The sequence below is a fragment of the Coturnix japonica genome, chromosome 1, assembly GCF_054131305.1.
Source record: "Coturnix japonica strain WE chromosome 1, WE-NBRP24, whole genome shotgun sequence".
NCBI lineage: Eukaryota > Metazoa > Chordata > Aves > Galliformes > Phasianidae > Coturnix > Coturnix japonica.
In genome coordinates this window covers 98,806,570-98,948,000 of record NC_140663.1, presented here as the reverse complement: position 1 = coordinate 98,948,000, position 141,431 = coordinate 98,806,570, and the positions used below count along the sequence as shown (strand labels likewise).

Below are 141,431 nucleotides of genomic sequence, written 5' to 3'. Positions count from 1 at the left end.
AAGAGATCAAGGCTATATGGCATATAGATCAGGAAAAGCAATCTGGCCCGCAGCAGAGAAGGTAAGTAGGTCTAGAGTCCCCATGAGAAAAAGATTCAAAATACAAATTTAAAGAAATAAAGTTTGCTTAATTTTTCTGGGGCAAAGTTACAGTCACACTGCTGAGTTCAGTGGGTGATCAGTCTTAGATTCTTGTTCATGTCGCACTTGTTGAACAGCGAAAGTCCCAAAACACAGCATGTTCAAAGCACATTTGGCCATCAGGAGGAGTTGCCACTTTGTATAAGAAAGGGGCAAGAGGTTCCTACTGCCTCTAGCGCACCCAAAAGCATGGCTGTGATTTAAACATGCAAACAGGAGTAGGAACCTCAGGCACCGCACAGCTAAAGACAGCAGAGGCATTTCAAATTGCCTTTCCTAATAGCCAAAAGTAGCACGTGCCCTGGTATAAGCACAACTAATACCTGTTAATGTTTTTGTTTTGGTTTTTTTTTTATTTTTCCTGGAACAAAACCTTTAAGCTGCATTCATAGAAGCTTGGCAGGACACAGAGAGGGACTGAGTATACTTAGATAATAAGTCAATACACCAGGAAACAGTTTTCCTAAATGCAAGCATTTTAAAAGAGCAGAGATCACCTTCATTCTCTCAAAGGCGAAGACTGACAAAGCAGAAGGCTCAGCAGTAGCTGGGACAACACTGCTAGGGAAGGAAGAATCATCCCCTTGCTGGGCAGCCTGGTTTCTCTGTTCAGTCAGGGTCATTCAACCCAGCTGACTTCTACTCAACATAAAGCGTCATCCTTGGACACCTGGCCCTGCCATGACCCCTTTGAAGTGCTGGCTGAGTCCTGCCCCTTTGCTTGGTGCCTGCATACACAGGGCCATCATGACAGGTGAGACAGGTCACAGTGCCACCTCAACCACAAGAACTCAGTGCGGAAAACAGCCAGGGTGGTAGGGCTAAATGTTATCTTCACAGTGCTTTAGAATGTCTCTTTTCAACTCAGAGGAAACCATGCACAGCAGCACATTTTAACAACATCCTCATCCAAAGTGAATGTCAAGACTGGAAGGCAAGGAGGATGGAATACTGAATAAAGAACAGGGGGAAAGTATCTTCTTCTGGCTGCTCTGTTAGTTTACAAGAAGGCTTTTCTGCTCTGATACCTCTCACCAATGTCAGGATTCTCTCCTTTTGACAGCTGATTAGCAAGTCTAAGCAAGCCATCGTTTTAGTGCTTTATAATTGCCAGTTTCTGTCAAGGAAGCACTGACTTGCTAGGCACTTTATTTCATACTGGGGAGTATTTTGTTTGGTTTGATGCTTGCTTGTATGGGTGTGTTGTTTGCTTTCACAATCTGCGATGTTTTACGCCCATTATTCTGAGACGTCATCAGGACAAGATACAAGTCACGTGAACAAGACTTGTGGACTCTGTTCCACCCCTCCAAAGAATGTTTTTCTCTGTTATTTTTAAATGGAAAAACATTTAAAGAAAATATTGGCTTTTCCACGTGGGGCAGATGGCAGTGCAGGTTAAACAGCCTGAGGGACATGGAAGCACAGAGCTGTGCACAAATCTTCTTTGTGTTTCAAGAGCACACATCAACCTCAGGGCTGCTCCTGATGGGGATTCTGCCCTCCTGGCTCCTCCCCAGCAGATCCTGGGCCACTATTTTGGGGCATACATGGGAAGAGGGGTCTGAGAATGGAAGATGTTAATGTTGAAGATAAACCTCAGGACCACCAGAAAGACAAAAACAATTTATGAATGGGGAAATGGCACCAGGCAGTAATCAATGGGTTCACCAGCAGTCACAGGAAAAGCCTGCTGTGCAGCCAGGAGGAAAACCCAGGCGTCCTGAGCTGCTGGGGTGAGGTTCCAGCTAGGAGTCCTTCCTGAAAGAGGATCCAGGGTAGGAAGCTGGTGCCAAGGCTCTCAGAGAGTCACCAATGTCCCCAACCTTGCCCATCCAAAACATCCTCCTGTCCTGTAAATAATCAGTTAGCTACTCTACGGATGACACTAAGCTGAGTGGTTAAGTTGATAGGACAGAAGGAAGGGACGCCAGCCAGAGGGATCCAGATAAGTTTGAAAGATGGGCCCATATGAACCTAATGAGGTTCAAGTGCAAGGTACCACATTTGGATTGAGGCAATCCCAGGTATGTGTACAGACTGAGAGAAGAACTTAAGAGCAGCCCTGCAGAGAAGGACTTGTGGGTTCTGATATGAAAAGCTGTATGTGTGTTCTTGCAGCTCAGAAGGCCAATATTATCCTCGGCTGCACCACAAGAGAGGTGGCCAGCAGGGAGAGGGAGGGGATCATCCCCCTCTGTTTTGCATGTGTGAGGCCCCATGTGGAGTATTGCATCCAGGCCTGGGGCCTTCAGTACAAGGAGTGGAGATGTTGGAGTGGGTCCACAGGAAGATAAAAGCATGCTCAGAGGGCTGGAGCATCTTTCTTGTGTAAAAAGGTCAAGCTGGAGCTGGACTTGTTTATCTTGCAAAAGGCTCCTGGGTGACCTCATTGTGTCCCTCCAGTACTTAAGAAGAGCTTATAGACAGGAAGACCAACTTTTTACACAGTCTGGTAGAAATGGGACAAGGGGAAATGCTTTTAAACTAAAAGAGAGGATATTTAGATTAAATGTTAGGAGGAAATTCTTTACTCAGAGAGTGGTGAGATGCTGGAACCAGCTGTCCAGAGAGGATAGCACTTGTTTCATTTACTTCTTTGGATTTTAATAATAAACACATATTATTTTTTTCTTTAAAACTGAGCAGAAGAAACTAGTCCAGCTTTGAAGAATTTAATAGTTCTTGACAAAAAAATAGAACTGAAAGTTACGTTAAATTCTAGAGTAATGTTCATACTGAGGAAATCCTCTGCATACAGAATCTGCATTCAGATATATGAGTACAACTGTACTGTTAAGCAGCACAATCAACACAGCCTCAACACTCTTATTACCGTTGTAGTATGCAGTAATAAGCAGAGAAAATTTTCTTGTAAAAATCAAAGAAAATCCATAACCAAAGTTCAATAATGGAGGAATATCTGAAAATTCCACCTGATTCCTCTAGATCTCCTGTGGCTGTGCTGCAGCACAGACAGTTTTAGAATAGGTGTCTGCAGTTCTTTATCTCTTATCTTTCAAAGAAAGACTCACACCATTTCCTTCTCTGAATGACAGTTTTAGTACCACCTAAGGTAACATAAAGGAGGTTAATTACCCCTTCCTCCCCTCTAGCCCCAGCTTTTATTGCTGAGCATGACACTACATGGCATAGGACATCCCTTTGGCCAGTCAGGGTCAGCTGTCCCAGTTCTGTCCCCTCCCAGCTCCCAGTGCACCCTCAGTTCCTCCCTCCTCTCTTTAATACCAGTGGACTCTTTTCCTACAATCCCCCAATCTTCAGTTTACCTCTGATGGTAATGAGCATTTTTACCTTTCTATTCTTCTTTTTTTCCCCAGCACCTCATGAATTGGTGAGCATAATGCAATTACTGTTTTACTTCCTATATTCCAAACTGCTGATCATACCAAAGGTAAGGAGCTGTCCACAATTGGATGCACCCATTGTGCAGATTCCCCCAGTACAATCCAATACCATTCAGTGTCCTGAACAGTAAAACCCAACTAAAAGCCACTCTCTTACCCACGCAGTGAAATAAAGCAATGAGGATGATTTTTCCTTCAGTGCTATGGCTCCAAAAGCCCAGTTAACTGATCTGCAGCACTGTGCTTCAAAAATTATGCAGATGAGTTTGTGTGTCATTGCTCCCCCCTCCCCAAAGAAATGACTTAGAGTCACAGAATCACAGAATATCCCGAGTTGGAAGGCAGCCATAAGAGCCACTGAGTTCTTCTGGCTCTACACAGCACCGTACTCTATGTCTCAGAGTGTTGTTTGGATGCTTCTTTCACCCTGCTTGCACCCTTATTTATAAGCAGTGCCACAGTTGGATGAAGGTGTTATCTGAGGCACAAAGTTTGCTCTTCTCCCTCAGAAGTAATCTCAAGATACAGGGAGGAGAAAGGAAAAGAGTAATGTGGAGAAGAGATAATTTATACAGACTGTACAAAAAGTGTCCAGACCAAGTAAAATTACCGATAAAGGCATTCCAATGTCATTGCAATCTTTCACAAACAGAGTGCTCCTCAGCCCAGCCACTGCCGCTGTGGGATAAGAACTTGTCAGGATGTTGCACTTTAGATATGGGTTTCATTTTCCTATTTAAAATAAAGGTCTCCTTATTTTTAAGAGTTTTCTCCCAGCTCTCAGCAAAAAACATGGGTCAGCCAAACCTTGCGCCCCATTCTCCCAAACACAACTCAAGCTCTACAGCTGGGGGCAGGTTCATGGGCAGCCAGAATGTGCTAAAATGTATTAAACCATTAGGTTTTAGTACATTGGGGTACTAAGTGGTCCTGTATGTGAGATTTCTTGCAACTGTCCCACCAGCCCAGGGTACCCCTTGCACCTCCTGCTCATTTTACTGCAGGATGGATGCTTCAATATCGAGCCTTCACATGAACTCACCACCGGCTGGGGATATGACAGGTAGCTCGTTCTACACCTACTCTTCAAAGCCAGAATTTTCCTTTTGTTCTCCCAACCGAAAGCCCACCAGATTCGGGTATCCCCATCCTCGGTGCACAAACGAGATCCCCGCACATGGCCATACCTGCACCGGGTGATCCGCGCTCCTTCCCTCACACGCTCGTAGCGCATCCTCGGGCTCGTAGGGCCGTGCTGCGGTGGTTGCAGGGGACTGCGCTGCCTGCTACGTCCCGGCCCTTCCCCGGGCAGCTCCACGAGCCCACGGTGCGTGGCCGCCTCCAGCCCCGCGTGGGCTGCAGGCGAGCCCGGGGACAGCACTGATGCGGCTGCTGTAACTCGAGCTCTCCGCCTGTCTCCTTCCCTCCCTCCCTCCTCTCCTCCCTCTCACTCCCTCCCTCCCTCCCTCCCTCCGTCCGTCCCTCCCTTCACCCGTAGGTATCAGCCTCACACAGACACTGCAGTGGGAGCCGGCAGGGAAAGTTAGGAACTGTCCTAGCAGACGGCTTTATGATGCTTTTGAGGAGGAGACGACACTCCTCCAGCCCTGCTAACGGAGCTGCTCGTCCTGCAGAGCGGAGCCGAGCCTTTGTAGGGCTGGGAAGTTAGGCTCCGTGCTCTCGGCTAACGGTGATGCTGCTTGGAGAACGCTCCGAGCCGTGGATTTCCCTCTATAAGGTGCAACGAGCTCTGCGCAAGGAGCAAAGGGCACCCTACATCTGTCCCAGCATCTCTTCCCCATCCCTGTCATCTGCACTCCACTTCACCCCCTCCTCACGCCCTTGATGAGCAGGAGAGATGGGGACTGCCAGCTGTGTATGGGCACAAGCCCCCCCCCAGGTGGTGGCAGTCCATAACTGAAAGTTTCACACGACAGCAGTTATTGAAGCAAATGTAAATAGTTTTTGCTCCTAAGGGCTGCAGGCTCTTAGGAATGTGTGCTTCCAGAAGGGTGTTGTAGATAAAACATCCCGTTTAATCACTACACCCCCGCTAACAGCTCGGGGAGTTTGGACTTCCAGCACTAAATACCTTCTTTGATTTGTAGTTGTCATTTCTGAAGCAGGTTGCTTCAGCGCAGCACAAAAACAAGGGAAAAATCAATTGCAGCACGCTGCTGGCAGCTCTCCTCCTCCTCCCCCTCCACTCCGACAGTACAGATACAGAAACATGGCAGAGGAAATGCACAAAACGCTCTCTGCTCCTTCTCCTTTGCAGGGAAATACAGGTGAGAGATGGGGAATCACTTCCAAATTAGCTTAAAAAAAAGCACAGGATGCTTTATTATTACTACTACTACTACTACTTATTATTATTACTATTATTATTACTACTACTACTACTACTACTTAAGAGGAAAAAAAAATAAAAGAAAGCAAATCCATGTATCCTCAATCTTCTCTACTTCTCATTTTGTGCTCAGAAAACTCTCCTTGCCTTTTGGCACTTTCCACAGCCTGATCCACCATCTTCCACTGGGGAGCCACAAAAGCTTCAGCATAGCTGGGTCCATGCTCCCTGTGGGCAGGGTGGGCACCTCAGGGCTGTGCTGCTAGGGAGCGCACTGTGGATCTCTATCAAACTTCTTCCCTGCTCAGTGCTGTAAGGGAGGGCAGGGAGACACAGTCTCACACAGGGCTGTACACTGAAGGGCTGGTGTCCATGAATCACAGAACCATTGAACAGCTTGGGTTAGAAGGGAGCTCAAAGCCCACCCACCCCAACCCCAGCCACGGGCAGAGCTGCTCCCCACCAGCTCAGGCTGCCCAGGGCCCCATCCAACCTGGCCTTGAGCTTCTCCAGGGATGGGGCACCACAGCTTCTATGGGCAACCGTGCCAGTGCCTCACCACCCTCTGATGGAAGAAATTATGAGTTATGGTGTCAATATTTATTGCTGAGTGGAGGAAATGACAATTCCATGAACCATAACCCCTATTCTAGAAAAAAAGAACAAGGGACAGAATCTACCTCTCTGTGCCTTTGGCTCAGTATTGCACTTGATGTGCAGGTCCACCCCTACACCAGTGAAGCATTTAAACAGAGCAGTATAAACATATGCTTATATTACTAGCAGGAAATTTAAGTCAACATATATTTCCATGAAGTCAGCCCTCAAAGAATGAATCAGGGACCAAACTGGTATTGTAATTGAGCTAAAATAATCCTAAGCTTCCTCTAAAAGCATGTAGCTTTAACCTGTCACATCGAATGAGAATTACACACTTAAACTATAATCTTCCTGTTCCCTTAGTCATCAGGGCCTAGCTTAAAGTGAAAAAAAAAAAGCACAGATGCTGATTGACTGCAAAGGAGGAGGTGGGGGGCACAGGGCAGGACACTTTGAAAATGGGGTATTTCTGCTGCCCAAGTAAGATTCACCTCAGTGCTGCTCATAGCTGGACACTATGTCTCAAAGAACTTGGCTTGATATCATCACATTCTCTAACAGGTTCTGAGGGTTGGAAGTGGTCCTCATAAGTAACAGAGTCTATTTCTATGTGAGAAATCACTGAGGTGTAAGGCAGGCAGAGAGGAGGTTGCGCTACAGTAACTCACCAAAAATGCTGTTGTTTGGGGTGGGGTTAGGTTCGCTGTGTTTCTGGGTTCTTCTAACGTTATGAACAATATGAATAGGAGCTACATCCCTGGGCAATGCTGATAATACAGTTGCAGGTGGAAGAGCTGTGTCCTTGAGCTGTGCTGATAAGGGCCGCAGGTGGGGGATCTACAGGCTGCACACCTGGGATAGGTGCTAGGCATCACAGTGGTGTTACCACCTGGTTGCACTAGGAGTGTCAGAGCTGTCCACAAAAAATTATATCCACCTGTCTTGTAGAAGCCTCCAGCACTTCATTACATTGAATCTACATGCAGATTTATTTCAGTCAGGCAAAGGAATTTTGTTGCAATTTTGGGGGCAACGTTTATGTTTATAAAGACATTAAAAGCTCTCACCTCATATGAGGAATGGTAGTACCAATAGAACCTACTTGTATAGTGTTAAAATGTTTTTTAGGTCCTGTTCCTCCTTCTGCATCTTACTGGTGGGTACAGCTACTCCTATGGAGGCACAGAATGAAGGTGGGGACAGTGATGGAGTCAGAGAGAGATGCAGCTGTGTGCTCCCTTGGCAGGGCTGCAGAATCTGCACTACTCATCCACTGGAGACCAATGAACACCAGCATTTTTTTTCATAGAATCTGCAGAATTCATAGAATGGTTTGAGTTAGAAGAGTCCTAACCAGCTCAGGCTGCCCAGGGCCCCATCCAACCTGGCCTTGAGCGCCTGCAGGGATGGGGCACCACAGCTTCTATGGGCAGCTGTGCCAGAATCTCACCGCCCTCTGATGAAAGAAATTATGAGTTATGGTGTCAATGTTTATTGCTGGGGGAGTGGAGGCAATGACAATTCCAAGAACCATAAGCCCTATTCTAGAAGAAAAGAACAAGGAAAATAATCTACCTCTCTGTGCCTCTGGCTCAGTATTTCACATCACCACTGTCTGGATGAAGAATTTCTACCTAACACCTGACCTAAATCTCCCTTCTTCTAGTTTAAAGCCATTCCTCCCTGTCCTATCACTATCAGACCATGTAAAAAGTTTGTTTCCCTCCTATTTATACACTCCCTTCAAGTAATGGGAAGGACACAGCGGAATCTTCCTGCATCTTTCTCTTCTCCAGACTAAACAAGCCCAGCTGCCTCAGCCTGTCTTCATAGGAGAGCGAGCTCCAGCCTTATGAGCATCTTTGTGCCATCCACTGGACCCTTTCCAACAGCTCCTCTCCTTCTTGTTCTGGGGGCCCCAGGCCTGGATGCAGTACTCTGAATGGAACCCCATAAGGGCAGAGCAGAGGAGAACAATCACCTCCCTCTCCCTGCTGTCACCCTTCTTGTTGATGCTGCCTGTTGGCCTTCTTTGTTGCAAGCACGCACTGCTGGCTGATGTCCAGCTTCATCAGGACCCCCACATCCTTTTCTGCAGAGCTGCTCTCAAGGAGTTCTCCCAGTCTGTGAAGTGCATATTAAAGGGGGTTTACGGAAAAACCCATTCAAAAAACAGATGCACACCATTAGCGTTACCCAAAAGTTTGTACTTATTCAGTCGCTTCCTTTGTTTTACACAGCAGACTGGGCCTGGGTCAGTGAACCTTGGCTGCAGCAAACCACAACAAGAAGCCACTTACGGAGACAAAACAACCAGACATGAAACTCTTTGACAAACGTGTTCTCATAACAACTTCCTTCGGAGCGAAAAATCTGAAGTCGCTGATAGCCATCCATACTCTACATTGTGGGGTAAACGTAAGCTGTCAGAGGACAAAAAACTTTACTGAGAAAAGGCAAAAATAGAACTATTTCAGCAAACTGACAGCCCTTCGAGAGCTTCTTTAATTTATCTTCACTACGGATACAGTGTTCTTAATATTTGTTTTGCTTATGCATGCCTCATACCAGCATCCACCCACTATGCGTAAGAAAGCAAGCTATCGGCGTGTGAATAGAGTTGTATTCAGAGGTACAAAGGTTGAAGGTCTTATTTCCCCTATCTAAACAAACCTCTTGATTTCTAATAATTTCAGTATGTCGTGATGTCTCACAGCTTCTTGCAAAGAACTTCTGAGAGCCAAAATCTAACTCCAGCATCTGCTGGACTTGGCCTTTTACACTTTCAGCAGTCTTTGTTCAGTGCGATTGCAGGTGTACGAACTCGTACCTTTACTTTCACTCCGTATGAGACCTCCCATCTAATCCACCATCATCCTTTGTTTGTTCCTGCTGCTCCAGGACCAGCTGCTGACAAACCTGCAGCAGCTCAACAGCTGAGAACAATCAAAGCTGTGCCTTTAGCTCACATGTCTCTGGGTGGGACCTGACCAAGGATACCACTCATGGCTGCTGCCTGCACTCAGCCTGTGTCTCACTCAGAGACACAGCCCATCTCTGACAGCAATTCCAGCTTGATTTAAAGCCTCACTAACACAAAAGCCTTTTTCTCTTGCTGATAAGCTGCTATCCATTTGAAGTATGGAGCTGTTTCTTGCTATGTTCTGTTGGCTGGGGACTTCATCCTGCTTTTTATCCCTCAATAAGCAGATAAAGGCTGGGATTAAGATACCTCTTTGTTTTCTTTTGAAGAAGCTGTCCAATTTATTTTTTCTACAGTCTTCTTATACAGTAGACAAGGGCTGTACTTGGTGAGCATCCAGCAGGGCAAGAGGCTGCAAGATCCTGGATGTGGTACAGAGAATTGGCTTCCTTGTGACTGAGCAAGAAGTAACAATTCCAAACTAAAAGGGGAAATTTAGGTTAGATATGAGGAAAAAGATATATCTCCTAGGAGGGCAGTAAGGTGCCGGCACAGCTGCCCAGTGAAGCTGTGGTGCCCCATCCCTGGATGTGCTCAAGGCCAGGTTGGATGGGGCCCGGGGCAGCCCTGTCCACAGCAGGTGTTGGGGTGGGTGGGCTTTGAGCTCCCTTCCAACCCAAATATGGTTCTGTGATTCTATGACTCATTAACCACAAGGTCCTTAGCTGTGTTTCTCTTCATGCCTTCTGGGCTTTTCCAGTGCACAGCTCCAGGAGCCTGCAACCTGTCCCTGATGAGCCCTTCTTCAGGGCTGGCTCACAGCAGGCTGAGCACCACTTTACAGCAGTGATGATAATCAAACCACATGCTCCAGGTCTTTGGCTCCAGGTCAGGAATAAGGGAATAGTTTTTATCACCACTCCTCACTGCATGATTGATGGGAAGTACATGGAGCACCATGTACTTTGCTCATAGACCTTGATTTTCCTTTGGGAAGGAATTTCTGTTCCTGGGCACATCACCTGACCTGAGGCAAATGGTAGGGTAGGTAGGCGCCAGAAGTTACAGCTAAGCTGCCCGATGAACATCTGTGCGCCCACCACCCACCTTTGGTCTCATCCTTGCCAGGGAGGTATTCCCTTCTGCCCCAGCCTTGCAGGCATCCAAAAGGTCAACAGCATGCAGATCCCTGCAGGATATGAGCCCTGGAGCAGCATTATCAGAAGGCAGGTTCAAGCATATCAACAGTGCGCAGGAATCACAGACTGAATGGCACAGTGGGGCTCCTGGCCTGAAGAGGTGCTGGCAGACACCTTCCATGCAGCAGCCCAGCAGTTACAGAGCAGCCTCAGGAACTGAAACCAAAATGCTGTGTCTCAGGGACCAGTTGCATCCCACACAGTCACTGTCAAAAGGTATCAGGAAGGACAAAGCAAAGAAGAGGAGTCCTATGAGGAGGAACACAACATGCTTGCACAAGAAAACAGTTTTTACAAGGCACAGCCACCCTAAGGTAAAATGAAGATCTTAAGGCAGGTGTGTACATGGGCTTGATGTCTAACTTCAGTCTTTCTCCTTCTCCCCTTGTGTCTCCCTGTTAATTGTGCACCTGCCTACAGGCCAGGCAAAGATGTGATCTCAGGGAAACAATGATTGAAAGCAGGTTTAGCACAGCCACTGAGCTGCCTCCATCAGCCCATCCACCTGCAGGCATTTGCTCAGCACTGATCAATCTGAGCACCGTTACACAGCTTGAGATGAAAGGTTTGGTAGAGCCTGACTGCAGTGCCAGAAAACTAGCCCTTCATCTGTGGTTCTGACTAATGGGTCCCTCTGTGCTACTGAGTTTAATGTGCCTTTTGGTTTATTTATTATCAGCATCTTCCTGTGCTGGGCTGGCAAGGGAGCAAGTGGCAATGGGAAGGACTCCAAATAGTGTATTTTTTGATCTGGCTCAGAATGAGGGCTGTCAACAGAAAGGTTCATTTGGATTAAAACCAAGAACAGGGAAGGGAAGGGAAGGGAAGGGAAGGGAAGGGAAGGGAAGGGAAGGGAAGGGAAGGGAAGGGAAGGGAAGGGAAGGGAAGGGGGAGAAAAACAACTGTATTCTTTGTCTCTCTTCTGCTTTTTAAAGAAACAGGAATAGCTTGGGGGCAGAGTGCTACTTAGAGCCAGCCATGGTTTGTGTTGTTGCTCTATGAGCTTGAAGCTCATTCGTAGATCAGGTGCTTTGTTAGAGGCTGTTTGGGTTCAAGACCAGGGCTGCTTTGGAAACAGAAATAGCTCCTAGAGCATATACCTGGAACAAAGAGCTCCAAATGCAGCTGAATGCAACAAACTAATTTGCTGTCAGACATGGTATAAAATGGAATGCAGTGGAAATCTGGCACAATATTACCTTCAAAGAGATTGAAATCCAGACAGAAGTTCTCCTAAATTCTCAACACGAATGAAGTTGTTTTTGACAGCATCCCACTTTGAAATGTTCCCACATAGTTTAAAGCAGAATTTTGAGAAGTGAAAGATGTTTATCTCCAAAGAACAAAAAGGCCTTTTGGTGAATGTTTATTTCTTTCAGATCCTGGACTGGGTGTACAAAGCACTGCCACGTTACCAACTGAAATCAAATGCTAACTTTCACCTACTTTTTTTCAGAGAAACCTTGTTAATCAGCACCACTCTTACCCAACCACCTGCAGGTCTGCTCTGCTGCACTCTGACCCTCTCTGTTACCCAAGAGAGGTATTATTCACAGAGATTTAGATATTTCTACCTAAATATATATATATATATACATTTTATTATGCTGTTTTTTATTTTCCAGGCGAATGAGGGCAACTATTGCTAGATTGATAGGTATCCATCTTCCCTATGATTTTTCCCAGTAATCTAACTAAAAGGAGGTTGTGGTGAGGTGGGGGTTGGACTGTTCTGCCAGGTAACAGCAAAAGGACAAGAGCGAATGGCCTCAAGTTGCACCAGGAGAGGTTCAGGTTGGATGTCTGAAAAAACTTCTCAGCAAGAGCAGTGATGCAGTGGCACAGGCTGCCCAGGGAGGTGGTGGAGTCACCATCCCTGAAGGTGTAACCGTATGGATGTGGCACTGAGGGACATGGTCTGTAGCAGTCACAGGCATGGGCTGACTTAATGATCTTATTGGTCTTGCCAACCCTTATGAATCTATGAACTCATGCCTTACACTTCCTACATCAACAGCTTCTAACTTTTCCACTTTTTTGCCTGATAGACTCTTACAGAATGTGAAGAAGGCAATGGGTGCACCGTATCTGTCCTTTACAAGGCAGTGAAGTGTTCCTTCCTCCTCTTGAAGTGTGGCAACAGGACAGTTTATTGGCACTGTGATTGAACAAAGGTTATGCAATGTAACAAAATTTGATGACATGAATTGTCATTTTCTGCATGGAGGATGGGGTAAGTCAGGTGATTTGTGGAGACCTCCTGTTGGGTTCTGTGGCTCAGAAGGAATCCCTTGCTTCCTAAACTCCTGCTTAGATGAGCCTGAGTGCAGCTGGACCCAGTCCTAGTCCCAGACTTCATAATCAGTCTGTATCTAAAACATTAGATGGATTAGGTATGGACTCAGCCCTGGTGAGGCCACACTTCGAGTACTGTATTCAGTTTGGGGCCCCTCATTAAGAGAAAGTCATGGAGGCCCTGGAGCATTTCTGGAGAAGGGCAGTGAAACTGTGAGGGAACTGGAGGTCAAGTCTGATGGGGAGGGAATTGGGCTGTGAGAACTGGAATTGTTCAGTCAGGAAAAGAAGAGCTGTCAGCCTGTAGCACAGTGCCATGAAACACAGAGCAGCAGTAAACGGACCTGGCTTTGTCTTCTCTTGCCCACTTAATGCACTCTCTGCTATTTTGCCTTGATTCAGGAAACGGAATTGTAATTAAGAAGGAAGAAAGCTCTTTATCTGGAAGCAGACCTCTTGTTAACAACTGCGAAACAGAGCCCCTTAACATCTCACTCCATCCATTAACACCCAGGTGCTGGCTCCCAGCTCTGCCTGCCAAGGGCATTCATCTACCCACAGCTCCCAAAGACAGAAGCTCCTTCTGATGAGGATATTTCAATCCAGCATGTCTAACTCACATTTTCCCACTCTCCATGTGCCAGTTCTGGTGTTACCCACCTCACCAGAGCCTTCTGCAGCACAGAACAGCTCTTGTTGTCCAGAGGAAAGTTGTCAGTGTGAGGCTGCTCAGATGGAGAAACTTCATAATTCTGGCCATGGGACCACTGAGAGAAATAAAAACTGTAAACAGCAACATGGGGCTTGCAGTATCAAACCACAAGATCAGAGACAGTGGCATCTTAAGGTTCCCACACAAAGCACTGCATAGGAATGCCTTTATTTCCATCCTACCCCAAAGCAATAAATGCGTGGTGCTGCACTTGCGCTTCTGGAGGCAATTGTGAAGCCATGCTACTGGATGCTGCAGGAAAAGACACTTGCAGTTAAAAAATTAAAAGTAAAAAAAAAACTAATACACATTCTTAGATGACTAAGAAGACTTTAAATGGATGAACATTTGGATGTAGATAGCTCAGCAACTTTAAATAGTGACACACTGCACTGCAAACATCCCTCTATTTCCTTATGTCCTTTGGCACCAACAAAATATCCCCACGAGTCAACAAGCTTTCATAGCACCACCATAAACCACAAAGCCAAGAAATGCAAAACAGGGGCTCCAGGCCACCCCAGGTAATCACAGATTCTGGACACAGCAACTGAGAGCAGACCATTGGCTCTGGAGGTAGTAAACTTGTCTCTGTGATGGTGCAAGAACAAATGCTCTGCTCGTCTTATATCAGGCACTGGAATAGCAATGCGCAGACTGAGGTATGTCATTTAAGAGCTGCTGACCTTCACCTTGGGCGTAGATGTTAGACACCTTACAGCCACAAGGCTGGCCTCTCTGTACCCTAACAGGGCTCCAGCACCTCGCCTAGTATTGTTACTGTGCATGTTTCTGAAGTCCATTGGATGACACTGACAGAGATCGCGTGTCTGCCTGGCCATCAAGCTGTTTGAATGCTAACAACAAGGCTCTGAAGCACGCCTTCAAGGCACTGTGCACCAAGGTACCTGTGTTTTTAGCATGAGTTACTTGGGAGAAGACATTGATGCTGACATTAAGAATAGCAGCAGTCAGACTGAGAGCGCTTAAGGGGAACAGACTTATCACCAGCAGCGGTGGGGCAGAGCACACTGCTAAGGGTGCTCAGTGCTGGTTAAACACACACTCTCAAGCTCCTGTAGTACTAAGGCAGTACTGCTGGCATCCCCAGGCAGCAGATTTCCACCCATGAAACCCATGTGCTCAAGGGGAGTTCCCCGATACCTTTCAAAGTTCTGTTAGTACTGGCTCTCCAACAACAGAGAGAAGCCATACAACAGTGTAAAGAAGACCTGTTGTTGCTCGTGCTTGTGTCTCACGAGCTGCTCCTTACTGCCATAGAAACATAGAATCATGGAATCTGTACGGTTGGAAAAGACCTCTAAGATCACCTACTGCAACTGTCAGCCCTCCCCTACCGTGCTCACTAACCATGTGCCACATCCACACAGTTGGCAACTTGAGGCCATTCCCTCTCATCCTGTCACTGCTATCTGGGAGAAGGGGACAACCCCCACCTCACCACACCCTCCTTTCAGGAGGTTGTAGACAGTGCTAAGGTCTCCCCTGAGCCTTCTCCAGACTGAACAACCCCAGCTCCCTCAGCTGCTCCCCATCAGACTTGTGCTCCAGACCCCTCACAGCTTTGCTGCTCTTCTCTGGACATGTTCCAGGGTCTCAATGTCTTTCATGTAATGAGGGGCTTTCAGGTGAGGGGCATTTCCAGGTTCTGGAAATATTCATGCTGTTTTTCAGCACCTCAGGCAGCCTGTCCTTGTGTGTTCAGTACACACAGCCATACAGCCAATCATACCACTCCTTGCTTTATTTCTCATGCAGTTCCTTGTACGTAATGCATTATGCTCTATGTACATATGCTGATCATTTGTATTTTCCCTTTTTCCTGCATTAAATTCCTTCTCCAGCTCCATCCTTTATTCCTGACCCAAAATGACTTCCAATATCCACCATGTTGCTGGACTCAACCACCACTCCATTGTCATGTAAACTGGGCCATACAAGCCCCAGGCACCTGGAGCAGCTTTCTCCTGATCACTCAGTGTGGTTTCATACTTTTGGGCCAAGGGCTCAGACACCACCCAGTACCCAAATGAAATCCTGTCGCAGCCTCTTCCAACATTACTTGGTATGCACTGCGCTTCTGAAAATAGCTCCTGAACACATCCACTCATCACATGTCTCCTTGCTACTGCTGCATCACGTTACAGCTCCTCAGGCTTCACAACTTACCCATGCACACAGGCTCATCGTACAAGTGTCCCAGGAGGACAGGCACTCAGATTCAAGTAGAAACTCCTGTTTCTTCCCTAAGCATATGATGCTGGTTCTTTACACTTATCTTACAGATTTCTGCTCACTTGCATCCTTCCAGGGCCATTTCCTGGCCCACGGTCCTGTTTTCTGCACAGGCAGCACTCCCAGCTCCTTGCCCATGCTGAGCCTCATCAACCTGTGCTAGGCACCAGTTAAGCACAGTTCCCAAAACTGATCCCTGCAGAGTGCTGCCACCTCAGCCTCATCCTGTCCAGCCCCTCTGCTCCTGGGCAGCAGATTTTGGCTGCCTGGGTCCCCAAGTCCTTTTGGAGCCATTTACTGCAATAGAACACACACTGGTCTTCGCTGAAATCAGCTTCAAGCTGGCCAGAGGCTGGGCATCATTTTTCATCACTGCCTCTAGCTTTCATCATAATCCAATTAGGAGCACATGGACGCCAGTACCAGACCCATTTAAGTTGGCTGTACTCAACATTAAGGCAGCATAATGCATCATTAAAACCCAGCAACCTTGCAACTCTTGTGGAAAAGTACCGGAGTACACAAAAAGCCAAGAATCCTCTAACACTCTGTACTCCATTTCTGACTGCTGACATCACTCATGTGGAATGGCCAGCAGCTGCTTCTCAGCTGGGTCTGGAGTGGGATGCTGGAAGGGAATGCTGGAAGGGGACAAGTCTGCTTTGTTTGTTTGGAGCTTATTGTGTAGGTAACTCACTTGTTAAAATAAAACAAAAAAATCCCTGTAGTGGTGGGGGAAGGAAATACAGACCCAGCAACAAGTAAGAAGGCCACTTGTGCCTGGTGTGTGCCTTGGGGCTGCTAACTTTAACAAGGTGGTGGCTCTGAAGGCTAAGGCCAGAAACAGCAGGCTTCTTCATGGCACCATGCTGATCTGCCCTGCCCTACCAAGGGCTTGCAGGTGCTGGGGGGTTGCTGCTGAAACACTGTAAATCTCCAAGGTAAAAAAAGAAATAAAATGCTTCCCTAGTGAGCTGAGAATTGGATTTAACAGGAAAAAGGCATTTGTCCTGATGAGATCCTCCTGGTCCAAGGAGAACAGGCCTTAAGTGCTCGGCGTGGGCCATTTCCATCTCCCTGCTGGCCATCCCTCTTGCAATGCAGCCCAGGATACTGTTGGCCTTCTGAGCTACAAGCGCACACTGCTGGCTTATGTCCATCTTTTCATCTACCACGACCCTCAAGTCCTTCTCTGCAGAGCTGCACTCAAGGAGTTCTTTTCCCAGTCTGTACATACATTTGGGGTTGCCCCGATTCAAATACAACACCTTGCACTTGGTGTTGTTGAACCTCATTAGGTTCACATGGGTCCACCTTTTGAGTTTATCAAGGTCCCTCTGGATGCCATCCCTTCCTTCTGCTCTAACACCTGCACCACTCAGCTTAGTGTCAACAGCAAAGTTGATCCAACTATATATGTCATTGATAAAGAGATTTGAGAGTACTGGTCCCAGGATGGACCCCTGGAGGGCAGTGCTTGTTACCAGCCTCCACCTGGTCCTATATAGAGCCACTGACCACAACTCTCTGGCTGTGACCATCCAATCAATTCCTTATCCACCAAAAAGTCCAGCCTTCAAATCCATATCTCTCCAATTGAGAAATAAGGATGTGGTGCAGCACCACGTCAAAGGCCATGCCACAAGTCCAGGCAGATGATATCAGTTGCTCTTCCTTTGTCCAACGATGTCACTGCTCCATTATATAAGATGCAGTTATACTTTCATTTTCTGATCAGTGTATTGATACTTTCATTTTATTCTCATAAACTTTCTATAATAAGATTTTTCTATTTTTCTCTTTCATAGAGAAAGCAAAGCACAAGGAAGTTAACTGAATAGGCTGTGGTCAAAAATGAGTCTGGACAAGCTGATATTAAAACTCAACTTCTCGTACACCTGTTCATACAACAACCATATTCTTTGCAAAACGTCCTTATTAGAGAATGATACCTTTCCCCAGTGAATCTGTGGTGACCATAGAGCAGGTGCATGGGACCTGCAGTTCCCTGAGTTAAGAACTCCACGGCTCTCTCCAGTTTCTATTGATGGATGCCCAATCTGCATGTAAAATCATGGATGCTGTATTCTGAAGCAGTGGGATACATCCCGAGTATCCATTCTCATGAAACCTCTCACAAACTGCGGTGACTCAGAAGTGCTCTCATGTAAGAGAACACCTTGCCCACGTTGCCTATTGGACTTGATATCCATCTCTCTCCATTTCTAGCAACAGACTGTATCCCCTAATACTTATTCTCCTTGAAAACTGCCATAGACTCACCCTATCTACTTAGGTATTTTACATCGGTACTCGTCCTTCATCTTTTACATTTCAGCAGCCTGTTAAATTTGACCATCAATTTAAGTGCAACCAGCCACCACCCCATGACATACATAGATCTGCAGGAAACGTAGCTTGAAGCCTTTCTAATTTTAGCTTGTTAGGAGTTTCTAACATCAGTCATCAAGGAAAATACTTTACATACTAAAGTACCACCAAAAGCTGATTTGGCTCAACTGTGGTGAACTAGAAATGATTTTTCATCCACAGTGAAATTAGCCAACTAATTAGCCAACTGTTAGCCAACTCTGGTTGTTTTCTCCCAGTAAAAAATCAATGATACAATAACACGGACAGTATGCTTTCACATGCATCTAATTAATTAGTTCACATATTTGTGCTACTGTGTTTCATCCTGCTGGTGTTAGAAAAGCTTATTTGTTTTCCAAGTAGCAATGAATTACTGCAGAAAGTGTTAAGCTTTTGCGAGCGGAATTAACGTTATGGCTGAAATCACAGGGCACTCCTACAGAGCAGCAGCTGGCTTTCAGCTAGTTTGTCCTTTGCATACTCACAGCCTCCTTTCGTCCAGAAGAAAAGGTGATCAGTAAATGCCAAGAAGTATTATCCCAAAGAAAGCACCAAACGTTTGTTCAGTGAGTGTAACCATACACTGTCCCATTGGCTTTGTCACCGGGCACTGAGAGTCCTGTGCCACCAGCTGAGGGCAGGTCAGTGCGTCACTCCTGTATCTGAGGCTTAGCATTCCTCACATTCCCTGCCCAGCTTGCCAGATTATACCCTCTCAAGGAGATGGTTGCCATATTTCTGCCCTAACAAGTAATTCCTGAGTATGTGAAGTTTGGTGGGTTTGTTTCAAGTCTGAAGCCTTGGGGCCCGCCTGGTGCACTGAGGATGTTCGGGTAGAGGAAAACTGGAGCACATGGGCCATCAACTGCATGAAGTTCAGGCAACGTGGGGACGCACTGAGGCTACCACAAATGGTCAACACACTCTCACTGCTCTGCTTTTATCACATGCCCCGAAGTATGGTGTCCTTTCACTCAAAACTACTGCAGCAATTCCTGGCACCTCAATTGGGCTGCCAGCCAGATGGGGAGCATTTTCCCTGGGAAGTTTTCACCTACAGGCACATAAGAACTGGATCAGTTCAGTAGCTCAACTAACCCAGTAATTGGCCTTTGAAAGTAGAAATAGGCAATGCTAATTAGGGGCAGCATGTGAATCTGTCCACTACATGCAACTTTTTCTGCTCATAATCCCCAGCAGCTGAAATTCACTGGATTAGGGATATCAGTGGGCACATCCCAGGCGGCCGTATCTTCTTATGATCTTCCTTTTTCCTGAAGTTGCCTATTGACCAATTGTTCAGCTATTGCTCATTCCCCCTCTTGCAATCTGTAAGGTTTCCATTCAAAAAGCCAGCTCCTTGATCAGAGTTAATCACAAGGTTACAGCTCCTTTAGTTGTGTAGCTATGGACTACTTTGGCAATAAGTATTTTTTATCTTCTCTTCTACAAGCAGTTACTATAACTCTCCTAGCAAGTAATTACACGAGGGAATGAAATTCAAGCTTCATCCTTCTCCAGAAACATCTCACAGAGCACAAATATGAACTAATTTTCTCTGCCTCCATGTGCGCGAAAATGTAGATGTATCCATGAAAATTGACATAGACTCTGTTGAAGCAGCTGGGACATCTCTCTTTCCTTCAAAGAAGCTCACTTAAGCTTGTGGTTGGAGTCTTCTGCAGGCAGACTGCCAATAGTAGAGGCAGGTAGGTATTCAATTAACACCATCATTTTTCATATCCTACATAACTGTGTTAACCACGGTTCTATTGAGTAAGAGGTGAAGAAGAATATCTCATTTTCTCTTTTTTTTTTGTTTTGGTATAAGCTTCTGATCACGTCTGATCTGCTTCTGCCTCTCTGATGAGAAAAGAATATACTCATGTATCTTGTACATCCCTTGGGACACAGGTGTATGCATAAACAGCACCAGAAACATTAGCAGGAGGCAAGGTGAAAACCTTTACATAATCTATAATGATCATGCTGAAGAAAACTTACTTTTAGAGATGCTAGTGCAGCTAGCTAGGGTTAAATTAATACTTTCCCAGACAAAGAATGGATGTGACAGAAAATGCATTTATTTAAACTGCTGTACAATGGAAATCTCAATTGCTTTCAAAAGCCAGCTGAGGGAGAAGTGACTCATATAAGTTGCATACAGGAAGCTCTTTTGTAGTTTTCAGCTCTGGATTTCTTTTTCTCAGAATACAACAGCACTTGTGTGAGTGCAGTTATCTGTTGAGTGGCTGCACTGTGTTTGGCAGCACATAAACATGGAGAAAGACGTGGTTCCTGCTCTGAGGAACTTACAACCTAAGATATGACATGGACAATACTATTCCAACACATAACGATCAACTGAAATATCAGCAATCAGATATAAGAAGATCCATTTTAACAAGCAATTGTAATACCAAATATATATATAAAGGCTACAAGTAGGATACAGTGGTATCTTTGTTGTTCTGTATTTATATGTTCACATGTACACAGGCATGAAAGGTAGTGACGGTTTGCTTAAGAGGGAGGCTTTTCCTTTGGCAGGGCTGCTCCAGCTTCTGATTCCTGAACAAAAATAAGGAAAAATAGGGCAGAATTTAGTACTCCTTCTGTGACTTTACATGTCTGAACACCGGACAGCACGAGCTGAATTAAATTCCATGAAGTAGAGGAACTCAGATTTGGGAGAGGTAGTGTTGAAGAGCTGGTAGCTTTTCTGTCCTATTAAGGCTCTGAGTTTCAGTACATATGCTGAAGCCTATGGGAATTATCTCAGAAGTAGAACTAGCCAAGAATCCCACCAGTGTTAGAGAGAACATACAGCATCTGCTCTTAGGAAGGGATCCCATCATCCAAGGGAAAATCTGCTGGAAATTCCACCTTCTTGTAAGTAAATAGTTTTTCCCTACTAAGTGATTGCTCCATCTTTAATTCTATGCACAGCAGATGAGACAGTAGGAGGAAGAAGGAAAACTAAAAATTAAATTTAAAAACATATTCTGACAAAGCCTGGTCAATGCTACATGCGCTTATTCTGTCTCTGAGATGATTACTGTTTCGAGTTTCAAAAGTCACTTCTGGCCAAGTTTCTAAGCAATCAGAGTAATAGATTATAGTGTGTCATACTTCTGGTCAGGCTCTCCATCTTCCCCCTTTATAATGAACATATTGGCCAATTTCAACTACATATGGGACATGACGCTCTTAAAATTTGCAGTGAAATCAGAAAGGTAGAAGAGAAGCTGCAATTAATCTAACAGTTAGATGTATATTTGACCCATCAGTTGGGCAACTAGAGCACACGCATGGGTTTGATTAGTTCTTTTCATTCATGTTTTGCAGGCATTGCATATAACAACACACATTAAAATTTCAAGTCAATGCTTCTTTAAGAACATTTAGAAACTGTGCTGGATATCTTAATGCTTACCTGAAAACCTGTTCAAGAGAGAATGTGTCATAAGGAAGTGTACTAAGACTCTTCTTGCTCCTCCACCTCTTCTCCCTCTCCTTGTTTTCCTTCTTCCATTTCTTCTCCCTCTCCTTGTTTTCCTTCTTCTTCCTTTCCTTCTCCCTCTTCATGCTTTTCTTCTTCCTTTTTATAGAAAATATTTGTAGTTTAGAATATAGTAGCTGAAGGAAAAATAAAGAGTCTTGAAATGCTTTTGTAACTGCAAAAGTAATCTTATCAAAGCTTTAAAATGATAGAATGGAGGAGTGATGTTCAGAGTTTTTATTCCTAATAGTCCATGGCTCTAAGCCTTGTGGCATTAATGGGCAAGCATAGGAGTAGGAGAATTCTCTTCTGAGATAGGTTAGAATATAGTCTACAGATAAGATGTAAATAGCCATTCAAAGTCAAAATGATAATATAAGGTACATTTAAACATGGCGAAATGTTAACAGTTTGAATTGGAAGTTTTCTTCAAGTGAAGATTCATGGCAGAGGAGCTAAACTCACAAATAATAATAATAAAAAATAATAATTTGAAGTCAGATAAAAAGTCTTTATTTCTGTTTCTAAAGCTCTTATTTCTCTTTTTTCATTTCTTTTTATTTTTCTTTTTTTTCTTTTTTTTCTTTTTTTATAAAGGAGAAAATGCACAATTTACAGGCAATAGTTCTTTCCTCCAGTCAACCAAATAAACTGCTATTTGAAAGGTAGCATTTACGTAACACAGATAACAATCTGTGTTTATTGTCTTTTAAGAGCTAGTAAATGAAGCGTAAAGTCATAATCCTGCTCTGACAAACAACCAGAAATAGCACTGCAGGCTTCTCTACTCCCAGTAAACTCATGCTCAGAGCGACCTCACCTCCAGTGTAAACAAGTTTTATCTCAAAAATATCATACTTTGACACAACATTTTAACTACAAAACTTAAAGGAATTTCACCCTGGAGCTATAAGCAAATTACAGCTTTCAGAATTAGTTTTACAGCAGAACTGCTGGTAGCATATAAGGATGGAACTTAGCTTTTTCTTTCAGACTCACAGTCTGTATGGGACTCATATCCCAGTAACTGAGTCAATCTATTTAAACACAGGCTTGAGAAACGGAGCTTCTGCAGTCAGATTTCTGTTACTGAAGAGTTGTTTTTAGAGGAAACTATTGCACTAAGAGATCATCCTTACAAAAAAAGGAAATATAAGATAAGTCAGATGAAGTTCTCCTTCCAAGAAAATATTTTATCTTTCAGATTCTTTCTGCAGAAGAATTGTCTTTGGTTATTACTCTTTGCAACTTGATAGAGTGAGGACCTCAAATAATGCAAGCAGCAGTATCTGGAGAAACAATATGTACCACATTAAAGATAAGGAAGGAAAATGAAGTCAAACTGAAGATGGACGAGCCCTATCAAGATAAACCAGAGAAATCTCATTTAGAGGAGGCAAACACCTAACTGAGCGTGCTCCTGAAGACTGGGGACAAAAGTTTAGGAGTAATGAAGACTATCAGCCTTCCTCCCTCGACCCCCAGATTACCACTGAAAAGACCCCCAGGGGTGACTGCACATGCTGTAAGGGGGAGGGTCTTATATTAAACAATTATAAGAAAACATTAATGAGTTTGAGAAAATATTTATCATTAAATTCTGGAGCAAAATATGAGTCTGTACAAGCACAACCGATAAATGTAATCTGCACATGAGCCAAGCTGAATATATATTGGACAGAGCCATCCCCTGTGTGCCCAGAGCTGCCTTAATGTGCCCAGCACTGCCTTAAAGGAATACCTGCTAGATCATTGGCATGTCAGGTTAATCTTCTTGGTGTCAAACTGAGCCAGGAATCAGACAACCAACATTTGTTAGGTAGAATCAAAGAATGGCTTGAATTGGAAAGGATCTCAAAGCCCACCCAGTTCCACTCACCAGCTCAGGCTGCCCAGAGCCCCATCCAACCTGGTCTTGGGTGCCTCCAGGAATAGGGCACCACAGCTTCTATGGGCAACCTGTGTCAGCACCTCACTACCATCTCAGTGAAAAATTTCCCTGATATCTAATCTAAATCTTCTCTCCTTTAGTTTAAAACTATTCCCTTCTGTCCTACCGGACTGCGTAAAAAATTGATTTCCCTCCTATTTACAAGCTCACTTTAAATACAAGGTCACAATGAGGTCTCCCCAGAGCCCTCTCTTCTCCAAGCTGAACAAGCCCAGCTCCCTCAGCCTGCCTTCACAGGAGTGGGCTCCAGCCCTCAGTCATCTTTGTGGCCCTTCTCCAGACCCATTACAATAACCTGAGTTTCAAATTTAAGTCAATTACAGCTTACAAAAGATGTATTTTTTTTTCTTGTTTGATGTAAAAGTTAATAGTGTCAGAGCACACTAGCAAGCCTTCATGGTCCTCACAAGCCAGAAGCACTGACACTCTGCCCATGGGCTTAAGAATTCCGTTTTAGTTTTCATACCCACAACCTTGGCAGCGGACATGTGTGTATGTACCCATGTATATGTCTGAACTGCAGTTCGGAAGTGGGGAGATTAAATGTGCCCTCTGATTAATTGCAGGTTTGCAGTGGAAAATAGCCTAGAGCGCTAATTAATTTTACTGAGAACAGCGAAGAAATATTGAAGGCATAAACTTGCAGTAAAGCAGAGAAGCGTGTAAGAATTAGCACCTGGGCCTTTCAGACTTCAGAAGGAAGCAAGGAAAACATACCCTTTGTAGGCAGAACTGCCTAAATCATCAGCATGACTCTGTAATCAGCATAGTGTCAGTCACAGATTTTCAAAGAGCTATTTCTTCTGTGAGTCCTTGGCAAATTTTGTTGTAGAATCCAGGAAAGCGTATCTTTCATTGACAGCTTTTAACAATTAACTGCCTATTTATGCTCCCCGAAAACATGACTATGATGTGATCAACAATTTCCTCTAGTAGAAGGAATGAATAAGAATTTGTTATCTTTTGAGTGCTAGAGAGGCCAAAAAGGAATTAAATGCATGCAAATGAAAGATGACAGCAAAATGTCTAAAGAATATACTATACCCCTGCTGCCGCATCTTCTTCTTTGTTTTCCTACATGAAAGACACAAAATAAAAGGTTAAAAAAAATGATCAAAAAAAAAAAAAAAAAAAGAATATCACAGGTCATAAAGGCAAAGCACAGCAGAAATTAAGTACTGAATGCAGGGAAATTATGTGGAATTCAGTGGATTTACTTTGGGATAATGTCCTCCAGATTAGCTCACAAAGCACATTTGAGCTAAGCATTTACTGTGAAAAGGAGACATAAAAGCATAAAACACAGCTCTCTTTTTCTTGGTTACTTCCAATCAAATCTGCTTCATTTGCAAGCAAATCATTATAGCTTGGGTTTTGTTTGCTTTTGCCTTAGTGGGGGAGGGGTAGTAGTTAGCTGGTCTTCAAAATCGAAGTTAAATCAGAATTACACAAAGTTCTATCTGTGTTATATATTATCACTCAGAATTTGAGGTTTGAAGTTCTACTAACTGTTGTAGGCTGGAACAGATGCCTTGGCTCAACATTACCAGGGAATACGAAATACTACAAACCAGCTTTAGGCTGTAGATTGAGCCAAAGTGATGAAGAGGGATAAAAGAGAGAAGATAAAAAGAGAAAAAAACAGTGAATAGAATTTAATGTCAGATACCAAGCCAGTTGTTGGAGAGAAAGCCAAATGCTACACACAAAAATCAAAGAGAAAAAGCAAATGCAGCAGTAGCACACAGAAGGCACGAGCAGCTATGACATTACGTAGAACGAGTTGAGATAAGGAAGTGATCTGGAGTGCCAGGGTTTATATGTGGCCTTGGGAACTGCAGAGACAGGATACAGACTTGCATTTTAATATGATTTTTGAACATGTTGCTAAAATAATTCTGCCCTGAAGTGAGCCTAATCTGTATTGCAAACTGATTTAACTGGGACACCACTTAAAAAGATTCTACTCCCCCAAGATAAAATCTAAAGCTAATATCAGACAGTAAAAATAAAGAGAAAGAAGTGCATAGGAGGTCGCAGCTTTCTCCTCCAAAGACTCAAAAAGAAAGGGACAGACCAAGCAAGGGTAAGGGATGCCATATCCAGGCAGTATGGTTCCTCAAACATCTCTATCTCTGTGGGGATTAGGAATGAAAAGAAGATTAGGAGTAGGTCCTAATTATTAGGAAAGATAAGCTTAACAACATGAACAGGGCAGGGAATGAAAGTATGTGCAAGAGAAGTGATTGGGGAAGGAAGGAAAGGTTTAAGGTGAAAAGGAAACCATAATCAAAAGGAATCCAATTGTACTTGTCCTTTGTTATCAAAGACTGAGAGCTGCTCCTGTTACTGTAGGATCTGTGTAAGGGAGTTTCTATTGCAAAATCTGCTCTGGGCTCTCCCAGATCTATGTGTGAATGAGGAGCTAGAGCTGCTGAACCCAGGCAGTTTGAAAACCTGCAAGCTGGTCTGGCACAAGGTAAACAAAGAACAATCTGTTGCACTGTGCACTTGGCCCTGCTGCTTCCAGGAGGGAGCTGCTAACCTAAGAAATTTGTTTTTCAGAGGGCTGGGGTCTCTCACTGGCTTTCTCAGGGTCCTACCCATCTGAAACAAAAAGATAGGGCTTCTGGGCTCCTGTATCTCCCAGAAAGGGCAGCAGAAGCAGCATGGGACATGTGCAGGCTCTATATGTATCCACGTTGGCTACTGGTTACCATTCCTGCTGCTGAGCTGGAAGAGCATGCTGAAAACACCCATTCATTGTGATTGAGCAGTCAAACAAGGTGTAATGGGCTGCAGAATGAGAGGGGGAGATGGAAATATTGAAAATAGCAATATAACAAAATATAAACCTTTAAGGCCTAACAGACTGAGGAGGTACTCCAATAGCAGTCTCATAAACATTAAACTTATTTAACTTTATAAAACCCTGATTGGGTAAAGAAATGCTGTTCTATCTCTGTAGGGTAAAAAAAAAAAGAGCTACAGACATGAAGGTCAGAATTCATTTCTGAGGCAATATGATTGACTCGGAGTTATCCTTCTCATCTAAGCTAGTCCTCTGCATGCTCACTGTAGTGAATGAAAATACCAGAATTTCTAAAGAATGATTCATGCCATCCATACAGCAGTGATAACTACAGTGATCGGTGGCAAGGCAGACAGGTGCCACATCACTGATGTGATCTGTCCTATGTGACATAGAGAGTGAGTGGGAGGCCAGGATGAAAAAATGGGTTTTGTTCATCCCTGGCAGGAACTACCTTGCTGCCTGCAGTCATGAATACCCTCTGTAACAATGAGTGGGACACGTAACAGTGTTGTTTTCTTCCACTAGGAGCTGGCATACATCTGACATGATGAAGGTGGGTATCAGAGCTGGATGATTTCCGGAAGACCACACAAGAACATTTCAACACAGCCAAGACTGTGCAGGTGACAGAACAAGATTTGGAAGACTAATAATGTTTTATGCCCTCATAACCAAGAGAGATCTAATCAAATGCACTGTCCTACCTGGTGTTCACTCCCTATCCCACTTCCCTCACTGTAAAATGAGAGGACAAACATACTTTCCACTTGCAGTTCAGTCTATTCTGTGAGAAATGGAGCAAGGTGCTTGTTGTATAGGAGCAGCATTGCACTATGTCATTACAAAACCTCTCATACACAGCTGCTTGACACATTCACAGACATGTTCCAGCATTCTGTTCTCATTTGAAAAACATTACAGTACACAGCCAGAATGGCAGGTAACCTAATCCAGCCAGGGGATGCACTGCAGCATTGTGCTGGGTTTCTCTTAAGAGCTGGCATTTTTCTAAAGAGAAAAGGGTACTGATGGCATTTATGTGCTGGCTGAGTTTATAGAGTCATGAAAAGCACTTGGTTACAGTTTAAAGAGAAATTTCAGTTCCCTCTGTAGGCTGTTCCCCTCCACACTGCCATGTAGGCAAAATATTAAATGGGGCTTCCAGTGCCTGAGACTTGGATGATATTGTGCAAAAGGGTACAACATTCCAGCCTGATGGTTTTGTCGTCATTAAAAATGGGAATAGAGAAAGTACAAACAGAGATGCTGCACAACACAAAGCAAAACAAAACCACACACAAAAAAACACAGAACAAAGGAATACTTCTTTTGTCTTCTAGTGATAGGGACAATGCATTTGTTACATCTGTCTGATGTCCATACCACAAAAAGAACACGTGTCAGTGCTCAGTTCAGCAGTATGCCTGACTTTCTGGGAAGAGACTCACCTGATCCTACAACACCAAAACAAACCTGTTCTTAAATGCCAAATTGGCAGACTAGCAGCAAAAGCATCTGGATCTCCATCTTCAGACACCAAATCCTTTTCTGCTTAGTCACTATTGGTTCTAGACATTGTCGAGCAATATAAACATTTCACTGAGGAGGAAATGAGTACACAGCAGAATCACTGCTTTTCACAGAATTCATCTGTCTTTTCAACCACAACTTTACTGACATCAGCTATCTGCAGGAGAACATGAGTGTCATGATTTGCAGCTATTTTACTAGAGAACTGAAGGAAACAGATGTTTTCTTTCATGAGCCTTTTGCAATGCAGTTTGAGAGTGCCCATGTGACTTTGATATCTCGCCATGAGGCAGGTAGAAAAGATAACAAAGATAACAACGCTCTGTGTTTCTACTGTGCCCAGGGGTTCCTGCATGGCCTGGAGAAGACGCTGTCAGATATGACTGGCTGTGGCAGCAGTCAGTGCTGGTACATAACTGTAGACATTAACAAACAGATTTATGAGCACTGCAGATGTTAGCCATCGATAGCAGCAAATTTTTCCACATGGATAGTACTCAGATGTCTAGCTCTAAATTATCCTCCATAATGAGAGTCGGGTTCCAAATGAGCATTAATAAAAAAAAAAAAAAAAGCACATGGTAACCAGTGGCAAGTGGAAAACATTAAATAAAGACAACTGATTTTATTCATGTAGAGATGTGTTCCCTGGAGTATTATCTCAGTTTCATATCACCATGATGAAGAAAGTACATCTAAAAGACAAGCAGAATCACAGAATCACAGAATGACCCAGGTTGGAAGGGACCTCAAGGATCATGTAGTTCCAATCCCCCTGCCTGGCAGGGCCACCAAACATACACATTTACTAGATCAGGTTGCCCAGGGCCCCGTCCAACCTGGTCTTGAACACCTCCAAGGACGGGGCATCAACAACCTCCCTGGGCAGCCTGTTCCAGGGCCTAACCACTCTCCTAGTAAAGAACGTCCCCCTAACATCCAACCTAAATCTTCCCTCTTTTAACTTAAAACCATTTCCCCGTGTCCTGCTATTGTCAGCCCTTTCGAAGAGTTTACTCCCCTCCTGGGAGTAAGTTCCCTTCAGGTACTGAAAGGCTGCAATGAGGTCACCCCGCAACCTTCTCTTCTCTAGGCTGAACAAGCCCAACTCCTTCAGCCTGTCCTCATAGGGGAGGTGCTCCAGCCCCCTGATCATTTTCGTGGCCCTCCTCTGGACCCTTTCCAAAATCTCCATGTCTTTTTTGTACTGAGGGTTCCACACCTGGACACAGTACTCCACATGGGGCCTCACAAGAGCAGAGTAGAGAGGGACAATCACCTCCCTATCCCCACCCCTCTCCTGATGGAGCCCAGGATCCCATAAGACGACACTCAGCTTGGTGTCGTCAGCAAACTTGCTGAGGGTGCACTCAGTTCCCTCATCGATGTCATTAATAAAGATGTTAAAGAGCACCGGTCCCAAGACAGACCCTTGAGGGACACCGCTCGTTACCGGCCTCCACCTGGACATAGAGCCATTGACCACCACCCTCTGTCTGCGGCCTTTCAACCAATTGCTTATCCATCTAGTTGTCCACCCATCAAATCCACTTCCCTCCAATTTGGAGATGAGGATGTGATGGGGGACCATGTCAAAGGCCTTGCTCAGGTCCAGGTAAATGACATCGGTCGCCTTCCCTTCGTCCACCAACACCATCACTCCATCATAGAAGGCCACAAGATTAGTTAAGCATGACCTTCCCCTGGTGAAGCCATGCTGGCTGTCTCGGATCACGTGCTCATTCTTTATGTGATCAAGCATGTTGTCCAGGAGGATCTGTTCCATAATCTTCCCAGGCACGGAGGTGAGTCTCACTGGCCTGTAGTTCCCCGGGTCCTCCCTGCTCCCCTTCTTGTATATGGGAGTGATGTGACCCTTCCTCCAATCATCCGGCACCTCGCCTGACAGCCACTATAGCAGATAGCTGATAGCAGAACTATTCTGCTATCAGTCTCCTCCACTCTCAGGTACAGCAGGAGGGCACTGGAGTGTTTTTTCAGGTGCTTAGCACAGATAAAACCCTCAAATCACAAAGGGAAAAAGGAAAAACTACCTGTTGATCTTCTGATGGTGACTGAGCCTCTTCATGGGCCCCTTCATCTGCACTGTGTTCCGTGTGTGCCTCAGTTTCAGCACTGGTATCAGACTTTTCAGTCTCCTGGAAGCAAAGAGGTTATTGTTATCCTCAGGACATGCAACCAATAACTCATTTCTATACTCCTGACTTTCTCATTTGGTGAGAGGTTTTTCTGACTTTTCCTCAGCACTCAAATCAGAATTTACCCGTTTGGACACTTTTCTGTGAAAGGAGCATGTTGCTTTGTTGGTAAATGCATTTTGTATAGGGAAAACACGAATTCAAGTACCTCTTTCCAGAATCCCTAACTCTTCTGTGGAGAGATAACAGAAGTGGATGCTCACCCTGATGGCACATTCTAGCTTCAGAGTAAGAAGCTTTTTTTCCCCCCAGAATGCATGCCAACTCTTTCACCAGAAATCTTTCACCAGAAAGATACAGAAGAACAGATACAATACAGGATTTTGTACATAGTCTTTTAACTGTCTCGTTTAAAATCAACAGGTAACTATTTACGAATTAATCTATCTAATCTATTTATTCCAGCACTCATAGAAAGCTCTTCATTTGAAGTCCTGTCCAAGCTAGGTAAATGTGAAAGGTCCCACTGGATCACAACCTGTGTCAGATAAAAGGAAACAGCTCTGGTTTTGAATGGAGTAATAGAAATAGTTTGAACAGCAATAGCATAAAGGGCAAAGTGTTTATTTGGGACAGATAGTTCTGGGACAGGTTCTCGAAACATATTTCCACTGTACTTTGGGAACTTGTTAGCTGATGATCATCAAATAAGATGGATGAATTTAAATAACCAGAGAATAACTGAGCAAAGAACAAGATGCAACAGTGAAAGGGCTAATAAGCACGATCCTCATATGTATGAGGTGAAGTACATTTGCTGGAGCTGAAGGCAAACATTAATATTATTGTGTGAAGCAAAGGAGAAACTTCCCCTGGATCACTCTGTGCCATTCCAATCATCCAGTCTCAAGAAAGAGAAATTCAGCCTGGAACAGGTGCAGCGGGGGTTAGAGGAATATTTGAGGGAATGGAGAGCCTGTCTTACGACAAAAAAAGCTTCACTGCTTTCATCTATTGAATGTAATGCAGTGAGGGGACATGATGGTGCTCTAAAAATAGATCAGAGTAAATATCAGGGAGGGATAGGATAAGGAAGAGCACTGAAGTGTATGCAAAATGAGTACGAACGAGCTGTAAATAAAACTAACCATCAGCAGAGTGAAATTTTGGAAGAGTTTTCTAGTAGATAAGTGGAGGCAATGGACCTCACTCACTGAAAGGGAATTCGACCAATTCTGAGAAGTCTTAACCTGTAGTTGTTGCCTCCAGCAACAGGGTATTGGGCTCAGAAGTCATGCCCTGTGCCATCAGAAGTCCTGCACGCTATGGGCAGAGCAGCAGAAGAGAAGAGGAGATCCTCTCCATTCCTGTGACTGAGCTCTTGGAACCCAGCCACCTGAATGATCCTCACACAGTTTGCTCATTCCTTTACAGCTACACAATGCTTTTGCCATCATGTGGAAGATGGCTGAGGACAGCAATGAACAGCTGGGAGCAAGTAGAAGGAGGATGGAGAGTAGAGGAAGGACCAAAGGCTCTTTTTTTCTGGCAACGCTGTCTCATTTGAAGACTACATAAAACTGTGGGCCCTTGTATGGTGATGCTGCTGGCATCTTTTATTAAAAACAGATCTACAGAGACGCTTTTTTGGCTTATCTTTCACTTTTTCTCACAAATAACAAAATATTTGAAGATTAAAACGTGTAGCAACACAGAACCATATTGGAATTCTCTTGTGCAACATTGTGTTCATACATTGTTTCTTTAAGCAAATGATTAATTTCTTTACAGATACTATCTTTGTAGCAAAAGAAGTCAGTAGCATTCATGAAATGCCAATTGATGAGAAATCTGTTTTCAGCATCTATCTTAACATTTCATTTTAAAATCCCCACAGTCAATATTTCTTGGCTGATACATGAAACACATAAAGAGTGAAGATGGCATTCTAATTAAAATGTATCTACTGTGTATAACTATCTCAGATGAATCACTTTCTCAGAATGCAAGGCAAGTAAAAGTGGTGTCTGAAAGATGTGAACTCCAGAATCAGTCAGCCAGCACATGCATGGACACACATGGAGTTCCCATGGACTGTATGGAGAACTGTGGTATTTGGTATACCATCATCACACTAGCTCTACAGAGCAGCATCAAATTCATTTCTTTATTATTTTCAAATGAAGTCCCTTTCATGAAGATTGACCGACCAGCTACGTACCTTTAAATAAAATACATACTTTATAAATCATAGAATCATAGAATTACCCAGGTTGGAAAAGACCTTGAAGATCATCAAGTACAACCGCAGCCTAACCATAGTACCCTAGATATGGGTAATGTGTAAATATGTAATTCAAAGCAGTCTTAGTGTAAGTCTTTTTCAACAAGAAGACTAAAGCTCAAGTACCTGTGGGTTTGGGGATATCAAGATAATGACATTAAGATCAGGAATACTAAGATTAAGGATTTAAGTATACACAACACTTGAAACAAGACCTTCAGCTAGAGTAAACCAGTTTCTCTGTGTTCACAGAGCAGCTGCAGACACAGATAATCTTGCTGCAAGCTACCTGCTCTCTGGGGTTAAGAGAAATGGAAGCAGTATTCCACTTTGGTTAATAAAGCTGTCAAAAAAAAAGTGCTTGTCCCTGAAAATATATAGCAACAAATTGCCTGCATTTGGACCTTGGTAAGATGCTCAAAGGTGTTGTAATACAGCACCCTATCCATTGTCTTAGTTTAAGTAATAGGCACCTCACTGACTGAACAATTCACTTGTGTCACTTCAGGGAAAAAAATAAAAAGAAAAAGAAAAGGTGTGTAGCCACAGCTTTTAATGGGCTTTTCACACAATATTTCAGAGCATTTTCAACCATACTGAGAACAGTCTCAGGCTAAGCATAAAAGTGGGTGTGCTTTGAAAAGAAATGTATTCAGGTTTCCAGGAAGCTGAGAATGACATGGCATGACTCTAGATAGACAAAGTACATTGATTACATGTTTACATTGGCACATCATTCTGTTCATGTCACTAATCCAAGCTTAAACGAGATCTTTCAGAATTCTATGAGTAAGCAGAGCGGTCTTTTGATCGGGCACAAATGCCAGCTTGATACGAAAGATGGTAGGAAGTTGGAATAGAAGTATTTAAGTCCAGGTATTCCTTCAAGTGAGAAGGTATTTCATAGTAATAGACTAAAATAATTACTAACACAAACATCTTACCTGCTTTTCTCATCAGCATAGGGTGGTCAGACACTGAAACAGATTCCTCGGGGCAGTGGTCACAGCACCAAATCTGCCAGAGTTCAAGGAGTGTTTGGGCAATGCTCTCAAACATAAGGCTTGATTTTGGGTGGTCCTGTGTGGAGCCAGGAACTGGACTTGATAATCCTTATGGGTCCCTCCCAACTCAGGATCTTCTATATTTCTGTGATTCTATGACATCAAATGTGTTACTCATCACTGCTAAATGATGCTTTAGAAAATATGGAGAACCAGTGTGATGATGAGGCAGAGAAAGAGGATTATTTGATCCAAGTCACTCTTTTGGAAGTACTAAAAATATGTATTGATCTTTGGTAGGACCACTGAGTTTTATGGCCCCATTACACCCCTTATAATAATGAAAATAATGTACTTAGTGGTCTTTTCCTGATTCCCACACTGGCCTAAACAAAAACTCAGCATTTAGATCAGCTTTGGCAAAGATGTGCAGAAGTTTTCATCTGCCATTCATGCATCAAAGTACTTTGTTGTATTGGAACTGGGAACACAGTGGTCAACACTAAATTGTTATTTGTACAGCGGTGCCTTACAAAGACACTTAAGCATTGGTCAGAACATTTCTGACTGCAGGCAGTAGTAGAAGTCTACTTAGGCAGCTGCCCCACAAACTGTTTTCCAGACTCCCTAATTAACTTTGATATTGATTTGCTATTTCCTACTGAAACAACTGAAGCTTTTTTTGGAGAGGATTCTTAATAAGTGCATGATGACCAACTTACTTGTGTGCTGTGGATCTAAGGGTCTTCTTTGCATATGTGTGCATTCAGAACTTATTTTGCATTTATCTTACAGTCAATCTGGCCTCGGTGACAACTTTGACATTATTTGGACACATCAGACACACTCTGTAAGCTTCCATATTAGGCTCTTCCATATTAGGCTCTGCCACCATCGGATCTCCAATACCTAGCAGTAACAGCTCAGTATAAACACTGGATAAGTGTCTGGTAATGAGTTGTAGCCACCTAATGCAGAGAGAGATCAAGGCTACAAGAAAGAGAATTTGCAGACTTGAAAAGGATGCCGCACTCAGCAGGATGATGTGACAATGAATTTAACTTCAACTTGTTAGGAGATTTGAATTTGTTGCAAGAGTCCCCCTGCTTGCCCTAGAAAACAGGCTCAAAACAGCCTTGGGTCAGGATACTAGTGGGCTGTTCTGTGGAACAACCACATAGTCGTTAAGGAGCTTTTCTACTGCTGGTGCAGTAAGAGTTAAAAAACAATAAAGGAAAGAGTACCTTCTGAGGCAAGAGTAGACAAGATAGATAGAAAATATATCAGTTTTATTTTAAGCTTCATAACGACTCAGTGAGGTAATAACACGCCTAAAGGAAATGCTCAGTGGCTGCTTTATCATGTTTCTACACCTTATTGTTTACTTAATTTGCAAATTATCACAGTATTCCAGGAAATGACGGTTGGGCAGGGGAGGGGAAGGGAAGGGAGAGGTTTATGAAGGGATTATTAGGACACTGTCTAGCTTTCTCATGTCGTCATCAACACCTCTTCCACACCTGTCTTTTATCCCAGATTCATGCTGCTGAAAACCAATGTCACAAATCACCCATTGTACTTTATGCTAAGGTTGAATTGACAGCCTAATGAAAGGAAAACAGAAGCAGTGCAGCAAGGTTATTTGTATAACTGAACATAGACAAACTGTCATGCAAAGATGCTAAGAAGATACTAAGAAATACTAAGAATACTAAGAAATACTTCTAAAGCAAATGCTAAAACACTCATATATGTATTTCTAAAATTCAGAAGCAGACTACAAAGGGATGTAAATAGATGTGTACCCTTTACAAAGATTTTTTAAATCAACTCTCACCTATTTCTGGAGTGAAACAATCCCTATCATAACCAATAGAACCATTATTCAGCATAAATCATACATGTCCTCTACTAACAGCACCGATAGTTATCTGCCCAGCAGAATGCATTGAACATGTTATATTCAACATTTCAAGTTGTCACAAATCAGAAAATGTAAGAGACTTAACTGACATCTGGGAACAAATAAATTCTAAAAAAACGCAATGTTGCTTTACAGATCCTGTATCTTAACAGAACCTTTCATGAAGGAGAAGATAATATAAGAAGTGGGAAGATGGAAAAATGCAATTTTCTTTATCTCACTGATTCTCCACATATCTTTTATAATGATTATTGTAAGTAATGCCTGCAGTCCTTTAAGCCTTGCATGGCTCTATTGATGTTAATTCAATGAAATCTCAAAAAAACCCTTGTGAGGCAGGTAAGTAACTTTTTTCACTTGGTGGATGATGGGACAGAAAACAGAAAGTTTAAATCACTTGTTACTTATCACACAGGGACTCAAAGACAACATTTGTAGCAGCTGTGGCTCTCCACTGGGTATCTCTTCATCTGTAGTTCTCAAAACACTTAGCAAAGCCTGCTTTTGTCTCTGCTTTTACAGCAGAGGACAAACAGAGGCATTTGCAATGCTGTTTTAGTCAGAATTGCTAGACAGTTGGCTGCTTAGTTAGATCAGAAAGCAGATCTCATACTCCAGGGCAGCTCTTCATCCAGGTCATGACAATACAGAAGAGTTCTATGCTGTCACTGACTCATCGCTCCTCTGATTCAATCTTCTCCTCTGATTCAATCCATATGTTGAATCACCCATGTTAAAGGCACTAACATTTGATTATGATCAAACATGGCTGTGTGATAAGAGAGCTGTAATATGCTGTATTATTGCCAGTTATAGAGCTTTTACCTATAAAAAGACTCTGTTAAAGAAAGAATACACTGCTTTCTGTAAAAGGAAGAAAGATGAAAAAAAAAAAAAAAAAAAAAAAAAGGATCTCCTTTTGACATAAATATAACATTTTCAAAACACTGTGGATGGAGAAAAATGAGTAGACTTGCCAAAGGGAGTTTGTGAAGTCTGAGTAAGACTTTATCTTAAGGCAGAGGGACTGAATCTCACAGCGCCAACCTGTGTGTACCCATTCAGAATAGAATGGGTCCAGCAGCCCAGCCTCCCTGCTGGAGGCCAGCACAGACATCATTTGCTCCAGGTTTGATGCAGTCAGGGACGAATGAATGCTCCTTGTGATTGACACCACCCATAAATTTACTCAGGAAGTTCTACATCATTTAAAAGCTGAACATGATAAAACCTGACTGGTTTGTGCCAAAAAAGAAAGGAAAAAAAAAAAAAAAAAAAAAAAAGAAAGAAAGAAGGAAACAATTATCAGATGGAGGCATGGTAACAAGCCTGCTCTGAAAGAAGGGAAGACAGGAGTATTTTTTGATACTCAACCAGTCATATTAGTTTTCCCTTAAGAACATTTTGCTGCACTGGCATCTAATGTCACTATCCTTCATCTGACATGCTGAGTCACTGCTTATCTTTCTGGTTTATTAAAATCAAATACATTACCCCCATGGAAGGACAGCAGTGCATACCTTTGTGCCTGGAGGAGGAGCAAGACCCAGGAATGAATAAATAATATTTTCTTCTTTAGCAGAGAAGAAGGATTCAAAGTCCTAAAAATGGGACAGACAAAAACAAAACAAAAATCAGAGAAAAAATACAGGAGGAAGAGACCATACCAAGCAAATCTTTCTTACTGATAAGAATGACTGAATTTGTACGAGTGCCTGCATTATCACAGGCTTAGGAGGAATATCTGGATAAATAGAACTTCATCCTGGCTGGCAAAATGACCAATGGGCAAATCTCTCCAGAAGCTTACCCTTTGACTATATCATATGTACATCAGAATCAGATGAAATTCAGCATCTCATTTTAACGTGCCTCGGCTATACATACAAAAGCGAAGTTATTCTCATTCAAATATTAAGATAAACCATGCTGTGAGTAAGAAAATAACAAAATACAAGAAAGTAACAAAATAGGCCCTCAAAATCCTGGACAGCTCTGTGGCAAAGAAAAGAGAACATTCAATATAATAGCTCAAGTTAAATGATAATAAGGAAACTGTTTTAAAGAAAGGCACTCTAACCAGAAAATGCAGTATCTTTTCAGACTAACTTAGCAAAAGGTTGTGTTGCTCCCTCTAATGTATAGGTACCATCCCAAACGTCTTGTCCAAGTGTGAACTGGAGATATAAATCCGTATCATAAATGCCCATTTTCTCTTAAGTGCCAAAAACTAAAAAGTAACTAACAAAATGGGATGTATGGCTCCTGTTCTACCATTTAGAACTCACACAATCTTTATGCTAATCTATAGAACCTTCCTACTGAATAAAGAAAATGTGCTATCGCTAAATTGTTTCTAAGGAATTCATGACTCACATCTTACACAGAAAAAATGTTAATATGTATCTGAGAAGTCAACCACTTTACTGATACATATTAGCCCATAGTCACATAGAAGCTCTGTAAAAGATAGGGGTCTAAACACAGGTCTGCCGAGTCCTAGATTGCTGCTGTGACCACTTTATTATCCTATCTCTCACCCCAAATAACTCCAAAAATAGAAGCCTGTAAATAAGAAGATGCTGACTCATCCCTGAGATTTGTTTGTAAAGCCACATTAGGACCTGAGTTGTTTTTTCGGACTGTTTTAGTATTTCCATAAATGTCTGTCAAATGGTATCCTAGGGGAAAGGCTGCAGCAAGTCATTAAGAAGTTATCCCAGTATCAACAACATTACAATCAATGGCATTTCAGTCCAGTTTGGAGAGGCAGTATAGCTTAACAGCCAGTCCATATGACAGCCCATTTTGCTGATTTATTGAAAGGACGGATTGGTTTTCACACAGACCCAGCAATAGGAACTGCCCAACCTGGGAGAAGCCCCAGAACACATTTCACCTTGAACAGGCAAAATACCTGCTGCTGTTCCAGGTTATTCATTCCTCAAGCCATCTCTTTGCTTTTGTTTCTGTGGGGTTTCCCTTCTTATCTAACCCACGTTTGCCTTAAGTGTTTAAGACAGGCACCGTTTCAAACCAGATATACACTGGTAGATTATTCTGTTGATTTCTGTTTAAAGAGAAACCTATAGATTTCAGATTACAGAGAAAAGCAGTTTACTTTTCATCTCCTTTCTAGTTTTTTAGGTATTTGGGTGGAGTTTTTTTTATTGAGAAAAAGTAAAGACTAGAGCTACGGAGTGCTCAGTATATTTAGAAAGTGACATAGACACAGACATCTGTCTAGACATGAGCAAAGAAAGAGATTAAGAAGAAGATCAAATAAGAACATAATTGCCAACACTGATGGATTAGAATGGAAATTTGAAACTGGTGCAATAGCCAAGCATAGAAAACAAATCATTTTCTAATCGGTTACCTCAAATGCCAACTAGATAGCACTACATATACATTATTTTTTTTGCTGGTATCTGATTAAAACTTCATTTGCTGTGGGTTTTTGTTTTGTTTTGTTTCGTACATTACATCTTATCTATCTCCAGTGGTTATGGAGTAGAACATACTTTACAAAGTCTTAGAACCACAGGACAGTTCAGGTAGGAAGAGATCTAAGGACACTGTTTAGTTCAACCTCCTATTGAAGCAGGATCAGTACTTAATTCAGACCAATAACAAATTCCTCTTTGTTGCTACTGCAGCCTTTAAAACAGTTGGAGATTGTCATGTCTTTATTTAAATCCCTCTTTCTTAGGGTGAGGAAGAAAGTCTTTATCCCGAATTTTCATTTTCCCAGTGCCCCCAGTGCAGGATACTGCTTATGTATATACACGTAGATGTGTGACTGGGAACAAAACATACAGGACCATCAGTGGTAAGGGAAGTGAAGGAAAGGGTTTATTTCAGAAAGATGAAGGAGTAAAAAAGAAAACTAACAATTTCTGACCTAAGCAAACAAACAAACAAACAAGACCATTTGTAAATGAGGAATAAGGAAATTCTGGCATAAAAAGAAATGGGTATTAATTACCCGCATATATCCAGACTAGAAATCATAGGCTTCCAGCTGTCATGAAACTGAGACCCTTGAAGACTCTTATAACAAGAACAACATATTTTAAAGGGAGTTTCCTGACTTCAGGACACTGGAACTTTCCTGTCCTTCACCCTATTTTTCCTCTGTGCAAAGACAAAGAAAGTGGGACACTGGGAAGAGTTAAAGTATATACATTATGTAATCTTCAAACAGGGCAAAACAGTCCTGGATTTCAGAATGATTAATTTGTTGGGCCTGCAAAGGTTATGCAGGGAAGTAGAATGCAAATCTCCAGCTCTATACTGTAAATATATTGTGGAAGACATCAGGTCCCTCTGAGGAACTTTGCAGCAGCCTGCCAGACGCTGGCCACGTTCTCAACCATCCCACGCCATTTCACTTCATCTCACTCTGCAGCTCCTCCAAGTCTCCCATGGAGAAGGGTAAGTACCGTGTATTGATATTTTTATCTTATTTATTTGGAAAGTGCGCTGACATGTCATGCAAAATATGAATTGCTGTTAGGCACCCACTGGGGTTCACTGGATATAAGCTTTGAAAGCTGGGCATGTAAGAACTCTGGAGACTTTTAAACTAATTCTAAGTTTGATTTAGCTTTTTAAAATCAGTAGCTACAATTAACATCTGGACTCTTTTCCAAACTGAGATGTTTTTGAAAGGACTTTTCTTTAACATAAATTTACTTTCAAATGCAGATTATTTGGCTTCCTGAAATGGCTTCACACATGGAGTAAAAACAGTGTATTTATCATTTACTGGCAAGGCTGACTGGCTTCAGTGCTTTGCAAGGCAATTACTTTTCAACTCACTAGATAACCTCTCTAGGGAATCTCAGAAATATTTATGGCAACATTGGCTGCCACGAAATCCAGGGTAAGATATATCAAGTGATACTTTATATTGGTACAGATTAGATGTTAAAATGTCCATGAAATCTAACCTACTAAGTTCTCTTTCAAGATTCCTGTGAGAAAATGAGGAAACAATTGTACTCATTACTCAAACTAGCCTTTTTTTTCTCCTCAGAGTACTTCAGTTAATTCTGAAAACATTATGACATGCAAATCCCTTCTTTCCCAAAGCAACCTTTATAGTAGTTCACACTGGATTTGTTGAGTAACATAAAACTGGACTCACTATGTGAGCTGCGTTTCAGAGTACTTTGCAAGTTCACTTCAGAGATCATATCTTAGTACTTTCCAGCTTGTATTTCCATACATACCGTAAGCTAAAAAAAAAACTGTCTCTGGTTTCTCCTTTGAATCTCAATCCTAATGTTTACATTGTAAAAGTATTATATCACGGATTTGAACTTTCTCGAGAGAAATAACCTATTACAAGCACATGCGAATACGTGTTACCATTTTTGTTATGAAGAGTTGAATTATTGAATAAGTAATTTAATTTCAGTAACTCAAACCACACATCAGGATGGTTCCATTTAAATATATTTCCTATAACACAGCGGAAAAGAAAGATGCTTGTTCACAGCCCTTGGTGTCTGAGACATCTGTTTGACTTCCTAGCAGCGAGGCAGTCAACATACACCACACAAAATTAACTGAAAGTTCGAGAACTGAAGTGCCGAACAGTTACCAAGTAGGTCAGTATTGTTAAATCACATAACTGAGTACTCACTACACCAAGAGCAGTTGAGCTGTTTTTATACTCTACATTTGGTTATCCTGCGATATTGTGTGAAGAAGCCATAGTATCACCTAGCCAGTACTGATTTGGGTCTTCAGGAGCTGAAGAATTTAGGCAGTGAGCCAACAGCAGGCTAACGTGTGAGTGAGCTACACAGCAGGAGGTAGGAGAATGTGAGAGGAAAAACATGGAGCTCCTCACAGGCGGCAAACTCCATGCATAGGCATATGTCTGCAGGGGTAATCAATTTAGCCTGATAAGTAGAGTTTCTCTAATCACTTTTCCAACTGTACTTTTCTCTTAAAAAAAAAAAAGGAATAATCTTATCTTTAATTTTCTTTCTGTGCCTAAAACTCTTTCTAAGAATTGGTCCCTGAAAGTGAATCTCTTAGTGTCTTAAGGAGTTTGTTTGGGGACACTTCTTACTAATGAAAAAGTGTCACTTTCGGTGAAAGAAGACTGTCCAAAGGCATTAGATTTTCAAACAGCTTCTTACCCCACAGTACCGCTCCTCATTGAAGATCTGTGGAGGAAGAGGAATTCCATTTTGAGGCTTTTTTTCCCCAGGAACATTCTCCCTCATCCAGTTCCTGTTGTCCTCATCACCTGCTATGTCCATTTGCTGAAAGTCAATCTTGTTGGCCTCTAAAAAGCCCACTACCTCTTGCTGTTTCTTTTTGATCTGGTTAGGAAAGAGGAAAAACAAATGTGCTTTTTAAAATTGAGATTTGTTTTCAAAAAACAATTACTATTACAAGCAGAGCTGATGCAACTATGTCAAGTTGGATCCACTGCTCCTGTGTTCCCCCCAAACCTTCTGAAGTGAAGATTTAACACTTCTCAGCACCCAGACCATTACTGTTATTTTTCCCCTCCATCTCATAACTAAGAAGCTCAGCAGAAAGCCTCCTACTCTGTTTCCAGATCTGTGAGTGCTGTGTACAAATAGCTAACCTAATCCTGCCTACATATGTAGATACGTACATATTCTCCTCAGTATATGATACCTTCCTTTTTCCTACTCTTTACATATGACATTTAGACTTCAGAGCTGTGTTTCTCAGTTCCTGTTCTTAAATGCTATGCATAATTAAAGTAAGAGAAAAACAAGTACAGTTTAATTCCTATGCCTGAATATTCCCCATATTACAGACAATAATTTTCCAGTATGTCCATAGAGAACATATGACATATAAATAAAGCATGTTATACAACTGTGGCCCTTATTCCTCTGATGTACTGCAGTACAATATAGACCTAGGATCAAGACATCAAGCCTACAGCTTATCCCTCTAGCTTAAAGATGCAATAATAATCATTATACTTCTCTGCTAAAGGGCTGCTGCTCCTAAGCAGCATTTAAACAACTTCCCTATTTTGCCTATTTCTAACATTTCCAGACTTGTGAGGCCAAATTTTTTGTCCTGGAAGAACTGCAGTATTTGAAGCAAGTGCTGTTTGGACTGATATGTACAAATTCCCTCATGCTGCTCCTTGGTCACACAAAACTATATTACTACCTAGCACAATCCTGCTCCAGAGATGACTCTCCTTCCAGTTCTGTTCCTCCATGCAGCAACTTAGTGTGATATAAAGATGATGATAGACTTATCCAAGTAAGTTTTACATATAAGCCATCATATGACTTGAAACCAGATCTTCCACAAATCAGAAATCTGAGCACTTGTATTTAAAGTGACACCAACCTGGAGTAAATCAATTTGTAATAGGAAATAAGATGAGAAATACGTATGAGTTATGTATTTCTATAACCTAATAAACCTGAAGGGATGAAGTAGTCTGCAAGCCTGTCCTATTGGTGGAGCCAGTTTTAATTATTTTTCATTATTATTAAGCATACACATTCTTGTTCTTAAGTAAGGATACATTCTACCTATACAGTTACATTTTCCTTATAAGAAATAAAAATATATAGCATTTTATGCACGTTAGTTTAGCAGCAGGCGTTTATGGTGAGCTAGCAAAACTAAATAACTTTGAATGCAAATGCTGCTCTAATGTGCTCACAAGCCACAAGGCTGACAGTTCTAAACAGTGCTCATCTATATTCTTATTTTCAATTGTTAATTAGAGCTCTTTTTTTTTTCTTTTTTTTTTAAATGGCCATTTAGCTCCATGGTTATTTGCTAAACACACCCAGACGGCAGAAAGGATTGCCTGAGGAACACATGCACACTTTGTCGGAGGAGGTGGATTGATTATGTTTGTATAAAGGGTTAATAAAATCTGCATGAGCCAGTACCAAGAGTTCTACCACTTGCTCTGAATGCCAGTGCATTCAAGTGCTGTCAGCTGCAATTTCAGCATCAGCTTGTCCCTTGGAGCACTGAAGGAGATATGGTTCCTGGAATAGCAAGTGCCAGACAGATAATGAAGCTGAGGAGATAAGGAAAACAGAACTACTGAGTCTGTGCTCCCCTGTGTATGGCTGCAGCTATAACTTTTTGAATAAACACTGGAGAAACAATTTTTTCTTCAGCTTGAAGTTCATAATACACAGGAGGCTCGGACAGAAAAAAATAAAAAGGATGCTGAGGATAATAAAGCTACATGTAATTGTGCCTGGATAAGACGTTTTTCATGATGACAACAAACTATGCAGGAGACGACACTTAAGACTTAGAATGACTAGGGCTTAGGCAAAACAGAAGATCTGGTGTCTGAGATATACATGAAGTATGAAACCATAAGGTGAGCCTCTGCCACGGCCGACACCAGTAGCCGGGCAACCATAAGAATGTCTCTAGCAAACAGCACTCGGGGAAATCTTCCAGTTCATAACAACACAGAGGACACACAAAGGTTTTCCCAGAATGGATGAGATTGCAGGAACTTGTTTGTGCCCTCACTTGTGTCCGATGGCATGGGGAGAATTCAGATTGCTCAGCCACAGATTCCCTGCAAGTGGTGGTGAGCAAGCTATCATTTCATCATTGCCATTTTCCCTTTCAACAAAGCTTAAGTTCTGCTATGCCTAGTTGACAGACCCTTAAATTAAGAAAAAACTCTTTTAAATAAATATCATCTAGCTAGAGTGTAAGAGCTACAGATCACAGTAGTTCCAACTGATGCACAACTGAATGCTATCTATATTATTGCAATCCAGAGCAGTCCCACTGACCACCTGCCTGTGGTAGAAGCAAATGGTATCTAGTCAACAACTTACTGCACTGGGAACATCAGTGTTAGCAGGCAAGGCTGCTACAGCATTCTGTTCTAACTGAGACACAATCTATTGATTAATATTCTTATTTATTACATTCTAACTTACGATCAAGTCATTCTACCAAGTATTAGTTTTATCAGTCTACATCTTGCTTGGTCTTGAGTTACATTACAACTGAGACCTGCAGATTTGAAAGTGAGTAAGCTAAAAGAAACAGAAACACTGGAAAAAAAAAGCAGTAAAAGCACTATAAGCACTAGGAAGCAAGACTTTAGAAGACATCTGTGTAAGACATGAATCCCCATTCTCATGATACATGTCAATTTACCCATTTCTAAACACTTCTGTAGCTAGTAACAACATTATTTTAGCACCGAATGCTTCTTTCAAGCCAATCATTTAGTACTTTTTTTTAATGCTGTGTCTCCACTCCGGCTTGCCTTCATGCATAGCTCAGTATCAGCTATATTTGGCACAGAAAGATCATTAAGCTAAAGTTATTCAAAACAGATTTCTGAATCACTGAGGGGAAAAATACAAACCAATCTGCCCTAGACCTACAGTGAATTACATCACTTGAGAGTCTGATCCAGAGCACCAGTATGCTGCTGGGTTCATTGCACTCACTTTTTAAAAGTACTTCTTTACACAACAACCAGTTGCAATTAGTAATGTAATTGTGTAGCACATAAAATAGAAATTGTTTTAATTCTTTACTAATGATACCCTGCTGACTTGCAACAGGAGTGGTCAGGACCATGATATTTTGAAATTCAGAATGAACAGCATGGGTTTGATGGAGATCAGACGCACTGAAAAGAGATCATCAGTGCTACTAGGACAATCTAGACTTCCACTTTAAAACCCATGGGGATAAAATTCATTCTTCTAAAGGATAGTCTGGTTTCTCTTCAGATCATATAAATTTTTTGCCTTTTACTAAAGATATCCATGGAGAGGAGTAGCAGAAGTTGTACAAGGTGGATACAAAGTTTATAATATAATAATATACAGGGGTTTCTGTTAGCCCCTTGCATGAGTGAGTTTTATTTTATATCGAATCTTACCAAAAGTTCACTGAAAAAAATACCTTCCATCTATTTTAATCAGTAAATGTGGAAAACTTCTTCAGCTGAACATTGTGTTTACTTGGAATTACAATTACATACCAGTAATCCAAACACATGCTGCCTTCTGAGATTGCTACAGATATTCATACAACCCACACACCAGCAAGAAGGAAATACAGAGGCATAGTGCCTGGCAGAGATGCCATACTCTTCCTTTCAGTATGACTGGGATCTCACTGACAGCTTTTGAAGGCTGCTACTACATAGCGGAGAATGGCATTAATAAGTTCAAAGCCAATTGCAGTTCACTGGAATCAGTTGTCTCTCTCAGAAGTAAAAAACTACAGCAGCAATGCTTAACAGTACAAAATGATGGGATAAAGTCTGCATGTTGCCCTGTGTTCAGTGTAGCATATATGGACACTCCTTCACTGCAGTCCAAGAGGAAAGGAGGTAGTTATTGCTGAAAACTGGGAGAGGGATGCAAGATGTGTATAGCATAGGAAAGGTTTGGGTTCAGACAGAACTAAGTATATGATATGTTTAGTTTTAATTGCTTAAGTGACCTCCTGAATGTCAATGTTTAATTAAAACACTCCATTGGCTTGCTGAAATACAAACCCAAACCTGTACCTAGAATGGAAACAATCCATGGCAGAGTCTCACATCTATCTCAAAGGAGGACCAAGGTAATGGCCACAAGACACAAAGAAGATGTCTGCAGTGGGATTTTGGTCATGGTCACACCTTTTCTGCAGAACAGATGATGACTGGTAAAGGGGGCAGGTAAAGTTCTTGTTCAGTCAACCAAAGCAAACCAAAATGGGATCGAACAGGAGAGAAAAGACTGTCAATGTACACTTCATGGCTATTTACAACACTGTCTAAGCAGTCACTTCTAGATTACAAATTAACAGACCTGCAGTTTCCAACCTCATCCTCTTCTTTCTCTGTCTTGCATATGAGGTTTCTTATTAAAAAAGGAATAGTGAAGTGTCAATGGTAAATTCAGTGCCAAGCTTACAGATAGGTGGGGAAAAAAAGAAAAAAGCTGATGAGGGAGCTGCAAAATTTCCTTTTGAAAGTCTGAATTCTAGCAAATATCTCTCCCAGTTCATTTTCTAGAGATGATGGCTCTACGATCAGGACACTGGGTTGTTGTTTTTGGAGCTTTTCAACTCTGGAAGCTTCTTAAAGACATGAGGCTAGTGTCAGAGAGACAGAGATGTAGTTACAGCTATGTTCAAGCAGCAGCCAAATTGTTTAGCCATGTCACTGAGAATGAGTGACTGCCAAAGGAAAGCTGCAATCTGAGATGATATGGGAACTGGATATAAAAGGAAACAGTCCCTTCCCGGTTCCCACCTCCCACAGACTTCCAACCTCTCTACTATTCACATGCCCTTTCCTTCAACTAATACATTATGCTGACAGCTACAGCAGTAGATCTCAATTCTAAGAATCAACAGTACCCCATTTTAAGAGATACTCAAATAAATAAATAAATAAACAAGAGGATGGGGATGAAATTCTTTCTGCATAACTTTATTCAGCTTGCTTTGACTCTGGGCTCTTTATCAGACAAAGCTCCCATTCAGCAGGTCAGCATCCTGAAGTTTCCCTTAAAATTACATACATTAATTTCTACTATAAACAACCAACCTTAGTACTTGTGCAAATACAATATCCTCTTTTTCCTCCTTTAATTAATATATTTTGCATACACTTCTTCAAACAGAAATAAATCTATTAACTGACAGATAATTCATATGGAAATGTTATATCTATAGTACAGTCTAACATGCAAGCAAGTTTGCATTAACATCCATTTTCTACACCTCGAGTTGCTTTCAAAAATAAAGTGGTCAGTACAGACGAGAATAAAATCAGTGTTTTCCTCTTGCATGCAACCTCAGGCTGTTCTGGGATCTTCTTGGCTAATTTACCAGCTTGATCCCAGACGAAAGAGGCGTATGTTAAATGAGACACCTACCGCTGTAGACCCCGAAGATGTGGCTACAAAGACTTTGATCACCATTTTGACAGTGATGAAAATGAATCAGCAGAGCACGCCTGCTATCCACAAGTCAACAAAGTCCCGAGAGGAATCCAAGCCTTCAGCAGGACCTAGATCCTAAATGGGTGACCCCCACAGCAATCCACCAGCTTTAGCTCCCTCTCTCCTCAGGGTCCTGGGTTTTCCCACTCCATTGGCTCTTAGGTATTTCGGGATGAGGGGCCGGTGCAAGGATTGGGTAGTAAGAGGAGCCACAGCAAAGGGTTTGCACCTGCCCCTAGCCTTATCGAATTAGATTGACAGGATGGCAGTCCATAAAAGGCAAAGGAGAGTCCTGCACCAATGAGTCAGGGCTGGAGAAATGTTCAGGAGAGGGGGAAGGGACCAGGGACGGGGATCAGGCAGCTCAGTGCAGGGGAAGATCACAGAGCTGTAGGGTAATGCTTAAAGTTGTGTTGGTGCAGTCTCAGTCACCTCCAGCACAAAAGGGCTTGCACCCTCTCCCTGATCTCAATAAGGACATTTTTCACATTCACAAATGGGAGGGGAGGGGGGGAGGAGGATAGGTTCAAAAGTAATTATAGCAGAGATCAGAGATTTCTTACCAAAATAAGGCTCTGTTACAAATACCTCCAGCTGATCTAAACTACAGGGTTCAGGCTGTTCTCTGGCACGACTATGTCAGTCCATTTCCTGATACCGAGGAGGGTGATTGGGCCGATTGCATGCATGCAAACCCTATTACTGGATTCTTTTCCTCCTCTTTGCATCACTGGTGAACTTTTCCAATGCTCAGGGTATAAGAGGAGGTCCAGAATTCTTGTCAAAATAAAGAAATAAAAAAAATCCATTTCTACTCTGTTATCCAGAATGCACCTTTTCCATCTGGCTGTTTCCTTCTGTCACAAAGACAGACACAATTTAGTGGCTGCCTGCACATATTTGCTCAAGAAGGTCTCTGAGCATGAAAGGCATTTAAAAAATGTTAAATATTGACAGATTACTTGTAGGTTCTAAGGACCAGGTTCATTATTGCTGTAAGCTTGCAACACAATACTGAGTTCAGCATGCTGACCTGCTGTCACACATAAAAATGAACTTATGCACAAACTAAAAACTATGATTGAACATCACAGTGTCCAATCCTAAAACTACTTTAAATGGAATATAATCCTTCCTTACTAGGACTGATTAGGTAGAACCTAGAGCACAAGAGAAATGCTGCGTTAGAAACTAAGTCTTTTGCACATTCAAACTGCCGTATGAAGCTGGAAATGCAGCATTTCATGCATTGAACAGGAATCCTGGAAAAAAAGGAGTGAAAACTAAAAATAACATTATGGATATTTTGTACTGTTTAGTGTCGTTTGCCATCTGTCAGTTTTTCTTCTTTTGAGAAGCAGTGGGAGGTTTGGGAAAAAAAAACAACAAAAACATTTGGAATTAGGTATTTTCACAGAGTATTTACCTGTGAAACATGATAAACAATTTGGTACAAAACAATACATTTTTGCTCAAGATAATTATATATCAGAGCTTTGGAAGAAGACCCAGAGGAGGGCCACAAAGGTGCTTAAAGGGCTGGAGCACCTCTCCTATGAGTACAAGCAGAGGGAACTGGACTTGATCAGTGTAAGTTTAGCAGGTAGTCCTCAGAGTAGCCTTTCAGTGCTGGAAGGGAGCTTATGAACAGGAGGGGGACTGACTTTTAGCGTGGTCTGATAGAGACAGGATGAGGGGAAATGTTTTTGAACTAAAAGATGGGATATTTGGGTCAGATATTGGGGGAAATTCCTTACTCAGAGGTTAGTGAGGCGCTGGCACAGCTGCCCATAGAAGCTGTGGTGCCCCATCCCTGCAGGCGCTGAAGGCCAGGTTGGATGGGGCCCTGGGCAGCCTGAGCTGGTGGGGGGCAACCCTGCCCATGGCTGGGGTTGGGCTGGGTGGGCTGTGTCCGATTTTATGCCTGTTTCTCTGTAAAAACTGCATGTAAATGAAAGCTTTCCTAATAAATGGGATGAAAATATCTGGTAGGTTTTAATGTATTGTTTACAAATGAGTTGATACGGATACAAATGCTGTGAAGAATGACAAAAGGTTACTGCGGTCACATGCTCCAAAGCATACTAATAGTTGTTGAACATATAGCAACAATAATAATTAATTCTTAGCGAGCTAAAAATCAGAACTGGGACACAAAACGCAAACAATATTTTCCCTGTGCTATTCAGCACCTCCTGAACCATGCAGGGAGAGAACAAACATAAAGCCAGCAGACAGAGAAGCCATTACAGGTAAAGATTTTAGAGCATGAGAAGCTTTATATGCAGCATTGGACAAAAATACATAGAGGGTGTGAGGGGAGGAAGCGCACACACAGACAAACAGGGTTGGGGCCGAGACAAGATGGCGAGGATACGACTACGGCTCCCAGGGTGCCCTGAGGCCGCCGTCCGTCCCCACGACAACGGCGGCGCCCAACGGCCGGTAATGGCGGCGAGAGAGAGCCCGGGGCGGTGTGATGGAGGGGCAGGGCGGTGAGGTGTGGAGGCGGCTCTGGGGTGTGGGGCACACTGATAGCCCGACACGGCTTCTCGTTCTGCCTTGGGTTGGCAGCTGGAGCCTCCGCTCCAGGGAGGTGGGGGGTGTTACCGAGGCGTTTGGAGGAGCCCGGGGCAGTCCTGTTGAACAGATGTTCTCTCGGTGCTCGTGGCGTTTCATTTCCTACTCAAGTACTTTGTTTTTTTTCTTCCTTATAGTAAGAACCTCAGTTTTCCTGTTCCTTGTCCTTAACCTTCTGTCTTTCCTCCTCTTGGTTTTTTCTTTCCCATTTAATTTACTTCTCAACGTCTGCTTTTGAAAACGCGTAGTGAGGCTCAGCCCACGCTTCTCATCAACACAAAGCAGCAGTTCTAAGTTTAATTGAGGCTTATTTGATTTAAATCCATTCTGGCCAGAAAGTGTTGACAGTACTAAATGAAATTTGAACAGCACTGCAAATCTGTGTACCAAGCTGGACTCTGTGTCATCCTCATGTTACCATCTCCTAGGTGTGATTAGAGGAGCTCACATTAAGCAGGACCCTGGGCACTCCTCCATCTTCCATAATGAAAAGTAATTAGTACAAGGGAATGAAGAGCAAGGAAACTTCTGAGCTGACCTACAATGTTTTGTACAATCCTAAACTGCACTTTTTGGTATGGAGGGGGAGTGGACATGGACAACTAAAAATCAATAAATAAAAGACCACAATGAGCAATAACCATCATCTTAAGTTTAGAGACTTAATTATTATTTAATATTGCAAAGCACTTTTTAGATATTGAGCATAAACACAATTGCACTTCTTTTAAATATACTTACCCTGGATAAAATGGGTATGTCACTGGAAACAAACCATAGTATCTGTTTACATTTAAGCAGTAGTATCTTGTAAATAATCTTCAAAAAGCACATTTACTGAGGTAAATGATTATATCTCCTATTTGCATTTATTTCTACATATACATTTACTGCTTACTACAGAACACACTACTATTTTAATGTATTAGTATTCCTTAGCATTGCTTTATATAGTTGCAGACTGTTTAATACTGTTTATGTTAATTGGAAATAACTCACTAGCATTTTAGTTCCTGATAGGTCATGAAAGTCAATTTTCAAGCCTTCTATCACAGCAGTGATCAATTCAAATAAATATTTCCTTTATATTTTAGTGCAGAAGGATAGGAAGTCCTAGTCAGTATGCGACACAGACGAATCCCCAAAGCACAGACTTATTAGAAACTGAAGCAGAGGTAATGATTGTAAGCAACACAGTGGAGAATACAGAAGTAAAAATCATCAAACTAACTATTCAGAGGGCTCTGTCAGTGACTTGCTGTGAAACAGCTAGAAGCAACCGTTGTTTAGAACTACCCAGAACTGAAGAGAAGAAAATGCAGACAAATGAAAGAAAGAGAAAGAAGAGAAAAGAACAGATCTTTTCCCAAAACAATAAAGGTAATTTGTTTTCTGTTAGTATTCAAATGAGTCTGTCTTGAGAAATGCAGCTGTTCCCCTTTCTGAGGCATTTTTTTGGTAATGAGAAGGGCTGGGGAAACACTTTTTCACTGAAGAATAATAAATCCTGTTTTGAACACTGGAAAGAAGAGAAAGAGGGGTAGAGACCTTGTTATTCCATAATATTCATTGATCCACTCTCCCACTTGCCTCTGTCTTCCTAAGTAAAACTCTAGCTGTAGTTTTCCACTATTCTAGCTTTGCTCATGGAAGAAGTGAGGCTAAGGCTGTGACTTTGATGCCTGAGGAGGTGTTCTGATTTACCTTGTCCTGACACGACGTTGTTTTGGCCTCCTTTTTGCTACAGGGTGTTGTAACTAGGGCCTGCTCCTGTCAATATGTGGAATGCTCACTGAATTCATCTGAAGTTCTTAAAAAGATCTGTCACTTTTCTTTATACTTTTTGGGGGTTTAAGGCCTTGTGTATTTTGCACTTCAAGTGTTATTTGATTGATAAATTATTATTATAAACTTCCAGCAAAATGCTGCCTGAAATGACCTGTAAGCTAGAGTGAGACTGAATACATGTCTGAAAGGGGGGAGCGTGCACCAATTTAGTCTCGACTATTTTCAAATTCTACTTACATTTCAGGAAAGGAAAATTCATATCATTCACCTAGAATCTTGGCCATACAAAAAGGCAAAAGGACAGCGATACACATAGAATGATAGCCTATATATACACACACACACACACACACACACATATATATTTAATTACTGCTTAGAAACAGTGCACATGTCTGCATAACTGCTCTATGCTTACAAGCATATAAGGGTTAAAAACTTAGCTCAGAGCGGCCTAATAAGTTCCAGAAAGCTGGTGAGAAGTCATAACTGCACAAATATTTAACCATGTCAGATTTTGATCACCTTGAGTTTTGAGTTCTTTCAGACCTTTAGGTCACTGTTATTTTTCTTCTATCATGCCCCTATTCAAGGTGTAGGTCCTCCTCTTGAAGCCTATATAAATCCTTCCAGGTGGGATGAATTTGAACAGCCATCAAATCACAAATACATTAGTGAACTAAGTATATACAAAGAGGAAAAATGTGTTTCCATTGATACTGGAATACTGTATGCTTTGTAAGTGTGCTTTACTGAGTTATTCACAAAATGTTCCTGGTGTTTAACCCAGAAAACAAACATGTACTTTGTTATCCTTATTAAAGGAAGGTGAGCATGATGGCTATTCCAAATGGAAATGGCTTCAGAAAGGGAAAGGAGGCAGCTTTGTCCTATGACAGCCCTATGTAGCTTCCTACGTAGCTGTGGCCCACGTAAATCAATTATGGATTGTTATATCTGTGTGCGTATGGATTTAAACATTGATTTCTTGTTACAGATCTTGGGCCTTTGGTCAAACATAGTGCATTTAAGTACCCTGGATGTGCACTGTAGGAGCTTGTGTGAGCAGGTGGAGACATAACAGAGATTTTGCTGTCTCAATGGATTGGTATATATCAATGTCAGTTTACTTTGTTCTGAATGCAGGGGGAAAGAAATTGCCAGCTAAGAAGATACCACATCAGCATTCTTCATTTTTAAGCGAGCAGAATAATATGATTTCCCAGAAAAAAAACAAAGTTGTTCAGCGAATATTATCAGCAAGACTTCATAAAATTAAAGAGCTGAAGAATGAAATATTTGATTTGCAACAGAAATTAGAAGCATCAAACTTAGAAAACCAGATTTTGAAACGGCTTTTGTATCGGCACTCAAAAGCAATTGGTAGATATGAAAATTCAGAAAGTGTCTTGCCCGATCTATTAACAAGGCATTACAGTGAGGTGAGTGCTTTGAGGAAACGCCTGAGGATGTCTCAGGAAGAAGAAAGACTTGCATCCAGAAAGATTAGGAAAGTTGAAGCAGAGCTGCTAAAAGCTAAAGATGATTTGCAAGCCTTGTATAAGCTTTCAGAAGACAAGACTCTTGCTGAGAGAGAGGAACTTTATCACAGATTATCAGTCCTTACAGAAAAAATTGAAGTGAATAATGAGAGAATACAGGTAATATGTGCATATTATTTTATTTGTGAAAGAATAATAGGTTTCTGTGCAAGAGTAGTGGATGTTTTTGTTTAGCTGCTACTTCATCAAACTGATGATTATGATACAGTCCTCTAGCACCGAGTGTTCTTTTTAAGCCAGCCATTAAGGTATAAAAAATGGACGTGGTACTCTTTCCATTATTATAAAATTTATCAGTAATGACTGAGTGAACTGAATCCAGCAATAAAGATTTCTAGGAATTAAAGGCCTGTTTAAACCCTATTAGGCCAGGAGCACAGCACATAGCTGGAGGGCAATCTTCAATAGAATTCAAGAGAATTCTATTCTCTTCCAGCAGCGTGTAGTTACCCAGCCTTGGTATTGGTACTTCTTTTGGCAGTCTAGCTGCAATGGCGTGGAACTTCCTGTGCCCTGATTTGCCCTGATATGTGGAGACCACCTGTCTGCTGCTGGTCTGCGTCCTGGTACAAGAGAAGCTGGCTCAGTTGGAAACACTCTTCCTTCCATGTGGCGCTGGTGGGCAGCATGGATGTAGCTACATCTCCTGTTTACTAATTACTCACTGCAGTCCACTTTTAGAGTTGGCTGTATGGCTGATGTATTATGCAGGAGTAGTAGAAGTCTGGTGGGAGTTCAAGAAGAGATCACTCCAATTATCTTTTATCTTTTACGTAAAACTTTACTCTTATTGAACCTTTCATGAGGAGACAGGAATATGGCCTTTATTATAAAACTAGATGAGTGAAATCTCCATTGTCCTCCAGGAATTCATTTCTGTTTTCTATGGGATACATTATTCACGTGATTTAATACAGAGCCAGGCAATCTTAGAGGCATTTCGCTATCTGAAAAGCTGGGTCTGCAGTATTTTATAACCTGTAAGAAAATGAAAACGTAAACAGCTGAATATAGACTCTTGAAACTTTCTATTTACAGAAGTCACAGTGAGAAGCTATAAAAAGCTTGCAGGATTGGGTTTTCACCCCACAGTTTTAGTAACTACTACTTCAGTGTGTGGCACAGGGTTCTGATGATAAAGTACTTGGTGAAGGACCTACTTTCATTTACACTAAGCTTCTTTATGCTGCCACAGTACATCGATCTTGGTGTGAACTGAAGTGTGTGAGAATGTCTTGAAGATGATTGTTTTCATTAATTTGATCAGAATGGTAACGTACGGGCTAATTTTTCATGTTGAAATGCCACCTGCTTTATTTTTTGATCAGTATAATTGGGTTTTAAGCTTGCTTTTGCTCATTTCTAAAGTAGTTTTAGAGATACTCAACCGTTTCATGCATTGTTTACAATAAATAGAAGCTTACTTTTCATTATATCAGCGTGCTTATTTTTTTAGATCTGGTAAGAATAGAAAGCTTTTTAACAGTCACGCTAAGTACATCCCTATTGTAAAACGTGTAATTTTTTTAAGAGCCTAGAAAAGCAGCTGAAGTTGAACAATAGCACCTTTAGTCGCCAGCTGGCAAATGAGAATAAAAAAGCTGCTGAAGCTGGGATAATTACAAAGAACTTGCAAATGGAAATTAACTCTCTTCACCAAAAAATTAAGGTACTTGAGATTCTAAACAGGTTTCCGTTCCTACAGGAAGATTCAAGTCTTGAATTGTATCTGTTCATTTGCTTCTTTTATTTTTTACTAATACAGTTTTTATTCATGTTTGAGTCTGTAGTCTAACAAAAGTAGTACCCACCAACCTGTTGTTGTTTTGATAGATTTAACCCAACATATCCACTAATAACTTGGTACGAGCTCCTTTACAGAAACGCTTTCAAATCAGAATAAGCCAAATATTACAATCTGAAAAGCAACAAAAAAACACTTACAAACACGATTCAAGAGTTTCAAATTCCAGCTTGTTTTGTACAAAAATATTTGTGGGACATCTATGTCTACTTCAACACTTAAATAACACTTTACACTAAACATAATGGAAGAACATAAAAGTGACATCGAATAGACAAAAAGTAATGTGATGTGAATAGTGCTTAACAAAAACATATATATGAAGAAAACATGGAAAACTTTGTTGCCTTTTTAATCTAAACTGTGTTTGTAGCAAGGTTAGAATATGCTTTTTATTTCTGTACAGTGACTGATGCATCCGTTAATTCTGCAAGAGAGCTTTTTCCTAAGTGGAATTGGATGTCTCATTGTTCCTCTTGGCTATGTATATGTATCTATGTGGGCAAATCTGGGACATGGAAATAGTTACAGTCCCAGGAACACTAATGTGAAGCTGTTCCAGAATGCAAATTATTTTAAAGTACAGTTCCCACATTAAGACTTACCTAAATATTTATGTGTTTTCTTAATGCTGTGTATACATTCACAAAACCTTATATTGTTTTAACACAAAGAACAGACATGCTTATTAATCATGTTTCTATGCCAGAACAGTTTATTCTTACACATTTACAGTTCTGGACACCTGGCTTATGCAGACCATTCAAGGTACACAGATGTAATTCTCTTTCAGATCAACCTCTGTGCCCAAATTAAATGTAACTCCATTTCATACCAGGAATTGATTAGTGACAACGTTGCTGAAAATTTAAGTATGAAGATAGGATTTTTATGCAAGTGATGTTGAAAGTGTTCCTCAGCTTATGTCATGTTACAGAAGGCTTTCTGAGCACTGTTATAAAGGTGTAAAAATGTGCTTTTAGCCTTTAAAGGGATTAATTTTGGTTTGGCTCATAAAAGAAAATGGCTGATCCATGCTTAAGTGGATGACAGTGTCACCAAATGGTCTAGAACAAAGGAATATTGCTGGTAGTTTTTTCCCATCATAAGAAAATCAAGTCAGTAAAGAGTAATTCTTAATGCACAAAAGGAACCTAATAGTATTTATTCCTTCTTAGGAAAAGGATCGGCAACTTTACATAAAGAATATCTATACAAATCGCTTGCTTAGAATCCCAAAGGACAAAGGTGATTCAGTACCTCCTAACAAAAGTAAGGGTGTATTTGTTTTCCCTTGCTATCTCATGTGAATCTTACATTGTCTTGTAATTGGGACATATATTCCTACGTAAAAGCAGAGACAGTACTCTTATATAAGCAAAAAATATTCTGGCACGTGTGCTTTAGACAGAAGTGGTTCCTTTATGCTTGTGTATTCTATAAATATTCAACCTGTGGTTAATACTTAACCCATTTTTTCATTGTGAATAGCCTTTAGCATATGTGCAGGTTTAGTACTGTAATAGAGACACTGAAATAGCGTTGCTATTATAAGCGTCTATTTGCATTGAGAGCTGTTTGTTTGTTTCATTAAGAGCACCACTGCACTTTTGCAATCTAATTTTTGTTCAGGCTTGTTCGTTTTGATTTGGCCATGAGGAGTGTTCGTCCCTCAGCTACAGAACCAACATCACATTGAACCTCACAAACTAACCTCATGTAGGAAGTTCCTAGTGTTAGCACAGACTTTCTAAAGTGTTTTTAGATGAGTCAAAATAATGAATTTAGCTGGGTCATTAGATGCTGTTTTCTTCCCTTCCCTTCCCTTCCCTTCCCTTCCCTTCCCTTCCCTTCCCTTCCCTTCCCTTCCCTTCCCTTCCCTTCCCTTCCCTTCCCTTCCCTTCCCTTCCCTTCCCTTCCCTTCCCTTCCCTTCCCTTCCCTTCCCTTCCCTTCCGTTCCCTTCCCTTCCCTTCCCTTTTTTTAATTCTCAAAACCTGTAGCTTATTAGAAGTAGAGATGTTCCAATGCCTATTAGTATTGAAGCTTCTGCAACTTGCATTTTGTTGTGCTGCAAGGAAGGGAGTGGATTTGAGGTATAAGGTTTAGAAAGTTTAAAGGCCATTCTGATTATCATACTGTCAGCTTATCTGAGAGAGTGTATTTATCCTCAGTAGTCTTTTGGTTTTATTTAGTTTGAATCAATTTAAATAGGCAACCAGAGCTTGTAATAAATCCATTATTGGATATCCACTCAATTATTTCCATCAGTAAAATTGATGCAATAGTATAGTAGAAATACATAGTAAGATATTAGAATGTTAATTCTATCAACAGGAAGAAATAAGTCTTTAGTAAACTATTTCTTTGTTATGGATTCAGGCAAATATTGGAGGGAAATTTATCATAGCCAAGTCTGTCTATCAGTCATTCCAAGAGCAGTTATCTTGTGTGGGATTCAGTTGCCTAATAATAGGCATCATCTGGTGGCATTTGAGATGTTGTAGCACATTTGCCCGGCCTTGCAGTTGTTGTTCCAGAAGGACGTGGGTATCCCATCAGTACTGGGTAATGCCAGCCAGCCTTATGCAGATTCCTTGAATGCTATCTGTCTTACATAGCATTAAGCATCTATGTTTGCTGACCCCTTGACCTGAGAGAGCAACTGCTAAAAACAATTATAAATCATACAAGTTCAGAACTGCTTCATTGCTCACATGCATGCTATCAAGGACAAAAACGTTGAAGCAAGTCGTTTTCTTGAAGCCTTTATTAATTGCTAATAATTGATTTATGCTTTGGTTGTAGTATCTAGAATTCACTAATAAATGTGTTTTATATGGAAACTCAACGTGGGAGAAGTACATGAAATATATTAAAGTAACGTTGGCCTGCTACTCAAGATCATAAACATTTTGTCACTATTCTATGGGAGAGCTCTCTGCACAGCAACCTTATATTCTTTAGTTTTGGATAATCATTGGAACATTGAACTTCCTGGCTTAAGCAACTATTTAAAATACTGCTTAAATATTCCTGTTTCTAAACTAAAGGAGGAAGTGGAACTTTGCAAATCCATTGTTCTGTATTAGTGACAACTGAAATACGGAGATAAAGTCGGTAATCAAAATTATACGATGTAGAAAGAAATTGCTGCTTCTTATTCCAAGTCAGACAAATTTTGTTTTTTTATGAAGCACTGAATTCTAACTTTTTTTGTATCACATCACCATCTCTGTGGTTTTTGTTTTTTTTTTAATTTTACTGGCATGGACTTGTACAATATTGTTATTTAAATTACAATATTAAATCACAGATTACTGCTTAAGTTCTTAGCTTAAATGAGGCCTGCTATTTTATCACGTGAAAAGATTCCCAGCAGCGTTGTCTGTTCTTTTGGTGTTTTTGCCCAATAGGGATTTCATTTTCTGCCAGTTAATGGAAACAGATGATTTAAAAACCTACAACTGGAATTACTGAAATTGTTTTTCCTTTTCACTGTTGGCTTGAATTTTCCTATAATAAATTTGGAAGGAGCTACTTCTTTTCAAGTAGTTATTTTCATTTGTACACATGTAAAAATTTTTACCCAGCAGGAAAGAAAACAGTGGGGGGGGGCTTATTTTTTTTTAATGTTCTTGATAAACAAGTGAAGGTAGGCTTAGGGTATCAGATAACTCCATATATATAAATAAAGTAGAATTATTGAGTGAATCTGTTAGTTAGCTATCCACAAGAGCAAACTTCGTTCAGTTGCTGGAAGAGCATTGTAGTTCATCTAGAGGTACAGCTCCCCCTAGTTCTGAATCTGAAGAACGTTCCATTGATTTTTGTTAACAAAGCTTCCAAGTAACTACTTTGGTTCAAAAGGGAAAACTATTTCCCTCCACATTGTAATATCTATTTCTTCAGAGGTAATTTTCAATTAGTTATCAACATCCTTATCGCCACCAAAGGGCAAACAGTTGAAAAAAGAAAAAAAAATCTCCCTTTTTGTGGATAGCTTTCCTCCAATTTCAGATATCAAAGCTGGGGATAAGGTTGAATGGTGATGTAGGTAAGATTACAGTTTTGTTCCTGTATTCGTGTCAAAGCTGTTCCAAATATAGAATAAAAGAACAATACACAGGCCTTGCCCTTGTCATCTCACCCTATTCAGGTACTTCTTTGAAGAGAACATTTTCAATTGCTCCCTTGGAACTTCCTTTCAAACATCAGTGGTATTTCAAATAGCACAAACTATTTCTTCTGAAGAGTCTGGTTCTGTAAAGCCTTATATAAATGCTTAACTTTAAGCCAGTCTGAAGGCATACAAACAAGCAAGTTTATTGTATCCTCTAGGATCTGAATTTAGGAGCTTGAAAACTGAGGTATCCTTCCCAGACCTCTTAAAGTTTACATTAAAATGTCACCACACAAACTGACCCAACACAGGCTCTACGGTACTGACACATTTCTATGACATCACTTGTCCTATCTGAACAGAATGTCTTTGTAGACTTAATTAAAAGTAAAAAGTATATGTACAGCACGATAATGTACTTAGTGTGGGTCTTAAATTTATTGATGTACATTTAAACTGCAAACTTCTCTTTAAAAGAAGGCTTTAACCATCAAAAGTCTTAGAATGTTTGGGTCCCAATCACGTACCATTGTTAATGGTTATTAAATGTATCTTTGCTTACACCAACAATGTAATTCCAGAAACAACTACTGCTAATGACTGTCCTTTTGCAACAGGTCTCAGTATAAACACATCAGTGCAAGTAGATAAGGAGCATTTCAGATCACTGCTGCTGTCTCAATATCAACCCCAGGAAACAGAAGAAAATCCAGTTCTGCTACATGAGGTATCAAAGATTGGGATCCAACCCCTTTGCTTAAATTATCACTGAAATTGTATGGTTTTTTTCGCCGTTTTAGTAATATAATTCATTGGCCTGAACAGTCATCTTAACTTCCTGTGCATTTTGTGTAAATATTGTATAACAGAAAATATGTTGGACTAAAGATGTAATACAAAGAACTCATAAAAAGATGAATACTTTCTATTAAGTATTGCACTGACTGTAATCGTTAAAAACTATCTGAACATGTATTTCCCTGTATTTTTACCTTTAATTGTCAATTATAGGAGAAAAAGGCGTCAGAAGATAAGAATCAAAAAGCTAAAGCAAGTGAAGCATACACTGATGCCCAATGTGAATCAGAAAAGCAATCATCCAAGAAAATACCAAAGCCAGAAACTTTAAGTAGAACTCATAGAGGTATGTTTTATCTAAGAAATGCATCTGATCTTTTCAGAAGTTGAATGAATTGAGGATAATGGTAATTTACATGGCTCTGATAGCCATGAGCTGGCACATGAGTGACAGTAACTATGAGTCACTGAAAGCCAGTTGCTGGAGGTGCTAAACTGACAGCAGATCAGCTCCACAGCTCAAGGCATCTTCATACTGCTGGACTTCAAATAACAGCTCCTGGTTATGTTGGTAAAAATTCAGAGCTTAATCTGTAAAAATACACTTTACTAAATAGTTACTTTCTTAAATCCACACTGATCAAATACTGGTCCCAAACTGCTGGTTGTGAATCTGCATTACAATAGATGTTAACAGAGTTTAGTGGCTTGGGATCTGCTGCTAAGAAAGGAAAAGCAGTTCTTCAATGCTGGGAGTATCTCATTATAGTGATCACTGTAAATACATTTTACACAAATCTTATCTTTTGATTGTGATCTCACGTAAAGGCTGTATGCAAGGAACTAATCTATAAACAAGTTAATTTTGAAGAGCTTCTGTATAACAGGTGACAGAACAAGCCAATACATTTATTCTTTTAGCTGAATATTTTAGAAGAAAACTCATTTTCTTTAAATTGAGGCATATAGATAAAACTGCGATCTGAATGCTGTCATGCTAAATATTTCACAGATGGTATGAAACATGATGTGAACTGAAGTTCACACATTTACAAAGGTGTGACTGGTTACTGAGGTCACTGCATCAGTAAGAGTCAGTGATATGAAATGTTTTAACTCCTGCAGTTTGTACTCCATCTTTTCAGCTTGAAAACTTTCCAGAGCCCAACCGTGAACCAGTTCAGTCCAATGACGGAAAACTGCTGTATATTCTGCTCCATGCAATGAGCACATTGTCAGTTAAAGGAAAGAAAACCATACCTATATTTAAGCTCTATGTAATAGCAATACAATGACAATTGGGAGTTTAGATCTCATGTGATTTCCCTGATACTTTATATGCAACTTCTCTAGCACTGTTTTTATCCTGTGAAATACTTAGTACAGATTATACTTGTATGCTGGTTAATTTAAGCAAGTATGCCAATGACTGAATGATCTTAACAAAATCTTGCCCCGTCCTGTTATTAGTAAATAGCACTGTCCTAACCCTCCAGACTTAAGAACCATCAACAACTTAAGAAACAATGCAATAAAATTTGCTGTCATTAATACTTCATGACTGTTTGCGATCCTACGTAATCAAAGAACATTCCTAAAACCCCCAATATTCATTTTAGAGTATTTAAAGGAAAACAAACCACTGACAGTACACAGTTGTCTGGAATTCATAAAACAAGAAGGAAGAAAGAGAGACTCGCTTAAACGGAAGCTAAAGAAAGCTGAAGAAACTCTGCTAAATGACAGTGTAAAAGAGAACAATCAAGAGGAAGATGCAGTGGAAGAGAAAGAAGAAAGGTCAGAAGAACTAAGTAAAAGTGGGAAGGCAGGGAGTAATTTTTTAACTGCGAGAAACAAAATGCTCCCTAAGTTGAAAAAACAATACGTGTTCTCAGAGACCACTGAAAATTTGTATCATGGGCTTCCTACATCAGGTACAAAATCCACAAAATACAATCTTTGCAACCACAGACGTGCAGGTCAGGACCACTACAAAGAAGCAGAATCACAAGTAAAGAAATGGTTTGGGCTGCATGAACCATCCTTATGTAGAGTTAGCAACATGAGGCAGAAAGGCAGTTCAGCTGAAGCAGAAGGCTGTGCTCATGCAATATTCAGTGAAAGGAAAAGGAGTCTTATGAAAGAACTCTTTGGACAAGGCGGTGTTTGCAAAGACAACCATTCATGTTCTAACATGGGAGAAACGGAGAGAAAGCTGTGAGGGGATGCATGATTACACAAGTGAAATTTTAACCCTCCACTAGTTTATAAAATAAAGTGTCTATCATCAGTGAAGTCATTATGAATAACCTCATAATAAATACAAATTCTGTGTATTCTTAAATATATTAACTTACCTTTGCATTTAAATTACACAGCGTTTTTAGCTTCATAAAATGTATATTAAACCTTAGAAGTTTTGAGAATTTCTGTCAATGACTCTCAAAGTGAAAGGCACATCAGCTGTCACAGCAGAACATTCTTCTAGTCTCAATGCATATGTACGCATCTTAGGGTGCCTCAACAATTATGTCACTTTACCTGTTATAGGGAGGTGTCCAAGTTAGTCCTTTTTGGCTAATTTCCATTCTTTTTTGCATTGTCCCTGCAGTTTGAATATTAAAGTTATTTGTTAACTAGCTGCAGTGAGCAGTCTGCTTTCAGAAGGTTCATTATTAAATTGCTATCTAAAACGTACTAAAAGAAAATATTTTTCTTTTCACTCCTGACATATCTTCCAGAATTCACACAATAATCTGCTATTACATTGTTTTCATTAGCATTATAAAGCTCTAAAGCTTCATTCTTTTCCACTGTTGGAACTTACCAAAGCAGTTTGCCTGGTAACTTCCACAGCTGACATCCAGAATTGAATGTGCAAGACTAAAGCATTGTTTTGGAGAAGTCAGGCATATCTAGTTCTCAAAGAGCCCTTAAAAATCTTGCATTTAAGGTTATGTAAACGAGGGCAGGAAGACTGTCTTGTTCCTGGTAGAAATTAATGAAAGCCTGCTAAAACGTAAGTTAGGAAAAAAGTATTCTACTAGATTTTAAAAAGCGGTAGCAAAAAAACCCCAACACCTGTACTATGAAAGCTTTTAAGGGTGATTGAGATATTCTCATCTGAACCTACTTGTAAGCAAATTTTTTTCAGTTCTTTAAGAAGTATTTCAGCAGCGCAGCAGACATTATCAAGAATGATTTAATGCAGTCAAAAGAGTACTTTTCCTCTATGTACTGTTAATACTTCTACAATGCCTTCCCTGCTGTCTCCAAAGTTAAGAGCAGACATAATCCAGCATTCCTGGTTGTACTAAATCACCAAAAGCTTCTCTGCCCCTATTCATTTAGATGTCTGCCTAAAGCCGCCAACAGACTATTTCATTACCTCATGCTAACTGTGGATAAGTAGCAAATGCCACTGTCAATATTCTAAATGATACTGCGTTTCTTGACTTCACTATGTTAAACTCTGTAACAAGCAAAGTGCAAACACCATTACTGACATCTTTATAATACATCAGCTGCATAGTTAAAAAGTCTGTAGACTCCAACAGTATCAAGAACACAGGTGGATTTTGTTTTGTTTAAGAAAACTGTAATTAACATTAAAAATGTGGATTAGAAAACCTGAGTTGGGCTGAAAAACTTTATTTCACAAATAAAAACACATTTACACGTAACAGATTCAATCTTGATTTTTTTTCTTGTTGATATTTAATGCCTTCACTTTACTGTTGGCTAAATGCATTCCCTAATATAAAAACAACATAGTTTTTAAATAACATTTAAGAAAAAAAACATTTAATGAATAAATACATTCAGACATGCAGAAAACGCATCATCATTTTGTGAATTAATTCTAAAGGCAGTGCTAATTATATGGCAGTACTCCAGCCCCTTCCTGCTGCAAGGCAAAGGACCTGAAACAACACAATAATGTATGGAGCATGAGCTAAGCCAAAGTCTTCAAAAGCTTTGTTCAAGATTATATCCAAGGAGGTATTACAGGACTTTTTAAAGCCACTGCTTTGTCTGCTGGGACAGCAACGGTAGGGCTGCGGATAGAACAGAAGATAACAAAGCCTTGTTGTTGCTGTATAGCTGTGGTACTAGGAAGAATGACTATCATGAATGTATACTGAAGCTCTAGGGATGGGGCTTTCTGCAGAAATGGGGCTGTCTTCTACTTTCCTAACACGAAGCTTGGAAAGGTTGGTTGGACCTTTTTTTTTTTCCCTCAAAACACGGAAGGAAATAATACTCCCAATTTGCTCAACTGGGGAAGTAGAAAATACATCAAGGAAAGAAAGGTAGGTTATCAGTAAAAGTAGGGGGGAAATAAAAAATATCTAGCGTTCAATAATTTCACAAGGAATTTTAAAGAATTTTATTCCATGAGGAATTTAAAAGAAGTGTTGAAGTGGCCAGCTGACCTGCATTTGGCAATTAAGAATGTAAGAAGTTGATTCTGCATATATATCACTAATATATTCTAAGGTAGTCTGAGAATAAGCCAATCTGTAGTTAAAAAAAAGAATTGTTTTACTCTAAAACAACCAACCTACCTATTTTAATACCACTTGTCACCAAGTGGAATCATTTCTTTGGGTGAAAATGCCAGACTATACAGTAAAGAAGCTCCAAAAAATAATTACTAATGCCAGTGCGCTTCCAACCTAGCAGCTGGAAAAAGAGAATGCTTTAAGACCTTTGTGAATATGTCATGACAAAGACTTAAGGTTCTGCCGCCGATCAATCTTCATGTGTGTCAAAAATGAGGTTTTAGAAATAGCAACGCTGCTCTTTGAAAACTGCTGATCATAAAACCAAAGAACAAATAGATGAAAGTAAAAGCAATAGTGCCCAACATCCAACTGAAGTAACAAAAAGCGTCTCCACCCAGGTCCGTCGTGAAAGACAAATGTTTTTTGTACTGCAGTAACGCAGTTCAGACTCCATATACTACAGGGATTGCTTCAGCTGAAAGGGTGTAGCATGATAGCTACAACTTTATTACAAACCACAAGCCAACATGTAATTCCAACACCACCTGAAAGAGATATAAAATTTAACTGAAGTTATTGCATCAATAACCTTGGCACACACCAGATTCTGCTTGATCTTTTGATGCTTGGAAGCATCAAAAAAATGAAACAGTTAGGAGGTCAGTGGGAACAAAATCTCTTTCTGTCTAGATGCAAATGTCTCTCTTCAAGGGACGTCAGTTAACTGCATGCTAGATTTGAGAAAACCTGAAGGCTGTCTGGGGAAGGAGCACCAAATAACAAGAATATGAGCCTAACTGTGGCATATACAACCATGCTTTCAAGTGGTCTAGGTTGCTGAAATTAAAGGCATGGTAAATGAAAGACCACTCTGAAGTCTAAAATCAGAGACTTGGAAGAGGAAAGAAGTAAAATTCCCGTAAATTTAAGTCAACTTTTTAAAAGAGTATTAAATATGTACTTCTGTCCTTTCTCCTAATCCCCATAGAATCCAAGTGAGACTTTCACTACTGACCCAAACCAATTGTACTTGTGTTTTAGAGTCTTGTCATTCACACTAGCAGTATGGAAATTTGTACTGGAATGATGGCACCAAGAGTGTACCCTATCTGTACATAGCATATCTGTATCACAGAATGCATAGAATCATACTACATGGTATCACTGAATACATAGCAGTTCATAGCATATACTGGAAGAAACTACCTTTTGGTGATTTTTAAATGTTTCCGTGTTCTTAACTTTATTACCTATAATTCAGAAGTAATCTCTTATCTTTGGTCTTGGTTGATCACCAAAGATAAAGGGGAATAGAAGGCAGACAAGGGTATGAACCTTATACAATTCCTTAAAATACTATTTAAATAACCTTTCAGAAACTGCTCCCTGACCCCGCACAGAAGCAGACTTGTCCAGTAAGCATGCTGGATACAAAGCATTCTCTCAACAGCTATTAAAGATGGCAAGACAACATCACAATTTGGAATTCACTCTAAGGCAGCTGAAACTTAAAAAGCCTAGTATGAAGATTCACCAACAGCATTTTATCTTCATGGTAAATTTCCACACTGCATTATCCTGTCATCCTGCTTATTTATCCAATTAGCAGCACATTTCACTCAGGAACTGGTATGCATAATCTGTCATATCCTTCTGATCATTAATTCATTCAACTAACCAAAAATAAAACGGTCTGATTAGGTAAAGAAGTGCAATGAGGGGAAAAAAAGGTGGGAACAGGATGCCAACTGGAAGAGAGAATTAGGGAACTGGGTCTGTTTAGCCTTGAGAAAAAAAGGCTGAGAGGGGACTTGATCCAGGTTTATAAATACCTGAGGTGTGGGGGCCATAGTGACGAGGCTGGTCTCTTTTCAGTAATGCGTGGGGACAGGACTAGGGGTAATGGGATGGAACTACAGCATAGGAAGTTCTGCACAAATGTGTGCAAGAACTTCTTTACAGTGAGGGTGACGGAGCACTGGAACAGGCTGCCCAGGGAGGAATATCTTCTCTGGAGATATTCAAGACCTGCCTGGACGCCTACCTGTGTGACGTGGTGTAGGGAGCCTGCTTTGGCAGGGGGGTTGGACTCGATGATCTCTAGAGGTCCCTTCCAACCCCTACAATTCTGTGATTCTGTGATACCTCAGCCATCCCAGAGCTATACACTATTGAAGTGTTGTAGTATTGTAAGAAGTATGTGTAAGTAATACAGACCCCTACAGAAACTCCATGTTGCTGTTAAGAAATATACAGAAGCAATGCTTTTAATTCACATGTACCCCTTATCATTACATTCTCAGCAACTGCATAGACTTGGAAGATGCATTATTTTCTACCACACATTCTTACCTGCCAGACCTGTAGGAAAGGCTACCAAGCGCTCCAGTGGTGCAAGCCATTTGCTTGGAAGAATTGTAACCGGCTCAGAATAATATTTCCAAATTAGAGAGATCATCAGGGCAGCCTAGAATAGAAGTTTTTTGTTAGCTTGAATAACAACACACATCAAATTATATTGCCACCGATGTTTTGAAGCAGTACATCTCACATTCTAAATTAAAGAGAACAGCGTCCTTATTACATTACACTGTTCTGAAGCAGATGTAACAGGTTTTTAAGCTTGGTATGACCTAACTTATCAATAAGTAGCTGGTAATTAGTTTTTTTAAGACAGATTCAAATCTAGCATAAATAAAAGTGGCAATAATACAAATTGTTACACTCAGATGACTGTTTTTAGCCATAATCCTTGTCTGCTAAGAATCCAGCTAGCTTTCACATTACCCAAAATATAGACTCAGGTTGGGAACTGTTCTTACTGGCAGAAAATTATTGGGCATCAAGCCTAAGCATCAATCTGACGAGCGAGGCGCTGTCTGGAGGTATGTGGCAGCTCTATATGGAAATATTCCATCCACAGCAGAAGAACATTTTATGTTTTCAGAAACATAAGCAAAATATATATATTATGTATCAGAACTTTCCCAAGTTCAATGCCATGAATAAATGAAAACCAAAACAAAAAGAAACAGTGATGAAGGAAGTAAGACAAACTCCTATCTTGTCATCTCAACACCAGAAAAACAAAGCTTCCATGGAATTCAAAACTCATTTCATTCACAATGACCGGACCCTATCAGCTTCATCTCTCTAGAACCAAGAAACTGTTCTGGTTCGGTGTGTGTTTTGACACTGGGCTGCCAAATAGCTGTGCTATCATTGGTCACTAAAAGAGATTTGTCACACTGCTGAGGATTTAGTCCAGAAATTTGTAACAGTAATAAAAGATTTACTTACTTGTAAGATGTAGAATACAATATTTATAACCCACTTTATTTTGGCTAATTGGGCAGTTCGTGCTTTCACTGTTAAAAGAAAAATAATATTACTCTGCAGTCTTTATAACAGTAACTTATAGGAAACTAGTAGTTCATTAAGTATTAGTCTTCAAATCAGGGCACTAAATGTCATACAGCTGTTGTTGTCTAGTTTAATTGAAATTACTAATTAAGAATAACGCAACTGAGAACAATCCAAAACTGCTAGTTGTAATAAGTGCAGAAAAATCTCAGCATTCTGCACAGAGGATGCAGACAAAGCTCGTATTCTCCTGTCTTATTAGGTTCAGTTAGTGAGTATGGACAGAGAGAAGAGCAAAACATCTAGTGCCAAAGGTGCACCCTCTACCATGAGATGATGCATTTTTCTAACAGAGACAAAGCAGTACAGCTTCATTACAAAAGCCACTGCATATGATCAAATGGGATTGCCAAAAGACAGCAGTCATCTCATCTAGCTACCTTCCACATTAACACTTTCCCTCCAGCATCTTGTAGCACAGCAACCACAGTTCCAACCCAGCAATTCATCCTTTAATTGGGAAGATAATCACAGAATGACCCAGGTTGGAAGGGACCTCAAGGATCATGAAGCTCCAACCCCCCTGCCTGGCAGGGCCACCAAACTTCCACAATTACTAGATCAGGTTGCCCAGGGCCCCATCCAACCTGGCCTTGAACACCTCCAAGGACGGGGCATCCGCAACCTTACTGTATTACTTCTTTTGTTAATGACAGATAACTTTGTTAAATGATTCAAGCCTGGCTTCAGTAATAACCATCACTAAGAAAGAGCAAGTATATCATATGTAGAAGGCCAAGAAAATTCCTTGAAAGAAAATATGATATCTTACTTACTCCCTTACTAATGTATACAGAGCCATGCACAATCAGGTTTAATTAACAAAAATACAAAACCGAGGGGGTATATAAACATTATATATATATATATACACATATATATAAGCATTATACTCTACCATGAGTTTTAAGCTTATCAGTCATTTTGTTAATCTTCCTTTCCAGACGGGCATACCGAGCAAACTCATCCATCATACTAATGGTTGAGAGTTCTTGCTTCATGTTCTGAATTTCAGCTCTCATTTGGGATTCCTGCTCTGCATCCTTTTGCAACAGCTTGGATATCTGAAAGGTAAAGAAGTATCACACAGTGTCACAGTCTGGTGCGGGTTGGAAGGGACCTTAGAGATCATCGAGTCCAACCCCCGGGATTCGAGCCCTGTGTAGCAGAGCGGCACTTCTACCACTTGCGCCACAGGGGGGATTCGAACCCGGGACACGGTGTTGCAAAGCGGCATTCCTACCACTGCGCCACCGGGGCACAGTGTAGTATCAGTGTAGTATCACACGGGCAGTAGCAGTAATTTCTCTAGAATTCAGCTGATTTTAGCACATATAAAACACAGTCTTTTGACTATATGGCCCCCCCATCCCAAGCAGCCCGGAACCCTCCCCTCAGCTCCTGAGTGCCGTCAGACGGAGCGGTACGTGCGGCTGGCGTGACTCACGATGGAGGAGCACGATGGCAGCAGGATCTTGAGCGCGTTGCAGAGGAACACTGCGCTCAGCACGAGCAGCCAGGCGCCGCTGTCCGCCATACTTGGCGCAGGCGCGCGAAGGGGAATCGGGCACAGGTACCGCCATGTGACGCCGTCCGGCCAACCAACGGCTCGCACCTCCATGCGGGCTGTGGTGAGGTGTGAGGCCCCGCCCCGCCGTGAGGGCAGGCCCGGCTCAGTCCCCGCCCGCTGCCGTGTACCGCCGTCGCCCCCTGCCCCGCCTCCCGGCCGCCAATCCGGCTGGATCCTGTTGCGGCGCCGCTGGCGCTGCTGGGATGGGGGGGGGCTGTTTCCCTGCGCAGCGTAGCGCGGCCGCAGCGCCTGGCGGGGAGACACTCGGCGCGTAGCAGCAGCCAGTCGGGCGGGACGGCGCCGTGCGCTTCGCCATGCCAAAGAGAAAGGTGAAGAGAGCGGGGAACGGCCGAGGCGGGGAACGCTGAGTGTTGGGGGGGGGACGAGGAGAGAAAAAACACAAAAGGGGACGAAGGGAGCGGCTGTCGGCACTCGGCCGAACTGGGCGGCGGGCAGAGCGCCGAAAAGGGCCGGTGCTGGGCAGCGCAGCGCTGCCTTGAGCGGCCTCGTCTGGAAGGTTCGGCGGCTCTTGGCGGGCGCCCGGCCGAGCCTCGCGATCCGAAAGCGGCGGCGGAGAGAAGGGGACGGCAGAGCCCAGCGTCATGTGCTGCCTGTGCCCGCCTCTGAGCGCCGCGCATGCGCCGTTTGTGTTGGCAGGTGGCTGCCGGCGGAGGGGAGCCCGGGGAGGAGGTGCCGAAAAGGAGATCGGCGCGGCTGTCCGCTGTGAGTAACGGCCGGAGTATGGGGGGTGGTGTGTGTGCGGCTAAACTGAGCGCTGCTTCTGCTTTCTCTTCAGAAACCTGCGCCTGACAAAGCGGAGCCCAAAGCCAAAGCGCCTGCGGCCAAGGTGAGAGCCTGGGGAGAAGGGGTGGATGTGGGCTGCTCACCTCAGTGTCTGAGCCCACTCGGTTAGTTTGGTCGCGCTGCTTGTCCATCGTGAGAGCTCTGGCTGTGCTGAAGGATGGGCTCCAGATGCTCGTAGAGGGCTGTGCGGAGCATCAGAGTCACAGGATGACCCGGGTTGGAAGGGACCTCAAGGATCATGTAGTTCCAACCCCCCTGCCTGGCAGGGCCACCAAACATACACATTTACTAGATCAGGTTGCCCAGGGCCCCGTCCAACCTGGCCTCGAACACCTCTAAGGACGGGGCATCCACAACCTCCCTGGGCAGCCTGTTCCAGGGCCTAACCACTCTCCTAGTGAAGAACTTCCCCCTAACACCCAACGTAAATCTCCCCTTACTCAACTTGGATCCATTTCCCCGTGTCCTGCTATTGTCAGCAGGGTTGAGTTCTGCCGTTGTCTGAGGGCCCCTTTGTAAAGCACTCAGAACTTCATATAGAAACATGGGTTCTGCTTCATCACTGTTTGGTGCTGGTAGTCATAACTACACAGGCATCAAAGTGACCATATGTTGAATTGTACTCATTTGCTGTCTAACAAAAGGGGATAAAATATATTTCACATCAATGGCTTTTGAGAGGAAAATGCTCTTTGAATTTCTCAGCCAAGCCATTGAAAAGGATCCACATTTCTAGCCATATATCTGTGCGTATATGTGCAGATTAAGTGTGGCTTGGCATCATATTTCAGATTTTAGGTGTAATTCAGCAGTTGAGAAAAGCATTTCTAATGTTTTGGATCTGATGTTTCAGCATTTTTTCACTTACTTTCTTAGAATCATAGAATTACCCAGGTTGGAAAAGACCTTGAAGATCATCAAGTCCAACCGCAGACTAACCAGAACCCTAACAACCCTCTGCTAAATCATATCCCTGAGTACCACATCCAAACGGCTCTTAAACACAACCAGGGATTCTTCTCACATTGCACCCTCTAGAGTCATGTACCTTACTGCATGTTTGCATACAGTGATGTAAAACACTTAGAACTTCTGCTTAGTAATTGCAGAATTGTGTTGTGAAGAAAATAATTTGCATGTGCATTTGATTACAGTAAGAAATGTCACTTGCTCAGATTGTATCTGTCCAGAAGTGTTGTAGTTTGCCATTTATTGAAAACTTTTGTTAGTGTCTGTAAATATTAGTGTTGATTTTTGAGGGATGGTATCAAAAACTATTTTGACATCAGTTAATATTGGCATAGGTGTTGTATAAGCACGTGCATCAGTTGAAGGACAGACAGCCTTTTAGTACTTAGTTGCTGTGTGGAATGTTTAGGAATATACATTCAATTTTTATAATAAAATAGCTTGAGCAAATACTTTCCTCCAACCCATCTAACAACAGAGATGCCAGGTGCAGAAGACATAACTAAGGTACTTGTAAAGGAGTGCTAAATACAATACCTGCTGTACAGTTGTAATTATACAAAGGTAAAGTGGATGGATAGGCAGAGGTTATATAGGAAAGACTCACTGATGTTGAGGCTTACGGTCAAGCTGCTCACCAGTGTTAAGGCTCATTCTAGAAACTCCACACAGAAGCAATCTCCAGAAAGAGATGCTACCTTAGGTCAGCCCTTAAATGGGATCTGGGAGAGATGGAGTCAAGCTCCACCCCTTCCGGGAGCACAGCTGAATTACCTTCACCTGTGCTCCTGCAGCTGACCCGTCGCTTGCCTCAGATAGTTAATCAGAGGTTCAGGCTGTGATCAACAGTTTCCCATACACAAATGCTCATCTGTTTAGGGTAAGTTACTGAAGTTCTCACCTGTCAATAGGTGATAGCTCTTGGTGTTTGGCAAGCCTGTCTTGTTTTTGTTTAATTACTTTCAAGATTTATGTTGTAGGTTATATGAATTTATATGAATTTACGTTATTTAATTGTAGGATAAATCTGAGAACAAGAAAGCTCAGTCAAAGGGGAAAAAGGGGCCTAAAGGAAAACAGACTGAAGAGACAAACCAAGAGCAGATAAAGGACAACCTGCCTGCAGAAAATGGAGAAACTAAAAGCGAGGAGGTAAGGTTGTATTCTTTGGTCTAAAATAGATGGATAACTTATTGTTGTTAGTTTAGATATACAGCTGTTAGGTGTGCAGATAGTTCTTAACCTGCAATCTCTTTCCATGCTAAGAAAACTGCAAGTTATTAAAACATTAGTAGATAAACCAGAGAAATTCTGGTTGTGCTCACCAGAGATGCAGTGATGTGGGAACAGTCCTTGACATGAAAGAAAATGGTGAAAATCATATGGAAATCCCAATACGAAATAGCATCCTTCAGCAAGGAGCTTTTGCCTGCTGGTAGAAGGAAAGGGCTCATAGAGGGAGGAGGGGAAACTGCCTTGCTCATTTCAGTTAATTAGTTGAGTTTGTTCATATAATCAGAGGATTTATTAACCTAAATATGATTTATTTTTTCGTGCCCCCTTTTAGTAAATTAAAAGGTACTATTATTATTTTTTATGTTGTGCAAATGCATCTTCAGTGAGGGAAACACTATTTGGCTTTTAGGTAAGATAGTGTTTTTCTTGGGTAAGGAAAGTACAGAGGTGGTACTTGAGTGGGCAAGACAACTTTGGATTAATATTATTTGTGAACTTAGTGCTTCTTCTTTGTAAGTGCACTATTTATATATAAATATGACTTCTTTGGTAGGGTTAAGATCACACATGGCTCTATCAGTGTATTAGCATTGCACAGTTTGGTTTTTCCATTTGTGTACACGATATTTTGGTAATAACAGGGAAAGCTAAATTTGGCATTATTTTTCATCTGTAATTTATTTAATATACCAGTTAAAGGAGATGTAAGTGTAAGGAATAGATGATGATTTTGGGAACACGTCTTCAGGTTGGTCACACCAGTCAAAATTGCTGAATTAATATAATAAATACTTCAGTATCTCATGAAAGGGCAGTGAATTCTTATGTTAAAAAGAGCATAATGCCTGGGAGGGAGGGGAAGGGGGGAGTATAGGGAAGGGTGCTGTTCTTCATCCTTCACAAACCTGCTCCTAGGTAGCAGTAAGGACAGTTAGCAGGTGTTAGTGTTCCTGGTTGGGTACCACTATAATTAGACATTATATTGTGCTGGTGGTGCTGTAAACCTTTAGGATAACAAAATTAAATGTTTAAATTGAATTCCATTCTTTAAGCTATATTGCAAGAGGAAATAGTTCTCCAGTCCAAATGGAGTCACAGCTGTAATAAGTTTGTATGAACCTGTCCAGAAGTTCATGTATAGAAGCTTGATATAAAACCAGTGCAGTTATGCTACAGTCAGTATTTTTTTTCAATGTGATGTAAATTTAATGCAGTACTGAGTGCTTAAATATTACTTGCCTTAAAACATAGGGAGATTTGTGAATGCTAACAGTGTTTAAATACATAAAGTAAACCCATAATGTTTTTTTTTTTTTTTAATCACAATATATGCACGGATTTCAGCTTGTTATTTATTATTAATATTATTATTTCAGTAAGGCAGTAATTATTGAAACATTCTTTTCTTTAAAAAGTTGTATATTGAGTACATCAACATTCTGGAATCCATACTGCTGGGCCTGAGCTGATAGAAGCCCGATTGAGAAAACCTGAATTTAGTAGAGTGTTATCCAAGAGAAACAAACACACCATAGTTCCAGTTTATTAAGACTACAAGGCATTATATAGAAGCAAGTCGTGGTTGTTCTGTATGTCAGGTTGACTACTGTGTGCATTAAAAATGCTATCACAGAATCATCAAGGTTGGAAAAGACCTAGAAGATCATCTAGTCCAACCATTACCAATACTTCCCAGCTAAATCATATTCATCAACACCACATCCAAACGTTTCTTGAACACTCCCATGGTTGGTGACTCCACACCTCCCTGGGCAGTGCATTCCAATGCCTGACTACCCTTTCTGAGAAGTTATACTTCCTAATGTCCAGCCTGGATCTCCCCTGGTGCAGCTTAGAAACCATTCCCTCTGGTCCTATCACTAATGTCAAGAGAGAAGAGGCCGACCCCCAGCTCATTACAGCCTCCCTTCAGGAAGTTATAGAGAGCAATAAGGTCTCCCCTGAGCCTCCTCTTCTCCATGCTGAACAATCCCAGCTCCCTCACCTGCTCCTCATAAGGCCTGTGCTCCAGACCCCTCACCAGCTTCGTAGCCCTCCTGTGAACACATTCCAGGGCCTCAATGTCTTTCTTGCGGTGAGGGGCCCAAAACTGAACACAGTACTCAAGGTGCGGCTGCACCAATGCCGAGTACAGGTCTCGTTAAAGGCTGCGTTACTTTGAAGCTTTTTGCATTGAATCGTTGGGTTTCTTTCCCTCTTCTTTTTCAGGCCCCAGCATCTGATGCAGCAGCGGTAGAGAAAGAAGAAGTGAAGTCTGAATAACATCTGGTACCAAGTCTTTAATTGGTGATCCTTATACTTTTCTTCTTGTATAATTCAGAGGAATATTTTTATCAAGTATTTTATAAATGCAAGTTTTTTAGTAGTTCTAAAAAACACGTTTTTAAAAGGAGAGAATCCCAACGCGATCCATTTTTTTACATATTTAGATAAGTGTAAATGATTTTTTTAAGTGGTAAAATCGTGTACTGGTTGCCTGTTTTCTATGAAACAAGAAATGAATGGGATGTTACAAATTGGAGAGGCTTTTTGAAGTCTTAATGCAGCTTCTCGTTCCGTAGATTGGGAGGAAGAGTTTTTCTATCCTATTAACTGAAGCGCGACAGAGACGTCAGAATTTGTTATATGTTGAGAACATCTTAACGTTTTAGTTGTATATCTATGGTTGTACCACCAGTAGAATGGCTTATCTCATGAACTGCTCCCTAGTGTTGGATTTCTTGACGAGTGATGTATATCTGTGACAAAGTTATTTTTGGTAGGTGTAGCTTTATTTTTTCCAACAGCTTTGTAACTGCCACGTAAAAGACTGGAAACTTTTATCTTTAAACAATGAACAGGTAAAAGTTTCTGATTGATAGACTGAATGTCAGCTGGTCCTTCACATCTAGTTTTAAAGGAGAGCTTGTCTACAAAGTCCAGATGAAAAATATTTGAAATAAACTTAGGAAAAAAAAATATAGTTTTTATATTAAAAAAGAAACTATGTGAATAAGGACAATTGTAAAATTGTAGTGTCTGTGATCACCAAACAAAAGCCAAATAAACCTTGATTAAGAAAGATTGTTTCTAGAGCTCTTGCATTGACTTTGACAACTCAGTGTGAGGGGGGTGCGGTCATTGAACTTGTGCTTCTGTTGGAAAACAATGAATAATTGACATAATAATGACAATAATAATGACAGACTGAGGGAGTTGGGCAGCCTGGAGAAGAGAAGGTTGCGGGGTGACCTCATTGCAGCCTTTCAATACCTGAAGGGAACCTACACCCAGGAGGGGAGTAAACTCTTCCCTGCTGACAATAGCAGGACACGGGGAAATGATTTTAAGTTAAAAGAGGGAAGATTTAGGTTGGCTGTTAGGGGGAAGTTCTTCACTAGGAGAGTGGTTAGGCCCTGGAACAGGCTGCCCAGGGAGGTTGTGGATGCCCCGTCCTTGGAGGTGTTCAAGACCAGGTTGGACGGGGCCCTGTGCACCTGATCTAGTAAATGTGTATGTTTGGTGGCCCTGCCAGGCAGGGGGGTTGGAACTACATGATCCTTGAGGTCCCTTCCAACCCGGGTCATTCTGTGATTCTGTAATAAATACCCTCTGGCTTTGATTCTTAGCTGTATTCTTTATGTTGTTAAAAACTGTGCTACCTGCAGGTAGTAATGCAGGGAGTGAGCAGCAAGTAGGAAACAGTAGTTGTAGTCTTAGCTGGACTTAGATGGAGAGCTGGTAGTGCACTGCTGCTTCTGCTACCTTTCAAAACCAAAACCCACAACATTGTAAGCACCAGAAATTTTCGTCACACACACTTTATTTTGCAGCATGTACACAGCTTTATCTGATCAGTCTGTTTGATGCCTGTCTGATAACTGTCAGCCTTGGCTTGGGAGGAGCCAAGATCAAAAAGCAAGTTTCTTCTTTTTTTTCCTCTTGAATAACAATTTGTTCATGCTCACATACAACACCTGCAAGTACAGCATCTGCTTCCTCTTCGCTTTTGGTGCCATCATCAACTTAATAGTTTCTTCTGAAGACATCAAAGTTTCACCTCTAGCTTTCTCAAAGAACGCTTTCATATGATACAGCATTTTACCATCTTACATACTTAAGAAATGTTTCGGTTTTCCTTAACTTATAATAGAGGGTGTTTTTCAACACTGGCTCACAATGTGCTTCTGGTCCTGCCGCACCACAGATGTGTCCTGAGCAGAACACACCTGGCTTTGACTTCAAATTCTATGATATTTTTAAAGGCTTGAACTAAATTTATCACTTTTTCTATACCTTTCCTCCCCTGGTTACCTTATTTGACTGCTTATTTTTGTAGTAGACGCAGCTGCTTCTTTGGGTGTGTTTTTAGCAAATCAGAAACATCGATGACTAATAATCTTGCCGGTAAGTATCTCGAAATAACCTCATACCTGTATTGAATGCTTGCTTCTCACATGTTTTGAGTCTTTAATGTTGAGACACTGACTTCATCTTCAACACCTCATCTCTAACACAGGCACTGTTTAGTAATTGTGTCAGGATCACAGAAGCCTTGGACTTGTTTTGAGCAATACAAGCTGGTGTCGATGCAGTAAAGAATGAAATGTGTTTCTGTAGGAGGTGGAGGTGATTCAACTATGACTTCTCACACTGCAATAGATGGGAAGGCCTTTCGCATCTGCCAGTGCTTGTTTCATCAGAGCTGAATCATTGAATACAGGGTTTTCTAAGCTTTTACTGTAAAGATAACTAGTGGTGGAGCATATTATGAGAAAGGAAGAAAAAGAGTGAGGCCCTGTTTAGTCTGCTTAAGGAAATCTAATTTCAAGCTTAGCATTTGTACCCTATAAAGAATAAGGTTATGGTAATGACAGTAAAACTTTCTTCCAGGGCTTGAAATAACAACTTAAGGGGGAAAAAAAGAGAAAACCCACAACACTTCAGCCACAAAGAAGATGAGGAAGGGTGTGTGAGCACCAGCTGCCAGTTGTGCAGGTGGAGAATGGGAGAGGAATTTATATGTGGGTCTCACGGGTTTGTTTTACAACACGAGGTACCTTTGGTCAGTGTGACTAAGGAATGGAATGGCCGTTAAACTTCAGATTTACATATTGCATGATTCACATAAGGGGATGTGAGGTCTCATCACACAGATGTGCTTGAGGGTCTGGAGCACAAGTCTGATGGGGAGCAGCTGAGGGAACAGGTTTAGTTCCCTCTACAGCCACCTGAGAGGAGTTCATGGTGAGGTGGGGGGCAGCATCTTATGTAACAGCAATAGGATGAGGGGGAATGGCCTCCAGCTGTACCAGAGAAGTTCAGATTGGATATTCAGAAACAATTTCTCAGAAGAGCAGTGCTGCAGCGGCACAGGCTGCCCAGGGAGGTGGTGGAATCACCATCCCTGGAGGTGTTCAAGAGCCGTGTGGATGTGGCACTGAGGGACGTGGGCAGCGTGCATGGTGGTTGGACTATATGATATTAGATCTTGTCCGTGCTCTGGTCGGGAGGGGGCTGCTCCACGCCAGTCCAGCACTCCCACAGGTGCCCGAAGGTTCCGTCCCGCAGACCCAGCGCCTGTTTATCGCGTCGGGCCTGTCCTGCCCGGACGCCCCAACGTTGCCCCGGCGCACGGGGCAGCCCCGCCCACAATGTTTCCGTCACCTCCCGTCTCCTGGCGTAATCCTTCCGCGCCCGGCATCTCCATCCTCCGCCGGCCTCTCCCCGGTTCCCTCTCGTCTCCCCTCCGCCCTCAGTGCACGTTGTACCGCCTCTCCGCTCTCCCCGCTCCCTCACCCCGCCGAGCTCTCCCCGCGGGACTCCCTGATCCCGGGGACTACTTTTTCCCCCCGCCCTCTCGGAACGCGCAGGGCGCAGGTGGCGGCGGCGGCGCCGTGGCAGTTGGAGCGGCGGCGATGGCGGCGGCGGCGCTGAGGCTGCGCTGAGCAGCGGCGCAGGGGGAGGGGAGAGACGGAGCGACGGAGCGAGAGAGAGGCGGCCGACGGGGGGCGGCGCGCGGATGCGAGAGGGAGAGAGCGAGAGAGAGAGAGAGCGAGAGAGAGAGCGCGGGGGGGCGCGGGGGAGGGGCGCGCTGACAGGGCTATGCCGGGCCGGGCCCTGCCCGCTTCAGACTCCGCCGAGCCCTGAGCGCGGCAGCCGCCATGGCCGAGTCCTCGGCTTCCTCCGGCTCCGGCGCGGCGTCGCCGCCGCTCATTGAGTCAGGTAACGGCGGCGGGTCCGCGGGCCGCTGCTCCCTGCCGCCATCTTCTCGAGGGCGGCGATGGATTACGGCCGCCCCCGGTTCCCCCGCCTCGCTCACTCCCGTGTGTCTCCCTTCGTCTCTCCCGCAGAGCTTTACTTCCTCATCGCCCGCTTTCTCAGCACCGGGCCGTGCCGCGGGGCGCTGCGGGTGAGTGCGTGGGGAGGGAGGGAAGAAGGGAGGGGGGAAAGAAGGGAGCCCGGGGCCGTGCGCGCCAACGGCCGCTCTGACCGCGCTGTGTGTCCCCGCAGGTGCTGGTGCAGGAGCTGGAGCAGCACCAGGTGTGTGAGCCGCCCCCACAGCCCCCTGTGAGCAATGGGGGGACCCGCACCTCCCCTCAGCGCTCCTCCCGTGTTAGAATCCTTCCTTTTCCACTCTAATTTAATTTATTTTTATCTTTTTCTCCGTTTAGTTGCTTCCTAAGAGGTTGGATTGGGAAGGCAATGAACATTATAGAAGTTACGAAGAACTGGTGAGACTTTGTGTTTTTAAACAACTTTTGGTTCGGACGGTAACGTCGTTGCCGGGCAACGTTCCATGTAACACAAGCCCGGCTCTCGCTCTCCCCAATCTCTCTCGGTTGGGGTTCGCTCCGTTGTGTTTCCCCCCTTTGCTCCGTGCCCCGGCCGTGCCGTACGTTGGGATATTGTTTACATAGCAGAGGTGGAGCCCGGCGCGGTGCGGCGGTGCACGCCGCCGCCTGCGTGCGAGCGGCAGCCAACCCGCGGTCGGCTTTCATCGCGGAGTTCCGCCGACGGGCTTGTTAGACGCGTTGCGATTGGGCGCTGGTTATTTTCTGGTCTGCTTCCTTCGTCGCTCCCTTGCAGCGGATTAGGAAATGGAAAAGCCGCTCCGGAATCGTTGGTTGTGATTGCTGTGGGTGCTCTGCGGCCACACGCTGTTCTGGGTGGCAGAATGACAGCGGTGGCAGCCCCACGGCACGTATTCGATTATACCAATCTGCTACTGCTGTATTGACACCCCCTAAAATCGATGGTATAGAGGGTTAATGGGAAGCTCCTTTACCTGTCAGTCTGTGTATGCTGTAGTTGTACCTCCTGTGTCATATCTGAACACCTCAAGGTGGTATCTGTGTAGAAACAGAACGACATATTTAAAAGAAACAATGTCTTATTTGAAGTGCTGCTTCAGATGGCAAACTGTGCCATTTCTTTCACTTGTCAGTGTGGTTGGGAGAGCAAATGAGGTCTTAAATGAATTATTTAAGTCACCAGAAGGCCAGGTCTTGCTAAACAGGAATGCTGTGGAGCTCCGACTTGAAGTTAGCAAATGTGAAAGTAGCATTGAGTTTAAAAGGTCTTTATTTTCGTTATTATTCTTCTTTGAGCTCAGTTCTTCTGGTAGGAAAGCGATGGTACATGGAGAAGGGTGGGTTCCTCTAACTTCAGCACAGGGTTCTTAGTGCATATTAGGTTGTCACATGAATTCTTTAATGTGTGTCACCCCTCTTTGTTTTTCCTCTCCAATTTAAGAGAACTGTCTGTAAAGGGCAGTGATATTTCAGAATAGTCAGGATCTGTCTTCTGATTTTGAGAGGCTTTGGGAACTTCTTCTTCATCTGGTCTCGCTGAATCTGCAGTGATGCAGACATCGCTGTTGTGGTGCAGTTGTTTCTGTCCGTTGTTGAAGTTTAACTGTTCCACTCATAGGATGAGTGAAGCTACTTTTAAGAAGGTGCTTGGTTTGTTCAGTGTGTTTCCATCAGTGGCTGCATGTAGACTGTAAGCTTCTTGATGGTGTGCAAATGGAATGGTTTATAAGACCTGATATAGGTTATGCTGAATTTTCTGCCCTGAATACCTTGTCTGGTGCTACTCTGTGCCAGCTGGAGAGGCAGAGTTTAGAAGGAAAGGATGAAGAAGTGCCACCTTGTAATCTTTGAACTACCAAGTAATTTCTCATGGTCAAACTTAAGCGTCTTTGGAGCCAATGTGCTGAAATACCTTTGTGTGGGAATTTTATCTGTTTTACTGATACTTCCAGCAGTTCTGCTTCTATTAGGAATACGGTCTGTACCCCCAAAACTTTATATGTGACTTGGGTTTTTATTATTGGTACATCTTAGGCTGTTGCTTAAAGCATATTGTTCTCATTACTTAGTTTACATTTGGGCAGCTTTGTTTAACAGCTCTTACGTGGCTGAGTGCAGTGTTTTTATTCCCACTCTTCTGGTGATGAGATCAGCAGCACTAAGACTTCTCTCACTGAAGCTCGGTTACTGTGCTGAGGGAATGGCATCATAAGTGTGAGCTTGTTCTGCCTGACTTTTGAGTGCTGTGGCAGGAGGCCTCATACCTGTGTTGTTGTGGGCCTGCTTGCTTTTCTTGGGTGTGTTGGCTGGAAATGGCCTCACTGCTGAAGCAGCAGTACAACTTTTGGGTTCGACTGGTTCCTTGGTGGCTGGATCAGAGAGTGAAGTTGGCGTGGGTCCATGTGTACCAGCTGATTCACACCTTCAGAGTAAATTTATGATACCAACAGTTTGTTTTATGCAAGTCTGTGTAAACTTTATTTCGTTTCTGTGTTATTGCGATTCACTTCATCGTTAGATCAGGATTTTTTGTTCACTCATCTCTTTGGGATGAAGAAGAATAAAAAGAAAGCCCCAAACTATAGAACTGCAGGGTTATTCTTGACTGAGGCACCGAAGTGGTTGTGGAGGTGTTAGAACATTAGATGTAGATGGCATGGGATCTTCCTGAACAGACAAGTGATGATCCCCCCCCTTGGTTTAAGGAGTTAAGGAAGCCTGGTGTCATGTAGTAGACATTGTTCAAAGAATCTATTTGTACATTAGATTGCAGTCACCTAACAAGTAATGTGCAACTGAAGTTGTAGTTGCATAAGTTGTAAGCTTGATAAGAACGAAATTTTCCATGAACTTGAGTTCTGAAGACCTGCTTTTTATCAATTTGAATTTACACGTATTAGACGTTGTTCAAATATTTCTATAAATATTCATGCTTTTAGGTTCATCTTTTCAGGGTGTGCCATACCCGTGTTTAAAACTTTAATATTCTGTCAGGTGCTATCCAACAAGCATGTGGCTCCAGACCATTTACTACAAATTTGCAAGCGTATTGGCCCAATACTGGATAAGGAGATACCACCCAGCATTTCGAGAGTGAATTCCTTACTTGGTGCGGGAAGGCAATCGTTGCTACGTACAGCAAAAGGTATGGTTTGTTTATTATTTGAAATGGGTACGATATGTTTTCTTGATATATCTGCTTAACACTTTAGGAATATTTTGAAGGCATTGGGCTTTCACCAAGTGTACTATGTTTAATGAACAAAGGCACCATCAGTCTGTGTATTAACAGCATAGCTGTGTGCTGGTTATTGGAGAAGTCTTAAGCTGCATCTCAAGAATGACAGAATCACAGAATCGCTCGCGTTGGAAAAGACCTTTAAGATTGAGTCCAACCACAACCTAACTGTACTACCCTAACTAACAACCCTCTGCTACATCATGTCCCTGAGCAGCACATCCAAACAGTTTTTAAACACATCCAGGGATGGTGACTCAGCCACCTCCCTGGGGAGCCTATTCCCCTTGTTGTAAAGAAGTTTTTCCTGATATCCAACCTAAACTTACCCTGGTGCAACTCAAGGCCATTTCCCCTTGTCCTGTCATTAGTGAGGAGAGATCAGCCCTGCTCTCACTGTAAGCACCTTTCAGATATTGGAAGAGAGCAATAAAGTCTCCCCTCAGCCTCCTTTTCCTCAGGCTAAACAGCCCCAGTTCCTTCAGTCACCATCATTCTGAGTGCTGAGGCTGCTGAATGTTGCCTGTTTTCAGTGTTACTGCAATAAAATGAACCATCAGGAGACAAGTACTACTTCTTCAACATCCACAACATTCTGAATAGTATATTGATTGGCCTATGTGGCTTTGATTGTGGTAGCTCTTGTGCTATATTCAGTGCAAACTTGAGACAGTAACACCATTTATTTTGATAGTTTTCTTGGTTAACGCAAACGACCTCAAAATTAGCACATTGTATATTTGTAGAAGGAAAGTAGTTTTCTGTTATCTAAAGTGGATGGTTGGCAGTATAAGAGCACGTGGATTACTTGGTTTTCACAAAGTAGATTTTGGCTTTAAACATTTGGCTTGGAACATTTCAGGAGGGAGGGGTTTGTTCGTGCATTTGCACAGTTTTGTTGGATTATTAGATTCCGTGGCGTAGGATGATTTATTGGATGCACTTGTTTTTTGGTTATCAGCCCTAGCTTTAAAGGGTGAGCTATGAATAATTCAGTGACTGTTTTATGCTTAAAATTGGGATTGCAATTATTTTAGCATGAGTGTGTCAAAATGACTTTGTGTGAGAAATAGAAGAGTCACCAGGTTATAAAGTTGGAAAGGACCTCTTGAGATTGTCTTGTCCAATAATTTGCTATCTGTCAAAGCAACATTTATTTGTATTTTTTAATCTTAAACACTTCATTCTGAAACTGAGAATGAGAATTCCAGGTGAGAATTTAGTTTTGTGTTCTGTGAGCTCTGGGGGCGTCATCAGTCACTATGTAGGAGTAGTATCAAAGCTTGCCTTTGATTTCGTGTTGGCTTTTTTTTTTTCACTGTTGCTATACAAAATATATTTTTTCTATCCTTTTATTCTGTGCTGTTCATGATACATTTGGTGATTTACAATTTCTGTAGTTATTCCACTACTACGTATGACACCTCTGACTGTTACACTCATTACTGTGCTTTGAAACTGCAGCTGGTTTTGCATTTTTAACCTGTGTTTATGACAAACTTCCACTTGATTTTTCAAGACTGCAGGAATACTGTTTGGAAGGGCTCTGCATTTGCTGCTCTTCATAGAGGAAGACCTCCTGAATTTCCTGTCAACTATGGCACACCACCGAATCTTGGTATGCTTTTACTGAAGTTCATCACTATTGATATGAGTGTGTAACATGCGTATTACACTGGTCTGTCTGGGACTGATGCCTCAGAACTGGATCTGGAGGCTTATCTAGAGAACTTCATATGACTTCAGTGGAGTTATTTATACGTAGGTACAAAGGCCTGCCCACAGCACTAGTGAGATAGTAGCCTCTAGATCAGATCTTTTTCTTTTATTAAGCCCAAATAATAAGTAGATAAACGTACAGATTGGATAGGAGGACTCTTGTATATATTAATGCATAGAGAGCCATGGGAAAATACAGGTAACATCTAGCATTGTGTATTTGGAGACAGTAGTTCTGATTTGAGCAAGTTTAAAGTGCTGTCTTGCTTAACGTACGCATTAAAAGAAGTTGCAGCTTCAGAAAAAGGCATCTGCTTTCTTGAAGTATGAAAGTCACTTTAAGGATATCTTCAAATAGTATGTTAACAAATGATAAATATAATGATATTATAGGGGGAAAAAAAACTTGTTCTGTGTATTAGTATGTAAATTCTTTGATTTCTTTGTGTTCTAGTGGAAGTATATCGAGCGAGACAACTAACTGGATATGCAAAGTTCAGTACTTCCTTTCCAGGAACTATGTATCAGCATGTAAAGATGCACAGGCGGATTCTTGGCCATCTTTCTTCTGTGTACTGTGTTGCATTCGATAGGACTGGACATAGAATATTCACTGTGAGTTGAAATTAATCCGAATCTGAAAATAATAGTAGTTGGATGCTAAGAGAAAAAGTTTGAAATGCAGGCTTTGCTAAAACGTATAGAGCTGGATGTCAGTGCTGTTGAAGTGCAACTGATCAGCTTCATTGCAGTGCTGAGCATAACAGTGTTGTGTAATTAAAAGGTTAAAAGTGTGTAAGAAATTGTTCTTACTTAATGGGGAAGTCTGGGCAGATATCAGTGCAAGTGCTTTCTTTAGTGATGTACTTGTGTATTCAGCAAGTTTCATATTCATCATGAACTGACGGAAGAGAAATTGCTTTTGTGGTATAGGGTAGTAATTTATTGGCTGCTGCAATTTATTGTAATGTCCAGGCTAAATTTAGTCCATACTTTACAGTTGTAGACCTGTGATGATTGCAGTGTAATCTTAAACCATAATTGATTTTATTTTTCTTTCTGTTGGTTATATAACTTTATTTCTGTCAAGTAGCGTGCACAGTTTTAAATAGATGTATAAATGTACCAAACTCTGAAAGAACAAAGGTTCTAAAAGTGAAACTGAAAAACTTAACTGGACTGTCTTTTAGGCACTTTGCTAAGCATTCTAAACATTTCTTTCTAAACATTTCTTTGTAGGGTTCAGATGACTGTCTGGTAAAGATATGGTCAACACATAATGGCCGGTTATTTGCCACACTACGTGGACATTCAGCTGAAATTTCTGATATGGCTGTCAATTATGAAAACACTATGATTGCAGCTGGCAGCTGTGATAAGATGATCAGAGTGTGGTGTCTGAGAACTTGTGCACCGGTTGCTGTCCTCCACGGGCACGCAGGATCCATTACCTCATTGCAGGTATGTTTTGGATTAATACTTGCATTCTGTGTCTTTAATAGGTATTTTGGGTAGTATTAGAACTTGTGTTAAACAGGCAACAGGCATCCACAACCTCCTTGGGCAACCTGTTCCAGTATGCCACCGCCCTCTGTGTGAAAAACTTCCTCCTAATATCTAACCTAAACCTCCCTTGTCTCAGTTTAAAACCATTCTCATGTCCAGCTTCTCGGCCGTCAGGAGCCCCAGGTTCTTATTTGCAAGGCTGCTCTCAAGGGGTTGGTTGCCCAGTCTGTATAAACACCTGGGATTGCCCCAGCCCATGTGCAACACTTTGCACTTAGCCTTGTTGAACCTCAGTAGATTCACATAGGTCCACTTCTCCAGCCTGTCCATGTCCCTCTGGATGGCCTTCCTCCCCTCCAGTCTATCTAAGTACTAACTTTGTTTCTTTTAGTAAATCGTTCAAATTCTCTAAGTTAAAATCAGTTCTTGCGTAAGGGTTAATGAGTGGTAAATATAAATAAGTGGAAAGAGGAGTCCTTGAGTACAATGTAGAATTTTGTTCTAGTGGTACAGAGTGTGAAGTTTCTAGCTCTGGCTTAATACAATCCCTGGATGTTTTACTTACTACTCACTTGGCACTTGTACACAGCAATAGCATGCCAAGATGCTACAAGGACAGCCAGACCACTAAGTGATGGCACAGTCTTTAGAGAACTCTTGTGTGTGGCTTAAGTCACAGAACGTCCTCTTGGCCTTGAGAAGTGTGTATGTAACCTATTATCTCTGCTTCAGTATGCGGAAATGCTTACAATGTAGGTGGATTATGAGAAGCAGGCGGGCCACAAATCTCAAAGATAAATTTCACTTTTGTGGGAGGTTTGAAAGTATTCAAGTGGTAAAAAAAACATGAAGCAGTTGTGGGGAAAAGAGAAGATTTTAATGCCTGAGTTGAGAGTTACATTTAGTAGTAGAACTTAAGTTGCTGGCCTGCTTGTCGATTAGTTAGCTGTCATATTGGCAGAGAAATAATTGCGTTCCTTAGTTGCTTTCTGAAACTGGGTAATACACCTGCATGGAAGCTCTAAATGAATATGGCTGTCTAACTTTGACTTGAAAAGCAAGATTAGTGCCTTGCATTCTGTTAATTCTCTGGTTGCTGTTAAGAAGTAGTTTAACAAAAGTTCCTCTTGCTTTTTCCTGTCCATATGTTGCAAGGCAAATAATGTTCTGGTTCTTGTGAGAGATGGCATATGTAGCTTCACTGTGTGTAGACATACACAGGTGTTCTGAGGAGCAAATGGGGGAACCGAGGCTGTTCTATCTGCAATTGCCTGACAGGACGTTGTAGTGAGGAGAGTGCTGATCTCTTGTGAGAAAAGATAGGATGCTGTCTTCAAATGTAGTCTTAATATTGACAGTTTCTGTGGCATTTATTTCTGGCAAGAAACTTAGTCCTGATGCTCATTGTAGTATGCTGGATCTTTTTGCTTAACAGTCCTTAGTAAGAGTAATTGAAATGTAAGCTTTTTATTGCTGATTCCAGTGCTGATGGTAGTAGTAATTGAATGATTTTATCAGCTTGTCATCTGAATTTTTTGAGAGGTTATCTCTGTGCAGCAAGAAAAACTGTCCTAAAGAAGCGTATACGAGGACTTGCTATAAAGTCGTATGTGATGCTGGTTTACGCATACTTAAACTACATTTTAACATAGGCTCATGTTTTCAACTCTGTAATTTAACAGAGCATATCTACTGAAAATTCCTTTCACTGCTCTGTCTGCTTGTTCCTTCCCTTTGTACATTGTTAGAATTTCTAATGGTTACCAAAACAAAGCAATGAGTGAGTTGTTATATAACGCAATAATTGAAACCTACAACACGGGCTAATTAGGGAATAGGAGGTGTTACATTTGAAGCATTATCAGCAATCACTTTAGCAGTTTTACTTTAGATCTTGTATTATTGTTTTTTACAAAAACGTTTTTACAAGTTCATAAAATATTTGGGTTTGTATGTTTCTGACCTCAGTTTTTTCCTCCCCTTACAGTTTAGTCCAATGGTGAAAGGCTCTATGCGATATATGGTCTCTACTGGTGCAGATGGAAACGTCTGCTTTTGGCAGTGGGATACAGATACCATGAAATTCAGGTGTGTAACTGGGGATGCTGATGGACTCTTTTAATGTTATATTCTGCTTGATGAAAATAAATTGTGTGATTTGGAAAATTCTTACTGACTTAACTATCTAGAAACTTCGTATAAATATTTAAAAGCACTAATTATACTCTTTACAAATTAGTTCTTCTGTTGTCCTGGGAAATGAATCCACTTTTCTGTATTTTCTCCTTAATGTGGCTTTTAATCGCTACTTTGTTTGAAATTTTGGCTACGTTAACTGGGAGAGTGTGTTTGTGACTTGCAGAAAGGGAACCAATTGCTTTGCGTAGAACTGCAAAGCTTGTATCTACTTCTGTAAAATAGCATGAATTTACGTTCTGCAGTAATGATATCTAATAGGCCTTATTTCTTGTATCGCTAATGGTCTGTAGTTTGTGAGCATGAGTTCAGTACTTTGTGGATACTGAGTATAGAGGATGCACGCTCCTTAGCTTGTCATGCTTAAGATTTTGCTGAAACTTGTAAACTAGTGGTTCTGTGGGATGCAAATAGCATTTGATTGCATGTGCATACAGTAACATGGAAAATAAACCATACTGTTTATCCTCCTGCATGAGATGTACAGATGTTAGCATATGTATTTAAGTACCTATTATGTAGGTGTTCAAGGAAACATACGCTTATGTTTTGAAGCGCTGATAAAAGCTGAGTTTTTGTGACACATCCTGTTTGAAGCAATTTTTCTTTTTAAGCAATCGGCCAGTGAAATTTACGGAGAAGCCTAGACCAGGAGTTCAGATGCTTTGTTCTTCATTCAGTGTAGGTAAGGCATATGTAGATTGAATTAAGCACTGTGATTTTTCCTCTTTCCCCATGAGCATGTTTATAATACTTACGTGACAGCTTTAAAAATAAAACAGCCACTATATAATAAGTAACCATATGTGTGTGTGTGTGCTGTTAGGTTGTGACATTAATTAATATGGTGAATTGCCTTAGCCAACAGTAAACTATTTCCCATTTGTCTGCAGCGGTTTGCTAAAGGAATAATCACCTGATGCTCCTTTACTCTTTGGATATGCTGGACTTTTGTACTCGTTTAACCCCTTAGCATACTGCCACAGTTTTGGAAAATTATTATTAATTTTATTTATTTAGAATGACCTGGGTTGGAAGGGACCTCAAGGATCATGTAGTTCCAACCCCCCTGCCTGGCAGGGCCACCAAACTTCCACATTTACTAGATCAGGCTGCCCAGGGCCCCGTCCAACCTGGCCTTGAACACCTCCAAGGATGGGGCATCCACAACCTCCCTGGGCAATTGTTATCTAAGATAACACAGGCAACAGCAGCAGTTACTGCCAACAGTAGGAGCTTCTGATTCTGTGCCAATTGTATGCAGAGATTGTCAGAAAGATCCCTTCTTTCTTGAGAATCCATAAATGCACCTATAAATGTGCTTCAGCCTTGGCTCATAGTGATCCTCTTATTCTAATCGTGTGGGTGAATTTTGTGGGAAGGCTTGCTGGTACCAGACAGCATAAATATCAGAAGAAAGCTGGGAACAAATGAAATGCATCTCAAAGTCTAGGTTTTTCCTGCCCCCTTTTTTTTTTTTTTTTTTTTTCTTTTTCAAATAAACTTTAGGCAACACTTTCTGGAGCCAAGAAGCAGATTATTGTATTGCTATCATCACGGCTAAGCACTGTTCTGCTTACGCTGGTGTATCCATGCTTGTGAAATGATACTTATGGCAGAATTGGTGCACGTGCTACAATAAAATAATCATCTAGATGATTCTGATGATGGTTAGCCAGATTTCCTCTAAACAGGCACCTGTGTGCCTAAGCAGTGATGTTACATGCTAAGCATTCTCCTGGGTGCATATGTTAAAATGTTTATTACGTTATGACTTGCCTGTTTTTACCATGGCCAAGAAGGCTTTCCTTGGTAAGGGGGGGATTCCATTCTACGCATGCATCAGTGGAAATCTTTAGTTTTTTTTAAACTAAATATCTGAGAAATGTGGTATTTTAATGAAGCTACTGTGTAAGAAACTACTGCTTGATTATTATTATTATTATTTAAATTATTTGTATTTTTTTGCAGGTGGTATGTTTTTAGCCACTGGCAGTACTGACCACATTATAAGGATGTATTACTTCGGCTCTGAAACGCCTGAGAGAATAGCTGAATTGGAGAGTCACGCTGTAAGATTTTTGTCTACTAATTAATTTACCCTCAATTTGAGTTTTAATCCAGAGAGTTATATATAGTTAAACTCTTAAAGCTCTTTAAAGGGGAACTTTTCAAATACACATCTTTCTTATTATGTTTTAATACAATTGCCCTAATGCTGAATCTGAGTTTAACCATTTATGGTATAGTGATGAGACTTGACGAATGTGTATTGTGTTAGTGAAGAAAACTTTCAGCTCTGTAAGATAAACTTAGTTGAGTGTGATATCTGCTTTCTCTATTGCTTTTATTGTAATAAAGAAATACAGTATTAGCTAGAATTTTTAAGGAACGTGTGAGTGGGAGCAGCAAAATTCTCTGGATTGTAATCGGTTTATGATACTGGAAGTATGTGGTCAAGTTCATTGTCTGCCAAGTTATTAATGGGCAGTTACTTTGTTTGGCTGTACTTCTCGTTTAAATGAAACATTTTTGTGAAGCTTGCATTTTAGATGTAGCAGTTAATGGTTACTGAATTCTGGTAGGTCTCTATCAGGCTCGAGTGTCTCTGCAGAGTTATAAAATATACTTTTATTATTGTTGTTTCAGATTTTCATAGTCTCAGATCTGTCAAAACTGTATTTCATTTTTTAAAATACAATTTCTGACAAACATTTTTTTCTCTTGCAGGATAAAGTTGACAGCATTCAATTTTCCAACAGTGGTGACAGGTATGTTGAAAGGTGCTAAGATGTAACCAAATAGAACATTACTTCGGAGCTAGGAATGTATTTTTGTTCCTGCATGAAGGTTTCTAGTGAGATCTTACTACCTTAAACTGTAAGGTCTAATATGGGCTAACCTAGGAGAGAATAGCTGAGTTAAAGCTGTGTGCCTCAACCTTCTATCGAACTTTGGATTAGCTGAATTTGTATTTGCTTGGAGGAATTTTATGTATCAAAAGTGTCTGTGGCTTCTTCGTTTTCTTTTCTTCACAGTTTAAGCAAATATTTGATCAAAACGGGAAACAGGAGAATGTGCAAATGGCCTAAGAAAAAGTTTTAGTCCTACTCATTTTTGTTTCTAATCTACTGTTATTTTTAAAGGAAATTGATTTGTTATTTTATAGCTGATTTTTGGGAGTGGAAAAAGTGTTGCTTAAAATTCCATTTGTAAAATTTAAACTGAACTTCAAATACAGAGTGGCACCTAAATTGATTATTCATCATTTTCCCATCTCAAATCACAGAATGCTTTGATTGGAAGGGACTTTTAAGGAAGGACATCTAGTTCCAACCCCCTGCTACAGTCAGGGACACCTCCCTCTAGACCTGGTTGCTCACAGCCCCATCCAATCTGGCCTTGAGCCCTTCCAGGAAGGGAGCATCCACAACCTCACTGCGATACCTGTACCAGAATCTCACCACCATCACAGTAAAGCAGCTTTTCCTAAGAAAATGAGAATTTCTATTGAAGTGAAAATATGGATTTTAGCCTTCAAGGCAGGCTTCAATACGCAACCATAAGTTACAGCTGTATTTTTGTTGGGTCCTTTCTCTCTCAGTAAGACGGGTAACTGCAAATGAGGATCCTAATTGTTAGCTTAGAACTTGTAATTCTTCCTTTTGAGAGCATTTGTCTGTACTTGTACACATCTTTGGCACTGTTGTTTTGCACTGATCCATCACATTTCAAGCTTGTATGGGTTACTTTTGAAAGCACTGTTTAAAGAAAGAAAAGCCCAAAGTCTCAAAAATAAAATAAGCCTAAGAAGCCAAACAATCTCACTGCTGCTGTTTTGCTTGGTGACACTTTCTTTGGAACATGCTTAGAATTTATAATTATTACTAATATGAATCATTGCTAATTAGAGTATAGACATGATATACCCAGTACACAACTTTTTATGTGGGAGCTGTATCAGCTGTCTTTCACGGTGTTGTGATTCATGGACTAGGGAGATTATTAGAATGTCTGATTGCCTTTTAGTTCCTCTCTTCAGGAGTTATTGATCTTCTATATTTTTTGAGAACACATTACTTAAAAAGCAGATATTTATAGAACTGTAACTGAGAAGGAATTGAGGATAACGTTGTGCATTTAACTTGGGGATTGGTACTGTTCTGCATGTTTTGAGAACTTCGTTCAGCTTCAGTTCTGAAAAACCTTTTACCTTCTGGAAAGAGAAATAACAGTTAACTGTGGAAAAACTCTTAAACATAAATTGGCAATGACATTCAGTATTTCATGGTGTTATTCTGACTTGTGGTGTTGTTTCCCTCTGGAAATACTTTAAACAAATTCCTCTAACCATCTTTTAAAACTTCTTTAAGGTTCATAAGTGGCAGTAGAGATGGGACAGCACGAATCTGGCGCTATGAAGACGCTGAATGGAAGAGCATTCTGTTGGATATGTCCGATCGATTACCAGGGTAGGTGAAGTATTCCCTTTTTTATCTGTTATATATATCTATTAATATCTGTTAATATATCTATTATTCAAACTCAAGAAAGGACAGATTTGCTTTATACTTCATTGTTTTAAAAAGGAAAAAAAAATTTAAAATGTCAATACAAACTTAGTTATTAATGTTCCTTATCTTGTCTAGTTATTAACACAGGCAAACCAGTAATTTTTCTCTAGCTTGAGACTGAGATGGTTGAGGTAATTTTAACTCCTACCTTTATAACTTTAAATAGTGACATGTGTTCAGAAGAAGACAAATTTATGAGGCCTAAAGTAACGATGATCGCTTGGAACCAAAATGACGAGTATGTTGTTACGGCTGTAAATAATCATCTGCTCAAAGTTTGGAATTCGTGTACGGGGCAATTGCTTCATGATTTGGTGGTATGTAGTTATTGTTCAATGCTTTTTGGGGTAGATCTTCAGTAAGTCATTCTATGTTTAGAGTGGCATGTGCATGCTGAGTTCATCATTAGGTCTGATTGTCTTGAATATTCTACATTAATCATAAGGGAAGTGTAATGTTTTGGGTTTTTTTTTTTTTTAACCAAAACTGCTTTCTCCTGCTTTTGAACAAACTTGTCTGTTTAATGGTTCTTAATAGTTCACATTCATTTGCCAGAAGCTCCATATTTCCTAAGTTCTTGTTTGCATATGGGAAATAATTAAATTTCAAATGATGTTTCTACATTGGAAGAGTTTTTGCTCTACTTTCTGTGTCCCACTCTAGTTGCAGAGATAGCAATCTGGATACATGTACTGTGGAAGTGCTAACAGTTGATATATTTTTGGATGCAGGTTGTAGAGATTTTGTTTTAAAGAGTCTTTGTATAAGAAGAGAATGGTGCAGTGCTTAATGCAGATATCTTGTTGATTTGGATTTATATCCTCTCTTTTGCATGTGACTTGGAATTTTGAATTTTTAGGGGCATGCGGATGAAGTATTTGTCTTGGAGACCCATCCTTTTGATTCCAGGATAATGCTGTCTGCTGGTCACGATGGCAACATCTTTATATGGGACATTACAAAGGGCACAAAACCAAAGCATTATTTCAACATGGTAAGAGGTTTTTTAATTTCCACTTTTTCTCAACACCACAGTAGTGTGTTCATGTAATATTTTAAAGAACCATCATCAACATTCAACATGTATACCTGCTGCTATTTCAGTTTGCCACCAGAACTGTTACCTTAGAATTTCTTGGTCACTAGAACTATAGTTGCAATGTGACTAATACCGAGTTTATAATTTGATGTGTCAGGGCATGGGTTGGTTCCTTTGTCTGCTTCCAGTTGCCCGCCTGCTTCAATGAATCACATGTCTCTTAGTGGACCCTTTACTAAGCTTAATCAGTTCACTAGCCTTGAAAAGTATCAGCTGCTTCCGTGCATTAGTACAATTCTCCAGAGCTTTTGGTTTGAGTTAGGTTAGGGTGTAAGCTTACTGAGATAAGGAGGATTGTTTGTGAGAGGAGGATTGTGTGAACTTGTAGCCAGATGTAAAGAATGTGAGATATGAGGGAACAAAGCAAGATGGCACTTTCATCATAATCAAGGTCTGATCTCTTTTTGGCTTGTTTACTGGTACTTCTCACTCTGTGAGTGCTGCAAATAGCTAACACCGGGGCTTTTCCACTCTTTGTTCCAAGGGACGTTTTAGCACCTCATTCACAGTATCTGTTACTAGTTTAGATGAGGTAGGTTCCACTGAAAAGCCTGAAAGACCTGTCTCTTCAGGAATCACATATACAAGTAGTTTATTCTCAACTGTACTAAAAATGATAATACTGTAAGCTTTGGTGCTTTTTGGAGCAATTTTTGATTTTTGCTCTAAAAGTTTGAAATACTCTCAAGTTTCTTTCCTTTAATCTAGATTGAAGGCCAAGGACACGGTGCTGTTTTTGACTGCAAATTTTCTCCAGATGGGCAGCATTTTGCATGTACAGATTCTCATGGGCATCTGTTGATATTTGGATTTGGCTGTAGCAAACCTTATGAAAAGGTAAGCTCAGTTTTTTATTAGAACTGTTTAGTTGAGCTTCCAACTGAAATTAGATTAGTAATGGCAATTCCTGAAACATGGAAAGTAACAGAATTTTGTATGTGTAGGGGATGTAAGTATAATGTGTTTCTTGATGTATATGAGTTCTACACGTAGAAAACATTTTGAATGTTAAGTGTAGAACAACATTGTTTTCTAAAATTGTTTTTGTTGCTTGGAAAAATGATGTCAAAAATGGGAGTACTGCATTGTGTACTGGTTATAGTAGTTGTACATAACTCTTCTCATTGGGAACTCACCTTTTACCTTTTTAGGTGGTTTTATGTTTCAATTAGTATTGCTTGTTTTCTTGTGTGTTTTCTGACAGATTTCCAAGTTCTTTCCTTCAATCTCACAACAAAACTTTCATTTCCTTTTAGATTCCTGATCAGATGTTCTTCCACACTGACTACCGACCCCTTATTCGAGACTCCAACAACTATGTCCTAGATGAGCAGACTCAACAGGCTCCTCATCTCATGCCCCCTCCCTTCTTAGTAGATGTGGATGGAAACCCTCATCCAACAAAATATCAAAGATTGGTGCCAGGAAGAGAGAATTCTGCAGATGAACATCTGATTCCTCAACTTGGATATGTAGCAACAAGTAAGAATGCTAAAAATCTATATCCAGAATTTATCTGTGCTGTAGTAATTCTGATTTGGGACAGAGTAGATGTGGCATAGGTGGTATAAAACTGTCATTGTTTTCCCACATGCTAGCAGCTATCATATGTATTTGTGTGCTTCAAGGATGCTGAAATATCCCACAGTGAATTCTACTTCCAAAAAGGAAAAAAAATGATCCTTTGTCTCAAGTGGATGTAAATTTTTTTGTTCTGGATCCGACATACATTAACTTAACTGTGCTTCAGTTTTAGACTCCACAAATGTCTCACTTGGGATAGGCAACTTGAATAATTTCCAGAGTTCTTGTTGTAGTCAGTTGCAGAACACGTCTGTGTGTGATGTGAACAAAGAAATCATTTGCTATAATAAGTTAATTATTCCATTCATGTTTGTTGTTCTGTTACACTTGCAAGGTGATGGAGAAGTGGTTGAACAAGTTATAGGCCAACAGACAGTTGATCAGGATGAACAAGGCATGGAGCCCAGCATTCTTGATGGTATGATTAGACAACTGCAACTACAACAAGATCAAAGAATTGCAGCAGCAGATCAAGAACCTGCTTCAAGTGGTGTACAGAATGGAGAAGGAACACCTAGAAGAGGTTAGTACTTAGAGGCTGAGAATGCAGCCTCACTGCATCTCTGTGAGGAGTGGAAGTGGAGAAGGAAGTGGCAGGCTCCTTGGGGTCACTGATGTAAGGACATGCAAGAACAACAAAGAACAGGTTTGGTGTAGGGACAGGGGTTCGTAGTGAACAAGAGGAAAAAATTTCTTTACCATGGAGGTGATTAAACACAGGTATGGGCTTCCTAGCGAGGTGATTGATGTCCTGTGCCTGTGAATGTTCAAGAATCATTTGGACGATGCTCTCAAGTGTGGGAGATGGAGAGGCCAGCTTGGCCTTGTTGTTTACCGTCTCGCTGATAATGAGGCTCCGGAAAGGAGACAGAAGGTCTGAACAAACAGGAATGTCTTGTCTCTAGGCATAAGATAAACTTAACTTGGATATTGTTTTGGGGGCTAAGCTTCTCTTTATGTAATTTTCTGGTTAAGATTTTATTCCTTCACTAAAGCACTGTTGTTACCGTGATTAAATAACAAAACAAAGCCTTTTAATGTTCAGGACTGTTAACTGTATTTACTGTAGAGTGCTTTGTTTTTTGCAATATGTGACATGTGCAGGATCTTCATTGATTCATTCTTCTTCGAGGTTTTCAGGATGAGCATTTTACCATACTGGAGTCCTTTCTTCCTTCTTTGTAGGTTTAAACTAGAATCTCTTATGATAAGTGTCTGTAGTTTCAATTATTTTCAACCAGTTTCAGGGAAACTGCTTTTCAAAACCTCAGAACTGCCTGAAATTGTTCAGAAATAACACCTGTTACGTTATACTTGCTTTCACTGTATTAAAGTAATAGTATAAACGACCATTTAGAAAGCACGTGTGCCTTGTTGCTCTGTTTTCTACAAGACAAGTTCCTGAAAGTGACCCCTCGACTTCTACATAATGATCATGGAGATAAGAATAAGGGAATTGATAGGCTTTTTCTCTTATCTGTAGTAAGGAAAACAAGATTTTAATTCTGCATAATCCAAAAGAAATGTCTTTATTTATATATTTTAGTATTCAGAAGACCAAGTTTAGACATCCAGTCTCCTCCCAATATTGGTCTGCGCCGCAGTGGGCAAGTTGAAGGTGTGAGGCAAATGCATCAGAATGCCCCACGAAGTCAGATGGCTACGGAGAGAGACCTTCAGGCCTGGAGACGAAGAGTTGTTGTACCAGAAATACCACCAAGCTTACTCAGGTCTGTAAAGAGCTGACTTGGCTGGAGATAAATCTAGAGAGAGTGCATCATTCTCTTACTTCTAAATTGAGTACTGCTGTCTAAAATAGGCTCTGGTATGAATTGAAATAATTGAATGGACAGCTGTGCTTAAAGCTTTTTAATTGTAAGCTCCATTCAACAAGATGAATGAAAAATTAGTTTAATAAAGAATGATTCTCCCATATTTTATTTCAGTACTTTGAGTCTCCATTAAAAACCAAATGTCTGACGTTCTTGTTTTTATCCAAAAGAAAGGGAGGTGCAGGTGAAATGTGTGTATGTGAAAGAGTTTAGAGAGGTTATGCTTTTGTGAGACTCTGGGAGGGCAACGTGTTAAGACCAGAAACAAACTGAACGCTTGATACATTTGCACCAAGATGTGTACCGTAAACTTCAGGACAGTTCTTTACTGCAGAAGTAATTAGCTTGCTTTGAAAAGTACTAATAGTATGCATCTGTGTTGTGATAGCCAGCTTCTTTTTCTGGAAGTCAGAGGACTTCTGTTATGTTGTAGGCCTTTGAACAATAATACAAGTCTGGAATTAATGAAATAGGAGCAGATGCTAGGACTTTTTACATAGATGTTTTTTTCTTAAGAGAATGGATTGTTTGATTCAGTGTTGCTAAAAGAGATGAAGCATTACGCTTTCATGACTTCCTTATAGGAAGCAGGAAAAATACCGAATTGCAAAAGGGGAAGAAGAGAGAGCTCTTTACCAGTCAGAGAGGAGAAGAAAGTCATTCCAGTCATCGGATAAGGTACGTATCAACTTCTAGGAAAGCTGGTATTCTGCTTTAAACTAAGAAAGCAGACATTTCTAAAGGTCTGGTATTCAAAGGTTCCTGTGATAAGCTTCTGCAGGACAAAATTTACAAGACAGTTATGGGACTAAATTTGTTTTACTTCTGTGAACACCTAAATTTCATTTTTTTTAGTTAAGTTTTGCCTCTTTCCTCCAGGGTATTTAGTAGAATTTATAAAGACAGTGTTTTCAGACCATTTTAGTTTTACCACAGTTAAGAGATGAAAGGCAGTTGTGTAGGTTGATATAAGCATTGAGGAGGGGCAAGTAAGAGTGTTCAGGATCTTAAGTTTGAAGAATTGTAGGGTACGTTGTGATTCTGTGCTTTTTTTAGCTTTAGATGATCATGTTTTGTATATGATAAACTTTTTTCACAATTGCTTTACTTTGAACTCTTTTTCATTGTCAGTTTTTTTGGAAGAGGTCAGTAAGAAGGATAGATACTGGACTAGTTTTGTAAGGTTGTGGACTAATTCACTATATTTTGCAGTACAAAACAACTTGATGAACAACTTGAGGGGGGGAAACTATACTGCATGATTCCCATAATTGGGATGAGGCATGAATTTCTCTTCTTGATTCTATTAACATATGTAAGTGACATGAATCAACTTGTCACTTGTATTAGTAGGGAACACTTTAATTAAACTTTAGGTTGGGAACTGGATATGTAATGGCTTACGGTAAAATTATTTCTTGTGAGAAGGAATTGTGATGTCTGTGATGCAGTGAGGCCATTTCAGTTGTTGCATTTGTCAGTGCTTTTAGATACCCCTTTGAGCCTAATACAAATGTTTGCCATGTAAATATTCCCATGTAACATTTCTTTCTACTTTATAAATAAATTAGAGTGACTCCGAGTCTTCGATAATACAGTCTAAACGTAGACTGCATAGACGGAAATATCCAAATTACCGAACACGAAACAACATTGAACAGCTTGATTCTTCTGATGAGGAGAGAGATGACTGCTTTAGTTTGATAGAGCAGGTAAGTTCTCTTGATTTCAGTATTTTCAATTTCAGTTCCTTAAGTATAGTTTCATGGCATTGTAACTTCTTTTGTAAAACAAAACCCCTCTTCTACCAGGGAAGGCATTTTACTGTAACAGTAGTGATGCTTGCAGAAATGGTAATGCTTCTCAAACATCATTATTTGTTGCCTTAATAACAGTGATCTTTCCTGTCAGTTTAGACATGCCTAAGCTATGTTTGCTGAGAATCTTAATCAAATCCATAGATGGAGGCAAAAACCTGATATATTGCTGAGATTGACTTAAACTGAGATTTGGATTCTGGATATTTTTTTTTTTTTTAAATGTTCCTCTTCAAAAAGCTTTTTTATGGCCTAGTAAGGTATATCTTCTGTAGTTTATTTAAACTGGCTGAGTCCTGGCTCACAATTTGAGGGATGAAATGCAGTTTTGTGAGTAGCAGGAGGCTTGGCTGTTGTGGTTTTGGATGCTATGAGTACATGCTAGGGCTGCTTCCATTGCAGTTGATTTGCTTTGCACACAAGGAAATAGTTTCAAAAGGGGAAAGAAATTGACAAAGTCAAACTTGTTGGACCAGTGTCCTGTTTTGTTAATGAAGAGTGGTGAATGGAGATGTTCAGGAGCTAAGATAATGCTCCTTTAAGATGGTGGAAAACTACTCTTGCCTTGCTAGGATAATAATAATAAACACTTTAATAAAAAGTTCAATTTTTTTCTTATTTTGGTGGTAGAGTAGAAAGTGAGTTGGCAGGTGACAGGTTGTGTGTTGTTTAATTCAAAGACTTGCAGCATGAGTAAGTTCATCTATACTGTGTGAACAGTATTGGTTATATGGGGAAACTTGCTCTGACAGGCTGACAAATGTTATCAGTTGGACTAATTCAGAGAGTACTAAACTTGAAAGTGCAAGTCAGACCTTCTTTGGTTGTTTGACAGTATACAACTTGGGACACAAACAGTGCGTTATATTTAGTTATATATCAGCCTAGTAAAATGTGAGGGAATGTCTAGGAGTTAGTGATTAATAGTGCAGTCCTGAGGTTAATGCTCTTAGTTGAAGTAAAGGAGGTGACAGGAAATTACTACTTTAAATTCCACTTTACCAGATTTCTTGGTAACCGTGCAGGTTAGATTTGGGAGCAGATAATGTGTTTTATGTTTAGGACCATTAAAAAGTGTTGTGAGATAGTTTTGGTTTGACTCTTGACAATTTTTCAATTCAGGAAGCTGAAGAAAGTGAGGGCTCTGGATCATCTGAAGAGGAGGAAGAATGGAGAAGTGATAAGAAAAGCAACACTTTCAGCTCTAGGTAAAAGCAAACAACTCCCAGCTTTTACTTTTATGAATTTCAGTTCAGTTTTGGCAAGTTCAAGTTGTATGGAAGCTCTAGTGTAATCCATACGATTTTTATGCTTTCTTGGTGACTGTATGGCAATGTCACATTGCATCTTTATTTACTGTGACCAGACCTTTTTCTCTCTTACTGTAGTTTCTAATCCTTTCACTTGTTGGATTTTTTCTTGCTATCTGGCTTAAAAATAATAATAATCATATTTTATTTATTCATTTTTTGAGAACAGAGCAACAGTCAGTTGCTTGCTCTTAAGATTATGGTTGGTTGAAAACAACAACAATAAAATCTTAATTTTGATGAGTAACTTTATTATTTAGAACAGGAGTTACAGATGTGTTTTTTTGTTTTTTTTAACTGATATTAACATGACTTTCTAAGTATTCTTTCTAGAATTCTCTAGTAGCAGAAGTGAGAAGTACGAATATCCAAAAGCAAGTTGAACCTTTGAGATTTGTGTAACTGTTTTTAACGAGTTCAGTTTACACTTGATTGTTTTATTAGGGATGGCTTTTATTCAAATAAAAGTCGTGAACTTTAGAATTCACCAGACATCTTTTCTTTGGAAAGCATAGTTTAAATTACAGTCTTTCCAGAAAATTACTTAACATATCAAGTAGTTATTGGGGACAAAAAAAGATAGTTCTTATGATACTGCTTTCCATGATAATCTATATCAGGCAGTGTTGGTCTAACAGATATTAGCATTCTTAAAGTACTGACAAATCAATTCTGTATTTGTATTCCCCCGTGATGCGCTCGTCATGGTCAGTGATTCTTCAAGTAGATACTCTGACTGGATCGCTGATGCAGGGATTAACCTGCAGCCTCCTGTCCGGACCTCTCGACGGAAACCTGTCAGGTACTGTAGTACCTCAGAAGATGAAGTGTCAGCAGGGAAATCATCTCCTCCAAAGCGAAGAAGGAGAAAAAGAAGAAAAAAGCCCAGACCGAAAAAGCAGGAAGGGGTATGAAATTCATTTATTGTATTCACTTTCTACTAGATTGCTCTCTTGAGGTTGTGTACCTCTTCACTGGAAACTCTTTTAAGTAGTGGCTATTGCGGTTGGACACTGATGTTATTACCCCTACATACAGGCTGCCCTTGAGAATTTGAGAACATTTTCATATCCAAGGTATCTACTGATTTATCTATGCTCCAAATGAAACCCTTGTTCATTTAAAATAAAAAATATTCAGAAAAACGTTCCAAGAGGGAAACATTATTAAGTAACTGTACAGAATAATAGACAAAAACCCTGTAATGCAGTCTGGTTTTAATTAGTATATTGTTTGAGAAACTTGGGAGATATAGTTGCTGTATTTATGAGAACAGTTTCTACTTGGGTATAATTTTTTATTTTTGTAAAAGATAACAGTTATTCTTCTTCAAGCTACTTAAGTTTTTAAGTTATTTTTTGAGTTTCCATAGTGGGTTTTATTGGCCATTTTCTCTCCATCCTCTCACTTGTTTCAAATAATACTGATAAATTTTTGGAATCCCTTTTAATATCTACATTTATTGAACAAGTGGTTGATTTGTTTAATTATGCAGCCATTTCTGATATTAGAATTTTGTTTTAGCTCTCTTTTAAGGTAAGCTTGATGAGCAGGGTTAACTTAATCTGTCTGCAGAATGGAATAAATTGAGGATGTTTGTTGACAAGTATGTAATCTGAAATTATACATAACCATAAACTATTTGGGGGAACAAAGCCAAAGCCTTAAATAACTCTCTAATCACTCTGGTAACTTTCCATCTTCAGATGATTTCTTGCGTCTTCATAAGATTTTTACTGGGCACTGAGGATTCCATCTGAACTATAAGGCTTTGATTCTCTTGGGAATTGTAAAATAGTTATCTTGATGACTCAGATCTTCAAGCAAGAACAAAATGCTTAACATGAATAGTGCAAATACAGTTTGAGGAAAGCCTTGAAGGAATTTAGCTAGCAGGTTTTGGAGATGTACAATAGTCTTTCATACTGAAGCCTTTGTCTGCCAGATTGTTGTCTGTTGTGTCTACTTTCAATGTCTATTAAATTTACAGGCTAATACGCCAACACAACCAGTAAATTCAGAACTGTCATATGATTGGCATCCTCCTGTTTGGATAACAGACACAGCTCTTCGACGATCTCCGTTTGTTCCTCAGATGGGAGATGAGGTAAGAATACTTGTTAAAATCTCCTTCAAATGCTTTTACTACTTGCATATTTCTATAACATTTACTTTTTGGGTATTTTTTTTAAGGTGATATATTTTCGGCAAGGACATGAAGCTTACATTGAAGCGGTTAGAAGAAATAACATTTATGAACTGAATCCACACAAGGAGCCATGGAGAAAAGTAGTGCTTAGGGTAGGTCTGCATTGAATATGATCTGGGTTTCAGCTCTAGTAATCTGTGAATAAGGATTGTGCTGCACTAGTTTTAAAATATTAATTTCTGAGGTTATGCCATTTTCCTTAATACTTTTGTACGAAGACAAGAGGGGAAAATTATATTCACTTATCAAGTACTTTTGAAGTTACCTATGGGAATCCTGAATGAAGATGTCTGTCTTCATATTGCCAAGTCTAACAGGCTGTCTTCCACTGAAATCTCAAATATGGTTCCAGTATTGTCATTTTCTATGTGGATATAATATAAATAATATTTACTTAATATAATATTTAGTTAACTATTATTAGACTAATAATGCTGTGCATAGTCCAATTGGTAATGCTTTCTGAAACTGTTTGTTCTTACCTGTAGGATCAGGAGTTGGTAAAAATTGTAGGAATTAGATACGAGGTTGGTCCTCCCACGTTGTGCTGCCTCAAGCTTGCCTTTATAGATCATGCCACCGGAAAACATACTGACAAATCATTTTCCATCAAGTATGTGCATCTATATTTTCTTGAAAAGTTCCAAAGAATGTATATATTTTTTAAGCTTTTTCCTGAAGCCCTAAGCTACACGCCTGAAAGGGTATTTTTCTTAATCTAGATACCATGATATGCCAGATGTTATTGACTTCCTTATATTACGTCAGTTCTATGATGAAGCACGGCAAAGGAACTGGCAAGCTTGTAAGTGTGTTTTCTATGTATTTGATAGAATGATTTTGAAATAAGTATATCATTACTTGAGTTTCTAGGTGCCCTTTCCTTGTAATTCCAAAGGGCTCTCTGTTAGATATGGTTTGTCTGCCTGTTTGAAGTTTGAAATACCCCTAGTAGCAGTAAGTAAGGGTTTTGGAGGGTCTACCATACCTCAAAGATTAGCTTCAAAACATAAAATCAGATTCTGGTGTTGTCTTTTCATGTTTTATAGTTAAGTAACAAAGAGATTTAGCACTTTTTGGCATAATCTGTTATCTCATCTTTTACCCGAGTGTCAGTATTTTTAGAACTAAAAGCTGAAATCCACTGATCAGAAATGTGTTAATGACGTATAGAAGAAGCATAGTTAAGTAACTCTTGTTAGTAAAATACGCGAGCAGAATTTTTTTTCCTCTAGCTGACAGGTTCCGATCCATTATTGATGATGCATGGTGGTTTGGAACAGTGTTGGGTCAAGAACCATATCAGCCTCAATATCCAGATAGTCACTTTCAGTGTTACAGTGTTAAGTAAGTATAAAAGGATTTTACACTTCTAATGTTAGTAGTGTGAATTGCCTTTTACTTAGCTAGCCTCTTGGTATAAGAATGCATAAGTTGTTGAAATATTTTTACTGGCTGTGTTATCACTTCTCAATGGTATCTAATCTAACATGGTGTGAATACGTAATAATTTTATGCAACTTCTTAATGAAAGAAAACATGATAAAATAAGTTCTTGACTTCTTTGATTGTGTCATCTTCTCTAACAACCTCTGCTTAATCTCTTCTGTGAAGCAATTCAATTCCCAATTTATATAAGTTATTAGTTTTGAGACATAATTGGTTTTGGATGGGGCATGCTGAATCTTTTTTGTTGTTGAGATCATAATTTTTAACACTTAAATTTCTTACACTTCTGTCCTTCATGTTACAATCCACAAGAGCAAGTATTGCTGTAATGTGACTGTATGCAATCACTTGAGCCTTGTGTAAATTACGTTTATGTAGCTGTATCCTCCTGCTTGCTGTGTGGATGTGAAGACAGAACAAGTCCGTTGCTTACTGGTATTTGGCTGTGTTTGCTCCTATATGGTTCTGCTTGAAGTCTGTCCTGCTTTTCATCTTTGGGTTATATTTAGCAGATAGTGTAATTAACCCTGTGCTGCCTCAGACAGACAAATCCCTTTGATCAGTGTGCTTGTCAGGAGTTAATACTGCATGATGAAGGCTTATGTTGTTTGGAACGTGGCAAGGTTGAGCAAATCCAAGGGTAATACAGAAGTGTGGGGGGGTAAAGCCTGCTTAAGTAGAAAAGGCTGGGAACTTCAGCATCAAACTTACAATAGTTGGACTAAGGGATGCACCCGCTTCCTGGGAACTGCAAACCTGCAGTCCATTCTGAACTCACTTCCATCACATATGACAGTAAATACTTCTCATTAAATAATCATTCCTTCAGAGGAGATGCTTCCTGTGGAAGGAAGTAGAAAGGTTTCCGTTCTGCTGGAGCAGTTTCTGCTTCATTTTGACTTGAGTCAGATGCTTATCTTGGGCTGGTAAGAAGCTTAGGGAGGTGTTGGCCTTCTAAAGAACAGCTTTTGCATTGCTGTTGCAGTTCAAAGTGCCTGCTCCTATTTCTGTCTTTTAGAGATGGCATCTTGTGTCAAGCAGAAAATGCTGGAAAAGTTTTGGTTGCGTATTAGATCTGTGAGCTCCCTAACCTGTACCTTTCCCAGGAAGCAGTCAGTACTAAGAAGGATCAGAGAGTCTTGCTGATGGTCACCCTGAATTTGTGCAAAGATAAAGCTATTTTACAGTATTGAACTGATAATGGGATGTTTTTTCATAGTCCTTGGAAATGAAGTCATGCTAGCAATACAGGGGATGTCAGCAAATGATTCAAGGCTTCCTGTTCTGAACTTGATTTTATCCTGTGTCTGTCAGATGCATTCCTAATCTGACAGCCAAATGGTTTGTTGTTTTTTTTTTCCTCAGTCCCTGGTTCTGGGGTTTGTTGCCTTGTGGGAAAGGGCTCTGATGATGAGCTTACTCTGGTCTTGCTGGGCAGTTTTATTCTGAAGCTCTGCCATGTTCAGCATGGAAACGATGCATTTGTGGGACTCTTAATTTGAAACTCATGGTGAAGTTGCAACCTGTGCTACAGTTGGATGGTTCAGAGGGAAACTGATGAACTGCAGACTTGGCTGCAGTTTCAGTTTTTTAAAAGCCCTTGAAAGGATTTCTCTTCAAGAGATGTTAACTAAGATAACACTGCATTGGAGCAAATACTTACGTGTGCTGAAAATTAGCTGAAGTATAGGGAGCAAAAGAACCATTGAGGTGATCACAGAACCAGGCAATATTAGCAGATTCATAAGAGTATTAAGTGAAAACAGATGCTGAAGGAAATAATGTAGGATATATTCACTAAATGCCCAGAGGAATCTAGTGACTGTGAACATTGAAAGTATGAGTAGAATGGTTTTGTACCAGGATTATACAGCCTCCTCCTAATAGTTTCAAATAGGGAAATTACTGGTCTAGCCAGACCAGTAGGGTATTAGGCTGACCCAGAAGTACATTTTCTTATGTTTGAAATACTGAACTTCATTGGCTGCTTTGCTGTTAATTTTATTAAATCATATTGCTATTATGTTGTTATTACATACTATTAATATAATTCAATAATAATATGATTAATACTACTTCAATATTATCGTATTATGTTAAAATTACATATTATTATTAAATCATATTAATCAGCATGTAGGAATGTTCCTATCTGATAGTGAAATATCAGTGAATATGCTGGTACTCTGTTAATATCAGCTCTGTTTGCTTTTCCTTCCTGTTAACTTTAGTTTCTACATTTTATTTTTCTCTGTCTTAATGTGGTAGGCCTTAGTTCATGAAGAGTTAATATGCCATATAACTCAGTTTTTATTCTTCCTTTATCTAAGACATTCTTCAGACTTCTACAAATATTGTTGTGTATTGGGGGAAAAAATCCTGCTTCTCCTTGTTTTTCTTGTATCTTCCCTTACATTATGTTACCTTGTTTTTCTAAGTGTATGGCTTATTTTTCTTAAGCAGCTTCTTGTTCTGATCTTTTAATGTGAATTTTTATATTGGGTAAGTTGCATATGGCTGAGTAGGAGATCAATTTTAATTTTCTTTATAAATCACGTTACCTTTTTTGCAGTGTTGTCAATTAATTGTTAACTAATAATTTTGGTAATATACCTTAATACAGTATGTTTTACTAAGGCCTAAAAATAGCAATGATGGAGAATTTCTTTAAATGTTCTTGGAAGAAATACTTTCAACTTAACGTTAACTTGTGTGTTTCTATTTTCTTTTTAATTTGGTGAATCAGATGGGACAATGGTGAGGTTGAGAAGCTTAGTCCATGGGACATGGAACCAATATCTGACAATGGTAGGTAGAAGCTCCCTGAACAGAACAGTTCCCTCTATGGATCCTTTGTTACATGCGGGTAGTGTGCCTGTAATGATTCTTAATTTCTTGCAGGATAGTCTCACTTCAGTGTTAGAGAAATGTCTTTGATATATCTAGATTTTACTTCTCCCTCTGGAGCTTTCCATCTTCCGTAATAGTCTTGAAGGAAGTACTTGACATGTGGATCTCTGGCGTGTACAATAAAACCTGCTGCTGCTGGAAGTCTTGTCTTGGAAAGCATAGAAACTTAAAAAAACACAAAAACAAACTAGTTTGAATTATGCTATTGTATAGGAATTGGAATGAACATAAATAGAATTTCCAGTCAGTAAATCTATATTGTTTATACTTTTAAAACAGCTGTTTGTATGGGTTTACTGGTGAAACACAAATTAATTGTAAATGAAATAATTCAATTCCTGATTTGTCTTCCTCAATTCAGTTATAAATGCTTGTTAATACCAGCAGCAGGAAGGGAGGACAGAGTAGTCACTGAATAACTTGCTTAAAGGATATCAATTTTCCTATTCACTTTTCCTAGAAAATAAGCTTTTTTCCTTATTCCTAAATGCCAGAAAAGTTTATGCTGTGTGTGTATATACACATAATGTGTGTATAAATAAATATTCTGAGTTAGGCCTTTTCAGACTTGTGCTTAAATCAAGAGAATAAATGAAGTCTTCTGGAAATAAAGAATTGCAGAGAGTAAAGGGTACCTTTCGGTTGTACTATGTTTTTTCCCCTTGCTCTTAGTATCAAACTCAAGGCAACGTATGCTTTTCTCCACTGTGCTTACTAACAACTACTTGTATGGTTTACAAAAATTAATGATTTCTCGTGTTCTCACTACTCGCGCTTTCCTTTTTGTTATCACTCTTCAGTTGATCAACCTGAAGAATTAGGAGCTAGTGTTTCTGTGACTTATGAAGAAATGGAGAAGCTGCTGTACAAACCCGAAGAAGGGGAGTGGGGGATGCGATCCCGCGATGAAGCTTGTGAACGGATTATCAGCGGGATTGACCAACTTCTGACTCTTGGTGAGAATGTCTTTTCAGTTTTAGGTAGTTTACTCCTAGAGTTAGATTTACATGCAGTTCTCATACTGTATTTGTACTCAGATGTTTATATTTTGGTACATTGTTGGTTTTATCAAGGGTGCTTTTACAAGCCATTTAGATGCCTCGTTCAGTTTTCATAGGCATGTGTGTATGTAAATAATCCTGTTAATTTTGCTGTTTCTTAACAGACATTTCAGCAGCTTTTGCTGGTCCAGTTGACCTCTGTACATATCCCAAGTACTGTACCGTGATTGCTTACCCAACAGACCTGAACACTATTCGAACAAGACTGGTCAACCGATTCTACAGGTTAGTACTAGCTGCAGAAACCAGACAGAACGTGGCCTTATGTTTGTACACTGTGAGAAGATCTGAATGTTTTTTTGGTCTTTTTTTCTATAAACACTTTGAAAACCAATAGTCTAGTACCTGAATTTGGCACGTGTTTTGTAGCAACGTTAATTTTGTTGTTGTTGTTTCTTAGTTCTTAAGGAAATCGATTTCAGCCTATATTGATACAGTTTGCAGAGTTAATGCTGACATACTTAAGTGCAGACCTGATAAGTTTCTGATCGCCGAAGTCGCCTGACTCGGAGCCGTCCCGGACCGATCAGCAGCGGCTGACTGCGTGGTCAAGGGGGATCTCGGGCGGTTCCTTCAAGCAGGGAACCCCCGGGTAGAGGAGAAGCCCGGCAGCTCTCAGGGAGCAGCTGACGCAGCCGCTGACACAGCGTATGGGCGTTCCCTGCCTACGGAGGGAGATTTAAACGGGCACATTGCTCGGCAGAATCCTTTCTGATCGCCGAAGTCGCCTGACTCGGAGCCGTCCCGGACCGATCAGCAGCGGCTGACCGCGTGGTCAAGGGGGATCTCGGACGGTTCCTTCAAGCAGGGAACCCCCGGGTAGAGGAGAAGCCTGGCAGCTCTCAGGGAGCAGCTGACGCAGCCGCTGACGCAGCGTGTGGGCATTCCCTGCCTACGGAGGGAGATTTAAACGGGCACAAGGAGGGCAGCGACTAGTCGCTGCCCACCAGAAACGGTCAGGAAGAGGCGGGGCTCGTGCACCTCTTGACTTCCTGTTTCAGCTCTGATAAGTATTCTGCTCTGACATGGGTGCTCCCCGGCGAAAGGCTGCTGCCAGAAATACTGAGGAGGCCAAGACAAGGGTCCCGATCTCACAGAAACGGGAGGCAGCAACCAAGAAGACTGCAGAGACCCAGACTGAGGTCCTGCACACGCCTTATAGGAAGGCTGCTGCCAAAATGTCTGAGGAAACTCAGACTGAGCCCCCAACCCAAGATGCTGGTGTGCAGGTCTCTGGCTGTACTGAGTGCCAGAGCATGGCCCTTGCAGTGCTGGGTGAGGGAGGCAGTGATTGTGTTCACTGTGACCAGGTGAACTACTTGCTCAGCCTCGTAGTTGACCTGAAGGAGGAAGTGGAGAGGCTGAGGACTATAAAAGAGTGTGAGAGGGAGATTGACTGGTGGTGTCAGTCCCTCTCAGCCTCAAGTTCTCAGCACACAGTCGAGGCTCCTAATGGAGCATGTCAGCCCCTGCCACCTCACAAACAGGTGGTAAAGGGGAACCAGCCAGCTGGCAACACTGCAGCCGGCCCCCTGTCCTCTGTTCCCCCCAGCAGTAACTTGAGAAGGGAGGAGGAGTGGAAACGGGTACCTGCTCGACGGAAGGGGCATCCTCCATCACGACCATCCCCGGCTCCCCAGGTGCCTCTGCGAAACCGGTTTGAGGCCCTGGAACTTGAGGGGGGGACTAGTGAGAGTATGGAAACAGGTGCACCCATGAGGTTGCCACAGGTGAAGCGGTCACCCCGAAGCCTCAAGACTGCTTCTACACGTAAGGACAGAAGGGTGATTGTTGTAGGTGACTCCCTTCTGCAAGGAACAGAAGGCCCTATATGCCGGCCTGACCCTACCCGCAGAGAAGTGTGCTGCCTTCCTGGGGCACGGGTCAGGGACATTTCAAAGAAAATTTCTAGATTGATTCATCCTTCAGACTACTACCCACTTTTAATAATTCAGGCTGGCAGTGAGGAAGTTGGCAAGGAAAGCCTGAGGTCCATCAAGAAAGACTTCAGGGGGATGGGGCGAATACTTGAAGGAGCTGGGGTGCAGGGGATCTTTTCTTCTATGCCCGTGGTGTCAGGAAAAGGTACAGGGAGGATCAAAAAAACCCAGCTCTTAAACAGATGGCTTAAGAGCTGGTGCAGACACAAGAATTTCGGCTATTTTGACCATGGGGCAATCTACACTGCACCTGGAATGATGGCTGCTGATGCAAGCAGCCTGTCCCTGAGGGGTAAGAGGGTATTAGCTGAAGAATTAGCGGGACTCATTGATAGGTATTTAAACTAGGAACGAAGGGGGAAGGGGGCAAAATAAGGGCTACTGGGGTCGAACGGTGCATTCAAGGGATTGTACCAAACTCCGTGGGCAATGATTGCAGAGTGCAAAAGGAGGGAGTAGGGCAGGGGGATGCTGGGGATGCTGCTGTTCTAGTGGATCCTGGATCACTTATGAAGGTGGTGAGACGGACAGCCCGGCTGAAGTGCCTTTATACTAATGCACGGAGCCTGAGTAACAAGCAGGAGGAACTAGAAACTGTGATGCACTCTGAAAATTATGACATTGTTGCTATCACAGAAACATGGTGGGATGACTCCCACAATTGGGATACTGCCATCGATGGCTATAGGCTCTTTAGGAGAGATAGGTGAGGTAGGAAGGGTGGGGGAGTTGCTCTTTATGTCAGAGATTGGATAAACTGTGAGGAGCTCCCCATGAGAAACAGTCAAGAACAGGTTGAGAGCCTGTGGGTTAGGATTAGAGATGGGACTAATAAAGGACAGCTGGTATTAGGGGTATACTACAGGCCACCTGATCAAGGGGAGGCTGCTGATGAGGCTTTCTTGCTCCAGATGCGTGAGGCGTCTGGCTCACAGGCTCTTGTCCTGGTGGGGGACTTCAACCATCCGGACATCTGTTGGGAAAACCACACGGCGAGCTGCAAGAGCTCCAGAAGGCTCTTGGAATCCATTGATGATAGCTTTCTGGTTCAGGTATTGGACAGACCGACCAGAGGTCAAGCGTTGCTGGACCTGCTGCTCACCAACGCTGAGGAGATCATCAAAGGCGTCAAGGTTGGAGGATGCCTGGGCTCCAGCGATCATGCCCTGGTTGAGTTTGTGATCTCAAGCGATGTGGGCCTGGCAAAGAGCAGGACCAGGATGCTGAACTTTAGAAGAGCTGACTTCAAGCTTCTCAATGGAATGCTGGCCAAGATCCCCTGGCGCGCTGCCCTCAAAGATAAGGACGTTGAGGAGAGCTGGCTACTGTTCAAGGATGCCCTCCTGGCAGCACAAGAGGTCTCCATTCCCCTGATTAAGAAAGTGGGCAGGAGAGGTAGAAAACCGGCATGGCTCAGCAAGGACCTGCTAAGAGAACTGAGGGTGAAGAAAGGGGTGTACAAGCTCTGGAAACAAGGCTGTGTCACCCGGGAAGAATACAGGGATGCCGTCCGAACTTGCAGACGTGGGATCAGGAAAGCCAAGGCGCAGGCAGAACTGAACTTGGCGAGGGACGTGAAAAACAATAAGAAAACCTTCTACAGGTACATTGGCCAGAAGAGACAGGCCAAAATGGGCGTACCTACTCTGGTAAATTTAAAAGGAGAAATGGCTTCAACAGATGAAGAGAAAGCTGAGGTGCTGAATGAGTTCTTCACCTCGGTCTTCACTAATGGCCAGGATTCTAGTCTTTTTCACGTCCCTAAGTCTTGTACCCCCATACCTCTATGTGGGGACCAAGGAGGTAAATCCCTCCCCACTGTAAGGGTAGAGCAAGTCCGAGAGTGCCTCCTTAGACTGAGTATAAGTCTATGGGGCCAGATGGCGTGCATCCCAGGGTCCTGAAGGAGCTGGCTGAGGTGGTTGCTGAGCCGCTCTCCATCATATTTGAGAAGTCGTGGCTGTCAGGTGAGGTCCCGGATGATTGGAGGAAGGGTCACGTCACTCCCATTTACAAGAAGGGGAGCAGGGAGGACCCGGGGAACTACAGGCCGGTGAGTCTCACCTCTGTGCCTGGGAAGATTATGGAACAGATCCTCCTGGACAATATGCTTGATCACATAAAGAACAAGCATGTGATCCGAGACAGCCAGCATGGCTTCACCAGGGGAAGGTCATGCTTAACTAATCTTGTGGCCTTCTATGATGGAGTGACGGCGTTGGTGGATGAAGGGAAGGCGACCGATGTCATTTACCTGGACCTGAGCAAGGCCTTTGACATGGTCCCCCATCACATCCTCATCTCCAAATTGGAGGGAGGTGGATTTGATGGGTGGACAACTAGATGGATAAGCAATTGGTTGAAAGGCCGCAGACAGAGGGTGGTGGTCAATGGCTCTATGTCCAGGTGGAGGCCGGTAACGAGTGGCGTCCCTCAAGGGTCTGTCTTGGGACCGATGCTCTTTAACATCTTTATTAATGACATCGATGAGGGAATGGAGTGCACCCTCAGCAAGTTTGCTGATGACACCAAGCTGAGTGGTGCAGTCGATACGGTGGAGGGAACGGATGCCATTCAGAGGGACCTTGACAGGCTGGAAAGCTGGGCTCGGGTGAACCTAATGAGGTTCAACACGGCAAAGTGCAAGGTTTTGCACTTGGGCCGGAAGAACCCCAGGCACCTGTACAGGCTGGGAGGAGTTGTCCTTGAGAGCAGCTCGGCAGAAAAAGACCTAGGGGTCCTGATAGATGAGAAACTTAACATGAGCCAGCAGTGCGCTCTGGCAGCCCGGAAAGCAAATGGGATCCTGGACTCCATCAGGAGAGGGGTGGTCAGCAGGGATAGGGAGGTGATCGTCCCTCTCTACTCTGCTCTTGTGAGGCCCCATCTGGAGTACTGTGTCCAGGTGTGGAGCCCTCAGTACAAAAAAGATATGGAGATTTTGGAAAGGGTCCAGAGGAGGGCCACAAAGATGATCAGGGGGCTGGAGCACCTCCCCTATGAGGACAGGCTGAGGGAGTTGGGTTTGTTCAGCCTGGAGAAGAGAAGGTTGCGGGGCGACCTCATTGCAGCCTTTCAATACCTGAAGGGAACTTACTCCCAGGAAGGGAGTAAACTCTTCGAAAGGGCTGATAATAGCAGGACTAGGGGAAATGGTTTTAAGTTGAAGGAGGGAAGATTTAGGTTGGATGTTAGGGGGAAAGTTCTTTACTAGAAGGGTGGTTAGGTCCTGGAACAGGCTGCCCAGGGAGGTTGTGGATGCCCCGTCCTTGGAGGTGTTCAAGGCCAGGTTGGACGGGGCCCTGGGCAACCTGATCTAGTAGAGGTGTATGTTTGGTGGCCCTGCTAGGCAGGGGGGTTGGAACTACATGATCCTTGAGGTCCCTTCCAACCCGGGTGATTCTGTGATTCTGTGATTCTGTGATAAGTTCTGATGTGCAGTGTATCCATACCTCTAACAGAAATTTAAGGGTGTTGATCATCTGGACTTGTGCTCAGCATGTCTGTAAATAAAATGAAGAGACGTCAGTATTTATTTTCTTCCTCAGTGAAGTTGAATTAGCAAATTTAAAAAGGAAACCAAAGCTTTACAGAACTTTGCAAACTTGCTGTTGGTCACTTGTCAGTAATGAATAGGAAAGTGAGTTAACAAAGATGTGTACTGTTGATTTTGCTTCTTTGAATTACTTATGTTAATTGCTTCTGCGTACATGTATGTGTGTACGTGAACACACATAGTGATTGAAAACTTGAAAATAAGGGATGTTTATCCACATTAGGTTAGGACAGAAAATTAATGAGTTTTTGCAGTTTTTCAGCTTTGTATTAAAGGTGCAGTGTTTTTTAATTTTAAGGAGAATCTCTGCATTGGTTTGGGAAGTAAGATACATCGAAAGCAATGCCAGGACCTTCAATGAACCTGGGAGCGCTATCGCTAGAGCTGCAAAAAAGATCACTACGCAGCTCTTAAAGTTCATCAAGTGAGTAGCATTTTAATTCACATAGTGCTTGTTTTGTAGCTTTTGGTTGTGCCTGGGTTTGTCTGTCTAGAAAGTAGTAGCTGTATTTTGCTATTTTAGTAACACGAGATTTAATTGTGTTACAGTGATCAAGACTGTACAAACATATTTGACCTATGTAGCACAACAGATGATGAACAAGATTGTCTTGATGCTGATGATCTGGTAAGCTTTTTCATACAAATAATTGCAAAAATGCAATAAGTCTAAGAAATTACCACTCATCTTCCAGTATTCATGGCAAAATTGCTCTTTTTTAATGGAGAACCTTTTGTGTGTATCTATATTTACACAGCTAAGAGAAAGACTGAATATATCAGGAAAGTGAGGGATGATGTGGGGATATGCTTTAACTGAAAACATTTTGAATTGTCTGTACTTGTTCAGAAGTAAAACAAAAAGTTTTGCGCTATCAGTGTTGCCATCAAATAAAACAATTGTGTTTAGTGACATTTTATTTTTAAAGCATGTTAGTACGTAGTAATGTAGGATCTTACTTTCCAAGACTTGCTGTGCTATATTTTTGATATGCTCATTTCTTGTCCAAATGAGGAAAAATAAGACTTAAAGTCTATTTCAACCATGTCTAATGGTTGAAACGTCTAATAATAATTTGAGTACACAGTTATTTTAAAATTATTTATGGAAATAAATAGGTAACCTATATTTTCATGCAGGATGATGAAAAATGTCGTCCAAGAACATCGTATAGAAGAAGAAGAGTGAGTTGCTAATCTTTCCTATATATACACAAATCAAGATTACTGGGAAAAATTGTTTAGAAAGCTGTACTGAAATACTGTGGGACTGATGCTTTGTTTTGTAACAAACTCAATTCGTTTTCCTTGACAGCAAAAAGAAACTAAATGCTTTTCATAAGTAGTTCATTACTGCTTTAACATGCTTGTGCATACATTAGTCAAGGAGAATCTTTCTCATAAATTTGATACCAGTGTTGTTCAGTGTGACGGCTTTGAATTATCTGGCTGATACTGAAGTGAAAGATGCTCAGGAAAAAAAAAGCATTTTAACAATGGATATTCAGGCTTCTTAATTTGGAAGTTATCAAGAGATATTTTTGTGTGCTTTTTGGTACTTAAAAAAAAACAACCTCAAGACAACTTAAAAGGCAAAAAACCCCTATGATTTGTCAGTTATTAGTAAACATCAGGAAAACAAAACTGCTAGTTGTTTCGTTACAAAACAATACCAGGAAGTGTATTTTTGCACTTGGCAGTGGGGTGGAAGGACATTTTTCTGATACAGTGTGCCCTTGTGGCCTGGAAGGCCAATGGCATCTTGGAGCACATTAAAGGCTGAGACCTGAGGCTCTTCAGTCTGCAGAAGAGCAGATGAGATGAGAAACTACCAGTGCTATACTATATCTATAGTATAGGAATTAAGTTGATGGGGGCAAGCTCTTTTCAGTGGTGTGCAACAGTAGAGCAAGGAGCAATGTGCAGAAACAGGAACGCAGGAAGTACTGTATTACCTTGAGGAAGAGCTTCTTTACTGTGAGGGTGACAGAGCACTGGAACAGGCAGGCCACTCTGGCGATAGCTCAAACCCACCTGGTTGCTTTCCTGTGCAACCTACTGCAGGGGAACCTGCTTTAACAGGGGTTTGAGCTAGGTGATCTCCAGAGATTCCTTCCAACCCCTATGATTCCGTGATTGATGCTGTGATTCTGAAATAATTCCAGTTAGATGAAGTTTTTCAGGCAGCATTTCAATAATGTTTTTTCCTGGCTTTCTTTCAAGGGACGGGGCAAAAGAGGAAAAAGCATGAAAAATGGCTATGATGAAAACTGCTGGAAAAAACAGTGTATGGAGCTTGTGAACTTAATTTTCCAGTGTGAAGATTCTGAACCTTTTAGACAGCCAGTTGACTTGGACCAATATCCTGTAAGTTGTTCCATTAACCTTGTTACCTGTTTTGTATGTAATGTTAACTTCAAGGATGAAACTAAAATAAGTGCACAGATCACGGTGTGAAATCCTTATTAGTAGTTGTATCATTTCCTTGCTACCCCATTGTTACTGCCTTTGCAGTCATCTGCATGTTGTGGGAATCTATCTTGTCTTTGATGCTTCCCATCTAGTCAGAACATAGGTCTTGGTTCATGTGTGCATCTGAAGTATGAATTTTATCCGATCTGGTTTGTCTTTTCTGTTGATGTATCTTGGAGCAACTAAATGCTCTAGTTGTCTCTCTTCTAAATCAGTAAAATATTTTGTTGCTGAAAACCTTCTGTTGCTCCATCATGTACTTTTTTCAGCAACTTACCTGATTTCAGAGGTCATTTCTCTGTTCTATAAAATTTAGCACAATTTGCTGTAGTATTGGTTTCAAGCTCTTTATTTGGCTTTCAGGAAAAAATAAAAAGCTCTAGTGGGAAAAAAAGACAAATGTTTTAACAATTATGCAACTTTTTTTGTTCAATATTCCCATCTTGAGTTTGGGTCTCATTTCAGGTTTTGAAAACATCTTGGAAGTCTCAAAAAGTCTTCGTTTAGAAGAGAGAAAGACAGAACTGTAGAGTTCAGTTTTTTGTTTTAAAATTATTTAAACAAGATCAGTTTATCATTGTAAAAGGCATCAGTGAAAGGATTACATGCAGATCTACAACAGTCTTTTTTTCTCATTTTGATTAGCAATGATACAGTTGCCTTGCATGTTATTGTTACGGAGTAGTTGCTGTTGAGGTAAATTGGGAGAAAAGAAACTGAAGAACTGTATGTGCAAGTATGTGGTGTTGTGTCGCATCATGATATTTAATAAATTCCGAAGATTATCTTAAAAATATGCAAGATTTTATTAGATGTAAGATAGTGCAGGCTTTAAATCAAGTAGTTTCAGCAGAAGCTTAGCATCTGCTGTGCTAAGTACTTGTTTCTTCAGTTAAGAAAGACAATTAAGTTAAGACAATCTTAGTTCCTGTTGAATTCTAGAAATAAAATTCAAGATGGTTGTTTTTCCTCTAACAACTTCTCAAATTGCTTTTTGTTTTATACTTTATCCAGGACTACAGACATATTATAGACACTCCGATGGACTTCGGTACAGTGAAAGAAACTCTGGAAGCTGGAAATTATGACACTCCAATGGAACTGTGCAAAGATATAAGATTGATATTTAGTAATGCAAAGTCTTATACTCCAAACAAAAAATCAAAGGTAGATGTTTCTGTTGGAGGTTCTACACTTATAAAAGTCCAGTTAGGTGTTATTTTGGAGTAATTTTTATTTTTCAGTATTTCAATAAAATTTCTGGTTGAGTAGATAATGGCGAGAAGTGCTATAAAATATTTACATGTCTGCTTATGTCTTACGTAGCACTACAGGTACATTGTACCAAATAAATTTCCCTTCTTTTTCTGTACAGTTTCTAATTTTAGAGAAGTTAGTCTTGGATGAAAGGTTCTGTTATTAACATAAACTACTTCTTTGCTTAGATTTATAGTATGACCTTGAGGTTGTCAGCACTATTTGAAGAGAAAATAAGAAGAATTGTTTCAGATTTCAAAAATGGTCAGAAGCAGAATGAAAAGATACGAAGAAACCAGAGGTACACTAGAAGAGTTCAGAGTCAAAGCTCAGCACAGCACCCTACCAAAATGCCCAGGTAACACATTATGAACTGACTGTATTTGCTGTCATATTTAGTAAGAGCTAATTTAGTTCAATTGTTTTATGAAATGTCTAGCTAACTCCAGTGATCATTGTTGGAATCGCTTCTCTTGCAGTAAGATAAACCGGCTTAAAAGGAGTTCTGTGGTAGTGTAAAATTGCCTGTGGAACAGTGAAAGGACTGAGGAATATAACAGGAATGGTTTAATGTATGCTTTATTCTAAATAATTCAGTGATGAAATCAGCTTTTATTCTGACTGGAATATTAAAGCATGTTCTTGCTGCATATGTATTAGTTACCTTACTACATACAGAAAAAATTTAATCCTATGGAACTTATATTTTTAACTTGCTGTAGCATTCTGCTGGTTTCTGGTTGAAATGATTTACTCTTGAATTGTTAATCTGCACATGGGATGAAGTAAAACAAAGTACAAAATACAAAAACAAAATGTGGTGAATTGTTGGAATTGAGGGTATGCTTTTCTCCCACTCTCTGGCCTTCCTTGATGGACAGTGAAGGGACAGTAATATAGTTTTAAGAATAAAATCAGAAGAATACGTTTCTCATATATTTGACTTAATTATTTTGTGCATAAATGTTAGATTACACTGTAAGCACACCTGATGAACTTGAAGTTTTACTGGATGTTTTTCTTGGGTTCTCAGTGTTTTCCAGCAAAACAATTCAAAGAACATTGCAAATACACAGCAGTGTAGGCAGGAATCTTCCTTTGAAACACCACTGCTTTTCCTCTCTGAAGAACTATATGTGACTTGTTTACAGTTCAGTGGTGCTTTGCAGGACTGAATCTTTGGGAATTCTTGGAGAGTGTTTGGATATTAAACTATTATGCAGGAGAGCATATATGTCTCATGTCTCTAGAACATCTGAAAACTTTGGGTTGTAAGCAACAAACTGAGGTACTTTGAGGTTTATGTGCAGATAACAAGAGACTGAATTCAACAGAAGTTGAAGCTGTTGTTTACCAACAGATTGCAACAATAGGATGACATAGGTATAGAAGGCATTTAGTGTTACCATCTTTGGTAGATTATTATATTAATAAAAGGAGTTAATGCTTATCTTCATCAAAGTTAAGACTATCCCATACCATATTAGATTATAAAACTAAATGTAAAATCATATGGTATACGGTTAATTAAGCTTTCAGAGAAAATAACTTTTGATGTACTGAACTGTCTGGTTTTCTTTTTAGTAGTTTTACAAGCTATGATGCTTCTACTATTTCCCTTTTCAGTAGGAATTTGAAGCAGAAACCTTTAAAGTCTCAGGCAAAAGTTGAATCTGAACAGGAAGATTCTTTCAGTCAACCTACCTCAAGCAGAGCAGCCTGTGTTGCAAGCCATAAGACAAATGCTAGCAATTACAACCGTAGTTCGTCTGGAGAATCCTCTGATTCTGCATGCCTGACATCCTTTGAAAGGAATGGAAAAGCTAGATCTACAACACTAACAAACCGTTCAACACTGTCATCAGGTAATCAATGGAATCTGTTTCAAATGAGGGTTTTCATCTTTGTCTTATCTATGCGTTGCCTACTAATGTTTCCCTTACAATTACCCTAATTGCCAGTGTATTCTAAATTAAAAATGCAAACATTAACAATGCAAAAACTTTGGATTTTTTATGCAGTTTGCATTTCAGGGAATACAAGTGTCTGTGTGCTTTGACTTACTAATATATTATTAAAAAGTTCTGTGTACTAAAGAATATTGTGCTGTAAAATCTCACAGAATGCAGTTGATTAATTTCATTAATGAAAAAAGTATTCCTAAGAAGAAATTTATTGCTACCGTAGATTACTTCACAGTCAAATAGACAGTACTTTTCCATAGCTTTGTATGGAGATTGACAGCAAAGCTGAATGAGTAGGACTGTTGATAAGTTGACCCACACACCTTTATGACTTGATGCTCCTTAACCAAACACAGTACTAGAATTTTTTCACTTTGAGCAGCTGTTCTCGGAAAGTGGTTGTGGTGAATGGGTGACTCTTGAGAGGAAAGCGTGGTGTATTTTTTAAGGTGCTTTCCTCTTAGAGGTGTTTTCAGATAACATACTTGCTATTTTATTTGAAACTTAAACACGTCTCAGAGTGACTTAACACCATACACTTCACAGATGTGGAATGGTATACTTTATGGAACTATCAGTTTCATATGTGCAAGAGATTAAGACATGATAAAAAGTGTATTCTTAGATAAAATTGTGAGAAAATAAGATTTCCAGCATAAGTGAAGTGCACTTCCTAAATGAAAACTAACTGTTTAACTGTTTTAGAACTGTATTCTAATTGAGGATTTAATTTTTTTTTTCAGCAGAAAGTGAAGTAGAAGGTTCTTTAGTTTCATCTACATCCTCTTCATCCTCTTCAGAAGAGAGCTCAGAAGAGAGCAAAGAAAGCTCTGTGGCTCTCGTGTCACCTCCACTGCACAATGGTGTATGTAGAAGAAAGAGCACCAATTGTAGGGTAACCAGAAATCAAGCTGCTCAAAGGAAACAAATAGGTAAGACTGGAGTAGTTGTCTTCTGAATGGCCCATGAGCCAGATGTATGCATGTGTATGTATACACACACACGCACACATGTACATAGAAAAATAATTGTAATTAGTATTTTTTGAACTGTTGTATGTTGTAGTACTATTTGTTTGATTACTAGTAGACCTGTTGCTCTCAGAATGCTGCTTTCTGTACATCTCACTTTTTGTTTTTCAGTCCTTAGGGTAAGGAGGGCTGAAACCAAGAGCCTACTGAGAGAGCAGAGCATCTCTTGAAGAGTTTTGTTTGTTAAAGCTCTAAAATATAAAGCAGTTTTCAAAAAACTGTAATGAATCTAAAATTCACGATATAATTGTTGGATGCAGCTGTGGACAAACTGGGCTTAGTAGTTGGTGACCCTGCCCAAGGCACGGGGGTTGAAACTAGATGGTCTTTGAGGTCCTATTCAACCCAGGGCATTGTATGGTTCTGTGATATAGCTCAGTATTTTTTCTTGCCAGACAACAAAACCACCTACCTATTACTAGGGGAATGTGCTTTGTTTGTCATGTCTGTGAGTTGAACCTGTTCCAGATTTGATAAGGCTGAAAATGTGACTACTCCTGAACATAAGACTTTAATCCTTCTCCTTCACAGGTACATTTCCCCAGGAGAATGGGAATGCAAGAAAAGCTGTCAGGAAAAGGTTATATGAAAGCAATTCTGAAAATACTTCTGTGGTGACATCTGAGTCTCTGAGTAATAGTACAGGGAGACATAGAAAGATCCCACGCAGAAGTGCTACTGTGGCTGCTACTAAGTTAAGACTAATGAGTGATGTGGAAGAAGAGGTTTCAAGCTCAGAAAGTATTGGTATTGGATGCAAAAATAGAAAACTGCCTCATCGAAATGCCTCAGCTGCAGCCAGGCGAATGTTACTGGAGGGGTCTGAGGATGATGCAGGTTTGAAGTCTGAAAGTGAAAAAGAAACGGAAGAGCAGCTTACCAAGAGGAAAGTTCTTTCTCTACCTACTTCGTCTGCTGTACGAAGAAAATTTGTAAGTGAATCTGAAAATGAGAGTTCAGATTCTGAGACAGATACACAGATGAAACAGAAAACCTGGCAAAGCAATGGCCATAGGCAGTTACGAGGGACAGCTCCTTCTGTGTCTCCCGAAACAAGGAGTCCCACACAAGGCTCTTCAGAGGACTCCAAAAGCCATAATTCAGAGGATGGGAGCAATCAGAAAGCTGAGCAATCAGTGTCTGCAAATAAGTTTGTTGTGAGCAACTCAGAGGATGAAGCATGTTCCGAATCAGATGGGTGGAATGCCAGAAAATTGTTTGGTCTGCACCTTGTTGCTCCCATAAAAAAAGCAAAAGTCTTGAGTGATTTGGAGGACACAGCAGAATCTGAAACAGAAGACAGACAGGATGGGAGAAGTGTTGTTTCAGAGACCTTGGTGCCATGTAGAATTATAGCGAGCCCTATTTCTGGACCTGGTGCTGATTTCAATGACTCTTCTGATACAGAATCTGAAACAAATTCCAATAACAGTAATTATTTTGACGCTTCTTCAAAAACAAGAAAGTGGAAGAGAAAAGGAAAAACAAAAATCTTCCAAAAAGGTAAAATAATAATAATAATAATAATTTTGAGTTAATGCATCTAACCTCACGTACTGACTAGGCAGGGGAAATTTTAGTGTGGGTAATGACTGGAGGGATTTGGACTCTATGAAGTGTAATAGTGTTCCCTGTCCTAAAAAAAGAACTAGAAATCAGCAGGTGAACTGTAAGAAATGGTGATGCTGACAGTGGGACTGGGAGGTCAGCAAAACAGCACTAAGGAAACGATTAGTTTTTATGGTGGTGGTTTTTCGGTATTTAGAATTAGTGATGAATGCTGAAAGTTCTTGAGCAATTCGGGGTTTACATTTGTCTATGAAAAAGTCACTAAGTCCCTACTGTTTTCATATTTAATCAGTGCATCCTTCTCTGTGTATGTATTAGAAGAATATGTATGAATGAATTATCTTGAGCTTCACACAAGAGATCTCAAAAGGAGAAATTTATTGTCTTTCATCAGTCTGCTCCTTGGTTTAAAACATTCAATCATGAAAATCTGTGAGTTGGTGGATGAAGTAGTAGCACAGGCCATATGAGGAGAGGCTGAAGGAGCTGGGATTGTTCAGCCTGGAGAAGAGGAGGCTCAGGGGAGACCTCATTGCTCCCTACAACTGCCTGAAGGGATGTTGTTGTGAGCTGGGGGTTGGCCTATTCTCTCATGTAACTGGTGACAGGACTAGAGGGAATGGCTTCAAGCTGCACCAGGGAAGGTTCAGTCTGGACATTAGGAAATACTGCTTCTCTGAAAGAGTGGTCAGGTGTTGGAATGGAGGCCCAGGGAGGTGGTGGAGTCACCAACCCTAGAGGTATTCAGGGAATGTTCGGATGTTGTGTTGAAGGACATGGTTTAGTGGGAGCTATTGGTGATGGGTGAATTAGCAAGCTTGTACTTGTAAAAGCTATTATTTGTGTACTGTTGGTGTATATACATGCTTTTTTTTCTTTGTTTTTAAGCCCTTTAGTATTTATAGAACATAAATTTACTTGGATATTTGGCTGTATGTAAGAGGCTGTGTATGTGACTCAAGGGATGGCTGGATATTCCTACCCAGTATTGTAGCCTGGACTCCCAGGTTTAGAATTTGATAGCATGTACTACAGGACTGCTTGTCACAACAGTAGACTGGGTGGATAAGGCCTTTATATCTTGGTGTCTGTCTTGTAAATGTTTTCTTGTAGATCCTAGTTTGTGACTAATGGAGTTCCTTATTTGATCCTCCCTGTCTGTACAATCTTTTTGTACCTAGGCAGCATTTAATGTGAATTAAATGTGTTTTGTTTTTCATCTAGTCTCTTAGAATACACATTCATGGCATTATTTCTTTATAAAGAGTTGAGGGAAAGTATTGTCCTGTCCTAACTATATAGGTGATGTACTGGGGAACCCAGGAGCCCGAATAACTTCTAACAGAGATGAATGTAGTAGTCTGGCCAGGAGGAGCCAGGCACTGAACCTCACTGGAGTTTGTCTCAGACAGTCTCTTAATGGCTGTCATTCTCAAAAGATGCTAGGCCTTTAGTTTTAGTAGTTGAAATAACATTAGCAAGACAAGCTTTCTTCATCCCTCCATAAGAAAAGAGCATTCCCTTTAAACCTTCTTCTCTTTAAATGTTTACTTGAAAAATATTTAGTGGCCTATCTTTCCTTGAAGAAAGGAAGAGCTGCCATAGCTTTTCCATCCATCTGCAGAGTGTACAGGTAGAGAATCATCAAGGCAGTGGGTTCAAGCTATGGTAAAATTGATTGTTATTTCTATTACAAAGAGGTAATAGTCTGATGTAATACTTAAGAATAAAGAATCTAAAATTTATAATAACTCATTTTGAAAGAGCAAGTAAAAACAGTAATAGAAGTTCGAGCTTTAGTGATGGAAGTAGGAGTACGAGAAAGGTTGTAGGTTAAGCTGGTAATCTGTAAGGCAGTTTTTATAGGGATGCTACAGAATGCGTCTGTACAACCTTTTCTTCATATCAAAGCAAAAGACTAATCCTGTGAATTAAAAACATGCTCAGGACTGAGTGTCTGGCTGTTTCCTTAGTAAAGCCTTAGGGTAGATTGCTCATAATGGTTGAAATAAAAGCATGTCCTCGCATATTTCATTAAGTGCGGCAGTGTTTATGCTTAATAAATGAGCTATTTCAGGAATGCAAGTTATTAAAAGGAAATTCAAAATATTTTGTTTTGTAGAATCTACATCTGAGGAGCCTGGACAAAGTGGGAAAGTGCTCAGGAGCAGGACATGTATCATTAACTACAGGAAACACATAAAGGTGTCTAATGTGACGGAAAAGAAAAATCCACGCAGATGCGCCACTGTGGCAGCTAATAAGATTAAGATAATGAGTGATACAAAGGAAGAGCTATCGAGCTCGGAGAGCGTTTGCACAGTGAAAAAGAACAGAAAGCAGCTTCATGGCAGCACGTCTGTGGCATCCAGGAAAAAACTGACCAGCAGCTCAGATATAGATGTTAGTGTGATGTCTGAAAATGAGAAAGAACAGGATTCTGATGAAAAAAATGATTTTTGTTCTGGATCGTCTGCTCCTAAGAGAAAGTACATTAGCGAGTCTGAAGATGAAAAAACAGAATCTGAGGTGGAGGTAGAAGTGACTAAAAAGGAGAGTGATGATAACGAGAGTCAGACAAAGAGAACTAAAAGCGACGCGGCTCTTAAAAATACATTTGACTCTTCAGAGGAGAATTCCACAAACCACAAGGTAGAAAATGGGAGAAATTGGAGAACTTCTGGTCAGTCAACTTCAGCCTGCAACCATCATACGAGCAACTCTGAAGAGGAGGTGGGTTCTGAGATAGCTAAACGTGGAACTAAATCTATCAGAAGAGCACGAAATAAAAAATCCAGAGCTCCTTCGAAAAGATTAAAATTATCAAACAACCTAAAAGAAACATCAGAATCTGCGGCAGGGAGGAAGGCAGAGGAAAAAAGCTCAGTGTCAGAGAACGTGGAAACACCTGGCACTGCAGGGAGCTCAAAAGCCAATCGCGATTGTTCTTCTGATTCAGACTCTGGAACTGATAACAGTATTTATAGTGACGCCACAGAAACAAAAAAGAGAAAAACAGACATTGTTAGAAAAGAAATGTCAAGTTTACCTAAGCCTTCCAGAAGACCCCAGCGAAGGAAACGTCGGAAACGTAACCAAGAAAATAATGACTCTGAAGATTTGGAGTACAGCAAATACAGGAGAGCTAACCGGCGTACTAAGATAAGAACTCGAAACAGGGGTAGGCGGACTGTTAGATATGACGATTGTGACGATGACGACGATGACAGAGGTGTAGGTGATGCAGCTTGTGAAACGTAACCTTAAAAGGAAAAGCCAGCCCACTTTTTTTTTCTTTTTTTTTTTTTTTTTAATGGTAATAGCACTAGAACTCATGTTGGATGCTGGCTCTTCCTTGTCCTACATTTCAGGGAATATATTTATATTTTTCTATGAAAAAGTTATGAATGTGATTAGATCATGACTTTCTCCTTTTCATATTTTGACTTGCACTTGCCTGCCCATGTAGCAGCATTTAGCACAGATGCCAAAATGTGCCTCATTATAGGGGCAATTTTTTTTGTCTTTACTGGTATTTTATTACATATAACGAGAGTTTAAAAAGAAAAAAAAAAAAAGAAAAGTTAAAACACTGCGTAACAGGTTAATAGCAGTATGTTGAGTATTATTGTTATGGGTGCTGCAATGGAATACTACCTAGGTCATTCAACATTCAAGAACAAATTTCAGACATCTCTTACGCTGTAAGAAATCATATATGATATTAACAGGCTTATAAATAATAGTGTACGCTATAAAAATTCGGTGGATGCTAGTATCGCATCAGACAAGTAATGAGCAGTCACTGAGTTAACGACATTACAGCTTCCGCTAGTACAGATGTTAAATGTTCTGTACATTCATTAATGAAAACATACAACTAGAACCAGTTACCAGTTGAGAAAAGCCTATTTGCCAATTCAAAGGCACATTGGTGCTGGTGAAGAGAGGATTTATACTGACAGGTAGTACTATCATTAATGTGACTTCTATACTGTAAACTTCAGAATATGAAATGCAGGTGAACACTTGGGCCTAAGGGTTTTTTGTGTGTTTTCTTTATAAAATAGAAAAACCGACAAAACACTTGTTCTGTTTGTTGTTGTTTTTTTTTTACGTGTGAGAAGTTGGAGGTGCAGGATTCGTACATTCCACACCATTTCTGCAAAATCTCTGTTGGTCTTCCACATTTAAACTTCTAAGTGCTTTAATGTTAGATTTTTGCATTGAATTAAAGGTAAAAGTTTGGATTGCTGCCGTTTATTGACCAATTCTTGAAATGTTTGAGGTGGCTGCTGTCAAAAAATAATTATTACATAGAAGATGAATTCTTGAGGAACAAATTCTTGGGGATAAAAGTCCAGCTTCATAATCACACTTATATATTACTAGGTGCTTATACAGGTGGCAGTGAAGTAATGAAAGCTGTGGCAGCAGTTACTGAGAAGCACTTCTCCAGCACTTGTTATGCCCAAAGGTGCAACTGACCACGTTTTGGTGGTATCTAGAACATTATCTCAGTATAGACAAGTACTATTAGTTCATGAAATAGGAACACGGTTCACTAACAACGTGTTCTCTGTTGGAACAACAACTCCTATCGATTTGGCTTGGCTCTAGTGGGTGGGCAGGGAGGGCTGAGGCTCCTCCCGCCGTGCCCTCTGTGGTAAACTCCATGGTGCCGGTTATGCAGAGCGGCTCGGCGCGCATGCGCGGTGCCCGCCCACTGGGGAGAGGAAGGAGGGAGGCGGTGACGGTGAAATGATGGCGACGTTCTTCGGGGAGGTTGTGGTTGCTCCGTCCCGGGCCGGCGTGGACGATGAGGAGGAGACCGAGGAGACGGCAGAGGATCGGGAGATCCGCAGGGAGCTGCAGGAGAAAAGGTAGCGGCCTGGGGAGCGAGCGCTAAGCAGCGCCTTGTTTCCCGGTGGGTGCTTGTAAGGCCGGCCTCTCTCGACAGGGAGATCGCCGTGCTCTGGACGCCGGGAGCCGCGGGGAGCCCCGCCGAGGAAACCCTGCCCTGCTCCCGGTTCGTGGTCGCCGTAGGACACAACGCTGCCGGTAGGTGGAAAGCGTGGGGATGGAGCCTGGAACAGGCTGCCCAGGGAGGTTGTGGATGCCCCGTCCTTGGAGGTGTTCAAGACCAGGTTGGACGGGGCCCTGGGCAACCTGATCTAGTAAAGGTGTATGTTTGGTGGCCCTGCCAGGCAGGGGGGCTGGAACTACATGATCCTTGAGGTCCCTTCCAACCCGGGTCATTCTGTGATTCTGTGAATGGCCAAAGCGCTGTCCTTGTGCCTGCAGCCTCTTGGGTTGGGCCGTGGTGCGGTAATAGGGTGGAGGGAGAGAGCTGATTTCTAGTCGTTTGATTCAGCAGCGTTTTTGCCGCTATGTTTTGCATGCTCATGTGTCTGCTGCCTAAAGCCAAAGATTCAGTTCTACTTGCTGACTGCATTCCTGTTATTTTTTGCCTGAGAAATCTGTTGAATCTGATAGTTAAGAGCTATTAAAGACATAATATTCATTAGCACGTGCTCTTGGTATATTCTGAAGGAATCCAAGTTGATTGTGGCGATACAATTCTTAATGTGTGTTGTTAATAATAGAGATCTCTACCTATATATAGAATCATAGAATTACCCAGGTTGGAAAAGACCTTGAAGATCATCAAGTCCAACTGCAGCCTAACCATAGTACCCTAACTCTAACAACCCTACACTAAGTCGTATCTCTGAGCACCACATCTAAACGGCTCTTAAACACAACCAGGGATGGCGATTCAACCACCTGCCTGGGGAGCCTATTCCAGTACCTAACTGCTTTTTCTGTAAAGAAGTTCTTCCTAATATCCAACCTAAACTAGCCCCACTCTCACTGTAAGCACCTTTCAGGTACTGGAAGAGGGCGTTAAGGTCTCCCCTCAGCCTCCTTTTCCACAGACTAAACAGCCCCAGTTTCCTTAGCCTCCCCTCAAGAACAGTTCTTTATGTCTTGAGTCAATGAGATTACTCACGATCTTTGCTGGATATGGTTGATAAACATGTGTCAGTAAAAATGTTTTTACTGTACCTTTTTAATTTGTGGATATTGAAAAAGAAATATCTCATTCCATCTGTTTATTTGTAGAACAGAGATTTTTATTCTTGGTAAATTAACATTAGGATTCTTTGCAGCTTTCCTGTCTTCTTTTATTCTGGATTCCGTACGTTGGAAAGTAGTTGGAGCTGTGAAACTGTGGAATGAATGGTGCCAAACAACCAATGCAACAAGTGTCCTCCCAACAGATTCTTTCTGCTTGTTCTATCAATTAATATCAGATCCAACAGTAAGTGACTTAGAATTTCTCTGTACTTTAGCATTGTGAAAAAGGGAGCAAGCTCCTTTCATCCCACCTTGCCCAGCACAAATGAAGGATAAAACATTACAGCTGCAGCATTTTGGATTAACCTCACAAGCAAATGTGAAGGGTCATTATGGTCACTAAAACCACTTGCAGTTCTAGTGTGAGGAGTTTAAAACAAAGATGGTATTACATGGTAGAATGTTTCATATGAGGCTATGAATGAAAAACTCGTGTTAAAATAGAGAATTCCAGGAATACCAAACAAGTTGTTGGTTGCTGTCATACCATCTTTGCATGTGGTATTTATTGTTGTGTCCTATAAACCACTTACTCAACCTTGTTTTTCTTTATCAGGTTTTGTTGTGCCAGTGTAGTTGCTATGTTGCTGAAGATCAGCAGTTCCAGTGGCTTGAAAAGGTATTACTGCAAGACAACATATTGAGCAATGAGATCTTAGGACTGGGAATCTTCAAGTTAGTGCACCTGCCTCTTCTCTCTACTCTTCTATACCTGACAGTACTGTAAATAATTTTGTTTTTTTACTATGGCTTTCTTAAGTACTCAACAAATTCAGAATTATCAATATCACAGAATCACAGAATTGTAGGGGTTGGAAGGGACCTCTAGAGATCATCGAGTCCAACCCCCCTGCCAAAGCAGGCTCCATACACCACGTCACACAGGTAGGCGTCCAGGTGGGTCTTGAATATCTCCAGAGAAGGAGACTCCACCACCTCCCTGGGCAGCCTGTTCCAGTGCTCTGTCACCCTCACTGTAAAGAAGTTCTTCTGCACATTCGTGCGGAACTTCCTATGTTGTAGTTCCATCCCATTACCCCTAGTCCTGTCCCTGTGCACTACTGAAAAGAGACCAGTCTCACCGCTATGGCTCCCACACCTCAAGTATTTATAAACCTGGATCAAGTCCCCTCTCAGCCTTCTTTTTTCAAGGCTAAAGAGATCCAGTTCCCTAAGTCTCTCCTCATAGGGGAGATGCTCCAGGCCCTTCACCATCTTCATGACCCTCCACTGGACTCTTTCCAAGAGATCCATGTCTTTTTTATACTGGGGAGCCCAGAACTGGACACAATATTCCAGATGAGGCCTCACCAGGGCAGCAGAGTAGAGGGGGAGGATCACCTCCTTTGACCTGCTGGACACGCTCTTTTTAATGCACCCCAGTATGCCATTGGCTTTTTTGGCTACAAGGGCACACTGCTGGCTCATGGTCAATCTGACTATGTATATGTTTACCATAACTCGCAGTGCAGTTACTTGTTTTGGAGAGCTTCAGTTTTGTCCCTTTCCCATTTTACAAACTTTTTCCTATTCATCTTTTCAATGACGTGTTTGAACTGGAATTTCAGCTTTGGGAGAATCCTGTAATAAAGTTATAACATAACTTAATTTGTACAGCTGTCAGATAAACATTGTGAAATTCAGAGTAGGTGATATCTTCACTGGGTGTGTGTGAAGAACAGATGGGTGTGATCTGACTCTTTCACAAGGTGGAATTCTGAAAGAACCTGCTTCCAAAGTAACATCTGCCCCATTTGTTAATATACTCAGATTGTTATATGGGCAGACCTATCATGATTCAAGGATGCAGGTACTGCTAGTCATTCAGATCCTTACCCCTGTGCTTTCCCCCTGAATAATATCCTTTTGATTTTAACTAAATAAATCCGAGGGGAATTTTCAGGCTGTTGATTTTGGATGTGGATCCCGGTCCCATCCTTGCCTCAGAAGAAGCATGGCTTATTTGGTTGTTGTGTATTAATCTTGCAGGCAGCTCAGCACCACACTGAGCCCCCCTGCTCTCGGTGGGATGGAGGAGAGAACTGGGGGCAAAAAGGAGAACTTAGAGGTAGAGATAAGAACAAAAGACAAAACTGTTTACTAAAAAAATGAGAAGAGAAAGTAATGATGGTGATTATATATAGTGTGTGTGTGTTTACACACACAAAACAAGTGGAGCACAAAACAGTTGCTTGCTACTGCTGACTGATGCCCAGCCAGTCCCCAAGCAGCTTTGTCTTACCTGCCAGCTGGCCAGGCCAGCATGTAAGGAGGATTACCTGGGTGCAGGGGAGGATTGTACAAGAGAGCCACAACAATTGTGCAAAGGTGAAGGAGATGAGAAGCTGGGGTAAGTTTGTTGAGTCATACGGGGATTTCAGACCCAAGTTTGTGGAAAACTGGTTTTCTTGTCATTCCATGGCTGGGTGATAAGTTTACTTGACCTTGTGAGGCCCCATCTGTGTCCAGGTGTGGAGCCCTCAGTACAAGAAAGACATAGAGATTTTGGAAAGGGTCCAGAGGAGGGCCACGAAGATGATCGGGGGGCTGGAGCACCTCCCCTATGAGGACAGGCTGAGGGAGTTGGGCTTGTTCAGCCTGGAGAAGAGAAGGTTGCGGGGTGACCTCATTGCAGCCTTTCAATACCTGAAGGGAACTTACTCCCAGGAGGGGAGTAAACTCTTTGAAAGGGCTGACAATAGCAGGACACGGGGAAATGGCTTTAAGTTAAAAGAGGGAAGATTTAGGTTGGATGTTACGGGGAAGTTCTTCACTAGGAGAGTGGTTAGGCCCTGGAACAGGCTGCCCAGGGAGGTTGTGGATGCCCCGTCCTTGGAGGTGTTCAAGGCCAGGTTGGATGGGGCCCTGGGCAACCTGATCTAGTAAATGTGTATGTTTGGTGGCCCTGCCAGGCAGGGGGGTTGGAACTACATGATCCTTGAGGTCCCTTCCAACCCGGGTCATTCTGTGATTCTGTTAGTAGTTGACTTGAAATTTTAGAAACCTTGGAACCTTAAACATGGTGGTTTTGCTGTATTCTGCGCTTCTTTGCACTTCATTTAAATTGGGAAAAGAAAGAAAGATTATTGTGGTTTTCACTGTCTCCTCCATTTTTGTTTTTCCAGCTGCTTGTGTATGTATTATTTCAAAAGTGGGTGGTTTTGAACAGTAGAAGTGTACAGTTTTAACAAAGTCAGTGTTACTGAGTATTTAGAGTTTACAGCTAAAGTGCTACTCTTTTAGCTTGAGTTACAGGTCTGTTCTGTATAATTTGTAAATTGTTGTTAACTGGAAGTACTGAAGGTCTCCATGGACCAGATATTTTTATTTATGCCATTAGTTCATCCCTACCCTGCTGTGGGATGAGGGAGAAAATTGAAAAGCACAGGGATCTGTGGGTAAGAGATAAGGGCAATTTAATACGAAAGGGACTGGGGGGGTGAGAAAGAAAAGAGAAAAACAAGTAAACAGTAGCAACAAAGCCAGACAAAACAAGTGATGCACAGTGCAGTGTAATTGCCACCTCCAGCCAATAGTGGAGCAGTGGCAGCCCCCCTAGCCAGCTCTTCTGGTTTTGTTGTTCAGTGTGACACCACATGTTATGGGACATCCACGTGAGCCAGGGTCAGCTGTCCTGGTTTTGCTCCCTCCCAGCTGCCAGTGCACCCTCATCTTCTTGCTGGCCAGACAGTGTGAGGAGGTGAAATGTCCTTGGCTCTGTGCAGGCACTGCTCAGCAACAACTTGCAACTTAATTAAGTGTGCTGTCCATTTTATTCTCAATTTAAATCCAAACCATATCTGCTACTAGAAGAAAATTATCCCAAACAAAACCAGGGCAGTAAACATCCCGCTAATTGAAAAGTAAGCACTTCTGAAGAAGACTTGGTAAATATGTTAACTCTTTGCTCTCTTCATTTCTTTTTTTTTTATCTTCTGTCATGAAGGGAGCCCACATGAAACTTCCATTCAGGAGACAGAGAATCAAATCTTAGTTAGTCTTCCAAACAAAGTGTTCTTTGCTGCCTGCGCTCAACCTGAAATTCGTGTCTGTGTTTTAAACATTGTTAATGTGAGAACATAAATGTTGCTGATAAATGAATGTTTTCCTTTCAGGTTTTTGGCCATATAAGAAAGGAAGGCTTGCAAGTAACTATTCTTTCAACGTGTCCCGTAGCTGAATACAAAACTCAGGAATCCACTTTGACGCTTCCATCTCCATTTCTGAAAGCCTTAAAGACGAAAGAATTCAAAGGGGAGGTTTGTTGTCCACTGCTGGAGCAACCAAACATCGTGCGAGATCTTCCTGCTGCTGGTATTTTTCAATCTTGCTTTGTTACGATGGCAATATAAAATATGGCTTGAAGAAAATCTGTTTTACGAAGATGATCAGGGGGCTGGAGCACCTCCCCTATGAGGACAGGCTGAGGGAGTTGGGCTTGTTCAGCCTAGAGAAGAGAAGGTTGCGGGGTGACCCCATTGCAGCCTTTCAATACCTGAAGGGAACTTACTCCCAGGAGGGGAGTAAACTCTTCAAAAGGGCTGACAATAGCAGGACATGGGAAAATGGTTTTAAGTTGAAAGAGGGAAGATTTAGGTTGGATGTTAGGGGGAAGTTCTTCACTAGGAGAGTGGTGAGGCCCTGGAACAGGCTGCCCAGGGAGGTTGTGGATGCCCCGTCCTTGGAGGTGTTCAAGGCCAGGTTGGACGGGGCCCTGGGCAACCTGATCTAGTAAAGGTGTATGTTTGGTGGCCCTGCCAGGCAGGGGGGTTGGAACTACATGATCCTTGAGGTCCCTTCCAACCCGGGTCATTCTGTGATTCTGTGATTGTAATTGTAATTTTCACTTGATTATATGAATTGTCTACCCGATTGGCTTTTTGGAAGTTAATTTCTAATAATTCATCATCTTACATATTGTCTTGTAAAACATGAGCGCGTCCAGTTTGAGGTTTATAAGCTCTTTCTGTTTGTTAGAGGTAAACAGGTTTCATGATGCTACTGATTGACCTCCTGTAAAGGTTAAATGTGATTTTATTGTGTGCTGTAATGAAACCTCTGTAAGGCTTTTCTTTATATAGTACCAACTTAACATTAGCATCCATGAGGGAAACCTTGCCTGGTAAGAGCTAAGTTAGATGATTATTCTAGAAAAATCTGTTGTTTGTAGTTTGCATTTTTGTTGTATTCCAACAAAAGCTCATATTGCCTTTGTTTATTAATTAAATGTGTGATTTCCTTTTAGGATATTTACCAGCCAAAAAGATGGAACCATGCATTACTGCTTTTTGTTAGTTTATTTTCTCACGTACCTGCTTGCTGCTGAACGTAACATTTATGTTCTTTTCACTTGTATTTAGTTCTGAGTTACTGTCAAGTGTGGCAGATTCCTGCAGTGTTGTACCAGTGCTATACTGATATCATCAAACTGGACACAGTTACAATTGAAGCATTCAAGCCTCTGCTTTCTTCTAAACCCCTGAAGAATTTAGTCAAGGTAAAATTTTATGTTTAAAAATCAACAAGAGTTTTGGTCTGTCATTCCGTTTCTCACGTTTGGCTGGTGATACAGCCTACCAAGCCTGTAAAGCCTAACTGGTTTGTGCCATACCTCAAAGCTTCTTAAATGTTGGATCTTACTCAGTTATAAAGATGGTTACATAGTTTTGCAATAACTGAACAAATCAAGGCATTCTGGGCTGCCAAGGTGAATGTTTTGCTGCTTTCCTTCTGTACTTTAATCAAAGTGTAGTTAGTTCACAATGCCCTCCTCAGTTTTGCCACTTGGACTTCCATTTCATTGATAGAAGACATTTGTGTGTGTTGAAGTACTTACTTCAGCTTGAAGTGTGGGAATTGCCAGTTAGCATTCATTTATAGCCTAAATGTTAAGTGCAACTGACTAACCCCTAAATGTTTAACTGAGAACAGGTTTACACTGGAACAGGCTGTGGATGCCCCGTACATGGAGGCATTCAAGGCCAGGCTGGATGTGGCTCTGGGCAGCCTGGTCTGGTGGTTGGCGACCCTGCACATAGCAGGGGGTTGGAACTAGATGAGCATTATGGTCCTTTTCAACCCAGGCCATTATCTGATAATGTACTAAATTACATCTATGGAAGGAAAATAACGAATGAAAATTCAGGCTCTTCCTCCAGTGTGCAAGGGAGGAGAAAGGCAAATTGGTAAACCCCATTGCATTGCTAATCTGTAAGTTCCTTTGGTGCCTTTGATAGTTTTCTGGATACCTTCATTAAGAAGGTGTGATATTTACAGTTAACAAGTTAACCAGGCAGATACTCATCATATTGAAAATGGGAATGGGTGACAGTGAGGCTTGGTGGCATTTGGTTTGTTTTTATTTTGTTAACAGCAGAGTTGCTATTGTATCTTTTCCTTTTGTATCTTTTGTATCTTTTTTTCCTTTTCCTTTTGTAACTTTTTCCTAATGTATCTTTTTCTTTTCTTAGGATGTATCTGAAAGCACAAAGGTATTGAAGAAGTTGCTGACAACCGGTGAAACTCACAATAATATCTACATCTAAAGAGGACGCTTGTTTTAAACTCCAGATTCTTCCATAGAGGGCACTTTGGAATTGTAGTTATTTCTTCAGAAGTTGTACTTGATATTTCCTTTTGAATTCATTTGGTTACTTTCTAGTTCATCACAATACACACGCAGTTTGTCTGTAAGAGATGGAAGACCTTCTCCAGGAGCAGCTTTGTGAGGAAAGATATCTTAAATATGACGAGTAATTACTTCTTCCTGAGGGAGTTGTCTTACCTAAACTGACTCTTCTTATATATAAAATAATAAATACTGTCAATGTGTTCTTGTTTGTTTTCTACTTTGGTTTATATTACCTAACTTAAACGTTTCTATGGTGAAGAAAATATTATGTATGTATATGTATGTACGTGTGTATATACATATTTTTTAATATAGAATGATACGTTTTAAGGGATTGATAGTGGAAAATAAGCTTGCTTTACAAAGACACAGGAATGCAGGTCTTGTTTGAACTCATGGGAGAGCTGTGAGTTGGATTCACGGAGGAAAGGATCCCAGCAGTTCAGGATGGCAGTGAACAGAGGTGTTTAAATTGCGCACAGCTCATCCTTAGGTGCAATAAGAATACAGCAGTTATGGAGCTCTCTGCATTATACTGCATGTCCATCCAGTGAGACCTTATGTCCTTCTGTGAATCTGCCATCCCTTCTGGTTGGGAAATTGTTGGCTAAGTCAGTGTCCACTGAAGTAATGACAGGCTTCAGCAACCCCACTGGAACTTCTGTTAGTTTGGGGTTTTATTTGATGCTTTAAACCACACGCTGTCTCGCAGTTGCCACTGTAGTGGAACATTCTTGATGTGGGTTCGAAGTTGATTATTACTCAAGACATTGATGTCAACTTCAGTTAATATAGCTGGAATTAAGCAAGTAACTGTTACTTGAAACGATACTCCGTTTTCATATGGACTCGTAAAGTGCAGGATATGGTTCCTCCTATTATTTTAATGTTGGTTTTTGGTTTTTTTTACTTCTGTGTAGCATTTTAATTAAAACCTGTTTTTACAGCTGATCTGAGTGGGGAATTCTGTTGCTCTGGAGGAGTTGTGTGTTGGCTGCACCAATTTCTTACTTGTATACTGAACGTATAACGATTAATTAAACGTTTAATGATAATATAACAAGAAAAATATTTCATTAAAAAAATAGGCTCTTACAGGAACTGTAAATATACTTCTAGTGCTGTTTTTATTGCCTGTGCAGTGTTTAAAAATACTATCCCTTGAGCTGTAATTCAGTTTTTACCACTTAGACTTATGCTGATCTGTGCGAACATTCTTGAACATGCTGAAACATAGAATCACAGAATGGCCTGGGTTGCAAATGACCACAATGATCATCCAGTTCCAACCCCCCTGCTATGTGCAGGGTCTCCAACCACCAGACCAGGCTGCCCAGAGCCACATCCAGCCTGGCCTTGAATGCCTGCAGGGATGGGGCATCCACAGCCTCCTTGGAAAAAACAAAATGAGAATATGCTAGAATATCTGTTAACCGAATAGATTGTGGCTTCTTTCCCTTCATTTCATCCCTTCATGGAACAGGCTGCCCAGGGAGGTTGTGGATGCCCCGTCCTTGGAGGTGTTCAAGGCCAGGTTGGACGGGGCCCTGGGCAACCTGATCTAGTAAAGGTGTATGTTTGGTGGCCCTGCCAGGCAGGGGGGTTGGAACTACATGATCCTTGAAGTTCCTTTCAACCCGGGTCATTCTGTGATTTTGTGAACAGAAGCAGCCATATGGGAAAGGAGACGGCACAGTAGAAAAATGGTATTCTGGTCATCCTATGAAACAGGTTTGAGGTGGTTGTTGAAAAGTAGGAGAGGTGTCTAAATGTTATTGTGCATCTCCTGCTGGCTCCCAGCAGCTCCCACAGGTGACAGGTTGCCTCTGTGCTGCTCAGTTTGGTTTGCCTCTGAATTCTATTGAGATAACGTTTTCAACACTGAACAAGCACAGAGAGCACCTGTAAAATACTGAGCGATGCCGGTTACTCCAGCACTATTGTCAGCGAAGGTTTTGTTGGTTCTGACTGTGGATGCACTGTTTGGTGTCCTGCTGGACAAGAACCCTATGAGAAATAATGCAGCCAGCAGGAGCTGGGAGGTGATTTTGGCCCTGTATTCGGCTCTGGTGAAGGCCACATACACCTTGAGCGATGTGTTCAGTTTTGGGCCCCTCACCACAAGAACAACATTGAGGCCCTGGAGTGTGTTCAGATAAGGGCAATGAGGGTATGAGGGGATCTGGAGCACAAGCCTGATGGGCAGCAGCTGAGGGAACTGGGGTTGTTCAGCCTGGAGAAGAGGAGGCTCAGGGCAGACCTTGTCACTCTACAACCACCTGAATGAAAGGAGGTTGTGATGAGGTGGGGGTTGGACTCTTCTCCCTTGTAGCCTTCTTAGCTCCGACATGTGGCTTCCAGACGTCGGCATCCTGTGCGTGTTATGAAAATGCACGAGTATCGAATTGAACCCATATTTTAATAATTTGGCCACCTGTACCATATCCTAATAATCTTAAAATAGAGGGGCTCGAGGTCCTCTGGATGATTATTTGTAGCAGATGTTAAATCTTTGTTGTATTCTACGCATTTACACACTGGGGGAATGATATTAAACATCATGCTTAGAAAAATAACCCGAAACATATTTATTTCAAAGAATTAGAATGGCTCGTAGCAGGAAGTGGATGTGGGAAGCTGCGTCCATTGCTGTGGTTAGTTTAAAAGGTGTGCTTAAAACGAGATGAAAAGGGCTTCGGTCATTACTGCAGTTGGACAATATTATTTGAGTGTTTCAAAGATAAAAAGCGTTTCTTATGTTTCATTCCAGCGACTTACCCAGCTGTTATTTTCTGGACCGAGTGTTTTTTTTTTTATTATTATTGCTATTACTTCCAATACATTTAAACATGCTGACCTGAAAAGCATAACTGTGGGGCAAGAAATCTGAAGTGTCAAACCTGTTCTGTGATGACTGGAAAAAAGGACCTTTAGGTCAGGCCTTGAGAGCCAGAAGCTCACAGACTGTGCGTCAACCAACTGAGCAGCAAACTCAAGTTGTTCAGAAACAGGCTTGAAGTAGTATTTGTGTGTGCTGTGCCTTTGATAGTTGATAATATAGGTTGAGGGAGATGGGCTTGTTCAGCCTGGAGAAGAGAAGGCTGCAGGGAGACCTCACTGCTGACGTTATAAGGGAGCTTCTAAACAGGAGGGGAACTGACTTAATACGTTGGGTAGATTGTAATAGGTCAAGAAGGAATGGTTTTAAGCTATAAGAAGGGAGATTCTGTTCCCAGAGGGCAATGAGGTGCTGGCACAGCTGCCCATAGAAGCTGTGGTGCCCCATCCTTGGAGGCGCTCAAGGCCAGGTTGGATGGGGCCCTGGGCAGCCTGAGAGGCAGACTAAGGTCTGTCAGGTTACCGGATTGACAGCATAGTTTCTGTATGTTCAGTGAATTCCTTCTTTTTTTTGCCCTTAAAACGGTGTGAACATTTTCTTTTCTTGGGTGGTGCTGTGTGAAGCTGGGAGTTGGACTCGATGATCCCTGAGGGCTCCTTCCAGCTCAGGATATCCTGTGATGCTATTTCTTCTTTATTGCTTGAATGACTGAACCAAAATAACTTGGAAACGTGAGTGTGTGGGGGTCTGTAAAAATACATGACAAACTTCTGCTGTTTTGACAAAGAGAAAAGAAAAACAGGATTCAAAAGGGCTTGTTATTGACTGAAGCCTTTTGTTTTGAGGTTGGGTAGTCGCTTCTAGTGTTTGTTTAACTCCAGAGCAATTTTACATGTGTATGTGTGTGTGTATATGAAGTGTGTATATATATAGTGTGTATATAAATACTTCATATGTGTATGTACACATATCTATAGTGAGTGTGTGTGTATATATATGTATATATACATATATATGTATATATATGTGTGTATATACACACACACCTGTACTTTGCTCTGAAAGTAATGCCTCCTATTTATTTTAATAGCAATTTTACATGTGTATGTGTGAGTATATATAGTGTGTATATAAATGTATACATATATTCATATGTGTATGTACACATATCTATAGTGAGTGTGTGTGTATATATATGTATATATACATATATGTATATATATATGTGTATACACACACACACACACACACCTGTACTTTGCTCCGAAAGTAATGCTTCCTATTTATTTCCACGGAAACCACAACTGCTATAAAGAGCGCAGTAACGGTATTTGACAGTGCAAATTCTCAGCTGCAATGTATGAAATTAATATTAAGGATCTACTATATACACGTACACACCGGTGCCGCGCGAGGGCGATGTCGCCCAGCTCAAGGCTCCATCCAGGAGCTTATCGGTACGGCTGGGAGCGAGGAAACGCTGGGCTGCTGCCCGGGCTCGGGCCGGCTTACTCCCCTTCCTTTCCCTTTCTTCCCCTTCTCTCCCTCTGTCCCCCAGGGGGACGCGCATCACCCATATGTGTCCTCCCCGCAATTCCCCTCGTGCCTCCTTCCTGGCTGCCAGGCTTCCCCCAAACCCCGGGCTAAATATTTACCCTTTCAGTTGTTCTTATGCAGCTGCTCTCAGGAGACAAAACGATTGCTGCTACCTTTAATAAGGTCACAGCCATTCTATTACGATTTTGTTTTTACTCCCTTTTTCAGGCTTTTGGAGGCCCTCATGCTTGTGAGTGGGAGCAAGAGTGCTGGAAATACAACCACAAGTGATGCCCGCTATCATGCTGTCACCTTTTCAAGTGCTCCCAGTGCCTGCATTTTCTTTCTATGGCCCTTACAGTGCTGTGTCTAAGATCTGCCGGTATGTTAACTATTTCAGCTATTTATCAGCACTATCCATCTGCAATTTGCTGTTGTGATTGGCTCCGATTTTACAGCGCTCTGCTTTTTCCTCTTGCCACGATCCATACGTTGTGCCATGTTTTCAGATTCTGGCTGATTTCTCCATATGGTTTCCATATGGAAACATGTTGCTCTTGTTAGCCACCTTCGATGCAGCCTGTCAGCCAGGTCCCCGCTCAGAAACAAATAAATTGTCTCGTGTCTACTGTATTTCCTTTCAGGCCGCACTCTCCACTTTAAACTTGGCAGTGTTTCAGGGCAATCAAAATCCAATCAGTGGCCGTGCTAACTCCATATGTTTTATTTCCAGGCTGCACGGGTGGAAGAAGCCCTGACTATTTTTGGTGCAGAGTGAGTTGTGAGCAGGGTGATGTGCTGCCATCGTGCTGTACCTTTCCCTCCAGCAGTGCCCCTCGGGGAGAAGAGCCACAGAAAGCTGTGGTCAGTTAAGTACTGCTATCCTGGAATTTAGATTGCTGATAACGTAGAGTAAAAGAAATGTCGACTGCAATTGGTTCATAGAATTAAGAATGGAAAAGATCTCTAAGATCACCCAGTCCAACCAGCAACCAATCCCCACCATGCCCACTGCAGTGCCACATCCACGCTGCTCTTGGGCATCTCCAGGGACAGTAACTCCCTCACCTCCCTGTCAGCCTGTGCCACTGCATCACCACTCTTGCTGAGAAGAAATGTTTCCCAATACTCAGCCTGAACCTCCTCTGGTGCTACTTGAGGCTGTTCCCTCTCATTCCTCCCCATAAGACCTGTGTTCCAGACCCCTCACAGCTTCATTACCCTTCTTTGGACACACTCCAGGGCCTCAATGCCTTTCTTGTAGTTCAACGTGTTAGAAGCACTCTGGGGCCAGGTCTTATGAACTCATCAAATCGTTTTTCGTTCAATGATGTTTGGAGGCTGTTGGTGGTCTTTTGGCCTCTTTTAGGCACGGTGCTGGAGCCCAGCTACCAACTGCTTTTGCCTCCATGTATGTTGCAGCCATGTAAAAGATTTATCTCCTTCCCACCATCCTGTTGTACTGCTGCCCTCTCTCTGGTTGCAGACCAAAGGCCTGGCACAGTGGAAGGAACACCTCCATTTTGGGATTTTTTTTCCTAAAACAACTCATAAGCTGCACTGTGAACTTGCAACAAACTGGAGAGAACATGCTACCAAAGCACAGGAAGCAGCAGGAGAGTTGCTGAATGTAAATATAATATTTAATGTGCCGTGGGTTGCCAGTGGTTATAAAACCATTCATATGGTTTGATGGCTGTGTACAACTTTCTGTGGTTGCTTTACATCTGGCTTCAAGAGTGATGGATGTGAGATTACCACTATGATGTCTGCTAGGAGCACCATGAGGCCTTGGGAGAGGCAATAAACCAAGATTTGTCATTGGCAGGGGGCTGGCATGGAGGATGCTTTGAAAAAGCCCTCCACATGACCTATCAGCTGCAGAGCAAAGCTGGGCCTGCAAGCATCAAAGCAGTGCCACGTGTCAGGGAAGCCTGGAAGGCACAGGGCAGCACAAAGCCATCGTGTAGAGCTGTGCTGACCTAGCAAACAGTGGCACCCTAGTGAAAATGGCTGCCCAGGCCTTTGGCTGTGGTGGCCCTGGACAAGATAAAATGTTGGTGAGTGTGTTGTGGAGACCATGGGGAAAACAGCATGCCCAGAGCCCAGAACAAACCCTGTCCCTTTGAGGAGTGACAGGAGAGGATTCCAGCACAAGTGCCACCACTGCCAACCAACCACAGGGTCCTGGAATGGACTCGAGGACCTTGAGGTAACCAAACAGGGGAGACTGATACCTACATCTGGTTTTTCTACCATGTTTTTTGTCTTTGGAAAGAGGGTCATCCTTCCTGAAGCATTCAGTATGGACATTCATGTGACAGCTGAGGAGAGTGAAAGGTCAGATTTGAGTCTGGGACGGCCTAGGACACACAAATACCAGGGCCTTAGTCCTGTCACCAGCAGTTCCCATGGGCTTGATCTCCAGAAACCTGGAAACTGATTTTTTTTTTTTCCAGTTGTAAATCTTCTTTTCCTCATTTTACTATTCAATCTTGTTCAGCTCATGAGCTCAATACACATTTTATAGTCTTTTTCTACACCTTTTGAGATTTTCCAATCCTTTCTAAATTCCAGCCTGTGTTCTCTCATTGAGAAGCTTTTTCTGTGCTTCCCACATTATTGCTATTATATCGCAACTGCCTTGCAAGCTGCTCCTTCCTCACCTCCAGTTTCCTTGTTTTATTTACACATCCTGGCTTCTTTTGTTTCTGGAAGAATAAAAAGTATAGAGGTTCCCATGAAGTGATCTTTTCCAACCTTAATGGTTCTATGATTCTCTGCTCACCAATACACTGCATAGAGAATGAGCAGGCTTAATCTAATTTGACCCAACAACCTACTCCCTCTGTGCCTTTAGCCCTTTTCATTGTATTTAACCTAAAGAAAAGAACAGGAATAAACCATTGTAAGTCATAAGGTGAGCTAATTACCATTTGGTGATTGTTAATTCAGTTCTGAATTGCTGATTATTATAAAGACTGAAGCTGAACCAAGAAGCCAAATGGTGAATATTGAAATAGTTCTTCTATCTGGGTGTAAGTATGAAATGAAAGTTTAGGGTTTTTACTTTTTTCTATAGTGAGATTTATAGTGTCTTTGCTGCACAAGCAAGGAGATGTGAGCAAACTGAAGGAGGTGCAGAGTCAG

General features: G+C 41.3%; 6 protein-coding genes, 1 long non-coding RNA gene and 1 other non-coding gene across 31 annotated transcripts; 5 read left to right on the top strand and 3 right to left on the bottom strand.

The window, feature by feature from the left end:
* Positions 1-20,279: 20,279 nt before the first annotated feature.
* Positions 20,280-48,270, bottom strand: SH3BGR (SH3 domain binding glutamate rich protein). 5 transcript variants are annotated; one of them, XM_015882747.3, is made up of 7 exons: positions 47,928-48,268; positions 41,545-41,730; positions 36,907-36,987; positions 30,070-30,174; positions 24,715-24,744; positions 21,654-21,818; positions 20,280-20,788 (listed from the first exon to the last, which is right to left on the bottom strand). In XM_015882747.3, exons 2-6 carry the CDS (start codon positions 41,665-41,667, stop codon positions 21,696-21,698), a joined length of 462 nt encoding a protein of 153 aa, XP_015738233.2. In that variant the 5' UTR covers positions 41,668-41,730; positions 47,928-48,268; the 3' UTR covers positions 20,280-20,788; positions 21,654-21,695. The 5 variants fall into 5 exon arrangements, with proteins under 5 accessions (XP_015738233.2, XP_015738206.2, XP_015738224.2 ...); XM_015882720.2 differs by lacking the exon at positions 47,928-48,268 and adding an exon at positions 47,299-47,449; XM_015882738.2 differs by lacking the exon at positions 47,928-48,268 and adding an exon at positions 42,569-42,701.
* Positions 45,131-45,215, top strand: LOC116652798 (U5 spliceosomal RNA). Its single transcript, XR_004306018.2, has one exon. It is a non-coding gene; the product is annotated as a U5 spliceosomal RNA (small nuclear RNA).
* A 1,339-nt stretch (positions 48,271-49,609) lies between the features above and the next one.
* LCA5L (lebercilin LCA5 like) lies at positions 49,610-63,700 on the top strand. Of its 10 annotated transcripts, none has more exons than XM_085548197.1 (8): positions 49,658-49,809; positions 51,039-51,324; positions 52,879-53,393; positions 54,826-54,963; positions 56,277-56,370; positions 59,837-59,946; positions 60,231-60,363; positions 61,143-61,575. In XM_085548197.1, exons 1-8 carry the CDS (start codon positions 49,729-49,731, stop codon positions 61,310-61,312), a joined length of 1,527 nt encoding a protein of 508 aa, XP_085404323.1. In that variant the 5' UTR covers positions 49,658-49,728; the 3' UTR covers positions 61,313-61,575. The 10 variants fall into 10 exon arrangements, with proteins under 10 accessions (XP_085404349.1, XP_085404323.1, XP_085404338.1 ...); XM_085548212.1 differs by having other exon boundaries at positions 49,662-49,809; positions 61,163-61,796; XM_015882655.3 differs by lacking the exon at positions 61,143-61,575 and adding an exon at positions 61,637-63,700 and having other exon boundaries at positions 49,676-49,809.
* LOC146762601 (uncharacterized) lies at positions 53,395-62,696 on the bottom strand. 2 transcript variants are annotated; one of them, XR_014946362.1, is made up of 3 exons: positions 62,559-62,696; positions 55,110-55,212; positions 53,395-54,272 (listed from the first exon to the last, which is right to left on the bottom strand). It is a non-coding gene; the product is annotated as an uncharacterized LOC146762601 (long non-coding RNA). The 2 variants fall into 2 exon arrangements; XR_014946360.1 differs by lacking the exon at positions 62,559-62,696 and adding an exon at positions 62,375-62,502.
* Positions 63,653-69,494, bottom strand: GET1 (guided entry of tail-anchored proteins factor 1). 2 transcript variants are annotated; one of them, XR_014946352.1, is made up of 5 exons: positions 69,396-69,494; positions 68,903-69,012; positions 67,826-67,893; positions 66,878-66,992; positions 63,653-65,070 (listed from the first exon to the last, which is right to left on the bottom strand). XR_014946352.1 is itself a non-coding variant. In XM_015882706.3 (5 exons), exons 1-5 carry the CDS (start codon positions 69,483-69,485, stop codon positions 64,997-64,999), a joined length of 513 nt encoding a protein of 170 aa, XP_015738192.3. In that variant the 5' UTR covers positions 69,486-69,494; the 3' UTR covers positions 63,653-64,996. The 2 variants fall into 2 exon arrangements, 1 of the variants encoding a protein (XP_015738192.3); XM_015882706.3 differs by having other exon boundaries at positions 68,847-69,012.
* Positions 69,495-69,723: 229 nt separating this feature from the next.
* Positions 69,724-75,609, top strand: HMGN1 (high mobility group nucleosome binding domain 1). The gene is made up of 5 exons (XM_015882762.2): positions 69,724-69,847; positions 70,176-70,241; positions 70,315-70,365; positions 72,312-72,443; positions 74,757-75,609. Exons 1-5 carry the CDS (start codon positions 69,833-69,835, stop codon positions 74,808-74,810), a joined length of 318 nt encoding a protein of 105 aa, XP_015738248.1. The 5' UTR covers positions 69,724-69,832; the 3' UTR covers positions 74,811-75,609.
* A 2,638-nt stretch (positions 75,610-78,247) lies between these two features.
* BRWD1 (bromodomain and WD repeat domain containing 1) lies at positions 78,248-125,220 on the top strand. Of its 6 annotated transcripts, none has more exons than XM_015882622.2 (41): positions 78,248-78,752; positions 78,881-78,939; positions 79,041-79,070; positions 79,202-79,261; positions 81,836-81,986; positions 83,599-83,697; positions 84,253-84,413; positions 85,038-85,259; positions 87,292-87,392; positions 88,115-88,185; positions 89,472-89,572; positions 90,231-90,271; positions 91,874-91,972; positions 92,241-92,391; positions 92,934-93,068; positions 93,882-94,010; positions 94,430-94,655; positions 95,092-95,280; positions 96,304-96,487; positions 97,174-97,267; positions 98,161-98,301; positions 99,529-99,614; positions 100,429-100,624; positions 101,707-101,823; positions 101,910-102,017; positions 102,414-102,538; positions 102,648-102,730; positions 103,161-103,272; positions 106,121-106,182; positions 107,085-107,240; positions 107,450-107,570; positions 113,140-113,265; positions 113,391-113,469; positions 113,982-114,026; positions 115,065-115,208; positions 116,328-116,480; positions 116,759-116,928; positions 118,200-118,435; positions 119,281-119,466; positions 120,097-121,068; positions 123,257-125,220. In XM_015882622.2, exons 1-41 carry the CDS (start codon positions 78,692-78,694, stop codon positions 124,393-124,395), a joined length of 6,921 nt encoding a protein of 2,306 aa, XP_015738108.2. In that variant the 5' UTR covers positions 78,248-78,691; the 3' UTR covers positions 124,396-125,220. The 6 variants fall into 6 exon arrangements, with proteins under 6 accessions (XP_015738108.2, XP_015738104.2, XP_015738095.2 ...); XM_015882618.2 differs by having other exon boundaries at positions 119,278-119,466; XM_015882609.2 differs by having other exon boundaries at positions 118,197-118,435.
* Positions 125,221-125,862: 642 nt separating this feature from the next.
* On the top strand, positions 125,863-134,857 carry PSMG1 (proteasome assembly chaperone 1). 4 transcript variants are annotated; one of them, XR_014946342.1, is made up of 7 exons: positions 125,863-126,017; positions 126,095-126,195; positions 127,308-127,459; positions 127,832-127,950; positions 131,391-131,589; positions 132,636-132,772; positions 133,746-134,857. XR_014946342.1 is itself a non-coding variant. In XM_015882635.2 (7 exons), the coding sequence occupies exons 1-7, from the start codon at positions 125,896-125,898 to the stop codon at positions 133,818-133,820; spliced, it is 849 nt and encodes a 282-aa protein (XP_015738121.2). In that variant the 5' UTR covers positions 125,863-125,895; the 3' UTR covers positions 133,821-134,857. The 4 variants fall into 4 exon arrangements, 2 of the variants coding, with proteins under 2 accessions (XP_015738121.2, XP_015738129.1); XR_014946341.1 differs by having other exon boundaries at positions 127,832-127,998; XM_015882635.2 differs by having other exon boundaries at positions 127,832-127,894.
* The last annotated feature ends 6,574 nt before the right edge of the window (positions 134,858-141,431 follow it).

Excerpts from the sequence above, each read along its gene's own strand:
- SH3BGR (XM_015882720.2), bottom strand. The coding sequence starts at position 47,343 with ATGGTGATCAAAGTCTTTGTAGCCACATCTTCGGGGTCTACAGCG. Across the intron at positions 30,175-36,906 it reads CTCCTCCTCCAGGCACAAAG|GAGACTGAAAAGTCTGATAC; the intron begins GTATGCACTGCT and ends CTTTGCTTCCAG. Across the intron at positions 24,745-30,069 it reads CACCATCAGAAGATCAACAG|GAAAACAAAGAAGAAGATGC; the intron begins GTAGTTTTTCCT and ends TCTTTCATGTAG.
- LCA5L (XM_015882655.3), top strand. The coding sequence starts at position 49,729 with ATGGCGAGGATACGACTACGGCTCCCAGGGTGCCCTGAGGCCGCCGTC. Across the intron at positions 53,394-54,825 it reads TGAATAATGAGAGAATACAG|AGCCTAGAAAAGCAGCTGAA; the intron begins GTAATATGTGCA and ends AATTTTTTTAAG. Across the intron at positions 60,364-61,636 it reads TTTAAGTAGAACTCATAGAG|AGTATTTAAAGGAAAACAAA; the intron begins GTATGTTTTATC and ends TATTCATTTTAG.
- GET1 (XM_015882706.3), bottom strand. The coding sequence starts at position 69,485 with ATGGCGGACAGCGGCGCCTGGCTGCTCGTGCTGAGCGCAGTGTTCCTC. Across the intron at positions 69,013-69,395 it reads TGCCATCGTGCTCCTCCATC|ATATCCAAGCTGTTGCAAAA; the intron begins GTGAGTCACGCC and ends TTTACCTTTCAG. Across the intron at positions 65,071-66,877 it reads CTTTCCTACAGGTCTGGCAG|GTGGTGTTGGAATTACATGT; the intron begins GTAAGAATGTGT and ends TATCTCTTTCAG.
- HMGN1 (XM_015882762.2), top strand. Across the intron at positions 70,366-72,311 it reads CCAAAGCGCCTGCGGCCAAG|GATAAATCTGAGAACAAGAA; the intron begins GTGAGAGCCTGG and ends ATTTAATTGTAG. Across the intron at positions 72,444-74,756 it reads GAGAAACTAAAAGCGAGGAG|GCCCCAGCATCTGATGCAGC; the intron begins GTAAGGTTGTAT and ends CTTCTTTTTCAG.
- BRWD1 (XM_015882598.2), top strand. The coding sequence starts at position 78,692 with ATGGCCGAGTCCTCGGCTTCCTCCGGCTCCGGCGCGGCGTCGCCGCCG. Across the intron at positions 96,488-97,173 it reads ATACCACCAAGCTTACTCAG|GAAGCAGGAAAAATACCGAA; the intron begins GTCTGTAAAGAG and ends ACTTCCTTATAG. Across the intron at positions 99,615-100,428 it reads AGCAACACTTTCAGCTCTAG|TGATTCTTCAAGTAGATACT; the intron begins GTAAAAGCAAAC and ends CGTCATGGTCAG.
- PSMG1 (XM_015882635.2), top strand. The coding sequence starts at position 125,896 with ATGATGGCGACGTTCTTCGGGGAGGTTGTGGTTGCTCCGTCCCGGGCC. Across the intron at positions 127,895-131,390 it reads AGTTCCAGTGGCTTGAAAAG|GTTTTTGGCCATATAAGAAA; the intron begins GTATTACTGCAA and ends TTTTCCTTTCAG. Across the intron at positions 132,773-133,745 it reads CCCTGAAGAATTTAGTCAAG|GATGTATCTGAAAGCACAAA; the intron begins GTAAAATTTTAT and ends TTCTTTTCTTAG.